The sequence below is a fragment of the Tiliqua scincoides genome, chromosome 4, assembly GCF_035046505.1.
Source record: "Tiliqua scincoides isolate rTilSci1 chromosome 4, rTilSci1.hap2, whole genome shotgun sequence".
In the NCBI taxonomy this organism is placed as follows: domain Eukaryota; kingdom Metazoa; phylum Chordata; class Lepidosauria; order Squamata; family Scincidae; genus Tiliqua; species Tiliqua scincoides.
In genome coordinates, this window is record NC_089824.1 from 29,690,003 (window position 1) to 29,812,722 (window position 122,720).

Here is a 122,720-nt window from a genome sequence, read left to right on the forward strand (position 1 = left end):
CCAATTTTCATGTTGGCTGCCCTTTCTGCAGTATCACCTCAGCACTGCTCCACAGCTAAGAGCCTGAGGGCCAGATAAAAAGCTTCTGCAGGCTGCATCTGGACCTGGGCCTTATGTTTGACACCCCTGGTTTAGGCTGTCTTGCTTATTATTTCTCAGTAAGCATAATATCTTTTAAAAGATGCAGGAATCAGCATTGAAAAATAGCCTACACTACCAGAGAAGTGTCACAGTTGTGCAAGGTCAGGATAGGAGCTTCTAAAGCTGCCTAATGTAGTCAGTGTCCCTGTGTGCTGATCCTGTGGGTCAGAGGACTTCATCCACAAGAGAGTAAATGTACTGAGAATCATGCATTGTGGAGATGTCAGCACGTTTAGTCATCCTCACCTGTGTCTAGCAGAACAGTCTTCAAGTTGTGGCATCATGATTGTCATTTACCTTCCCTTGCTCCATGCTATTGGCTGCTGCTGCTTGCTGTGCAAGGAAACATTAAATATCATGATACTGCAATAAGAGCAAATCCCAGAAGACTCTGCAGAGAGGAGAAAAATATGTGGTTGCCATTTCAGCCACACTGTTAGTACAACAGGAGTTGCCATTATACAGTGCAGCTGTTCATGTCAGAGTAGACACAAGGAGAGTCTGGTTCAAATCCCCACAAAGCTTATTGGGTAATCATGGCTGATCTACTATATCTGAGTGTTAACTACCTCAAAGGTTGTGATGATTAATCATTCACTGTACACTGGCAATTGGCAACTCAGGGTGAGGACATCCATGTTTACAACACTGAGCATCCTAGAAGGGTGGGCTAAAAATAATTCTTAACTTTGGTTCAAGGCTACTTGCCCAAGACACTCGCCCAAGTGCACTTTCTAGTTCTGTGATGCTTTGAGCATGATTTTGTCACACATCTGCACCAAAATGACTCCTTTAAAAAGACGGCGTGATTTTTTTTTCACCAGCTTTCAGTCCAACATTCTTTACAGCAGAACAATAAACATTAAACACCCATAAAGAATCATTACCTTGCAAACACCAACTGGGGCAGCTCTTGAAGCCGTGGCGAAGTCAGAGCCTCAAGACATACCGAATAGATGCTACTCTTTTTTGTTTTTAAATTGGCGCAGACGGCCTAATGCCAAGCTTTAGATTAATGGAAATTTCAGCCGATGGATCTTTGCAAGGGGGCTGATCGATCACGGGCAATAGCAGCATATGCTGCCGTCTTCCGTCAGTTTCGGAAATCCACGCGAAGCAACCCCAATTAATAAGCGAGACCCTTCCCACATCAGCTAACTGACATAATGCAGACGTAAAAATCAGCACAGATGCGGCAGGGGGATGAGAGGCTCTCTAAAGAGAACAAAAAAGGAAGACAAAATAATGTGTTAAAAAAAATCAAACGGGCAAGTGGGCTTTTTTTTTTTTTTTTTTGCAAATGTCAGAATTGTGTGTGTGCTGTCTGTCTTGTGCTGACTGATTTTGCCTTGAGCAACAGAAGGAGACATTTGGCCTTTCTGGGTCTCTGTCGGAACTTGTATGTCCTGAGGAGAAAACTAGCTGGTTTGCGAAACTATAAAGCGGCAATGAGCAGGCGAGCGCTTGGAACGGCAGAGTTACATTTTATGGAACAGATGTTGTGTCGCAGAGTTCCATAGTTGCCTCAGGCTTTGTCTGGTGTCAGCCCTTTGGTAAATGGGTTTTCATAATGAATTTAGCTGCTAATTCGCACATAAAAATCTATGTTCGAGTAACATTAAGGGACTGCTTGGAGCCTACCAAAGCCTGGCAATGTGGGCGAAATGGCTTCACCTGCCTGTACAGTGAATGCCTCTTCCTAGGGTGTCACAAGCGCCTCGACTGCTGGGTGGCTTTAGACATATCAGGACGCACCTCCCCCGGGACGCCACATGAGCTCGCTTCACAGCTGGAACCCTCGGGTTGTTGTTACAGGCGAAGCAGAAAGAGGCTTTGGGTTTGCATCAATTTGTCGTGCAAATGTAAAACCTGCATTGGCCAGAACGCTAGGTGCATCACAAATGTTCCTCTCCTGCATTAATGACCAAGAATTCACATAAATAGCAGGGGGGAGAGCGGGAGAGAGAGAGACTCAACGGCTGTTTAAGCTTCGGGTGTGCAAAATTCATTACATCAAATGAGAGAGGTTAAGGCAGAAGAGTGGAAAGCTGATGCCCATCTCTCCCCCTCCCAATTTCTGCTACTTTTTGTAATGCCTGAGCACTTGCCTGTCCCCACCCCCCACCCCATAGGACACTTGCCCAGGTATCCCTCCACAAACATGCGAGACACAAAAGACTTGGTTGAAACAGGGCCATGATTTATTCCATTACAAGGCTGTGCAGCGATTGGTGCAATGCAATGGGTCCTGGCTACACTCCCCTTTAGTGTGGGCACCTAACTAGGAGGAGATAGTTCCTGCCTGAGCCTTCCTTTGGGTGAACCACCTTGACTCAGAACCTGTGCTTGCCCAAGGATCCCCCAGGTACTTCATCACCAACCCCTGGAAACGGGGTCCAGCCAACTGAATTGTTCTGCCCACCCTGAGCCGGGGAATCACGAAGGTGAGCATCCCAATTCCATTCCGGGGTCAAGCCAGGCTGCCCCTGATCCGGGTAGCCTCTGGGCTCAGCACTGGCCTTAACCCAGCCTGTTGCTTGCCTGAAGATAGACACCGGTTGCCTATTTCTCCTCCCATTCCCACACTACCCTGCCACATGGGGGGGCTAGCCTAGCGCTTAGCATCCCCCTGCCCCATCTAAGAGTCCTTGCAGGACCCATTGCAAGTCTGACAGAAAGATATGGTTCCCGACCTCTGAAAGATGCACGCCATCTCCCCTATAAAGGTGCAGCAGATAGCTCACTATATCTGGGTGGCGAAGCACCAGACCACCAGTTGCTGACACTCACCTCCCCAGGTACGCATTCACCTTCCTTCTGGCTCTATCAACTCCAGCCGGGCTTGTAGTACACCTCCAAACCTGGCGCAGAAGCAGATCCGACCATATGATGATCAGGCCAGGCATCCAGGTTCTCAGTGTGGTGAGGTCTTCTGCCTCCTGCTGCCACAAGGACAGCCCTCTCCTCAGGCAAAGGTCATTACCACCAAGGTGTATGAGAAGCACCTGGGGAGGAGCAGCTCCCTGTATACACTCATATGCCATGGGCAGTAACTGCCCCCACTTCATCCCTCTTCTGGCGGCCCACTGCACTGAAAGCTGTGCTCCCAGGCCCAGCTAGGATCCGAATTCACTCTTGAGAGCTTGCTTGTAAGCCCAGACGACAATGGAGTGGCCACAAATCCGTGCCCTCGCTGGCAGGGAAAGGCCCAAACCTAACAATTAAAGAAGGAAAAACAAAACAATACAAGTAAACACGAATAATCAGGTGATAACTAAGATGACCCACCTGCCTTGGGGCGCACATAGCTCTTAAATGCCTGAGACCTCCACCTACCTATTCTTTTGATCTCCCCACTGTCACAACCCATGCCAGCAGCAGCCATTGCTGCCCCTATCCTAAATGAATGAAGGCCAAACTTGGCTGAGTCCTGGCCAAGGCCATCCAAACATTTCCTCACCACAGGCAGGAACTGGAACCTGGTGAGGGGTTTCAGCCTCCTCTGCCCCATTGGGGGAACCATCATTGACATCTTGGGGTCCACTCACTTTGTGTACTTCGTGCGCTGTGTTGGCCCCATTCCCAGCACAACAGTGCTCCTTCCACTTCTGCACAAAGAGCGGCCCGTCCGGACACGCCTCTTGGAGCCACACACTCACACAGCCCTGCCACCGGGCAAAGTGGGGAGTCCCCTGCCCCATTCAGTTGGACCCACTGTCCATGACCAGCCTGGTCTGTCTTTGACCTCCTCAGCCTCACGCCAGCCTGGGTCCAGTGTACATCCGTGACCCGTAGGGCACGCTCAGAAGCAGGTTGGTAACAACATCACCCCTCTTTCAAAGGAATAGGGGCAGCACACCCTATAAGCAGGTTGTCGACAGAACCTCACCTCTCCCCCACTGGAGAAGGGGTTGCTCACCCATTAAGCGGGTTGATAACAACATCACCCCTCTCTCAAAAGAACAGGGGCAGCGTACCTGCTAGCAGGTTGTTGACAGATTATCACCCCTCTCCCACTGGAGCAGGGGTTGCATGCCTGTTAAGTGGGTTGGTAACAACAACACTCCTAAAGCAGTGGGGGCAGAGTTGTTAACAGAACATCGTCCTTCTCAAGAAGGGCCACAATCCCGTTAAGCGGGTTGGTGACTGAACATCACCCCTCTCTAAGGAGTAGGGGCAGAGCACCTATTAAATGGTTGCTAACCAAACATCCCCCTCTCAAAGGAGAAGAGGCCACAAATCTGTTAAGTGGGTTTGCAACCAAACATCATCCCTCCCCAAGGAGTAGGGACAGTGCACCCATTAAGTGGGCTGGTAACAGAACCCCTCTCTAAGAAGGGGCCACAATCCCGCTAAGCGGGTTGTTAACAAAACCTCCTCCCCTCTTCCAAAGGCGTAGGGGCATTACACCCACTAAGTGGGTTGGCAAAGAAACACCCCCCCCTTCTCTGAAAGGAGTAGGGGCAGTACTCCTGATAAGCGCGTTGTTGACAGAACACCACCTGTCCCACAGGAGCCGGTGAAGCGCACCTGGTAGGCAGGCAGGCTGGTAACAAATCAATACCCCTTCCTAAGGAGAAGGGGTAGCATGCCTGTTAAGCAGGTTGGTAATGGAACACCACGCCTCTCTCAAAGGAGTAGGGGCGGCGCACTCATTAAGCAGGGTGGTCGGAGTTGTTAATTGCACCTGCTGATACACAGGGAGAACATAGTATTAAATGCCCCAGAGCACCCCATCCACTCCTCTCAATTCCATGGGTGCTGAAGCCTGGCCTGGCAGCTTTCGAAGAGGCTCCCATATAAATGGAGCACAGGCTGTAAGCAATCAGAGATTGCCAGGGGCTCCCAATATGTCCCTAAATATCATCCGACACTGATGAAGTTTTAACAGGGAGGAGTTCAGGTGCCTGCATAAAAAAATTAAAAAGGGGGGCCCTCCTTGGGAGGAGATAGTCGCAGCTGGTTGGACATGGTGCAAGCTGGGCAGATGTGAGTTAGGGGAGCCACCACCGCACCATCGTCCATGCGCCTTCTGGTCAGTCTTATACATCTGCAGGTGTAAGTATGGTGTGTTAGGACTCAACCTGCAACCATCATGCCACTATGCTTGGTGGGGGGAAGCAAACCTGAATTTGGCAAGCATCACACTGGGGAAATGCGTCCCCGTAGAGATACTGGCCTGCACAGCAAAAGGCAACGTAATCAAAGTCCATGTTAATCGCCATGCATGATGCACAAGTTGGCCTGTGCCAACCCTCAACTACAAAGGCGGCTCTGCTAAAACCCGCCAGCGTTTTTATATTTTGCAGGTCTCTAGTGTAATCCAACCATCTTAATGCTCCTGACTTAAACAGAAATGACAGCTATGCAAACATTCCTGGGCCTAACTGAAAGGGCTCTTTCTCTGGCACCAGTAGTGAGGGCATGAGAGAAAGGGGGGACCTTCCTTGGGAAGGGAGCTGACCTGCAAAATCTGCATGTCTTAATCAGGCAGCTGGATCTGCAAGGTTATGCCACCCATGCCCAGGTGGCATACTGGTCAATGTTGAGCCAAGGTCTCAGAGGACTGTGCTCAGAGTCCAGGTGTGCCTCCTGAGCCAGCTGCCAGGATGCTCTTCCTAAAAGGGGAAGGACCTCAGCTCTGTTATTACTGATTCAAGAGACATGCCTGGCAAAAGTGTCTGCATGCTCATTTCAAAATGCATAGAGAAGTGGAGCTCTCCCCAGATGCTTGCAGTGTCACAGTGCTGGTCGCGACTTGGTGCTTACAATTAACAAAATACCTTTGCACCCATGGCACATCCCCAGTACCTTGGACTACTAAGCCTTATCCCTAGCTATCAGGTGACTGCTATCTCTCCAGCTCCCCCAAGCCCCTTTGGGCGGCATGACCAGCCATATCTGGAGTGACTGTGGGATCCTTCAGCCCCCCCCCCCCGCGGGGCTGTACTAGGTAGCGTAAAGCCCTACGTCTAAAATGCTGATCACAAGCCAAGCAAGTCAAGCCCATAGTCCTGACAGCCACGGTGTGTTATGTCCCCCTCTTCAAAAGAGGGGATGGCCCTAGAGGGCACAATTGTCCAATACTTGTAAGCTCCCTCCCCCGCACACAAGGTGGGGGCAACATCCCAGTAAGATATTTTGAGTTTCACGACTCAAAATCAGACCCCCCTGACTATCAGACCCCCATCACGACTATCAGACCCCCCTTGTCCGGAATACCGTATAAGTTGCCCGTGTGTGATGGGAGGGGGGAGGCTGGAGCCACAGCCACCAGCGCCAGCCAGTAAGGTGTTCCTTTTTATGCCACCCTGAACTGAATTGGGCTGGGGGTAGTGCCCTCCTACAGGCCAGGGCAAGATGGGAAGCCCCAGTTCCTTGTACCCCCAGGTGCCCATTTAGGAGCCACTGGATCTGTGCTGGCTTGCACAGAATTGCCCATGTAATCATCCCAAATGTTCAAACTCCCTGTCCTTCCCCAGGGTCTCAAAACAGGCCACAGGCACCCTTAATCCCTACTCCTGTGCCCTTAATCAGCTGAGAAAATGAAAGAGCAGCTGGAGGGAATGACCACCTGGCAGCGTTACTGCCTATATCTCCTGACTTCTTACCCTTCATGCTAACGAATCCCACCTAAACTAAGTGTGCCAGTCTGAGGGGCCCACCCCCCCACCAGTGCTCTCTTGGGTCTCTTTATCGGACAACACCATCCCGTCCCCCCATGCAGGTCCACTGAAAAGCAAGTACCTTTGCACTCAGTAGGACCCACTTCCAGAAAGATTTGCACAGGGCAACTCACAGGTGCTCACAGCCCCATCTCATGCCTGTATACTCAGCAGTAAGTCCCATTAGAATCAATGGGGCACACTCCCAAGAAAGTGTGGACAAGATTGTAGCCTTAAGTCCAGCTATGTCTACTCGGAAGCAAGACCCATTATAGTCTGTGGGACTTATCCCCTGGAAAGTGGGGCAAGGAGAGCAGCCCGATGATCCAAGCCTCTGCATGCCTACGAAGAAGCAAGCCCCATTATAGTCCAAGGGGCTTACTCCCTGGAAAGCGGGGCAAGGACTGCAGCTCTATGATCCAAGCCTCTGCATGCCAAGGGGCTTACTCCCTGGAAAGTGGGGCGTGGACTGCAGCCCTATGGTCCAAGCCTCTGTGTACCTACCTGGAAGCAAGTCCCATTATAGGTCATGGGCTTACTCCCAGGAAAACGTGACTTGGATTGCAGCCCTAAAGACCAAGGCTCTGCTTGCCCACCTGAAAGCAAGGCTCTGCATGCCTACTTGGAAGCAAGTCCCTTTATGGTCCATGGGGCTTACTCCCAGGAAAGCGTGGTTGGGGCCGCAGCCCTAGAGCTCAAGCCTCTGCCTGGCTCCTCAGATGTAAGCCCCATTCCAGTCCCTGGGGCTTACTCCCATGAAAGTGGGTGATGGCGGAGGTGCTGAGCTGGCGCCCGCCTCCCATGGCGGGGGTCAGGCGGCTCCCCATGTGCACAACGCAGCAGGGTTCCTGAGGTCGTCCGCTTCTGGAGCCCTGGTCTTGCCTGCCAGCCGAGCACAGGGAGCTGCAACAGTCCTGCAGCTTGCAGTGGTCGGCTGCACTTCCCAGGGCAGCGCGTGGCCAGGCGCCTGCGCCTTTGGGAGGGCTCCAAGCCATGCGGAGCCTGCTCCCACGTGGAGCGCACTGAAGCCTGCCGCCTGGGCCTGCGAGGAGAGCCCTGGAGCAGCACCCGATCACGGAGCCCCTCTCCATCAACCCCTGTGGGTTCCACAGCAGGCAGATTGTGCCCTCCAGGGAAGCAGCAGCAGGAACTGCGAGCGCCCCGGCGAGGCCAGCAGGGAGACCTGGCTCCAAGCTGGAAGGTGGCAGCCTGCCCCCTCCACTCACCAGGCCAGGGACTGAGTGCATACTCCAAGCATGTCTGCTCAAAAGCAAGCCCCCCCCCCCCTGCGCTCCACGGGGCTCACTCCCAGGAAAGTGTGCCTGGACTGCACCTGATCCTTTCCTTGGGCAGAGCCTGTCCAAACCCCCACCCCAGCTTACAGATCAAACACGCTGCACGTGGGATCCAGCGCAGGAGAGGCCTCCTCAGAAGTTGCTCTGGTCCTGAGTCCAAGGTGGCTGGATCCACTGCTGCCTGCGAACAAAGAGGCTGGGAAAGCATGGGCGCCAGCCTTTCAGCTACACTCCCCAGCTTGCCCCCTCCCCCAACCAACAGCTGCTCACCACCTCATACAGACAGGGAACCAGACAAGTTTCCCTCCACCTGCATTAAGAACTGGAGGGCTATTCTCAGACACACAAATACACTGTGTTAGTAATAACTCTAAGATTAGAGCAGCCATTTTTCAATCTTTTTCAACTCATGGCACACTGAAAAGGTGCAAAAATTGTCAAGCCATACCATCAGTTTTGATTTTTTACAATTGACAGGGTACACCATGCTGGTGTTGGGTGGATCACATCCCCCAATGGCCCTATTAATAAATGACATTCCCCCAAACTCCTGTGGCACACTTATGGACCATTTGTGGCACCCCAGTATGCCATGGCACACTGGTTGAAAATAGCTGGATTAGAGTCTACGTGTGAAAAACATACATGACAAATAGAGTCTCCATCTCAGACACAACCACCATTTGCCAAATATTTTTATTTTATTTATTTTTCATATTTTATACCACTCTTCTTCCAAGGAGCTCAGGGTGATGCACATAGTTCCTCCCCTCCTGTTGCCCTCACAACAGCCCTGTGAGGTAGGTGAGACTGAGAGAGAATGACTGGCCCAAGAGCACACGAGAAGCTTCATGTCTGAGAGGGAATTTGAACCTGGATCTTGTGGGTCTCGAACCATACACCATCCTGGCTCTCACCAGTAATTCATCACAACATTCCTGTAATCATTTGGTAAGCTAGTTATGGGGATTGACCTGCCAAGTGGTGAAGACAATTTTACCACACTCCTGGGACTGATTACAAATGTGTAGAAGCCTGGAGGTCAGCAGCATGTTTTCACAGCTTGATGAGGCAACACAGAAAATCAGCTTGCCAAATGGTTACATGCAGTGGTATCTCTAAGCCTCATAATTGCCTCATTCAGATATGGTTTTGGTATGTTCATTCTGTCTGCTGAACCTGATCCTCCCAGTTCCACCTGCTCACCTATCTCTGGGTGTTGCTGCTGCTGCAGTGGGTGGGTGGGAAGAAGGCTTCAGTTCCTCTCCTCCTCTTTCTTTCTCTCTTTGACCACCATCACCCATTCCTTCGTGGATGAAATGCTTCTACGGAAGCAGCGATCCTGAGAATTTTCATTTTCCCATGGAGTCCAGGCACCCTGTCTAAATTTAATTTCCTAGGCTCCCTGGTGCTTGAAATGCTGCTGTAGCAGTATTCCAAGTGTTAGCAAAAGAAGAAAGATGGAAGGGACAGGGAAGAAGAAGAGAGTGGAGGGAGCGATGGGGTCTTTTCTCCTCCCTAAAACAGCTGGAGCCCAGGTACCTAAGCAGCCCTAGGTAATGGTGCTTGTAGCTCATGGTGGGGAGTTGGGGAACCGAGGCCTTGGAGGGATATTGGCATCAATTTAGAATCAATAAGGATCCAAATGACTTTTAGTTGAGCATTCCCCGATGTTCCTTGTAATGGCCAGTCCCAACTTGAACCAGAGAAGATCACTGTTTACTACTAGTTACATTCACATTCTAGTAAGTTACCAGTTGGCAAACAGTTGTTTATTCTCACACAAGAAATGTCATTTATAGGCCTTCTTTCTAATTTAGGTACATTTTGTATTAAAAGTTATTACATAATAATTTAGTGCATTTCTAACCTAATCATTCATCATGTTTCCCCTTCCTTGCATGGGGGAAAGCTCAGAGAAGGGCAGCTTTTCCAAGCGAGTTTGTTTCCTTTGAAAGATAGAGCACCAAAGAGCCACCATGTTAACATTTTATGAATTTATTTTTGCAGAATAATAGATAGAATTGGTATTGTATTCTTGACCCAAGATGTAGGGCCCAAAGCCTCCATGGATCTCTCTCCTTCGTGGAAAAACAAAACTTCTGCAAACTCTCTCAGAGTACCTGCTCAAAGGCAAATGGTTTTCATTCGTACAGCTACCTTTGTATGTGGGTGCAGTTTTAAGGGTAATTTTCTATCTGTTAGATATGTTCCAGGTAGCAGCATTCAAAACATGGTGAAGAATACTTTCTACTGATGTAGCTGGAATTTGTGTCATTCATCAAGGGTGACAGCTTAAGCAACACATGCAAGAGAAGCCAGGAGCTTTGCCATTTACAGTAGTATCCCAACATGGCCCTAGGTGATGTCGCTCATTATGAAATAAACTGCATTAGTGTTACATTTTGTTATCTTGATAACTGATCTATTACTTGATTTTCTGCATTTTTTTTGTTCCAAACCAATCCACTTTCAGCCTGATTGCTACCTGTATCCTCGTCAGTCTTTACACATCACAAAAACAATCTCAAAATATCTTATTTTGGAAAATCTAGAGCTGATTTTGTGACCTATGAATAAAACTGGAATCTAGTGGCATTTGTAGGGTTTCCATTTTCATCTGTAGCTTTATTTCAAGAACATAGAAGAGAGAAGAAAGACGCCTTTTTCATTCACAAAACAACATTGGGCAATAAACCCTAACAAAATATTATATGTGGGTGCCCAATTGCCAATCAGTACATAAGGATTACTTTGGGGTTCAAAAATAACATTTTTCCCTGCTCTATATTTTACATATCCAGGAGAGGGAAAGGATGAAGAAAAGACAAATGCATGAATATATTTTGAAAGCAAAAGGAAGACAACGATTACCGTTATTTTCAAGTTACTTAATAGCTGCTTCTGAGCCCATCTGTTAGTTGTGTGGTTCAGGCAACATGAATACACAGTGCAGGATTTGGGACACAAGGGAGGAAGTTTGAAGGGCAGGGTGTTCCCTTGCACATGGGTGCCAAAAGGCTACCTTGAAATTCTGGGTTTGCAAAACTATATGGCAGGTGTTCTTTAACAAACTTAATTATGGGCCTATGGGTTCACATTTTCTACTTTTTTCAGATCTTCTTTTATAATGACAAATTGTGAAATCAAAGTATTCTACAGCACAGTTTGCTGCAGTTTTGTCTTTACTATATTGTTGACATACTTTCTGAATGTGCACATATTGCCTGCCTACACCCAAGTGTGCCTCTACCCAGTGTGTGCAGAAAGTCATAGGAAAGAGGTAGTATAAGCCATTGTAGACCCAAGCATAAAAGGGCTTTACATCTCCAGTATTCTGGCTGCATAAAGCCCTTTACAGCTGTTGCAAAATGTGACATACCAGCATGTGACATGCCATGAAAGCAGCAAATGGCCAGGTTCATGAGCCAGCAGCTGGACGATGCCTACCGGTGTTGGTAAGACAGTATAGAGCAGGGGTGTCCAAAGTTTTTGGCAGGAGGGCCACATTGTCTCTCTGACACTGTTTCGGGGGCCGGGGGGAAGAATTAATTTACATTTAAAATTTGAATAAATTTTCATAAGTTCACATAAATGAATATATTCAAGATAAATTTATATGAATGAATGAAGGTCTTGCAATAGCTCAAGGCCTATAAAAGGCCTTGCACAAAGCAAGGCTGGCCTTTCCTTTGCTGCCGCTACTGCATCACAGACGTGAAACAACAAGCAGTGGAGGGAGCCCTCAACCCACAGCTAACGTGAGAGGTCAAACAGTCACCCTCACGCTGAGAGCAGTTGCGTTGGGCCAGTGTGGGCTCCAACAAAGCTCCAGAGAGCCAGAGGCTCATTGAAGACTGGGGGCTCCTTGAGGGCTGCATTAAGAGGCCTCGAGGGCCGCAAGTAGCCCCAGGGATGGGTTTTGGGCACCCCTAGTATAGAGGGTGGGCCAGGCAGGGTGAGTGCAAAAGGGTGTGGGGGGAACAGGGCCAGGAGGAGGAAAGGTAGAGACCAGAAAGGGGGCAATATCAGCATCTCCAATATCCCCCTTCCTAGCCTTGATCCCGCAAACTAGGCTGACTCAGACTTAACCCAGCAGGCCAGTGAGGGCTTACCCCAGGGCAAGAGATCAAATGTTCCCTTACTTCAAGGAGGCCTCTGGGGCCCGAAACTCCCCTATGAGATGTAGCATAAGCCACCTTGAAGCAGCTGCAATGATAACCAACCAATACCATGTTGTGATTCTACAGTGTTGTTGTTTTTTTGCAAGACATAGAAAAATGCTTCTATGAACTTCTGCAAGCAATGTGGTTTCTTATCGCTACTAGAATTTTATGTGCTCAGGTTGAAAAAAGTGTGGATTCTTTAGCACCCAACGTTAAAAACTTTAACACAATGAAATGAACACGAAAACAACCCATTCCTCTTTCAATGTGGAAATTATCTCACATTCCACTTTATTTCCATATAAATGTATTGTTACATATGCTAATAACAAACAGAAAACAAAAAAAATTGAAATGCATTGTTAAGCATACAAAAAGGAGCAGATTGTCTTCTCCTTTCCAAAATCCATCTGAAGAATGAAAAGCACCATTTAACATCCTGTCCAGAACTGCACTTATTTTGAGAAAGACCTTTTTCGGAGTCCAGGGTGTACAGGTTCTTTTTCAAAACAACTCATTAGTATATTTTGCTAGCCAGTAAATGTCAAACAATATTCTCAAATGCTTTTTGGCACATTAATGTTTCCATTAAACAAGGAAGGTATCTGACATGGTAGATTTATATCACTCAGTTCTGTCCTAGTGTCCAATAAATTATAAGATGGGAGCTAAGACCAGACTTTGTGGCACTTATTATAGGGACTCAGGGGGAAATAACCTTTAAAGAAAAAGCACATGATGAACATTAGGGACATTCAATTTGCATAGCAATGATCTTAACAGGGCTTCTTTATTACATATTTTATGCTTAATTTGTCATTGTCACCAAGTTTGTTCTTTAATGCTGGATTGAGGCTTTTTTTTTCTGGATTGTTTCATGCTCTGTACTTGATGTGGAAACATTTTATTGATTTGGAATTTAGGCTATCACCTGAAAGCCCTGATTTCAGTCCAGATCCATAAGGGGGTGTTCCAACACGCAGTGGTCCCTGTTCAGCCAGCCACACAACTTTCAAGAACAAGGGCAGCATCACTGCAGCCTATGATTACTGGGGTAGCACAGTATCTTAACAGCAGAACTCCTACTTCACAGAGAGAAGGCCCAGGTCTAATCCCTGGCATCTCCAGGTCAGGCAAAGAACATTTCCCTTCTGAAAACCTGGACAGCTACTGGTGGTGGTCATTGCTGAACTAGATGAGCCACTGGTCTGACTCAGATTGTGCCTTTTGCACAGCTAATTTGTAAGGCTGCTGAAAGGGTTTATGGGACTCAGAGCAAGCAAGGTGGAGACCCCCCCCCTTATGGGGGGATGTCAGCCAGGGTATTTTCTGACTAAATATACAATGGGCTTCAGGTGGCAGGGGTCCTTCACAGTGCCCTCCTGCCTCCTCCATAGCCCTAGACATGGATACATTCCTGCTTTCCCCAAAAGGGCTACTTTGCTTGCACTCTCCGCCAAGTGCTCTAGTTTCTGACCAGGACCCTGGGAAGTGATATATGTATGAATCCTCACAGACAGATATTCCAAAATCATTTTTAAAAGATCAAACGTAAACCGATGGATACGAGACACAAAGTAACGGAGGCCACTAGCTGATGGCCCAGTTAGAAGGGTGGTGGAACCTGTATGATCAGATTTTCCATTCCTTTTTCTTTCTTTTCAAAAACAGTTATGATGGGCCCAAGCTGGATTTGAGCAGTAGAACGAGGAAGGAAGGTCAGATAACTCTTTGCCCTGCAGAATATTCTCAATCTACATTCCCTTGCCTGAGACTGGCTATTTGCCCTGTTAATGAAGATATTTGGGTACCTCTTTTTAAAGTGCCAAAGATTTCCAAAATCTAAATACTGAGCTGTTGCTTCCAACAGACTTTCATCACACATGAACCAATAACAGACCTCTGTTAAAAGGGGATTAAAGTGAGTGAACCAGTGCTTAAGATATCCAGTATCAATGGCGTCCGCTCCATGGTTTCGTACAGATTTTAGGGTATCCATTCATTAAAACAGTGGTTACCTCCAAGTGGATTCAAACAATCCGTTTAGTTTTTTTTTTTTTTATGAATGGGATGTCCCAATGAATACTTTCCAGTGAGCAGAAGACAGTGCTTCTCAGGTAAAGTATTCTTCGCACATGAGCTTGCTACATAATATCCATTTTATCACATGCATTAATAACTAGATTCTGCACATCCAGACACGCACACATTCACACACGCAGACAGATAACACTAGTCTGTCAAATTCAGCCAGTTAATAAATAGTTACACTGTGCTGCTTAATTATTCAAGAGTGGACAAACAAGAATCTTGCCCTTACTGTCTTCTTATGTTATCTTCTCAAGAAAGGACTGTAGCACAGAGCTAGAGCACTTTCTTTGCTTTCAAAAGCTCTCATGTTCAACCTCTGTCATCTGCAGGAAGGGCTGGGAAAGACCCCTGCCTGAAACCCTGAAGAGCCACTGCCAGCTGGTGTAGACAAGACTAAACCAGATGAACTGCCTTAGTATAAGGCACCTTCCTACGTTAGCCCACTTCCCATCTCTGCTCTGAATGAAGATTATTTTCTCAGTCCCTGAGACTCAAGGAAAAACGGCTTGCTGTAACAGATTGATATCTAACAGTTTTGCTCACTTAAAAAAAAAAAAAGAATTATGCTGATCTATAATTTAACTGACCCTTTCAAGACTATTGTTTCGAACACTAGCCAATTTGGAAAATGAACCCAATGTTCTGGAGACCTTATTGTAAACAATCAGCCTAATCCAACGTAACATGAAGCAATTACTTAAGTGTGATTGCTTGGAGCACTCTGGGCAGAGCATAAATCTCCTGCATTCTTTGCAAATAAACAAATCATAACCACAATAAGCACTAGCAGCAGAAAATGGCCGGATTGCACATTGGAGAATTATTGAACAAACATCTTTATATTGTCCAAAACATCTGCAAACCGTGTGGCTTGAACACAGGGCTGCCACCCATTCATAATCTGCATGGGCTGTTCACCATTTTAAGCTCTGACTATGAGAAGTAGAAAACTTGTGACTGCATTTCATTCCTGTTTCGGATAAGAGTAAATTTAGCAAAAAGGATGAATTTGACAGGGATGTCATAAATATCTGCTCCTGAAGCAAAAACCAAATAATGTATTCACTTTTTCAGATACAAGTCCATTCCCCAGCTATTGTATACTCAGTCAGTTTGTAATCAATGGCAAATAATAGTTCAGAACTGCACGAACCCATTTCTGCCTGGCCCACAGGTGTGTACATATGGTCCTTGTTGTGTATAAGCAACGTTGGGCAGAAATGGCTTCAAGTATACTAATTTTGAAGGCTGAACATGATTCACCATTAAGCAAGCTGTGCTTGTGATATGCAACCATTATTCACAACTGTGTGCTGCTAAATGGAGAACATAATGCACACAACAAATAATGAAACACATGATATGTTATAGTGATTCAGGTCTCAATTTTATGAATAAGGCTGCAATCCTAAACACGCTTACTAGGGAGTAAGCTCCCTTGAATGTAGTGGGGCTTACTTCTGAGTAAGGATGCATAGACTGCACGACACATGTCCTAAACTTGCAATGTTAACATGCAGAAAGTAGGAAACATTCACTAAAATAAAGTTATAGGTTTTTCACTTCCCAGTCCTAACCCACACTGGCATATCTAGCAGTGTGCCGACGGAGGCTGCTTGATGGCTGTCACAAGGGACGCTCTGTGAACGTGTGCTGAAGGCTCTCCAGTGGGGAGGCCAGAGTGGCCTCCCATGTGCGGCAGACCCATGGACACGTGCTGGAGCTGGTAAGACCATGCAGGGGGATGAAAGGATGTGAGGAGGGGATTGAACAGGGTGGGTAGGTGATGTGCGTAACAGGACAATGATGGGCCAGAGAGGAGGGCAGATCAGGCCCAGGAGGAGTAAGGGATTGGCAGTGAACGAATCATTATGTCTCTTACTGATACAGTGTTGTTATTCTCCGTGTCAGAAACTTTCTATTCAGACTGGATATGTGCAAAACATTACTAGTCAAAAACAATTAGAAAAAAATTGCATTTTCCCCCATCTGCAGGGGGAAGATGGGAGAAACGAATCCATTGTCAAAATACAGTTCAGATAAATCACATAAAATACGTTGCGAACAATCTGAACTTGGGACTTGTTATGCCAGCACATCAATGAGAACATCGCATACCAAAAGCTATGCTAATGCACCATTGCAAACCTGCTGCTGTGCTCGTGTTGTGTCACTGCCACAGAGACACCACAAGCATGTACAGCAGCATTAATGCTTTGATTAAAGTGCTTCTTCCCATGGTTTAATACTGCAACTCATATTCTCCACTTCTGATTTTCAGACCAAAACTTGCTATTCCAGTGAAACAAAAATGTCTTTCCAAAATATTTGACCAGTTCATTGTTTCTCCTGCCACTTCTTTGGTGCTACGTTTGCCGTAGCTATTGCTGCCCCTTCCTCTTCCTTGAATGTTTCACATGGGTGATCCCATTCAGTCAGGGATCACGTAGCAAACAGGACGATACCATCTTTTTACACAGCCAATCAGAACTGGGCATCACTGCAGACAATTTAAATAAATAATGTTTTTGTGAGGAAGTACGACCTTGTCAAAAACAAGGGGCACTTTTCTGGCACAGCTGAAAATGCTTATCAAGAACAGTCAGCGGGGTTTGTGTCAGCTCTAAACCCATTTTTGCCCGGCCCACAGGTGCACACATTTGGTCCCTGTTGCATACATGCAATGTTGGGCAGAAATGGCTTAAGAAGTGTTGTGGTGCATGAACTGAAAAAGTAGTTTTCTTTCTTACCTTGATTCTCTATTCCCCTTTAGAATAACAAAAAAAATATTGCATGAACTGGTCCCTGTCAGAATAACCCAGTATCGCCAAAGGTACTCTGAATCATTTTGGAGTGATGTAAAAAAAACTTAAGAGTACACTTGGCAAACCTGGTTTGAAATGTCTAAAGACATGTCAGGCTGTCATACCAAAATGAATGCACACATCTGCTTCTCAACACAAAATCCTCTTCTGTGTATGCAGACTGTATTTGAATACTTAAGACCTGCAGCTGTACACTACAGTGTAGACCTCTTCGCATGCAAATACATTCATGTGTGAATGCAGAACCGTCCCTTTAATAACTGATACAGAATCAGCTTGTGTCATGAGTCCCTTTCAACCAATGTAAATTAGAGCCTATCTTATTGAAGTCAAATCCGAGTTTACATACACACCAGCAAAAGTCAAACTTGAGAATGCTAGCAACAGGCGCTAAACCTTTTTTCACAACGGAAGAGGCAGCAGGTGACTCTAGTTATAGGAAATAACTTTATAAAACCACAAGAAGATATACAAGACAGCACAGAACAGAGTACTCACAAGCACCAGTGGCCTCTGTGGCTCCATTGAAGTGTGAATGTTTTGTCATACAAGCACTGCAGGGCATTTATGATTGCTCTAATGTGTATCCTGGGTATTTGAGGAAAAAATTGATCTTATATCACAGTTTGCGCTTGCCTGTCGCAAGCTGTAGATCTTGGATCCGATACCATCAATCGCATCACAAAATTCAATAAGGCTGTATTCTCTTGTGCCACAAAATGATACAATTAAGTTACAATAACGTAGAGCTAAAACAATGCACATCACTGTAATAAAGTAATATCCTAAATTGCTTTCTATTTTTTTTTTAATCTAAATGTGTAGAAAATGTTTAACCACCAAAGAACAATCCAGGTTATGAAAAATTGTCAGTGATGGTAACATCACTCAGAAAGAAATCTTCAGGAACTATTGACCAGGAAACACTGTTGTTGTTGGTTGTTAAAAAATACTTGGCATACAAATGATCACCAACAAAATTCCATGCTTGAAGTCCTGGAGAAACACTGTGGCATAGTTCCTTTTGCAGGCAAGCAGTTTGAGAGATACATCAGACCTCATTGTGTTGGTTAAGGCATCAGGCATCAGACCTCATTCTGTTGGTTAAGTTTGCAGAAATTCTAAAATAAACAAGAACAAAAGTATTTTACCCTATGGTCAAAGATTTCAAGAGTATCCTTTAGTTGTATTTGCATATAGGTCAGCAACAATGTAGGCATTTAGCTTTGAAAATATATACCGAAGGATGGCTTCTGGATCACCCACGAGATCTTTCAGGGCAACGTGGAAGTGATGGAGAAAACAAACCAATAAGCACACATAGGGCGCAATCCTAACCCCTTATGTCAGTGCTTTTCAGCACTGGCATAGCGGTGCCAATGGGACATGTGCTGCATCCTGTAGTCGGGTGTCACTCATGGAAGCCACCTCAAAGTAAGGGAATGTTTGTTCCCTTACCTCAGAACTGCATTGCCCTTATGTCAGTGCTGGAAAGCACTGACATAAGGGGTTAGGATTGCACCCATAAACACTCAAACTAAAGAGAGTCAGGACTAGAGTCAAATTTGAGTCATGACTTGAACTTCTAACTACAAGGCCACATCCTGTGAGCCTCCTGTTTTTGAAGTCCACAAAGTCAATAACAAATGTAGAAGCAATGTCTTCAACCCTGGCTTCTCTCACACCAACATAATCAGAAATTCAATCAACCTCTATAAGGTTTCTCATGGTGTGATGTCACAAAAGGCACCAACAAGAGTCATCAAGGCACAAAAGAATGGTGCTTGATTAGTACACCCTATAATAGCCTCCAGGGATGGGTGACTCGACTTGTAAGACTCGGACTTGAGTCACCAAACACTTTTTTCCTGGACACATGTGGACTCAGGTGACACGTGTTTTGAAACCAGAAGTGACTCAGGACTTGGGGGTTTTTCCTTAGCAACAGTTTGTAAGGAACCGATTGGCACTTTCTGCACTGCTGCACTTGAAGAACAACAGAGCTTTTGTTTACAAATGGGATGGGGACATCAGGGGAGTGTTAAATGAGAACTCTTGACACACACAAACCACCAGCAGTTCCATTTTTTCCAGATAAACTCTGTCTCAAGTCAAACAGAGTCCCAAAAAAGCTCTGACTGAGTCAAAAAGGCTTCGCATTAAGACTCATGCACGAGTCAAATCAAAGGGGGTGAGGACTTGGAACTCTACTCAAGTCTCGCCGCGGTGGATCGGCACATTCTTGATAGCCTCAATGATGTCCTGTCACACTTTGAATTAGAAAAAGCTGAGGCACAAACCCCTTGTGTTTCCCTTTTGTTCTGCGGCTGCTTTCCTGCTGCCCATGTGCTGCTCTTGCTGCTGTTCATGGAATGCCCGATATCGGCCAGTGCTGGAATAGCAACCCTGTTTCCTCTACTACCCAAGAACTACTGTGCCTGCCAGTAGCTAGAACAGGTATCAGACCACTGTCTTCGCTTTCCAGCCTTCTCCCTTCTTCCCTGCACCCTTTCCCTCAGCCACAATCTTAGCTCAAGTGCCCACTGAGCTATCTCACAAGAAAACCTTCCCACCTAGGAAAGCAATCCTGGCTCCTTTGCTTCGTGGAACTAGCTCTGGCTCCCGCCCAGCCATTCTGGGTTTGCTTTTTCAAATCCTTTCCTGCCTTTTCCCCCCACCAGGAGATTGCTGTAGCCCCATTATCCCTGCAACACCACAAGCTTCTTTCCAGCAGATATAGGTAGGTAGCCTTGGTCTTCAGCACCCCAACCACATGCTCCCCTTGTTTTGTGTCTCATGTGCAGTCAAACTGATGACATACTTGGTGGCTCTTGTTAGCAGGGTTTGGGAGAAGACCACTTCAAGGGATGTGGTCATAAAGGAAGTACTTTATTTACAAGAACTCCATACTTGGACAGTAGGAGTATTAGGTCCTCCTTCTTGTGTACAAAACAGGGCTTACCAATCTGCATACAAAACAGAGCTTTACTAGGAAAGAGGGGAACCTCACACTGTATCTGGCTAGCTTGGGAGCTAAACCACCCCCTTCAGGTGCAGGATGCTTGTGCAGTGTTGTTGCATCTTTCTCCACTTCCAACATTTCCACCCCTTCCTCTGTCAATGTGTATACATGCGCACGCACAGGCATGAGTGAGTGCATGCATGTGTGTATACTGAATTCCAGGATTTCTTGGTCTATCGTTCATCAGTTAAGTGGGAGGCCTTGAGATTAGCCCCCACTTGATGGTTTTTTTGCCTACCCCAGACTGGTATGGTAGGGTGCTGGGTTATATGTTTAGTTATTTGCCTTTGGTCACTTGGGCAGGTGACGTGCGGGCAGGGTAGCCAGGGTGGTAGGGAATCCGGCATACATTACGAGGTCGGCAAAGTCGGGGGGTGATCCAGGTCTGCTCAGATGATACTTGTCCGGCCGGGGGCAAGCCCCCAGGCTGGATTGGACAGAGGACAACAGTTGGCGTGGCCTCTGGGGTATCTGCTCATCCAGCTGCCTCAACCCCTAGGGATTGGTGTTGATAAGCTCTCTTGGGCAATGACTGAGGGAGCTTAGAGCCAGGATGTGATGCCCGTGTAGCCCAGGGGAGGAAGACTGCTAGCGCCATTTCCCCCAAATTTAGTAGCCCGCACATGGGGGGCGTTTTAGATTGTTTATGCCCTGCTGCAGATTTTCTGATTGTGTTAATAAAGTGACCCTTTATCCCAAGCCTTTGTCTGGCATGCTCATTTCGGAGGTGCAAGGGTAAACAGAGAACATAGACCCAGCCACAGTCTTCTTGCCATGGTTGGAAACTTGGTGCTGACCTGTTTCTGCTCTTCATTTCCCCTGGACTGTCTTCATTCCCCTTTCCCTCCTTCCTAATCCCTGATTCTTGAGCCCCTTTCCCCTGGGGCTGATTTCCCTAAGATGCTAACATCCGGTTCCCTCCCCTTTCCGCCCTCCTCTGTTTGTGCCATTATGCCCCCTCTTCTCCTTGTAAGCACTTCCCATTTCTCATTCTTCCTACCTAGAAATTGCTGACGTCTCAGGGGGGACCCCAAACCTAATAGTTCCATATGTATATAAAAAGTAAACAAAGAGGGCATACATTTCAAAGAGCAAAATGATCACATTGTGTTTTTCCACTCTGAAGGCAAGCTAACATTCCACCAGCATTCCCTGGATCAGGCAAGCAGCTTTAAGCAGTATTGGTGGGAAAGGAGGAAGAAGACTCCTCTGATTTAATTACCAGAATGTGCCTGTTCATGGTAATAAGGGGGAAAAGAAACAGAAAACAACAGCCCATTGACTGGTTTAACTCTAATCCGTCTTGGAGGGAGCTCTGTCTTGGACCCTGGCCAACTTTGCAGTCATGCATAAAACAATGGAAAGCCAAAACTTCATACACAAACTGAACATTTGCTTTCATAGCAGTTACAGAGAGGAGGCTCACAAGAGTTTACATTATAAGCATGATTTGTGTTTTGAAACCAGGAATGTGGAAACAGAATATCATGCAGAACTAGAATGGAGCAGCACCCCAATATCAGAAGGTTCCCCCAAGATGAGAAGGAGCGCATAAAGACCATTTGCTTCTTCCACTCACGGGAGGAGCTTCTGATGATGGAGCACCTCTCCACAAAAGTTCTGTATGCTGCCGCCAGTTTATGTAATTTTTTGAAAAAATCAAATCAAATCATAAGAACATAAGAACATAAAAACATAAGAACAGCCCCACTGGATCAGGCCATAGGCCCATCTAGTCCAGCTTCCTGTATCTCACAGAGGCCCAACAAATGTCCCAGGGAGCACACCAGATAACAAGAGACCTCATTCTGGTGCCCTCCCTTGCATCTGGCATTCTGACATAACCCATTTCTAAAATCAGGAGGTTGCACATACACATCATGGCTTGTAACCCAAAATGGATTTTTCCTCCAGAAACGTGTCCAATCTCCTTTTAAAGGTGTCCAGGCCAGATGCCATCACCACATCCTGTGGCAAGGAGTTCCACAGGCCAACCACACGCTGAGTAAAGAAATATTTTCTTTTGTCTGTCCTAACTCTCCCAACACTCAATTTTAGTGGATGTCCCCTGGTTCTGGTGTTGTGTGAGAGTGTAAAGTGCATCTCTCTATCCACTCTGTCCATCCCCTGCATAATTTTGTATGTCTCAATCATGTCCCCCCTCAGGCGTCTCTTTTCTAGACTGAAATCAAATACTACTGAGGCATATTATATATCTTCTTCATAGAGGCTGCAAGGTCAGGGCTGGACTTATCATTAGGCAGGTGTGTGGAACCCCTAACGAACAGCAGCAGCAAGAAGTGGGGATGGTGGAACATTCCATCACCATCACAACAGGTGGCAATTGTTGCCACCAGGTGCTTCTACCTACCGGCACAGATATCCAAGTTGCTGCGCTTTTTGCTATTATGCAAAGCGACTGCATGAATTGATTTCGAAAACGAGCAAAAAACATTTATGTGTAGAGGTAGGTTTTTCAGTGATAATGAAATAAAAACATATAACACTGCTTTCTGCACTTCTCATTTTTATTTTAAAAAATCTGCAAAAAAAAAAATTAAAAACAAACTAGTTTCTATTACCTCTACAGTCATGTGACTACATCTGCTGACAGTATACCACCTATACCACTTTACACTTTAAAGCAAGTACAGGTAGGCCCTCGGTATCCACTGATTTGGTATCCACTGATTTGACTCACCATTGATACTGCAGTCCACCTTTAAATGCCTTTTAACAAGGAAAAAAGCTCCAAAATTCAATTTCCTACCTTTGTGCTGCTAAATAATTATAAATTCACTCCACTACATTCCATTATTCAACCCATCTAGTGGCAGAATGCAATATGGTGTTTATACCAATGCCCTCAGGACGACAATAGAGGAGTAAGAAACCTGGAAGTGGGTCTTTAAAGCTATTTTTCCACTGATTTTATATCCACTGATTTTTTTTATCCCCTAGGAGTTCCAGAACAGGACTCCAGTGAATAACTAGGCACGACTTATATAATTTATAATTTATAAAAATGTGCCCTTGGAATAAAAACATGTAACACCACTTATACTTTTCATTTTTATTAAAAAAAAAAAAATCTGCAAAAAAAATATATACTGGAAAAACACATTTCTATCTATGTGAACAACCAAGTCAGTGCCCCATTGGTCAATTCACCTTAGGAAATTTATTTATTTATTTATTTATTTATTATGATGGGTTTATAAGAGGGTTCTGGACAGTGTTAACAGGAAAATGATAACTTACCTTTCTCAGGAAATAAGATCTCTGGTCATCCAATGAAATTAGCAGGTGAGAAAAACAAAAGGGAATACTTTAATCACATAACCCATAATTCACCCACATAGTTCACTGCTGAAGATTATTGTGAGTGGCTACTTCCAAAAGAAAAAGAATTAGTGGCTACTGTGAGTGGCTACTTCCAAAAGAAAAAGAAAGGATTAGAGAGAATGTGCAGAGAGAATAAGTATCAGTGGTGACAAACTGCAAGAGCTAGGAATATAGCCTCAGTATTCAGACTTAGTACATGACTAGATGCTGAAAATGAATGAAGAGGTATGGGTATAACCATCTTGCCATCCATGTGAAATCTCCTGATATATCTGATCAGTCACTTGGGAGAGAGGACTTTTTTCTGTGCTGGACAGAAAAACACAAGGGTTCTTCCCTTTTGGACAGCTCTTATGCACTTCAACTCACCCTGCTAAACTGAATGGCACCCACAGCTGAAGAAACTGACTCAAAGAAGACAGTATTTTCCGAGTCCAACTTTCCACTGAGCTTCAGTGCCTTCATCAAAGAAGCTGTAATAGGACATAAATGTGAACATTTTTTTAAAAAGGAGCATAATGACTAGAAGCTTTAAAAAATCATGTTCACTGCACACACACTAATACTTACCTTTGCAATTTGCCAGAAAAACATCAATATTCTTTTTTTTAGCATCTGTGTAGATCTAAAAGATTGCAAACATGAAATATTTTAGTAAAGGGACTGAAATATTGCTACCCACACCATCTTCTCCCAAAAGCTAATGTTTGGGGTACTGGCATTTGTTTAAATTAGCCTCATTTAGTTTACATAAATTAACATATGCAGATTAATAAGGTCCACTGTCCTATCTCCCCTCCCTCCTCTCAAAGGAGATTCTATTCTTCATATATGCATCTTAAGGCTGAAAAATAGTTCAAGAAGTGCAAGCAAAAGTATTCATGCTATATTCCAAGTGGCCACTAGAGGGAACTGTTCCATAATAGAAACATCAGCAAAAAGCCTATTTCGGTTTCATGGTGTGGAATGATGAGAATGGTATGCACTACATTGTTAAGGGTGAACATTAGCCTGGTCTAGCAGCGCTCCATCTAAACCAGCTTCCTGTTTCCCATAGTGGATTGCCAGATGTAAAACCCACCAGTAGGCCATGAAGGCAACAGCCCTCTCATACCATTGTCCTCCCCGCAGCAATGTATTCAGTGTTTTTACATATTAAACTTGTTTGTGCCGATTGTGACAAAAAAATTTGAATGCAAAGTATATAAAGAGAATTGAATGTACATTCCACGTATCTTCTGCATTCCATCCAAAATAAACAATTTTAAGAAGTGGCAAGACAAAAATACATAGCAAGAGGGCAGTGGCTCCCAAACTTTTTGGCACCATTTTTAAAACAAACATTCTATTGGGACCCATCTAGGTTTACAAGACTTTCAAAAAAGATCAGAAAGACATTATTTATTTATTTATTTATTTATTTATTTATTTATTTATTTGCAATAACCCCCTGCCCCCAAAAGATGCTCAAACATTTATATCCCTATGTGTACACATGCTTGCAAACAGCAGAAGCTCGGTTTGCAAGGGTAATTAGCAGCTATATGATTTTTTGAATAGCCTCAGGGCTTGGGCAATTAGTTATCTGATCTTTCCATAACCCATGTTTTCATTGGGGGCCCTGCTCAGCTGCTATGGAACCCATCAAAAATCGGGTCCTGACCCACAGTTTGACAACCACTAAGATAAGGTACAAAATCATTTTACAAATGTCACATGTATAAAAGGTCTGATGCTTTGCATGTGAGATGTAAATAGTTTTTCTTTACAACTGTCTGTAATGCAAATATGCAACTTCCATTAGCTACAAAACACCTGTGATTTCAAGTATTAAACCTTAATGTACTTTGACCTGAATGTACATCCATTTATATTACAGTGTGTTTGTTTAAAGAGGCAGCTAGTGATTTGCATTTAAGGTTTCTAAAACCCTTTACTGGAGCTTAGACTACTGAGTGTCGAGGCAGATTGGTCCCCACCCCATTATGACGTTCTCGCTCATGCATTGTCAGAGCAGTTGACAAAAACTGGAAGGCAGGCAGGAAGGAAATGATCCATCTCATCTAGATCCAAGGTTCTCATGACAGTGAAAGCCCTCTTTCCATGCTTCTGTGTAATGTACAAGGTTGCAGCCATGGGGCAGGGCGCAAAAGAAAAACTGGTCATCTATTTAGTTATTAATTTTGGAAAATTTATATCCTGCCTTTCCAATCACAACAAAGCTCAAGGCAGCTTATAAACAAAGTTAAAACAAGAGCAAACAAATCATATGGCAAAATTAAACAATACAGCAGAGAAAATTAATCACAAACAAGGCAGCTGGTAAATAAAAACTTCCAAACAACTAATCAAGGGCCTGCTGAAAAAGTTAAGACATTAAATAAACAATAAAAGGGAAACAAATCAGGTGCCAAATGAATCTCCTGGGCAGGGTGTTTCATATCTACAGGGGACACCACAGAGAAATCCCTGTCACACATGGCCACCAATCTAATCTATGCTTGCATCCCTCTATCCCATAAACAAACTATTGCTTTGAAGGCTGCTTGCATATATCTTACACTGCTGATACTGACTATTGATCCATCTAGCTCAATATTATTTTCATGGACTGGTAGTGGCACCTTTCAGGGGTCTTTCCTAGCCCCACATGGTGTTATCATTGATTAAATTTGATACTTTCTGCCTGCAAAACATATGCTTCACCACTGAGTTACAGCCCCATCCCCAAAACTAGAAACCTCCAAAGACAATGCATGAGTGCTTAGTCCATCTTCTTTTTAGCACTCTCATATAAAATGGAATCCATTCCAAGAAGCCACCAAACACTGCATAATTAAAAAAAAAATCCTGCCATGCTCTTCCTCTTCTTGGTAAACAATTCCCATTAAATCCAGTGAGTGCCTACAAAAAAGCCATGAGAAGGCTCAGAAGTTCGTCCCTTGAAGGTAACATGTGACAGGCAGATGTAAGGAATATTCAAGTCCCCTCTGACTGATTTTGACTCTGACATCTTTCTTTCACCTGCTTGCGTGGAACACGAGATCTGAATGTTTCAAGTACAAGCCCCTCGTCTTCACAATCACTGAGCATCCAAATGCAGTAGAAGAAGCTTTTCAAGGGGTTTCAGTGGGCCTTATTCGTGGAAAGGGGACTTTGGGAAAGCAAGTTGCAGTCAGTCAGAAGAAAAACCAACTACTGAAGAAGAAACTTCCTGGAGAAAATGTTAATATGGATTTAACACCTGAGATAAAGAGCTATAGCTCTGTGGTACAGGATATACCTTGCATGTAAGAATATTCCCAAGTTAGATACCTGGTATATTCAGATAGGGTTAGGAAATCCATGTTTTTTCCTTCCAAAAATCAACCAGAAGTGGTTGTTTAACCCTGAATGTGCCACTTTCTACAACGGTGGGGTTAAATCTGTGGGCTTAGGAGGCAGGGTGTTGCTAGAAAAACAGCCTGGAGGCAAAGGGTTAAGCTCCCCCAGCCTCCACACTTTGATTCAAATCACAACCCTGTTCATGAGTAAAGTTCATCCTCCAACTGTATCCTAATACATTTAACATCATATGTGGTTTGGCCTGTAATGACAGGTGACTACAGGAGTAGCTTCCCTGAAACACTTGAAGTAGAACAAGGATGAGTTTCACTAAAACAGCAGATATCTGTAGATGGAGACAAGAAATGGCATACATCGAATCATACGTACCTGAGCAAGCACAGAGATGCCAGTGTAGTCAAAGAAAGTCAGGCCACTGCAGTCTAAAATAAGGGTGTGCCTGTCACTGAGACGCGGCTGTAAGGCTGGCTCACCTATATGGTTAAGTGACAAAGCAAACTGTATTAAGACAAACTTCTGAGATCTCCAGACACATGTTCAGTATCCCTTTAAAATGAGGAAGTTTCCATATGACTCTTGAAATCAACAAATACTGAACCTTGTCTTCAAGCAATGAGTTTATTGTATTGTTATACAGGCTTTACTACGTTGCTGTTTCCAACATATGGAGGGTGGGGTTCAGGGGCTCCTTGGAGGCTTATCCATAGTTCCTTGAAGAAGGCATTGATCATTTCCTGCCATTATGGATCTTCTCCTGCAGTATGTAGCTTCAGGAGAGAACCGAATGTGTTACAGGCTTTATTCTCAGTTCACATAGCAATGGGTGAGGCCCAACAAGCTATGCAGCAGGCATACATACATTGAGTTTATGGCCTAGAGAGCCCAGAATCCACTGCAACATGAACGGGTCACTTGGGCAATATAAATGGAGAGAAATAAAATACCTACATAGTAGAAGACTTGGAAATCACCTGGGATTCATGTGGTGATCCAAATTTTCTCAACTCTATGTACAATTTGCTCACAGACTTAAGAAACCTAGAGTCAGAGAACTCTAGATTTTTCAGTCTTGCTCACAGGGGTCATCTGTGCACAGGTGATCCCCTAGGAACAAGCCGGGACAGCTGGTGGCATTGACCCTGGTCTGCCTGCCTTTTCAAAAGGCCAACTCTGATGCAAGTGAGGGAGCAAGACACAGGGCAGGAAAGGATGGATACTGCACAGGGGAGAAGGAACTGAAAGGAAGCCCTAAAGACGAAGAGGAAAGCATCCATAGGGGACTCTGCATATGCATACACTGTCAACTTCATCACCATCTCATGAGCATCTGGCATTTCAGCCTCCCCACAAGAGAAAATATGCACCCAAGGGGCAGCTCTGACCCCTGCAATGACAGCACACCCTCTCAGCTTCAGTGTGGCGCTTTTATTCCAGGAGTGTCTAGGATGACGCACAAAAGGTTCCAGGGCAGACACCAGTTCACAACTTACAGTGTTGTACAGGGGGGCCAGGATTGCTGAACCATCAGCTTGCATGGTGGCACCAGCAGTTGTCCACTCGACAGCCGTAATGCAGTGGGGTCTATACTTTAGGGGACACCCCGGGAGCCACAGAGGCTGGCAAACCCTGCATTGGTTCTCAACTGACACAAACTTGGAGGAAAACTTCCCAGGAAGAACTAGAGCCAAATGGTTCCCAGTTCCATTTGGCCAAGAAAAGGATACCATCGCAGCTGTCATTGTGCAAGCAAATTTCCATAAACTATAGCAGATGTCGATTAGCGTAGCTTGTGGTATTTATTTTCCTACCAGCATAACAGATAGTAATGTGGTCATTTACACTGCAGATTCTTCAAAAGAAGCAAGGCCCTTCCCTTGCTTTATTTTATAACAGGGTAGAGCTGTATTAGAGAGAGGCCCAAGTGCTCTACCATTGCCTATGTAACATAGAGGGAATAGGGAGACTAGCACAGAAAGGAAATGAAGGAACAACGGGCTGGCTGGAGCCTGGGTTTGGGGAAAAGTGGGATTAGTAAGTGGGTGGATAAACAACCACCACCTATGGTCTGAGCTTGCCCTGCTCAAGGACTGTTGCTCTTGGCCAACTAATTTATTGTGTGTACAGCTCCAGCCTTGTTATACATATATTTTTTATACACGGATTTGACTCAACACGAATGGCCACTGCAAATGAGAAGGAATGTGCTGATCCCTGGAGAAGGGGAAAATGCATACCTTTAAAATCAGTTTTAAAAAACTGAACAGTCCTTTAACAATAGCCTCCTTAATGAGAGAGAGAGAGAGAGAGAGAGAGAGAGAGAGAGAGAGAGGGCAACTGGCTGACAATCCATCAATCCTTCTCTCTCCAGGCAACCCCTCCCTTCCCCCTGAGCACTGAAAGAAAGGTAATCACTTTGCATTGGTGAAGGGAGGGACTGAGTGAAGCGCCTTTGTAAGCACTTGGAGGAGGACTGATCGATGGATTGTCTTCTTAATGACTCTTATCTTACATCACAAAGGTCAGCAAGGCTGTTTTTAAATCACCGGAGCAAAGAAACTTTGTTTTTTAAATTGATTTGCTATAGTGTGTTTTTTTGCCATCCATGTGAGTGCTTGGAATGGAACCCATGCGAATAATGAAGCTCAACCTATAGTTCTTAAATAGAATATTGGTCCTATACGGGCCCATTCCCATTGATGACATGGACATGTGTTGCTCCTCTGGGTCACTCCAAACTTTTCTCTTGGGCTTTTCAAGTGTTCCAGTAAAATGCTCAAAAAACCGTGAGGGATTTTTGAAAGCATTGGATGCAAACCCTTGAGAAGCCCAATGACTGTTTTGTTGCTATCACTCCCTGTTCCCTGCTAGTGTTCCCACGTTTCTCAAGCCAACAAAGCCTTACCTTGGAAGAGGTGGTGGGGGAAGCAGGCAACAGACAGTTCCCTTACCAACAAGAGAGACCCAGAACAGAAAATGATGCATGGTTCATGCAGCATGGAGCATTAGCACTATGAATGGAAGATTCAGGTGGTTGGCAACCTTCAGTCTGGAAAGACTATGGTATAAGCCTACAGCACCCGGTATTCCCAGGCGGTCTCCCATCCAAGTACTAACCAGGCCTGACCCTGCTTAGCTTCCAAGATCAGACAAGATTGGGCATGTGCAGGGTAAGTATTTATGCTTCATATAGGAAACTCACCATGACAATTGCCATTGGATAACGGACTAAGCAATGTGTTCTGTTCACACTGAAACCAAAAACAGAAACAGTGAAAGAAAAGCGTTCTGTTTTTACCCCTCTGCAAAATAAATACCCTACCATTCTGTCTTAAAGTCTTGCTAATCAACTTTATGTGACAAACTGTCACCACTCACATTTTGTAATGTTTCTTACTGGCTCTGAAGACTGCTCCTCAATGTTTCTTCATGACCTAAGTACATACTTGCACAAACTTGGCCTCAGCAACTCTAGCTTTGTAATTTTAGAAGGCAGATGAATATACATACTGAACGAAAATAGGGCAACTTATCCAAGTTTCTTGTAAACGCGTGGAAGAATTAGGACTTGAAGAATAGTCAGGGTGGTGAGGAAATTCTGGAGCATTCGTGGAATGCATGCCATATTATGGATAGGAACACAATGGGGGGCAACGATGAGTGCTGATGGGTTATAAAAGGGGAAAGAGCCCCAAGTTCCTCATTAATTTCAGTTCGTTGGGAACAATATTCAGTTCTTGGGGGGAAAAATTCAAAACCCAACTAAGGGCCCCATCCTATCCAACTTTCCAGCACCGATGCAGCCACAATGCAGCCCCAAGTTAAAGGAAAAAATTTTCCCATAGCTTGAGGAGGCCGCTGTGACTGCCCCCCACACCACAGGATGCAGCACACATCCCATTGACATGGCTGCACCGGTACTGGAAAGTCAGATAGGATTGGGCCCTAAATCCAAAACAAAATCCTAATTTTGTTTAACCAAAAGTAACAGATGAAAAGTGAAAGACTGATGATTTTTCATTTCAGCCAGGAAATTGGTCTTCTGAAGGACAGCAGAGCTGCTGATAGACAAACATGGAAGAATGGCTGGTTGAGAAGCAACAAAAAACACAGCTTGGTGCCCAGTGATTGAGCTCTGAAGGATCCTCAAACTCATACACTCTCTTTTCCCCTCATGCACAACAAGCCTCTCTCCCTCTCTTCCTGGTGTGCTGTGAATCTTCATTTGCCATTTCATCCAATCCAGCAAACTATGGTTTGCAGGTCAAGCTCAAACCATAGGCGGCAGTTGTTAATGAAATGACAATCTACGGTTTGCCTCAAAACCAGGAAGGGAGGAAGAAATGCAAAGAAAGGGAGAAGGGGAAGAAGGGAGCACATTAGCCCAGGAGTCCTTCGGGTTCAATCATGTGTTCTCTGAGTTGGCCCATCCTTTTCTACAAAGGAGAGTAGGTGAGAAGCAAGTAGGCATACAGAAAGGCACCTTGTGATAAAGGCAGCATTAGAGTCCAAAAGCCATAGAGTTAAGACTCCCAGAGTCACCATAAACATAGCACTATTTTCAGTGGCCAAACTCAAAATTGCAGCATGTGAAATTCTGGACAAAAAGTACAACATGAAAGAAACAACAGCATAAATGTCCAATAACTGATAAACAATACTATTGCCTATGGGAAACATATCATACTGAACCAATTAGAAATTAAGATGAGACAGCAGTTTGTCTTCCTACAGGTTAATATTGCTAACTCTGTTTTAGGACTAAAGCTGCCAAGGGAGTCCAGCCAGATTTACAAGGGATGGAAGGTGTTTTACATGTACGTAGTTAGTTTGATAACAGCAAGATAATTAAGCCCTGACACGCACCTTTAAAGTTGGTTTCCATGCCAAGTTTGTTATGAAGGGGTGAGCTGTGGCTTTTCAAGGAAGACAACACCCATTTCTAGGTATCAATAACTGAATTGGAAACAAGCATGCCAATCTATCTCTAGAGGAGACCTAGATCTGCTAGTTGATAGACATGCCTTGCGGACTGTATGAGGAACACAGCGGTAGACACCAGGGGTATAGAGAGAAAGACCTTTGGTGAACTCATACCAGTTCAGAAGGCTTATCTATGCAGGCCTTACCTTGTTCATGTCGTCAGGCAGCTGCTGTGCACCTGTGTTCTCCTTCTGAAGAATTTTTAATATATCTGCATGAAACTTCTTAGCATTTAGGAAGACGAGGGGGTTGTTCACTGATACTATTTTTACCTGTTGCAAAGACTCCTTTGGAATGGGAGGGGAAAAAACTCAGTTTAGTCACCCATAATGTCTTTTAACAATAAAATATTGTACTATTTATTTAATCTGTGTAAGCAGGCCCTGCCCATTCATGAGGCTAACTAAAAGCCACCCAGGCAGCAGATTGTGGGGCCCACCCTCCTCTATATGCCTATTTGCCTCCACTGCTTCTCCTTCTACTTCCACTTCCTGGATTGGAAAAGGAAGTGGGAGACAGAGAGGAAGAGCAAATGTGGATGGGAGGAGAGTGCTGAGTTAGAACACTGATGAGTGAGAGGAGTAGAGGCGGGCACATCATCAGGCATCAGGAGGCCATGGGCCGGCCCTGTGTGTAACTGGTGCATAGTACCAAGGCTCATTTCACAGACAGATCTCCCAGGAGGCCCAACAAATCACAGACAGCAGACAGGATGTTTTTGGTTTGTACCATGCTGCTGCAGTAAGTCTAGAGCAGGGGTCTCTAAACCTTTCAGCCAAAGGGCCACATCAAATATCCGGTACAGTGTCGAGGGCCAGAAAAAAATTTAAATAAAATTTAAATAAATAAATTAGAGATGGAACTTAGATGAATGAATAAATGAATGGGCTCAAATGCCCAGGATTTCTCCAAGCACCAAGACAGCCCAAGAAATAAAGCACACACTTAAATGGACCCCCATTCCCCCACCCCACAAGCACAACTCTGGTTGTGTTTAGTCAACTGGGCCAAAGGCTCTCAGGGTATCAGAGGCTGACCACGGGCTGGAGAGAAGCTGGCCACGGGTTGCATCTGGCCCCCAGGCTGGGGCCATGGTCTAGAGCAGGGCTGTCCAAAGTTTTTGGCAGGAGGGCCACATTGTCTCTCTGACACTGTGTCGGGGGCCGGGGGGGGGAGAATTTATTTACATTTATAATTTGAATAAATTTGCATGAGTTTACATAAATGAATATATTAAAGATGCTTATATGAATGAATGAAGGTCTTGCAATAGCTCAAGGCCTATAAAGGGCCTTACACAAAGCAAGGCTGGCCTTTCCTTTGCTGCCGCTGCTGCATCACAGACATGAAACGGCAAGCAGTGGAGGGAGCCCTCATCCCACAGCTAACGTGAGAGGTCAAACAGTTGCCCTCACTCTGAGAGCAGTTGCGTCAGGCCAGTGTGGGCTCCAACAAAGCTCCAGAGGGCCAGAGGCTCATTGGTGACTGGGTGTTCCCTGAGGGCTGCATTGAGAGGCCTCGAGGGCTGCAAGTGGCCCCAGGGCCGGGGTTTGGGCACCCCTGGTCTAGAGGCTCTAGATGCCTCAAAACATTTTCATCTCATCTAAGACATGCTACAAGATACTGTCCTGAATGCCAGGGAGATTCTACTTTCATGCCTGGTACTGGCATGTAAATGGGGTTCCCATTAGGCTAGATTAGGAAGGCCATCCCACTCTTAAGTAGGCATGACCCTTACAGAGTAACCTAAACACACACCCTAGGGAAGAGAGGTGAATGCATACAGAAGACACATGCAGAAAGGGAGAAGAATAGGAGATTTCTCCAATCTAAAATGTGACTTTCTTTAGATAGAAAGGAGCATAAGAAGATTAAGCTTACTGGATCTGCTTCCATTTTGAATCTGCATTCTGCTTCTTTTGTATGTTTCAGGCTCAGTGTCGTTGCTCTAACATGTCAGATAATAAAAAAAAAGAAAATATAACAGTGCATTTGCATACCGGTAATATAAATGCTGAATCAGCCATGAGGAATTAAACATTTTCCTTGTGATGTCTGCCTGAACACTATATAAGAGAAAACTACTCACATTCATGGTCATTTCAGCCATGTTGATGGGTCATGGACTGAAGCCCCTGTGTAAGTAGACTGGGGAAATCTGAAGCATGGTAGGAGTGCAGCCTCAAAATAAACACTGTGCAGGTCTGCTCTTTCTAACTACCAAGTCAGGTCAATCAGAATTTCTATCAGAAAAGTGTGACATCTATATAGTACCTGACTGTTTTGCACCAGAGAAAAATAGCAGCTCTGTAGGTGGGTGCGATTTGGCTTGGGAAAATTGTACCTCGACCCTGATCCAAATTAGAGGTTCCCATGGATAAATTTAGCCTTTTAAAAAAACCACAAATGATCTAATCATGGATCTCTTGCCATCTCATCTCATTTGTCCCTAAGGCTGCAATTCTAAAACCGCTTATTAGAGAGCAAATCACACTGGACTGACTACTGAGTAAACACACACAGAATCCTGTGCAGAGTATTGTTGGACATCTTGCACTTTTAAGAAGCACTCAAATGGCAGGGTTCCATAAGGTTTCATTTGCCTCCTTAACAGCGAGGAGCACCACTCTCGGCTCTGGTTAGCGCCCCTATGCTTCCTTCCCAAGTCCAAATCACTAGAAACCACTCCCCTTTTCTCCATAGACAACCAGAGCAGAAAAGAGGGGGTTTTTCTTTCCCGCACACACAAATTTTCCAGGAAGAGAAACCAACCCTCCTCTCTTCCCCAGTTCTCTGTGTAGGAAAGGAGGGATGGTTTCTTCTATTGGGTTCCCATTCCAAGCAGCAACAACAAGAACAAAACTGGTTGGAGGACAAAATGTTTCAAATATGATCTGGGTGAATTTCAAAGGGAGAAATGGTGGCCAGGGGAAAAGTTAAAATAGCTGCTGTCTTGCACCCAGACAATTTAATAGGCATTCCCTATCCCAAGTCATCTGGAATTGTAGTTCTGTGAAAAGGGCTGGGGAATTCTAGCAAAGAATTAACAAGCACCCACATTGAATATAAATTCCTAGGAATCGATTAATTCCTAGGAATGGGAGTGGGGGGGGGGCTAAGCTAGTATACAATCAATGTATAGCATACTATAGTGTAGATTGGTCCTAAATGGAGCAAAATGATAAATTTCAAGGAAGGAGATATGAAATTATTTCCTCCAAAGAAGCTGCAGGAATAAATGGCTCACCTTGGGAAACGGAAAACCACTATAAGTATAGTGCAGACGACACCATACAATAACCCCACATTTGCAGCAAAGCAGATTGTAAACACATAGGTGCTGACCCATATACTCTGAAAGGAACAAAGGACAAAAAGCAATTGGTTAAAAGAATGATGTCTACTATGTGTGTTGGCAACCTTCAGTCTCGAAAGACTATGGTATCGCGCTCTGAAAGGTGGTTCTGGAACAGCGTCTAGTGTGGCTGAAAAGGCCAATTCGGGAGTGACAATCCCTCTCACACTGGGAGCAAGTGCAGTCTGTCCCTGGTCTGTCTCCCTGGCTATGGGCCTTCCTTCTTTGCCTCTTTGCCTCAGACTGTTAGATTGTTACAGGTCTACCTGTAGGGCGCTTTCCTTGCACGAGTTCTCCATAGAGGAGATCCTTTGGGATCCGGCCATCATCCATTCTCACGACATGACCGAGCCAACGCAGGCGTCTCTGTTTCAGCAGTGCATACATGCTAGGGGTTCCAGCACGTTCCAGGACTGTGTTGTTTGGAACTTTGTCCTGCCAGGTGATGCTGAGAATGCGATGTCTACTAGCAATTCTTATTATCTGTACAAGTCTCATTTGTAATGTAATTTCAAGTAGAGGCAAACAGTGGCATTGCTAGGGGGGTGTGGGCCACACTGAATGACGCGCACAGGGGTGGTGAAGCACACTTGTGACCAAAATCGCTAAAATTGTGTTTGTAGGACTAATACCATCATGTTATATACCATTTGATGCATAATTTACAGCAGAATGCAATGCAGTGGAAAAAACCACATTGAAATATCTGTGTTCTATCAAAAGGTATAGCCAAAAAACCAGCTGGAGTAGAGCAATTGTACATCACCACACCAACACCTGAGTCATTACCCTGCCCACTGCATGGGAGAAGGTCCATCATGGGGGTGATGCGCTGGTCTCCCGCACCGGGTGATGCAAATCCTAGTAATGCCACTGGAGGCAAAAACATATAATCAGAGTTGGAAGGGACTTTCAAGATCATGGTCCAAACCGCTGCCAATGCTACAACATCCCCAATAGATGGATATCCAGCCTTTGTTTAAAAATCTCCAACACAAGGAAAGACTACAGTCTTCTAAGGCAGATTGTTCTACCGCCAAACACTTCATACCATCAGAAAGTTCTTCCTAGCTTTTTAATGAAATTCCCTTGCTGTCTTTTAAACCCATTTGTCCTCCGCACTAACCAAAAACATATCCACTCCATCCTCCTCAGACCAGTCCCACAGATATTTATAGGTAGTAGTTATCATGTTCCCTTTTGAATGTCTCTTCTCCAAGAGCATGCTGCAGGACTTGGGCTCGCAGCAAAGATTTAACAGCATGGGACACCCAAATTTGCAAAATCTTGGGAGGAAAGGATACACACAGATGTCCCACAGGCTCCAACTGTCCTTCCCCTAATGTGTGCCCCAAAGAAGTTGCCCCAAAGAGTGCAGGGTATGCCCCAAAGAAGAGTTCAGCATGACACTGCCCTCTTGCAGAGCAAAGTCCTGCATGGCTTCCAAGAGTGCCAGCCAGGAACCAAAGTGGAGTCAGGTTAGGCTGCATATGTGTTGGGGAAAAGAGAGTGTTTATAACAATTACAGTTCAATCTCCTTCCCATTTTGGCCTCTCCATCAGCAGAGTTGCACTGAGATCTGAGTTACACAAGCGCAGCACAGTGTCTGTGTTTTTCTAATGCTATGCTCGAGTCAGGGCACAACTATTGGCAGGTGGACTTCTGTGCCAGTGGGGCCATTATTGCACCAGCTACGCTCTCTACTGTACCCAATACTCAACCACTCTAACCAATATAACACATTTGCTCTCTGCAAAGATATAACATTTTGGAACAGGCTAATCTCAAGGCTATACAGTACTAACATATACAAAGATAATCCTGCAAAAAAAGTTATATGCATTTCGGAATACTGTGCACAGGCACAAGCATTCCAATTTCAAGGGCGGTCAGCTCCCCAGAAGCAATACTGCCCTCTACTGCAGAAGACCCACAGAATTCTGGCATATCCATGACTTTCACTTGTAGGATTCAGAATGTTAAAGAGTGGGAGGAAAAGTAAATCCGGACTGGAAAACGAAAGGGTTTCTTTTAACAATCTGAAATTGAAATGTGTTCACTTTTGCATTTGTGCAGAAAGTTTCAGCTGCTTCTTGCTTTAATATTACTGAATTTCATACCCTTGCTTATTATTTGTACACTGTACACTGCTTATTACTGTACCCTTGCTTATTATTGTAAACAGAGCTACACTGTAGTTTTGCTTCCCCTAAATCCAAGATTTATACTGTAAGTCGAGAAGTGGAAACAATGCATAAAAAATTAAATCCAAACAAGCAAATATGCACATTTATGTGCAGGAATGAAACAGAAGCTGGAGGATTCAAGACAGCGGAGTAGCTGTATAAAAGGACTGATGAAAAAAGGTCCATTTCATTTCTAGCACACGTGTTGTAAGGAGGCCAAATGATGGAAAATTATCCTCTGACCACTAACGGGTACCTGGCTGAAGCTGTTTGATTATTTCAGGTCTCTTCCACAGTGGATGCATAAATCACACCACAATTCACATCCCTCCGAATGAATCAGCCAAACTGAAATTACAATCTCATCTGGAATGAAGCAATTTCTTTGTATGAGCATTGAAGCATACAGCCTGGAGAAACTGCTGGCTCAGCACTTGCTTTTGAAAACGACGACTTTGAATTCCACCGGGAAGGCAAGTAGAAAGGAAGGAAAGGGGAAAGGACAATCCCTTATTCACATCTTGGACAGCCAAGGAACAATAGATGAGATGAGAACTTTGAATAGAAGCGTATTTTTACCAGCCGCACAAAGACGGTCTTCTCTCAACAATGAGCGCTGCGCTTCAAACGCTTGCTGGGCTACCTACAGTTGCACGCTATTCAGAAATCAGTTCTCTGAAAACCAGTTCAAACAGGACCCTATCATGAGGAAGCCCTTATGTGTACAGAAGCATCCCTGTAAGTGTAGGAGCTACTGGTGTGGCCATTGATCCAGCTAGCCAAAGACCCCCATTCCAGTCCTCTCATTACACGATGCTTTGAGAGGCCAAGTGATAGTGGCAGCCTTAGTGGCTATACTATGGCTCTCCAGCTGAGAGCCACAGCTGTCAAAGCCAGTATCTGCTGCAGGCTGTTGGGGGGGCTTCTCTGTAAATGCTGGGCAATTTTTCCTTAGAAGGAGACTATTTGACTGCTTCTATGTGATATTTGCTATGTAACCAAAAAATGATATTTAACTGTTTCTCTTGCTAGACTGGTTCTTACTAGGTTTTGATGACTCTTTCACTGAGTGTCCTATGGAAATTTAAACAGCCAACAGCTGGGACGCAATGAAAAGTACAAAACCAATATTTGATTCAAAAAAGTTGCTGAGTGCCCCACGGCTCCTCCTTTGGCAATGCGACACCTTCAGTTCAGTCATAATACAAAGCACAAATGCCTGGATACGGCTGGCCAAAACAACCATCTCCTCACCCATCAGTCGCCCTTCCAGAAGTTTACCATGGCGCTCAGTCAGAGCTCTTGTTAAGCAGAATGTCAAGATACCACCCTGATGCAGAGTAAAGCAGCAAGATTCCAACAACGTTTTCTTTCAATCAAGGACAAGGCTTGGCAAAGAAATTAGAGAAACAGACTGTTCTTTGGCAACATGTTTTCAAAAAAGCAACAAAGGCAGATAAGAGAGAATCACTACGTGATGGGGTCAGTGCCATCATCATCATATCACTACAAGGTTACCATCACCTAGCTTACTACATTACACTCTTGTCAAAACAAGGCTCTAGCTGTATCATAAGAATTTTTAACTATTAACTAGAGGAAGCTTATGGGCCCAATCCTATCAAATTTGCCAGTGCCAGTGCAAATGTGCCAATGGGGCATGCACTGCATCCTGTGGTGGGGAGGCAGTCACAGAGGCCTCCTCAAGGTATGGGAACATTTGATCCCTTACCTTGGGTTAAGGGCTGCACCGGTGCTGGAAAGTTGCAGAAAGTTGCAGCTGCACTGGTGCTGGAAAGTTGGACAGGATTGGGCCCTATGTCTTTGTTAAGAACACATGGGGATATGCTTTAATCTCTAGAGAAGAGATAATCTCATGTGGCATTCTGAAGTGAAAAGTTGAAAGAGAATTGGGACACAATTTCACAAGCAGCACAATAATTATTTGACCTTAAAAACTAATGAATGCCCAGGCACTTCCATCTACCAAACCAATGAAAATAACAATCCAGGCCATGGTTATTTGAAACACACCCTTTCCAATGTTCCGTATTTATATACATACCAAAAAGGATCACTATGGATTATTTCCAAATGCTTTTTACATATGAACTTTATTGGAATATTTCGAGTGATTGCTTCAAATGTTTTTAATAGAGCTGCCATCCTCATTTCACTCAAAAGTCTATGCAATAAAATCATTAATTTCTAATATACTGTTAGATGGTTTCAAGATCCCATGCAGTCCAAAGTCAACATTAATTAAAGTCACATTTCTTAGAGATTGTGAAAGTACCCAGACCTCTCTCTGCTGTAATACAAGACTGGCATCCCAGTCATTTAAAAAACAGAATGCTGCTTTAACTTCAAGTGAAAGGTCCGTTCTGGAGAACAAATGTCAAAAGCAAAAAGATAGGTTATATTTCACTTACCCAGTCGACTTTATCCACATTCCAATATTTTTTTAAGTCACGGAACTGCACCAGCATACCCTTCAGCCCCACCACAATGATACTTGCTAGCACACACTGCAACAAAGAAACATTCACAAGGTGGATTTAGTAATTTTCTCCAAGCACATAGGAAGTTATTTTTGCAAAGAGTTAGCAAGGTCTCTTCTCTGCTACCGCTAGCAATGCATCAAAATGTAAATAATGCAAGGATACCTTGGTGGTGATGGCACTGGCTGTGAAACCCAGAAGTGCCATTCTAATGGCACTACGGGTCCCCAGTTGGGTCACTACATTCCTTAAGGGGGTAGTAATCTAAAAGAAGGTTGGGAACGCCTGCCCTGCGGGGGTTGTGACCCCAAGGTTGGGAAACACTGATAGACTTTTATGCATCCTTCTAATAGAAGATCATTCTTGTGGCCTCTAGTTATAGGATTCAGCAAAATAGCTTATTGGCGTCTCTGCATCCTGCTCCCCTTCTCCTGCATCTGTGCATCCCCTTACACATCAACCATCCAAAAACATTTTCCTTATATGGAGAATTAAGGTTTTTACCCTTATGAACCAAAAAAAGGAATGGGTTGTATGCTTATGCTGATGCTAGAAACTTTGACTCCAACCGTGGGCTCTGCTGCAAAAAAAATTGTATGCTAGGTGCAAAGATTCTAAACTTCTGCAATGTTCCGTTGAAAACAGGCAATCCGGTTCACATCCAAACCAAATACGGAGAAAACCTTTCCCCCCCTCCCTATTTGTTCCTGGCACACAAACCTGCTCTGTTCCCTCCTTTCTAAGACAGCAGTGCTCCCATTAATAATCATGGAATCATAATGAAAGGTGGAGCAGTCATTTTCAGAAAGAATAGTTCAGTCGAAGGAAATATACACACAAAGAATAATAATAGTTTTTAAAAGGGAACTGTACCATTGGCAGCCAGTATAACATTGGTCCTACTGCATAGATGACCACAAGCACCAATATGCAAGATATCAGACAAGCCACCTAAAAAACAATTGGAAAAGAAAAGCATAAATAATCACATTATTCAAATTCTAAAGCATGTCAAAAATGAGATGAAAAGGTTTTCTTGGTTAAAGTTGCTGAGCGTAACAAAACACCGCAGAACTATAAAAATTCAAGGAGTCAGGAAAGGGGATTTTGGCTCTCACATGGTCTGTGGATTGGAAGTGCCTGTGGATAATTTAAGATTTGACCTGTGGTGGGTTGCCCTTAGCCCACCAAAAGAGCAAATGCATGGATCTAATACCAATATACAAGCCTGAATTTATCTCAGCTATAGAGACAGAAACCACATGAGAACAGCTTCTGAACTGGAAGACTTGCAGGCACGGAGTATTACTTTCTGAAACAACAATGTATGAACATTTTGTGCAGGTCTTTACACGGTGAGTGTAGTCCAAAGAAAGTTACATACACCAAGGTCTCACTAGAATCAGTGAGATTTGGAAAAGAACAACGGCTATTGCAAAACAAAAGCCAAGTGGCTCCTTTTCTAAGGGAAGACAAGTCCAGGGGGAGGGGGGGTAGAGAATGCTGAGAAGTGGCAGGCAGGAGAACCAATCAGGGGTCCTGCCCACGGCTGCAAATCCACTCTGAAAGCTTCTTCTATACAGGAAAAGTAGTTATTGGGCATTTGTTATAGCTCTCCTGAGTTGATCCTTGGTATACTGGATGTTCTGCTGGGATTTTTATGGATATGTTTTTCTCTTGCTATGTATTTTATATGTTGCTTGTTTTATTCTTTTATTACTGGGGGACTACTACTGGCTGTTTGTATACTATTTTTATACTTTTAGAGTTTTTGTATGCGGCTTTTGGTGACCACTAGGGAGAAAAGTGGAGTAAAAAAGAAAAGGGGCCAAACTTTCCAGCATTGACACCACCACAGTGCAGCCCCAAGGTAACAAATGTTCCTTTACCTTGAGGAGGCCCCTATAACTCCCTCCACCACCACAGGATGCAGAACATGCCCTGTTGGCACAGCCGCATCAGTACCGGAAAGTTGGATAAAATTGGGCTATGAATGAATGAATGAATGAATGAATGAATGAATATTATGATCAGACTGCTCTGTCTTTGGGTGGGGACACTCTTTTTCTGTAATTTCTCTTTGATTTTTGACAGTGTGTTTTGCTTTTCTCTTTGCTTTCTGACAGTCATTAAGCAGCCTCTCATTGTTTGATGATAGTCTGATGATAGTCCGATGATTGGATCTAGTGTATGGAAGGACCATGTGGATTACTGATCAGCTCTGATTGCCAAAACGGAGGACTGATTTGGTTTGTAAGAGCACAAGAACCTTACTAGGCCAATCTAGTCCAGTTTCCTGTATCTCATAGTGGCCCACCAGATGACTCTGGGAGCACACAAGACAAAGAGATACCTGTATCCTGATGCCACTCCCTTGAGAGTTTTTAATTAGGGTTTTTATGCACTTTGTGTCTACGTCTCTGAAATCACACCACCAGTGTCGTCTTTCTTTTTTGTTGACTCTGTCCATTATGGCTAATCCCAGTCATTGGCTATGTGCCACTCCCTTCACTTATGTTTCAGGGTTTTCCGTAGCAGAGGCAAAAGGGCAAGTAATTTTTTTTCCTTCAGTCAGAGAGAACTATCTATGCATAGAACTGGGAGGAGAAAGACATCAGTTGTTTGAGCATGGAGACACACTTGGAAGGCTTCCTAAGAGTGTTTAATGCACACACGAATGAGCACAGGAGTCCCAGGATAAACCAAGTACTAATTTTTCCCCATGTCATCATGATATCTCTTTAAGAAGTGAGTGCAATCATCCTCTCCCAGTTAAAATATCTGACAGGGAAAGGCCTACATTGACTCATATCAACAGAAGGGATCAGAGGTGCTAAAATGCCATAAAACCAATAGATAATCCATAATAAATCACAACGTCCTAGGCAACATTCCATTGCTGCTTTGAGATTTTGACTTACATTATAAGATCATAAGCCCTGCTGGATCAGGCCCAGGGCTCATAATCAGGGGAACCAGGTAACACAAGATTATTCTCAATTATTCTGTATCCAGAAAACGTTTTGAAAAGCTACCTTTGCTAGGTTGGTCTTCCTAACTAACATCAGTTATCAGTTCATGCACAGTTAGGCACTGCAAAGTATGGGGAAAGACGCTCTCCTTTATTGCCACTTTTAGCAGCCCTGATCCCAAATGAGGACTTTGCCACACCCTCCAATGTCCACCAAAGTTCTTCACCTGTGACATTTATAATTAAGTAAAATTACTAAGAAGACTGCAGCCCTGATGTTCAGAAATGCATTCTACTGCTTTTGAATCCATAGCAATCATTATTGTAGAGAGAAACCTAGATGAGATAGGATCTGGGAATCAAAACACTAAGCATGAAATTCAATTGCAAACCAAGGAAGTTTTGCCCCAAATAGGAAGAATGGTACTTCTCAAGTGACTGAATTATTCTTCACTCACATCCCTTAGTGCATTATACTTTGGAATTCTTCTGCCCAAGGACATGTTCCTCCTAACTGAATAAATTTATGTGGTTGGGAATCGAGTGTAAACAACAACAACAGAGTCTGCTCTGAAGGAATTGAATGTGCCAACTTTTACCACAACCAGCAAGCAAGCACAGAGTGACATGGAAGTTTTTTTGTTTTAATTTATGCCAAAACCTGACTCCACGAACCACAGCCCTAGCACATAAAAAACTGTAATGACTCATTCGAGCAAATCAGGATTACTGCACCAGTACAGTGTAAATGCATGCTATGGTGCCAGCAACTCTGGCAGCCACTAGCATAAAATGCATGTAAAGTGTAGAAAATGGGAACATGACTACAGATCATATAGGAGTCATACGAAGTGCATACCCAGGCTGCAGGTTCTTGATCTTCTGTTGGAGCTCAGTGGTGCATAACTGAAAGCACAGAGAGTGGCAGCTACCTTTTTCATTACAGAACGCCTACACCAGGTTACAATCTTATACACTGTTATCTGGGAGTAAGTTCCACTGAAGGTTAGAAGGGCCAGCTCCCCATATCTTTTTCCTGTAATGTCATTCTCCTTGTGTTTGATAAGAAAACGTTACATCCATTTCTGCGGCTGGTCATCTTCACTGACCAAAGTCATTAATGAAGCAAATGACTGATGACAGTGCTTCACAACCAGTGTTACAGGTACCACCAGTGCTGTCCGATGGTACTCGCAGGACCCCTGGATATGCTGCCTGGCAGCGAGATCAGAACACAATACAATGAAGAAAGCAAACAAACAAAAACAAAGCATGTTTTTTTCCATGCTCAAAAAAGCCCTCCTGTCCACCTTGAGCCTCTTACTAGTGTTTTATTACATCAGGTCTTCCAACCCAGAAGTAACTGGCAACGATGTCATCACCAGTTACTTCCAGTGGTACTTCAAATAAGTGAATCATGTGAAGTGATAAAGCAGAGGACAAATGTTGACAAACACCGGTCTATGTCATTCCCTAAAGTGGGTATGAAGGATTCCTTAAGCACCTACCATGAATGATGATGGAGGGAGCACAGTCTGGTGGCCAATATTCTTACATTGCAGCAACTGTTACAATTGCACATCCCTGATCTTGGAAGCTAAGCAGGGTCAGGCCTGGTTAGTACTTGGATGGGAGACCACTTGGGAATACTGGGTGCTGTAGGCTTATACCATAGTCTTTCGAGACTAAAGGTTGCCAACCAACGAATCAAACAAGAAAAGATTACCTGCGTTTTTGCTCCAGTGCTGTACAGAAGTGCGGTACGCCCCATGGCCGCAGCACTTGGTATGCAAAATAAAAACGAAGGAATCACATTGCTGAGCCCGTGAGCCAAGAACTCCTAGAAAGTTTTAGAAAAAACAAAAACAAATATATTGTTTCTCTGTTGTTTCTGTTATGTTAACACTCCTAGGCAGCAAATCACTTCTCCATATACATGCTAACAAGGAAAGTTAGAGGCAGGTCTGTGGGAACATGCTGTTGAATAGTTTAAACAAACTTTCATAATAACAAGAATGCTAACTGCTCACTTGAACTATTCAGACAAGGTTTGCCAAAGCAGGAACATGAGAACAAACAGCATTTCTTGAGCTACAAAAGCTAGGACTTGCTGAGGTTATTTCTCTTTCACATGGTGTGCAAATATGGTTCATTTGTTTCAGGAGCTCTGAGTATCTTCCCTTAGGAAAGCAGTTCTGTTGAAGAGATACCAACTTTTTCCTAACACCGCAAGCTGCCATAACTGTCACTGGGAGAATATTGGGGAAATCCCTTGGTATTGCAATGACACATAGAACATGTGTGCAATGCCATGTGCAAGCATGACTTGACACCTACTGGATAATGCTTCTAATAACTGCTTCCTTTTCATTTCTAGGATCAGGTTTCGTTTTGAGCTTTTTAAATTAACTCTTCCAGTAGATCCCCATTTAGAATACATTCATCAATACATTCTGGCAGTGCTTTTTTTGTAAAAAAAAAAAAAGTGCAGGAACTCACAACTTGTTAATATTTATTTATTTATTTATTTATTTATTTATTTATTTTTAAACCATTTTTTGTCGGAGAAATAAGTAATAAGATACAACTAGACGTAGTCAATAACTACACACACACACACACACACACACACACACACAAACACACACACACACACACACGTCCATCCCGTGTGAGCTCCCTGATAGCAAAAGCACTCCTGCCACAGCTGGAGTGAAACACCCCATTTTTTTTAGGTGGGGAGGGGCTCCATTGGGCTATAGGAAACCCTCTCCATTTGTGGAGGGGTTCACATCCCTATGAGGAATAATTTTTCTTATTTTTATTTTTTTTAGGTGGGGAGGTGCTCCATGGCTGCAAAATATAAAAGTTGGTCCCAAAGCCTGGGACTGAACTTTGAGGAGTTTTGCAGCCTCAACTGGCCCCCCTTTTGGCAACTGGCAACCAACCTTTATATTTTGCAGCCATGGAGCACCTCCCCACCTAAAAAAAAAATTTATTCCTCATAGGGATTTGAACCCCTAGCCTCTGGCTCCACAGACCAGCACTTTAGCAATTGAGCCATAAGAGCTCTTAGGCTCAAAGTGTTTGGAACTAATACTTGAGGCGCTGATGGCCACCAGATGGGCTCAAGACCTTATATATTAGTTATGCACTTTAACTATAGGCTTTCCTATAGCCCAATGGAGAGAGTGCTGGGCTGTGGAGCACAAGGTTGGAGGTTCGAATCCCTCCATACCCAGCAGTGCAGGGCGGGGGCAGCGCAGGGAGGGAAAAAAGGTGGGGGCAGGGAGGAGGGGGGAAAAAGGTGCCGGAACAACGTTCCAGTCCATTCCATTACAAAAAAAGCCCTGCATTCTGGTGTTTGCAGAAATGGGGAATAAAAATGTTTACCTGGTTATCATCCACAGAGTAGTTGAACTTCTTAGCAGAGGCCTGGGCCAGGGCTAGTGATGCTACGTAACCCACTAATGCCACTCCAAATGCTTCTGTAACTACTTCAGGAAGTATACTCATTGGTGGAGATTGTGGAAGTGGTATCCTGTAAAAGTAAAGAGAATTCTATGTTGTTCTAGAATTACAAGGTGAATGTGTCAGGAGTGACAAAAGTTACTACCCAAATTAAGAAAAATGTTGTCGGTTCTACAAGCTCAAAATATGACAGCCACAAGGACTCATCTTTGCTGAAACACAAGGCCATTGCACCTATGCAAGTTACATTACATTTGCAAGCATGCAGTATTTAAATTATGAGGGCCTTTTCACACATTATCTTTTGCACATATGAATAATGGCTTTAAAAAGTCATCTATTAATTATTTACAGTAATAACCACCCCTAAAAGCTGCCCAAACATTTATCTCCCTTTATTTACACATACTTGCAAACTGCAGGAACTGAGCTCTTTGGAGGGCAATTAGCAGGTATCTTGCAAACTGCAGGAGCTGAGGCCGATTAGTAGCTATATGATTTCTGAATAGCCTCAGGGCTTGAGGCAATTAGTTATCTGATCTTTCCATCGCCTATATTTTCATTGGACACTCTGCTCAGCTGCTATGGGGCCCACCAAAAATCAGGCAGCGACCTACCAGTGGGTCCAGAACCACAGTTTGGGAACCACTGTTGTAAGACTTTTAAGTGGATGCCTAGAACTGTACAGCAGCATGTATGTGGCAAACATGTGTATCATAAAAGTATGCTTCTCAAAGAGCCAGAGCTCAAAGAGCTATGATCCCCACTTGGTGGCAAGGTTTGCTGAGACCTAATGTGTGAAATCACCTTAAGCTAACTTGATTATCTCTGTCAATAGAACTAGTCACCCCACATGACTGATAGCGCCGATGGCACCTGAACTAGCAAAACATTTTCAGAATTTTTTAGACAAGCACAGCCAGGATTTGCAAGCAGATAAACATTCTGAAGGAGGAGTAGAGGGGACACTGGAATAACAGGCATTTATTTTAATGCAGAAATAAATTTTTTTAATGATGGCTTGCACATTTATTCTTGTTTCTAACTACAATCTACTTGGAACATCTCCTAAGTGAGTCCAATGAACGAATCTGGTATGAGATTAGAATGTATGATTCAGGTTGTAGTGGGTTACAGGGAATATATGTACTGCATAATGATACAGTCACAGCAGGTAGCTCCAAATGACTCCAAAAGTTTAGTCAGATAGAGGTTGAAAGAGAAGATGTTTCAGACCTCATTGATAGAAAGATCAATAAGTCACCAGGCCTGGTGGAAAAGGTGCAAAAGAGAGCGACTAAAATGATTACTGGGCTGGGGCACCTTCCTTATGAGGAAAGGCTATGGCGTTTGGGCCTCTTCAGCCTAGAAAAGAGACACCTGAAGGGGGACATGATTGAGACATACAAAATTATGCAGGGGAAGGATAAAGTGGATAGAGAGATGCTGTTTACACTCTCACATAATACCAGAACCAGGGGACATCCACTAAAATTGAGTGTTGGGAGAGTTAGGACAGACAAAAGAAAATATTTCTCATACAAGGTTTGGATGAGATGGCAAGGAGATTAGATTAGATGGCTTTTTGGTCTTTTCAATTCTAAGATTGAACAGATGGATTCTAAGATTCTAAGATTGAACTGAATTCTAAGATTGAACTGTTCCATTCTCAGATGGAACATAGAAGTTCCATCTTCCATTCTTGATGTAAAACCCAGCAAAGAGTTGGCACTGACATTCTGAAAAAGTGAAATTAGAAATGAATTTCAGGGTTCTTCTCAAGTTTTTCTCATCCAGTTTCAAGGAAAGTCAAACATGCTTCTATAAAGCCAAGTGCCATTTTTTGGGTGGGGAGGGGGGGGGAGTGTTACCCTACCCCAGCACCAAGCTGAAACATGGCAAGGAAAGGACAGCAATCTCATTCAAAGTTCCAAGAGGAAAATAGCTTATCACAGATACAACTGTGCAATATTAAATATGTGGAATGAACAGCTTCCATGTAGTGCAGGCATTGAAATCTCAGTTCTGAATTTTCCAATTTTATATCCACAAAACCACCATCTACTCCACTTTTTATATTTAAACTTAATTTGAGAATAATCCTTTTTAGGCAGCATTTGTATCTTTCAGTGATCAGGATCAAAATATGCTCTCTGGTCTACATTATTTAATGAAGATGCACTCATATGTTGAATAGGATTGCATTCTCTGGTCCTTCAAGTGTTCACTGGAATGTGCAAACAGGTCTCACAATGGAATGTCAGAACAGCTGCATGTGCAAAGGATCTGGATGCCATCAGGAATCCTGATGCAATGATTCCCAAACATGCATGCAGTTAAATGCACAAAGCGTCCGTTCTTGACTTCCAGTGAACATGTAGAGGTCAGAGCAAAGTCAGTGGATCAACATAGGCAGGGCAAACTGGAGTGATCCACAACACGTTTACACATTCTCAGCATGGGAAAGGGAAGTTGAGAATAGAATTAATATTTTCCTTGTCTTTTTAAATCATTGCGTTTTTTCCATGAGAAGCTTCATGATATAGTCACATAAATGCAGACTGCATCATTTCATTCTCCCCCTCCCAACCCCCCTAATCATCCAGTTGGTTGAGGATATGTTAACAATTATTTTAAAATATAAAACATAAAACATACTGAAGATACATATACATACAAGCATATAAAGAACACGTTACCCTTCTGGAATATGTCCCACAACTTCCAGGCCATAGCTGTACTCCATGTCAGCATAGTAACAGGCAGCAGAGGTAGCAATTATCTATTAAGCAAGCAACAACACACATTTAGTGCCCTGGAAGAGGTCAAATAGAAATAAAAATATATCATTCCCCTTTTGGTAGTAGCCTCGTTCTTCCTTTGTAAACAAAAACACAGTGGAAGAGAAATGTGCCTATGGAATAGCCATGATTGCACTATAGGTTGCAAAGCTGGGAAGCTTGTATAGCTCAGAGTTTGTTCTTTGTCATATTAGGATTTCTTACATCCACTGAAATTAAATCAGGGAATATTTATATGTGATGGAATTTGCATGTGACGGATATCGAGCTTGCATTAAACTTCCATGGCAGTAAGCCAGGCCCCATTACACATTTACAGTTCAGGTAAATTCAGATTATCATCATAATTTAAAACAGTAGATACTGTAATTACTTTGCTATTTTGAAAACATACACAATTGAACCATCATAATCTTGCCTGGCTACAATTAATAAGCCTAAATACTTATTTATAATCCTCAGAACAGAACTAAATCTATTGGTTTTTTCCCCCTTTCTGGCAGTATTTACGTAATACTGTTCTAAGGTCAAGATCTTATGAGAAAACAGTACACCTGTCTTTATCTAATCTGTTCAAACCATTAACTAAATTGTAGAACCATTCAGATTAGCTCTGCACTAAATAAATGTCAAGCACTACCAGCTCCAGCAGATTAACAAGTGTGAAACAAAACCAAATTTCATACATACCAAAACCAGATCGATTGGAAGAACCACTTTAATTTTTGCTTTAAATTTCTCATTCAGTTCTTTGACAAGAACAAGGATCACAATGCTTAGCACAGACAGCAGCAAAGCTTCCAATTGAATGGACTTGATGTTTTCAAAGATGTAGGCATAAATCTAAAGTGATTTAAGGTTGAAGAGGAGAAGACAGATTAATAACAAATGCTTAATGCTGCATCCCACGTTCTCTAATAAGAGGTCCCAGTCTAATAAGAGGTCCCAGTCTCTCCTGCCCCCACTCTTGCCCCATCCACAATTTGGGAACTAATTCCTGAAGGCATATATGTATGCACTGTATAAATGGCATTCAGGACTGGCCTAAGATCTCCAGTGCTTGAGGCAGCACCCTAAATAGTACCCCATAAACAAGGAATGCCAAAAAAAAAAAAGGTAAATGTTGGCTGTATTAAAACAAACATCACAAAACAACCACATTTTCAGAAAATTGATCAGTTCAGATTATTTTTGGATTAGTTCTCCCTGAAAAGCCACAGCCATGAAAAGCATGGTTTCAAGTCAATGACGTCATCAATTCATTTCCTCATACCAGATTTTAACAGAGGGAGGGAGCAGTTTCTAGATCCTTTCATCACTTTCCTCAGACACTAGCCCACCCTGAATAGTCCAAAATGTCAACTCAAAAGAGCGGGCAGGGTCAAGAATCCAGTTTTAAAATCTAGATATTTCTGGATTTTGATGGCTTCCCTAGATAAGATTGTTTCACATGGTGGCATCTGTCACAGAAATACATAACAGGTTTTTCAAGCTGTCTTTTTCATCCTTTGATTAACATCTGTGAGGGACAGCATTCTGCAGATGAGTCATACATTTGGCAGGGTTGGCAATGAAACCACAGTCTGTGCCCCCATGTTTGTACTTATATAATCAAACAATGAAGATGTTATACTAGATGGCTTGGGACTTGGCAGGAAGAACACCATGGCTGCCCAGAAATAAGGACTGTAGCAGGGAGCATGTGGCTTTGGCTCAGTGCCCCACCAGGAGCTGTGACTGACTCGGAAGAAAGAGAGAAACTTGGAATGTCATGTCAGAATGTTTGCAAAGTCATCATCAGTGCCTGGGAAGCTACCAGAAGACAGATTCAAAGAGCAGCTAGTAAGCAAGAAATGAGCACCAGACTAAGTCCCACCATCAACTGCTTAATGGTGACATACTCAAATGACTTGCCAGCTGATTTCAAACATCTGTCTTTTGTTGAAGCCAGTCCACATCCACTAGTACATGTTGAGCAACTATACTTTTACTGAAATAATGGCGGGCCATAATTTTTCTGGATTATTACACACACACACCCATATCATTTTTCTGTTGGTTGTTACTGATTTCCCAGTAGCAATCCACCTGGGAAGTGGGCTGCTGCTAAAATGTTCTCGCTGGTCCCCTTGAAAGGCACAGCACCGGTAGTACCCAACCTTTGTGCCCGATGGTACCTTTTCTATAAGGTAATTTTCCCCATGCCACCTATTAAGTGCTAACCAAACTGGAAAGACAAGAAGCAAACCTCAAACACAGTCAGTGAAAAAACAAGAAGCCTTGGTGTGTGTTCCTGCACTTTACTCAGACCTCTACAGAGTTCCATAGTTTGGTGACATAAAAGATAAATGGATAAATGGGGTGGTGTCTGAGGCAGGAAGGAGGATGGATCAGGTCCAGGAGGGAGCAGTATAGGTGGTGGCAGCAACACACACCAAATCCTGACCCCCTTCTCAGACCTGATCTGCCTCCATGGATCAATTTGGAGACAGCCCTCGTGGGATGCGGCAGATGTCATGCCAGTGCCACTACGTTGCTACGCATGGAGTTAGATAGGATTGGTACCTTGTAATAAAAATCTCCTATAATACCTGGGCACAAATTGTACGGTAATAGTTCACTACAATATCCACACCCCTATTCAATGACTCCATGACTCTAGTGAAGGTTCTGATATGACGGTCTGCCTTCCTGGGCAGAGCTACAAGTTCCATTCTCTTCAGTGATGAGAAATGATCCATGAGTATAATAGGTCTGCCTAAGCAGAGCATCCTCTGACACTGAAGGGAACAGAACCTTTATGTGTATTGTGGTTCGGAAGTACATTGGACTCTCATGGATTTTCAAATTGCAGCTGTATAATGCAACAGTGCAAATTAAAGAAGGAGCAGGAAGTCAGTTCATCAGCAAGTTAGCACATCAGCAAATAGTGTAAGGCAAACCATTAAGGCTAGATCCCTAAATGGGTGCAGCTATTAAAACACACACACTGGTCAAAATACTGGAGCGTGCATCAATCCAATTTTACAGGCATTAAACTTTTTTCAGAGGTTTCACTCCAACATTTGGCTGCCAAATGCAACACAGATTTGGGAATGAAGTTGCCTTTCAAAAAAAAAGTCAAAACTAAGGCTTGAACATCTTGCTAAATAAAGGAAATTGTTCATAAAAATTAAGAGATCGGATTCTAAATGAGAACATTCAGGTTTTTCTTTATAATTTTTCACTCTCCCTTGTTTTCAGAAAACTTGCAACACAGCATTCCTGCTCTCAGGTGGCACCCTGCCAGCCCTTGTCCTGAAAAGTGGGTTGGAAAGTCGGGTGAATTATTTGCAATACTTCATTTGCTGCATTTTTTTCAAGAATGTGGAGGGAACCAAGTACAGCCTGATCTAGCCAAACTGTAAAATATACACACACCAAGACCCTTCCAATGTGTGGGTACAGCACCCACACATACGGGCACTCACTGCACTCACAGCCCATTAGAGTAAGCACTGTGCACCCTCTAACACATTAATCTTCCCACCTCCACGCAATCAAGAAATGCAAAGCTCCAAGCCTGCATTTATTTACTGAACTGCAGGCAGGAGCTAAATAAGATTTATCCATAACAGTATAGCATGGAACCTATGTGTTAAGCCCCTTCCCTATATGCTGTGGTGATCTTACATAACCAGTCTTTTTGGACCTGTTATAATGAAGTTCCTTACAGTGCTTCCTCCGAAACTATAATTTAACGTAATTGTTCAAGCACACATTTGCCAGACCATGCCTCGTGAGAGGCACCACTCTCATGGTATGCTAAACATACCATGTGCAGATTATGTTAGGAAAACCACATGCCACTATCTCAATTTGTGATAGCAAAGATGCATAAACAGTACCAAACAGGGAACGTGTGAAATGAAACTTATATACCAAGAACACTGTGGTTGAACTTTAGATGTGATCCATTATAAATTATGATTTACAACAGAATTTCTTTGACACTTGTGTATCTTGTGGGGTTGTCAGAGCAGATTTGTTCTCTCGCTATGCATCTCCTTTGCTCATATTTAATGACAATCATTCTAGAAAAGAAAATATGTTATGAACTTGCTTTCATTATGACTTTCCTATTCTATCTTAATTAACAGTCTTGACTTTTGCTTTGTAGCCCTAGGGGTGTTCATGCCAAAAAGGAGGCTGAGAAAAAGTGGAGGCTGTGAAAAAGACACCAAAGAATTAAGCAATGTGCTTAGACGAAAAGGCAAAATTAGTTTTTTTTCTTTAAGAAATAACCAAAGTTGCCAAATTTGTTTTTTAGCTGAGTAGTTGTGCCTGCTAAGCTGCATATAATTACTTAACTCTATTTTTCATATAAAATTAATACCATGGCAACTCAGATTACCAAATTATATTGCATGGTGCTCTGGTTGGCAACACTGGCCCCTCTCCCAAAATATTCAAATGTGCTGACACACACATGGGAATATTGGTCTAATTTTTAAGAGAGAGCTCCTTTTAAAAAATATGGAGGGAGCCTAAGTTTGAGAGGACATGTGTGGGTTTTTTAAAATTATTAACTTTATTTTATTTTGCAACAACGTTGAAAAAACATACACACACAAACTAGGATGCAGTTGACTAACAGTCTATTCCTAACAACCTGCACAGCAATGCACCAGTGCTGGCACAGCTGCCAGTGTATCCCACAGGGGAGTTTTGACCACTAGAGGGCCTCCTGAGGGTAAGGGAACATTAGTTTTCATGCCTCAGGGTAAGCCCCAGTGGCCACTATGGGTCAACTTGGACCTGTACCCATTTGATAGCTGTCACAAGTCCAAGTTTATCTGTGCAGCCGCATTAGGCCAGGGAACAGAGGCCAGGATTTGGCATGCACCGCTGCTGCCAAACTTGCTGTTCTCCAGGACTCCATTCCCCCGCGCCCCCATCACCACCCCATTCGGCCCACCCCAGCCCACTCCCTGCTTCCCTCTAACCCTGTGTGGTTTACTTAATCTGGTGGGTGGCCAGCATTCCTCCACTGGATGCAGGAAGGCTCCAGCCTTCCCTCTGGCACTCTGGCACAGCACGCTACCAGAGCACACTTTATGACTGCTTTTCAGCAGCCAGCACTGTTGGAACATGCGTTCCACCACCACAAAGAGCCCAGAAGATTGGGTTGAAAAGCAGTATTTTTTAAAAAAAAAAATAAAAAGCAAAACCTGTGTTCCATGGAACCCAGGTATCTCAGATTCTTATTACAGGTTCCTCAAAGGACAGAACACGAATGGCGGACATGTTTCCCTGAGAGACAGCCTGCCCACCACTGTTAATCTTTCCCTGCAATGGGAAGATGAGGGAAGCTGTTGGGTGTAGATTAGCTCATACTCTCCGTTTTTAAAGCAGACTTAATAGTGAGACCTAGAAAGCCATACAAACTGCAGTTCTACTGTAGAATATCCCCCAGACACATATTGGTCCCTCAGCAGAATCACTTTGGAAAAGATTTCCTGAATTGAAACCCATTGTAGATAATGGGGAAATGGCACAGTCTAATTTCTATATTGGAGAGCTGCAGCCAAGAAGAAAGTATGAACTTGCCTACAGTACACTGGTGTATAAAGTCAGAGAAAGATATAAAGCAAATATAGGGAGACAAGGAAGATTTCCAAGGAACCTGAGGAAGGTTGAGCCTGGATTCACCAGGCTGCTACTATTTATATAGTACCATCTTTGCGCATGAAGGACAATGTACTCACAGGGGCAGGGGGTGCGCAATACAGCATTTCCCAAAATTTTTGTTTGCGTTTGTCTTTTTTTAATACATTCAAGCATCAGCTTACTTGATGCTTTATTTAAATATCAATAAGCACCACCAGGTGGCATTACCCACGTCCCTGCAATTTACAGGAAAGGCACGGTCTGCAAATGATAGAGGGTACATTGAAGAATAGTTTATGCACAATGAATAGTAATTAGTTGCAGAGATCAAAGGATCAACCAAAAATTCCTAGTGCTTAAATCCACGTTTTCTGCCAATCTGTTCCCGAGGACTAAAAGATCAATCAACATGTTATGCAGGAGTTTCATGACTGGAACCGCCAACGGAATACTGAAAACCAGCTGCTGTGGGGGACTATTTCAATGGAGTTCACAATGCAGGGCGATGAGGCTCCAACTCTTTCCCCACATGCTGCAGGTCCTGGTTCAAACTGTTCCACCTAAAGCTGCATCATAATAACTAGGATAGTCATTTAACAGGCTAGAGAAATAAGTTAAGTTGCAACCACTAGATAACACAACGCGTTCACCTGCCACCCTCCCTAGTCCATGACATAAGCTGCCGCAGAGTGGCTGGAAACTACACAGGCGACAACACTAATACAATGTTGCAGCATTTACCTCTTCCTTGGAGAAACCCTACAGAGCTTAGTGAGGCTTACTTCAGAGTAAAAATAAGGTGAACCACACTATTAGGTAGAGGAGGTGAGTTGCAGTGCTATGCAGAAGGCTGCAACCCACCTTCTCTACCTAATAGTGTGATTCACATTATGTTTACTCTGAAGAATGCAGGACAGTCAGCCTTACCTTCCTCTCAGTCTCACTATCTTTGTTTTAAATTTTCCCACTTTGTTTTGTTTCTGCATGTTTCCACACTGTCCTTTGTTTTTCCTTCACATGCTGGCTTTTATTTCTGTTAAATCTAAAGCTCTATTTCTCTCCCAGCCTGGCCTTCCCTTCAAGAGGAGTAATGCACCTCTAGGAATCTCCACTTTATTCCCCCCCCCCTTTATACACTTGCAAGCATAGGATTTGGGGGCTTTTTTGCATCATTTATTTTGTTTTTTTCAGCCACAAACCTCTGCAGTCTCATGAGTTCCCAGAGACCATCTTCTTTATGGACGATCCCATTTTGCCTACAGTCCTCTCAGGACAGGGGTGGGGTTGTTAGAAATGTATGTCATATACATAATGGGGCCGAAAACGCATTGGCACCTGAGACAGTATGCCAAACATGTCCTCTCTTACTGAATAGTGAATCAAGACCAGAAAAGGATGTTGGAGGCACCCTAGCATACTATTCTCCTCTCCCCCATGCTTCCACTCCATTCCCCCTTTCTGTTTCAAATCCATACAGCAGGAGAACTGGAGGAGAAGGAGTAGTGGAAGCAGGTAGGTTCGCTTCCCTTGCCAACGCACTACCTGAGGCAACAATCTCAGTCAGCCCCACCAATGGGCCAGGCCTGTGTCTTTTCAGCTGTAATCAGTGGTTTTAGCACCAGAATCCACTATTTAGAACGACAATCTGCCAGGACCCACCAGAAATGATGTCATTAACCTGGAAAGTGATGTCATGGCCAGAAGTGAGAGGACAGGAAATTTTTAACATCTCCCATAAGAAAAAAAATCACATCAAATTAATTAAGTAAATGAAAAGACTACAGTTAAGCAACAGTTTAAAAATTTAATTAAATAAAGAACCATCCTGCTAACCCTTCCAAACAGTTGCTGATCTGTTTTTAAAAATTCCCCAAACATCCCAAAGGTTGCAGTCCTATCCACACTTATCTAGGAGTAAGCCTCATTGACTATCATTGTTAAAAGCATATACATAGTAGCCTGTTTAAAGAACGTATCTGTAACATTTCCCCATATGCAGTCATATACCATGGTAGCATCAAGTCCAATATATTAAAATTATGAAACTCCCTACTGGGAGAATTAAGATTTACCCCCTCCCTCATAGCGTTTCAGCAAGGGCTCAAAACATTTTTGTTCCGTTTGCTGTTTGGGCAATGGGCTGTTTTCCTCCTGTGACTCTGTAGTAGTACCTTGGTTGTAAATAGTTTGCCCTCCTCAAAATGGTTTAATGTATTTTTTGTGCTTTTATTTATTGTTTTTTAATATATTGTATATTTTAGTTGTAAATTGTAAACCGCCTTGGGCATCTGCTCTGGCAGAGGAAAGGCAGGGTTAAAAATCATATAAATAAATAAATACACATTAACATGAATGGAGACCCACCTGAAAATGGTTTGTGACTCACCTAGTGGGTCCCACAGATTGAGAAACATGGCTGTAATCCATTGATATAAGATGCAAACCATTTGGGCACTTGGGCAAGAAGGCAATAAGTCAATGGAATAAATATACGTGAGCAAAACAGCATGGTCAATCATCACTCATATACTCACATAAAAGAATCCAAGAGGTCCTGAGATATACGGCATTTTCATTCCCAACAGGTATTTTACTTGTGAAGTCACAACGTGCGTAGCTGCTCCTGTGGTCATTGCGCTTATCACGGGCTCTGTGAGCAAGAAGGTGGCACTGCCCAAATGCAGCACAAACATTGCTACCTGAAAAACCAAAGAGATACAGCAGTGATTACATTTGAATGCAATGACCAATGCTATGGCTTAAAAAAAAAAAAAGAAATCTTTATTCTCACCGGCACACCATTGTAATAAAAAAGGGACAAGATGGCATTAATTGAACAGTGAAGTTTCTGAATTCTGTGTTGCATACCATAAATAAACTTTCAACACATGTCCACTTTCATACAATTGTTATAGGCTATCTCTCTCATATCAGTGGTTTACCAGGCTTTGCAATGAGATTAGTTATAACAACAGCTGGTTCAGCCAATGTGTATTCAGTGTGGCGACTTCTCTGAATATTGGCTTTGAGTATTGTTTTCTCAGGTTCTCCAGTATAAAAACACAGTCAGCCTTGTGGAAGGAAAAAAAAAAAATCAGAAGAGTGGCAGTGCAGCAGGCATAGTGGTGGCAGAGTCTTGCAAATTTAACGGGTGGCGCGGTGGGTGTAGGTGTGGTGCCCTGGGGTACTTACCGACCCTGACCGCCCCCCCCCCCCGGCAGACACCTAAGCTGAAGCTAGATAAATGTTTGGTTTTTGGAAGAAAACTGAAGTTGGTTGCCCATGGTGTAAAGACTGGCCCTACTATTGTCTCTGGACTAAACTACACATTACGCAGGGAATCTGTCATCAGATCTGACTTTTAGACTTAAAAAACAGCCAAGGAGGGGAAAAAATAGATTGGAATCATGTTGCTGATACAGTAGGAACCTTTCCCAAGTGCCATTTTCTTGATCAAATTTGTCCCTTCCCAATCTGCTATTAGCTGTGGTGGAGAAAAAGAGACAGTTATCCATATTGTGCTTGCTTTCCAAACTACCACGCTGAAAAGCGAACTCATTCTTTTTAAAAGTTGGGAGATCTTATCACCAATTATGGATCTCCTGTATAATGTGTAGCTTAGCCCTCTGTTTCCAGATTTTGTGGGTTTCCATAGTATTTTAAAACCCCACAAACCCTGTTTCTAGTTCTAGGCATCTACAAAGTGACAAAAGGAACAAGTGTCTATGTATTTTGCCCTGTATTCTTAAATTTGCAAGTTATATACAACAAGTACGCCACATTTGACAAGAAGACACCTAGAACTAGATACAGTTGAACATAAGCTGCAGTGTATTACAACAAACCATTACAGTAGTTAGAATGGGTTAACCCATTGGCCTGTCCATATAGTAAGCAGCCTTTCACACACTTACTGCCATGAGCAAGTGAGCACATCAGCAGGATTGTGGCCTGAGCTAGATTGCATGGAGGCATCATTGTGAAACACTATAGGAACACTATGAAACATTATGAGACACTATAATTGTGTCCTGACCTATGAAACATTATAAGACACTATAGGAGATGCCTCTCCCAATGTGTGTGCAGGGAGATCATGATTACTTTCATCAGCTCATCTGGGTGGAACAATTTAATGCAATCCAACAAAATGAGTACTTAGTCTTCAACTCACTGAAATCAGTGTGTTGAAGCGAGTTTAACACAAGTTGGACTAAGGTTTTCCTCTTCTCAAAGACCTTTAACGCAAAGTTAAAACCACTTGACAAAACGGGTTGACATCCAGATCCTACTCTACGCCACAGTAAAGGAAAGATTGTGAAATGAAAAGGAACAGACACGGGAAATCCATGATGTCCTTCCAATATCAACAGTGTGAATCAGAAGTGGTTTGTTTAGACGAATCTGTGGCCAAGAGCCATTTTGAATAGGGAAGAATAGGACTAATTAGTAGAAAATACGCCATTCTTCTATTAGGGCGTCACTCTCTTTTGATAAGCCTCCTTAGTTACATTAAATAGACTCCCAATTTGACACTCTATTGTGAGGATCAGGAGACACAGGCTGTCCTGGCCACCACTGTGGTCTGCATGGAGACAATTTGGGGCTAGATGGTATTAATAGCACACAATTGCATCAGTTTGTATTGTGAAACCTGCCTTTCCAATAGCAATAAACAGAGGATTTAAAGAGAAATTGCTAGCTCAGTAAGAAATCAATGTTCCAAGCTATATTTTTTAACTTATAAAAGTTACACATGACAAAGTATTCCTGTTTTTACAGTTTCTTTCCTCTCCCACATATCAAATTCATATACTTACCATCTCTCATAGGAGAAAGACTTATTCAACAAATATTGCTACAATGTTGGAAAGGGGAGTACAACAATACCTAAAAAGATACCAATCACTAGTGAGGCTCAATGTGACACCCTCCCATAGCCCAGCCCCACTAAGACTGTACAACAACAACTTTAAGTTTCTTCATTACAGTGTTTTCTCTCCTGCCATTTTCTTCTATCTTGAAATGGATCGTGCTTGATTTAAAAATCTAGCTCAGAGGTTCTCAAACTAGGGATGATGCCCTAGCCAAAGAAGCCCTTTCTTTGCCCCCTTTAGGTGGGGGGGGGGGGAAAGGCAGTGATGCAATCACCAGGACTGCGGGGACTGAATGGAGTTTTTTTTAAAAACTTACCTTCTGCAGTGCTGACTGAAAGTGGTTTCTGATTGCTATTTTTACTCAAGCTGAGGCTTGGGGAGCCCTGTGGAGGGCTCTGTGGGGCTCCCCACACATCTCCAGTGGCCGGAGCTGCAGAAAGTAAGTTTAAAAAGAAAAAAAAACCTTCCGCCCCAGCAGCAGTACAATCCTGGGGATCATGTTGCTACCTTTGCTCCCCCACAACAACTTACCCAGGTTCCCAAACTCCTGCAGCATTCTAATTGGGAAAATGGCCTGGAGGAAAAAGTTAATGCCCCATTCCTCAATACAACAAGCCGAGCTCAATTTGCCTTCTCTCCCCCAGTAGGTTCACAGCAGTGCCTGATAAAGGAGCAAGAAAGAATGTGTCTGGTGTTGAATGGGTTGACTAGCATACAAGCAGAATTTTCAAAACAATTAAAAGAAAAACGATGTTTGAATGGTGTAGGAAGAGTGGCAGGGCAATGGCCAGGGTTAGGGATTTTTAAAAAAAAAACACACACACAGAGCAGGAAGGTTAGCACCAATATCTACACATGATCTTATTTTTTCTGAAGGGGGACCTTTATTGTGACAACACATAGGATGAAGCAAGGAATGTACCAACTTTTGTGATAGTTTTAGGTTCAACTAACAGACATATTAGCTAGGACGGACATATGTTCAATGCTTGTCCCACTCACTAGGAAACATCATGCTAACAGGGAAGGTTGAAATCTGTCTGTTGCCTTCATACAATCAGCCATTGATTTAATGTCACTGTTTTGGCAGTACTAAGGTGAGAATCCAGAGAGAATCCAAAGGAAATGAGGAGAAAGAAACCTTTCACAAAAAATAAAATCCTGGCTTTGATGAAAGCTATAATAAAGCTTTGAAAAAAGACGCAAGAACTCCCACAGGTTACGTAGTGATTGTGCGCTGGTTCAAAAGCATTCTTTACCTTTCCATTAGATAAACAGTGATTATAATAGAATAGACTGATTAGTTTTTGTTGCCAAGCTACAGAGAACAAAAGACGTTTTCTTTCTGATAGAGCCTACTGTAACTAATAAAGTCTTTCAAACATACGGTTGTTTCGAGGAGATGATATAGAAAAATAGATTTTAAAAATTCTAAATCAGTCTCATCTACATTACTGTAAGATTAAGTTTTATGTGTATTTTGTCATGGGTTCCGAGGGCCACTTAGCACACTGAAATTTCTACAAACGTGTAGGAAATACATGTAGGGAAATACATTTAGGAATAACAAAACTCTGGCATGTAGTTTCTTGTGTGTGTTAATGATGAAATAACATTTTGTCCATTTTGCCTCATTTTACAAAGAGTGGGAACCTGCTGGCAATCATGACTCCCCTCATATACATTCAGTAACACAGACACATGTGTATTCGTCAAATTAAATAAGCTACATGTGAAATTCATGACATGATATGGCTTGCATGTAGGAAATGTGTATGAGTGAGCAGAACTAGATGTTATGGAATACTACCACTGAAAACAGCAGCCCCACATCTCCTCCTCTCTCCCATGGTGACATTTAATAAAACATCGCATGGTGTGGGCATATGACTGGGCAAGCTCTCCTGCTCACAAAATCGGCAACTGAACAAATGGACCAAGGGTATGAAAAGTCACAAGGTGGTGATATGGCATCAAACACATTTATGTAAGTAAATTACTGAAGAAGAAAACCAGAGAAGGTCACAGGCTGCACTTTCAGCAGCTGCCACTAACATCTATCTCAGGACTGAGTTTGTGAGGTAAATATTAAGTAAATTGGAAAAGGTGCTCTACAGCCCAATCCTAACCTGCACTGGAATGAGCGGGTAGGCTGGCTTATGCTGTATCCAGCACAGGGATGGGGCTGGCTGAGGTGCAACCTGGAGCAAGGGGAATCACTTCCCCTTACCCTGTGTTGTGTGGCAGTGGCCTAAATGGGGCTATTAGAATCTGCACCACCTAAAGAGGTGGCACAGATTCAAGCAGTCTGGTGCTAGGCCAAACCACCCAGAAGGAGAATTAGGATCCAACCTAAGTGCTAGATCCTAGCACCACCTCCCTCCCAGACCTGGCCCACCCATGGGCCCACCCACTGCTCATCCTCCCCTCATCCCTGAATGTCCCAGTTCCGCCTTCCCCAAATCAGTGCACCGGATTAAGGAGGCTAGTGCAAATTTACCTCTCCAAATCTGGCCTCCGTGGGCTGGCGCACGAAGGTGTGCTGGCAGTGCAATCCAAGGATTGCAGTGTCAGCAGGGCTCCACACATCCCACCACTTGCTTCAGGTAAGCCAGGAAACTCCCCCATTTCCCCAGCAGCAGCGCAATCCTGGAGATCGCATTGCTGCAATCCTCCTGCCCTCACAAGCACTTAGGTGATTCCCTCCTCCTCCAAAGGAAGACTTTGGGAACCACTGCTCTAAACAACCTGGAACCTGAGAGACTGAAGTACTGCTTTTTTGCTATATGTAGAACATGTGTTCTATCTGAGATCCTATTCTGTACTCCATCAATGAGGGAGGGTCAGTGAACTGCTATGAGGAGCAGGGTCTTTTCAGTGGTGGCATCAACTCCACAGAGCAAAGTTAGATTCTGCCCATCTCTAGTTGTTGCCTCTTCTACCATTGCTCAGTATGTTCCCTGCTAAAAATCAGTGACCACCCCAGTTCTCTGGCATGCTTCACATGTGCCTGGGATGTTAGGCCTAGCTGCTTCTCCGAGTGAACAAGCCCAAGATTCTCCCTTGGTAGAGGAAGCACATTCAACTTTAATTAAAAGAAAGGCACAACCAGTTCACCAAGCTATGTGTAAAATAAGAAGGGTATCATGTAGCAACAGCAAGGAAAACCACAGTGACCTTCACACTGAATCTGTCAGCAACCTTCCTAAGGAGAAGGAAACTGAAGTCTGAGAGAGAAATTGCACAGGATGAATCAAACTCAAGGCCACATACGAAGAGGTTACCAAACCTGCTTCTTCACAGTGGCACTCCATATAGTAACATTTGAATGTCACTTACCATGTGGTTTGGCCCAATCACCTGAAGAGTTCTCATGCGATTGGGTCTAGCCACATGGTAAGTCTAACTGTATGCAGCATGGGCACAAGGAATTGTTTTGCAGCAGCCTCCATCTAGATGGAGAACTATTTGAATGGAACTTCTAGTCTTGGTTTGCAGTAGGCTCCTGTGAAAGAATGTTGAGTTGTCAAATCATAAAGAGTATCTCACTCAGTAACAATTGAAACAAAAGCTTAACAGAATCAAACAGAGGCTTTTTTACTACATATAGTAGGCTTCAAATCAAGTGAAATACAGAGCAGGTTTTACAAAGACCACAGCATGGAATACAAACTTAGAGAAGGTATATGATTTCACTTCTGAATCCCTTCAGGCTCTGCCTTTGCAGCATGGGAGCTGCTAAATTCAGCCCTTTCCCAACATCAGAAGCCCCAAGCTCAGGGGTGGTACAATCTGAAATGCCACCTGATTCCATTTCAGGTCTGCTGTGCCTGTGCTACAAAGAACCCCAAACCTTTAACGTTCTCCTGAGGTACTGTTGTCCAACCCAGAAGTGCAGGATTTCCCGTTTTATATACAAGGACAATGCAAACCAGTAAATAAATGCAAACCGTGTAAATAAAACCAGAAGTCCCACATTTTAGGACATTTGACAAGAGCACACAAGCAGTACAAAAAGGAATGGAATGAACTGCTTCTCACTCCAGCAAGCAAGAGGCATATCTCTGTGGCCTGCATCGGCAGGTTATATTGGTGGCGACTTGGAAAGAAGCGGTGGTGGCAGCAGCTGACTTGGGGTGAAAAGTATCCCAAGTCCTATGAGCCCTCAGACCCCTCACAATCTGCCACTGATGTGATGCACATCAGCTGGCCTCATGGATAAACTGGCCCTGCCCAGGTCCAATGCCAGGACTCCTTCACATCCACTGTTGATCCTCCTGGAAATTGGTCAACAAATGAGGTCAGTGAATTCTGAAGAATGGTTTGCTGTGAATCTGATGTCCGTATTGCCTATGAAGAAATACCTACTTGAATGAGTCCTCCGAACAAGGAGACTGCTGCAGCAACTCCAATTCTCTGCATCTCAAACTCAGATAAGCCCAAGACGATGGAGCTACGGTTTGTCGTGAAATTGCTGCTTATTGGAGGAACAAGACGCTCAACTGCATTTGCAGATATCAAGGAGGTTAATGCAAAGGTTCCTGAAAAAGAAGAGAGATACTTGACACAGTTGCTCCCACGTGTTTTTAGGTTGCTATCCTATGCATGCTTAGAAGGAAGGAAATACAGGCATGCTCCTGTAACTGTGGGGATCCATTTCATGAATACAGATACCGTGGGTACACTGGGACTCTATAAAAACTGAAGTCCTGCACCACCACCACCCAGTGGCATCACTAGGGAGGTGCGAGGGGTGTGGGCCACACCGGGTGACGCGCACAGGGGGTTGACACCACTGCTGGCTAAAATTGTTAAAACTGCAGTTTTTAGGAATAATACCATTACATAATAAATCATTTGATGCGTAATTTCATGCAGAATGCAATGAAATAAACAGCATTGAAATACCTCTATTCTACCAGAGGTTATAGCCAAAAAAACCAGCAGTGCAGGGCAATGATGCACTGCTACACCCATTGCCTAGGATGTTGTCACACCCACTGCATGGGAGGAGGGCCATCATGGGGATGACACGCTGGTCTCCTGCAGTGGGTGATAGGAACCCTAGTGACAACACTGCCACCACTACCGCTCAAGCATCCCAGGGCAAAGTTTTCTTGTTTTAACAGGTCGCTCTAAGCATTTAAGCTTATAGCACTACAAAGCAGGCTGCCGGCAGCCTGTATGCTGGACAAAACTAGCTATAACCCTAAAGAGAAAGCAGAATGTTAATGTTGCAAAAATTATCTATTTTTAAAATCATTTCTTGCAGGGCACGAAATTTAAGTTGCAGTTGTTTAATTAACAGCCATATAAGGGCTAAAAAATATTGTGCAGCGCCACCGCAAGAAAGCAAATCCAGCAACTAAAAACCTACCTGTGCAGCACAATCTAATGCATATTTACTCTGAAAGAAATCCCTCTGTGTTCAGTGGGACTTACTCCTAGGTAAGTATGCACAGGACTACAGCCTTGTATGTACTCCTTAATTCTACCTCTAGCCAAAGGCTTCTTCTCTGAGCAATCCATTTCCATTAAGGGAATCTGTATTTCATTGAAATGCCTTCTGTTGCTTACAACAGAACCTGTATCAGCTGTACTGCTCAGATACTCATTCCTTAAAAATCAAATAGCATCCAGCACTTTTTCCAAAGTACCAGATGTCCTAAATGGCATGCCTTTCTTGTGGAAACCAAGAGGCCATCTTGTCCCAGTTGGGCCATTATTACTCTTTAAATGAAGGAACTACGTAATGCCTACTTTGCTGACTCAGAGTTATTGCAGCTTCCAAGGAACTTGCCACAGAATTTAAATCCGGCTTGCCAGCAAGTTGCAAGGGGCCTTTTGACAATACGCTCTGCATACGTTGCGATGCAAATTCTATGTACTTTGGACCGAATGCTGTTTTCCCAGTAGACCGCATGGCTCCTACAGAGCTGTTAAATGTAGCACTGAATGCACATTTTGGCATGCAGACCATTTTAAAAAAACCACGCAATTACTCAAAAGACAATGATTGCTCCTTAGAAAGCATAATAACAACCAAAGAGAATGTGCATATATTTGAGCTTTTCAAACCCTGTGGGGTTTTGCTTTGTGTGTGGCTCCACGCAATTCTGCACTTTCAAGGAGAAACTCCCCCCCGTGACATCTGAAAGCCTCCCTCTGCTTCTTCCCTTCCTCCAGCCTTTCCAATCCATGTTAACTAACGGGAGGCCACGACCTCATACCCAATACTATCGTCTTCTGCAACCGGGACCAGATGGTCTCTCCTCTGCTACTCATTCTGGGTGGCTAGCATCTCAAATCGCCATCTTTCTTTGGTTCAGAGGAAGCATCATCAGACAGGTCACAGAGGCTTGTAACTTATTTAGGATCATTTAACCCCTGCAGTAATTTGTCTTACTGTGGTAGCTTCCACTTTTGGAAAGAAAGAAAACACTGTCAACTAGTTGGCTAGTTCATGGCCAATGAGAATTACTTCAGAGAGGACTCTTGTACATGCAAGTCACTTTGAAGACAATGTAAAAAAAGTGGCAGGTCCTCTCCCTTTACAATTAGAGACCAAAATAAAGGAAAGGATGAAAGGGACAGAGAGCCAGAGATACCTGATATGTCATGTTGCTCCTGAGGAGCAGGAGCACCGTCATGTGTGAGTCATAACAATCCTGCTATAGACTGAAATTACCTCCAAGAAAAGCATGCAAAATGCCAAGATTCTAAATTGGTCTTAATTGTTCTCAGAGCATATGATGGGCATTCCTAGGACATGCAGAGAGTTATCAAGCACAGCATGAGAGTTCCTCTCTGGCAGCTCCAATTCGTGTCTGGATGTGGTGTTTTTGTGCCGCCACAAAAACAAGTCCTGGCACAGAGGAACCCAGCTCGGAGGAGAAAGGCTGGCCCCAAATCCAGGGGACTGCAGGCCAGGGAGGGCAGTCAGCGACCCAGCAAGGGGACGAGCCTCACTAGCCAGGAACCACGCTGCGACCCACATGGCACACCCCTTTGGAAGGGCTGCTAGCCCTGGAGCAGCAGTGGGGCCGAAGCACAGCCACTTCCGGCCGCTGCCAGCTCCATCTGGGCTCCCGGAGGGCACGAAATCCCGCGAGATCTTGGTCCTTCCACAAGACTGGAAGGGACAGGGCTACGGAGCCCAGCTTCAGGGCTCATAAGGAACCCGGCCGCCAGGGACAGCAGTTGCTCTTCCTGGGGCTCAGACTCCTTGAGGGCGGCTGGGGAGTGAGCTTGCAATCCCCTTGCCTTCACTTTACTGGACCCTTGCCTTGTAGAGGTGGGTGCCTCTCTTTCAAGAGGGCCATCACCACCCCCCGCAAGGGCCAGAGGGAGGACTACCACAGGGAGAGAGGCACTGTGGATTGGGGGAGCTTGGGACCGTCTCCTGGCCCAGGAAACAAGGCAGGTTTCAGGGTAAGCTTTGGCGGTGGCCTCGCCCTGAGGGATCACACAGCCCCAGGGACCCAGGGGAACCAATTGGACACCTAGGCAGCCCTGGCTGGAGCCCTAGCAGTGCACCTCTACCGCCACCCCTCAGGGTAGCCCTGCCACCACCCCAAGTAAGATATAGGCGCCCCTTGCGGCCATGCAGAAGCTCTTGTTATCTCAACCTTCTTAGACTCTGAATGAACTGTGCCTTAGCCTCTTGTTGACTGTGGATATCTGTATATGCTGTCTTTTGGATTCATGACACTCTTTGAAACTGTGAAGGAACTGGGACCTGTTGAATGTCAAGCATCTAACACGAATAGATTCTGCCAAGCCAGCCAATGATCCCTGTGGTCAGTGCCAAAGCGGGTAAATGGACCATACCACGAACCAACCAAGGACCACCCTTTGAGCCCCCGGAGAGGAGGCGGGATCCCATCATGGACATACACTGGACTTGAGCAAAAAGTGTCACCCAGTTCTTCACAGTACCAACAAGTGTGAAATAATAAGGTGAAAGACCAGCTTCTTCAGTTGAAGATGTTCACTCCTGAAAACATTTTGCTTTCTGAGTGTCTTCTCCCAAGAAACTGAAAGAATTGGAATATCTCCACGAGAATTTCCCTTTCCATTGGATTGAATTTGATATATCCCCCAGAGGACCCATCACTCTTTGGTACATCCTGGGTGAATCTCATGCATTTCCTTTATCTGCATGATGCATCACTCCAGCATATACAACATTAAAGGTGCTGCCTTTGGGAACTCTGCTTTTGCTGCTGTTTTAGTTACTGTTTCGTCACTAGTTTTGTTAACATCTTTCTGCTGCTGCTGTTTTTAATTGTCTTAAATTTTTTGAACTATATGAAACTTTCTGTGGATGAGTGCTTTATAGATTTTTGTATATTGATGTATTTCAATCATGTAGTTAGTGCCATTTGGAGAAAGGCAGGACAGAATTTTTTTAAAAAAATACAGTCTTTTTTCCTGCTAGACCAGGAGTTCTCAAAATATAAACTATTCATTTTCGAACAGTTTAAGGAGGGGATGAGGGGTCGTGCAATCAGTGCCACTGTAGCACAAGATCAAGGGCATGGAAAGGTTTGAGCCAATTTGCTTGAGACTCTTATGCAGTAAGCATAAAGTCAACCACAAGGGATGTATGCACTATGCTGGTCTTCCATTAATTCCTGCTAGAAAAGGAGAATTAGCAAAGACCAAAACAAGACACACTTAACTAGTAGTTGATCTATGTGCTGAGGTTGAGGTGTAATACATCAAGATACAGGTAAATAATCAAACTCCATGCACAGTGAAAACTTCAGGTTATAATCCTCTCACCTGATGTGCTAGCTTTCAACAGGCAGGGGAATTTTAGACACTGGCTAGCATTCAGTTTGGCTGTTCACCACTTGCATTCTGTAATGGTATGTTTTCAGGACTTGTGCCATGAACTAATGGCCAGTCAGTGTTAGGGATCAAAACTGTTGGGCACCAGTCAAAGGTAATCACTGGTAAACACTTTCTGTGGTGGTTTTGGGGGGGGGGGGGGTTGATTCAAAAAAGTCCTACCCAAGAAAAAAGGGATGCCCAGAAGTTTGTTTGCTGCCCCTTCCCCCAAAAACCTAGAGCCAGCTCCAAAATGTGCTGATTGCCACTACGTACAAAGAATTGAGAGTGATCTGGATGAGCTGTGAGAAATAACTGATCAGAAACAGCAATCAAGTTGTAATCATATCTACTGCAAACAGCAAACCATAATTAAAGTTGTGTTAGATGTGGCCTCAGCTTTATCCAAAACGTTTATGGAGACACGGTCTTTGTGGGAGAGGCTTGAGCTGCAGTGTTGAGTCAGAAGACTAGCTAGGGCAGGGATTTACAGCCTCAATCCAGTTCCATCTCAGCGGGGACATCTGGGGCCAGGGGAATGTAGGGTGTTACACTTATGTGGGAGAGTGTGAGCAGAAGCATCTAGTAGCAACTCCACAGAATCTGCAAAGGAATATAATCCATAAGGAAGAAGCCATGATTTGCACAGAATGAGGCATGTCCCTCCTCCTGCAAGCACATACAGAGAACTATATTCAGGACATGCAAGCTGGGGAGATTGAAGGAGCTAATAACATTGGGCGGAACTGTGGCTGGCTGACGGACCTGGAGAGGAGTGATGTGCTTGGTGCCTCAGGGCTCAACCTACAAAGAGAAAGGAACAGGACAGTGGCACTCCATCACTTTCTCTTCTGGGAAAATCCAGAAGTGATATCACCACGTCATCGCCCTGGGTTCCGAGGCCTTTCACTATGCCACTGGTTAAACATAAGCCAGTAGTTTGGTGCAGCTGCAAAGAAGGCAAACTTTCTAAGCTGCATCAGTAGAAGCATTGTATTGAGAGAGCAAGACGTAAGGAATCGTTGCTTCTGTCAGATCCCATCTGATTAGGGCTTGAACTGATTTGAGAGCTGCACTCCAGAACCTTCTGCAAGGAATGAATCTGTTGAATCATTCAGTAGCTGCTTTGAATGAGAAAGTGTCAGGCCGAAGCCACTCTTTCTCCCGAGAATATTTTTCATATTGTATGTGATATTAACTTGCAATTCACTTTTATGTTTAAATACATCAATAGTCAAGAAAAAAAATCCTGAAATGAGCTCTTTTGTATGAGAAAAACATCAGAATTGGAGACCTGAAATGAGAAGCAATGATGATCTTTTATACTTTGAAAGCCGCTAGACACTGCACTGCTCTCATTTTTGTCTGCTTGCTCTTTCACAAAAAGAAATTATTTTTGGTTGAGCCCTTTCCAGTAAGAATTTTAGCTTGAAGCAAATCTATATGGTAATAGAGTTAAAGTATATAAAGTAAATAAATCTCTCTGGTAAAATGCATTTATTGAAGAAGTGTTGGTGCAATATTAAATTATGAATGCAGGCACATCTCCAGTTTAATCTTAATAATGCTTCCCCACTCTGAAATACATTATCTTAAACAGAAAAAATCTCCTGTGATTGTAAAGGAAGTGTACAGCCAAACATTCATTTTTATTTTAGATGCTACTGTGATGTTATTTCTGTCTCCTCTGAACTGCAAGCCTGAGGCCACTGATGTTAGAGCCCTACTGAAGAAAACTATTGCCATATTAGGGACTTGAGAATCCTGGCCACTAAGGACACATCCCACCAAATACCAATGTTGCTTAGCTTCTGTTTACTTGAACAGGGTTCCTTCAAATGAATGCAAGCTATACAGTTACAAGCCTTGATCAGTTGTGCCTTGGAACTCTTCATCCACAGAAACCAGAGATTAATTATGCTCTGCTCTTGCACACAAAAAATAGATCATGGGTAGGTGGTGGATTGTGGTGCAGGGGACTTGCCCAGATGCCTCAGTTTACCTATTTGTCTTCCCAGTGGCATATAGGAGTGTGGGTGGTGCAGGCTGTACAGGTTGTCACCCTCAGAAGGGCTGTCACCACATTGCCCAAGCCTCCATTTGGCGAACTTCTGCCCACTCCAGACCCAGCTGCTTCACATTCTTGCTGACAATCATGTTTTTGTCACTCACTGGTGAGAGCATGAAGTGACTGGGCCGGAAGTGGGCTGAAGATTGCTGAACAGAGGCAGTCCAGAGGCGGGCTTTTCTCATTTAAGGTAATGCAATAGCCCAGAAAGTCAGGGGCGATTTGATTAGGTCATTATCTCACCCCTAAACTTCTGGAACACCAGGCTTTTGAGGTTAAGCGCTGCACCAGATGGCACCCACCCCAGCGACACCTCTGTGTCCTCCTTCACAGTCAGGGGAAGGAGGGGGCAGCTCCTTTCAAAGGGCAAAGTGTAAACATGGGGCTTCCACTCTCACTTGGTCACTATTTCTGGAAAAGTCAGAGCATCTCTCTCATGTCTCAGAATCTGCAAGAGGAAAGTAGGTTAGATCAGCCTTCTCCTTATGTTCCTCTTTACAGGGCAACTTCACAGAGCTTTCTCTTCTCTAGGTGTACTACCAGAATATAAGAACATAAGAACAGCCCTGCTGGATCAGGCCAGAGGACCATCTAGTCCAGCTTCCTGTATCTCACAGCAGCCCACCAAATGCCCCAGGGAGCACACAAGATATGCCCCAAGCTAAGGAACCCTAAGCTTAGGAACCCTAAGCTCACATATTCTGCTCTTCCCATCAGCACCTTAATGGCTAGAGGTATTTGTTTCCAGTGACTAAGAGAGGTTTACAGCCTAAGGGCACAATCCTAACCAACTTTCTAGCACTGGCAGAACTGTGCCAGTGGGACACGTGCTGCATCCTCCAGTTAGAGGGCAATCATGGAGGCCTCCTGAAAGTAAGGCAATGTTTGTTCCCTTACCTCAGAATTGCATTGCCCTTACCTTGGTGCTGGAAAGTTGGTTAGGATTGCGCCCTAAGTCATACTGAACACAATGGGCTTACTCTTTACACTCTCACGTATCAGAACCAGGGGACATCCACTAAAATTGAGTGTTGGGAGAGTTAGGACAGACAAAAGAAAATATTTGTTTACTCAGCATGTGGTTGGTTTGTGGAACTCCTTGCCACAGGATGTGGTGATGGCATCTGGCCTGGATGCCTTTCAAAGGGAATTGGACAAGTTTCTGGAGGAAAAATCCATTATGGGTTACAAGCCATGATGTGTATGTTCAAACTCCTGATTTTAGAAATGGGCTATGTCAGAATGCCAGATGCAAGGGAGGGCACCAGGATGCAGGTCTCTTGCTGTCTGGTGTGCTCCCAGGGGCCTTTGGAGGCTGGACTGGATGGGCCTATGGCCTGATCCAGTGGGGCTGTTCTTATGTTCCTACCTCTGAGTAAAACACTGTTTTCAAACACCTCTATTAATGGCTTGTCTTTTATACCTCCCTTGCTCCCAGCTGTGCCCATTCATCTTCTATCTTAATGAATCTCTTTCCTATTTACCCTCATGACTGGGGAGGAGTGAGAATAAGATACTGCTGTCCTTGCTATAAGCCAGGCTTACTCCTCACAAGCAGAGAAGGATTACTTGCCGGTTCCTGCCCTAGTTCTCATAGGAAGTCTTTTAGACATTAGAAGCGCAGTCTGTGCACCGGCCACATGAGAAGAAAAGAACTTCAAGTTGGGTCAGAAGGGTTCAAGCACTGCAGATTTGGCATTCATACTGTATCATGTTGTACAACATAATAGTAAAACAGTCAACTGAACTAATAGATCTTTTACGGTCTCAAGAGCTTTAAGAAGCACGTACCTGTAGCAACATGGCGACCCATTCCAAATATGGCATAAATAATAACAGGAAAGAGAGAACCATATAAACCAAAAACAGGATGCACTGAAGAAAGAACAGCAAACGCAAGTCCTGTAAAGAAAGTAAATGGAAATTACAATATAATATAGCAATATAATTCAATACGCAATATACAGACACACTAATTGTGGAATGGGAGTATGTTAATAATTAGCTGCAATCAGAGCCCCTTTTTATGCTTTTGAGAAGAGGGTCAAGGGCTGACTAAATCAGGTACAAGTCAGGAACCCAGATCCATTGGAGGTTCAACTCTATTGCACCTGTGCAAAAGCACCACCAAAGGAGGTTCTGCATCTGCAGAAAAGCACCAATGCAGCCAACTGAAACTTGGCCAGTGTACATACTAATTTTTGTTAACGTTCATTCTCACAGACACAATCAGGCATGTAATTTTCAGTATTACGCCTTTCTGCTGAGTCAGGTGGAAGCCTTTGTGACTTTCCTGTACAGTGCTGTTTATAAAGCTTCCTTAAGATTCTCTAGGATCTGAACAATACAGCATTAAAATGTGTGACTCCTTGCCCAAGGGGAGGAGTCATGTGTAGCTGCTGCTGCTGATCAGGACTCTGGCATGGCGGTATTGCTCAGAGATTGACAGGCTGGAGCTCTCTCCTTCCTAGGAAAGGCACAGGGTGAATCAGCACTTCAACTCTTTCAAGTCTTCCCTGGTGCCAAGGACAGTTGTGGGTTCTCCAGGACAGGCAGAGCAGACTGCTTCCCACATGAGCAGCTGCCAGGTGTAGCCAGGCTCGGAGTGATATTTTCATTCTGCTCAAGGTCACTTGCATCCTAGCCAGGCAGGAAAAAGCACCCTTAATCCGTCTGAGGAATCATTCAAAAAAGCCATCACTGAATAAATCATGCCTTAAACTGACTCATAACCAAACATTTGTTTACAGCTGGCAAGAGGTTAACTATACTGTTTGAAAAACTTTTACATAAGTGCATGATCTATTTTCTCCAGAATGGCTTCAGAAGAACTCTCTCCAATGTCATCCTAAATCTGTACACACCTTAGAGTGCTTTTTACTTGTTCTTGCTGGTCACAGCTCCAAACCTCGCCAATATAGGATATATTTATATCCAAGATTTAAAATAGGTTCAAGGGCTCTTAGGAAAGTTTTCCTTTTTCATTTATGTAAGTCAGTCCAAAAAAATAGTGAAAAATTTTCAAGGAGCAACAGCTTGAATATTGCCCAGCACCCAAATACTAAGCACAAAATCTGCTTGAAGTTGAGCACTTAGGTGCAATCTAAGCATACAGTGGGCCTGCCATATCTGTGGATTTAATCAACTGTGGATTTAAAATGTATTTTTAAAAAATTATCGTCCCCTGATGTAGCCTCATTCATCTCACACCCTACCATTTCACTGTGTTTGCCTTGTGCCTGCCCATTTGTGCAAGTTTAGGTGATTTATGTCTGCTTTTGCATATGTGATTCATGCAAATTTACAAAATTTATGTAAATATATGCAATTTCTCCAAATTTTCACCACTTTGTCAGCATGACATCTGAGGACTTAAATGTCAGTGGACTTTGGTATCCACATGGGGTTCCAAAACCAAACCTCTGTGGATATGGAGGGCCCACTGTACGCTTAGATCGCTACAGTCCCTCCCCAACCACATAAGTTCCAGGGAGGAATCATGATGCTGAGTGTTCTTCAGCATGAAGAGTAATGTCAAGCTAATCATGTTTCCAGAATGACTGACCGAACAACCAAAGTATGAAATAAGGTTAACTTGGGCAGCAGGGGAAGAAAATAAGGAAAAGCTATAATGTAAATAACTATGAGTAAACAAGAAGTTCCACTAGAATACACCACAGTTTCATGGTGTCATGCTTTTAGCCATTATCAAAAGAACACTACGTGCCTGCTGTTGTCAGCAAGTATTTCTAGCAAATACTAGTGTGCTACATGACATATTGCACTCTATGGCAGACTTTCCAAGAAGGTAACCTCTTGTACCAGTCCTACAGGTTAATGGCAAAAGTGTAAGACCATAAAGTTGTTTGGGATCCATATAAAAACACACACCCTATGGTAATCAGGACACAGTGCCTATTCTAAATTCATTGCAAATTGATAGGAAATAAGTATTTCTTATTTAGGGTTATAACCATATAACCCTAGGGTGTAGGGTTATAACCATATAATCCTAGGGTGTAGGGTTATAACCATATAACCCTAGGCTGTAAGGTTATAACCATAAGTGTAGGGTTATAACCATAAGAATAAAACACTTAGCACAGGTGAACTCTTAGTCAAGCCACTTCAGAGAATGGCTGGATGCAGGGGTCGGGGGGGGGGGGGATGCTCCCATTTGTAGATCACTGTGTCTGGTACCATGATCTACAAATGTCACAAGTTTCTGGGCAACCTGCACCACCATTGCCATCCAGTACTGGGGAGTTGAGGGGTTTGTTTGATTATCTCTAACAGTGCCTGACTGCTGACAGTACTCCTTTCCTTTGGTCTTTGCTTCCTTTTCCAGGTAAGATAGACTACAGCCCTTATTGAAACTGCCACATGAACACTCAGAAGCTGAAGCACAGATGACCACTGGCCAACCTGAAAGCCTCTGTCTTAAATAATCAAGGTGTAACCAAATTGTACTGTACACCAGAAAATTGGCTTGTAATACCTCCTTTTTCCATGACTCATGAGGGTGGATAAAAATGGCAAGATTCGGATGGAAAGGAAGCTCAAAGGAGGTTAAATGTTATCTGGGTACTCCATCATGAAATGTAAAACCATGAGGTGTGTGATTGTGAAAATGTTGACAATGGAAAATGACAAAATTGTGCAATTCTTTGTTGACCTATTAGCCCATCATATGAAGGACTTTACTTCCAATGTCTGTGGGATAGGTGGAGACTCCAAGAGACTGGGAGGGAGTGCAAGGATATGGAGATGAGAAGGGGTGGGGCAAGTTGGTGAAGAAAAACACCGCAAGAGGACAAGATTTTCCTTTTGGGTGTGATTTAACTCAGAAATGACACAATCAACCAATCTGGGCAAAGCCATATATTCTGTATGAGTCTTGGCTGGCAATGAGGTCCATGGCAGAAACAAATGGCCAGGGAATGAGGCATGGGGTAGGCTAAAATTTTGGAGGGTGAACTGTTCCAGTCAGCTGGGTCAGTGAAGAGAACAATATCAACTGTGGGCCTGAGTGGTGGGTCAGTGAAATTGCACTGACCCACTGAAGTCCGGTTCAACTCTACACAGATTTCAGTTTCTTCATGCTTGGGAAAGACATGTTCCACGTGTTATGTGTTCCACTATATTTTCTCATGGGGCTAGGTTCACATTTTCTCTAAGAGTGGTGATAGAGGTGTGGTGTTTTTTAAGCCAGAGCAACCTCAGGAAGCAGCAATTTGGAACAGAAGTTTGAATGGAACAGAGGAAGCCTCATCTCCCCTCCTGTGAGTTTTTCCTTATATATCTACTCCCTCCAATCTGTTTTAACTCTATAAAGGGAAACACACATAAGCATTGGGAAGTAGAGAGGGCAATTTGGACGAGAAAAAGTGGGCAACAGGGCAACTCCCCAGATACTCCCCACCCACCAATGCAAACATCTGCTCCAAATTAGAGTAACCTAAGGGTGGTTTGATAAAAAAAAAATTTCATATGAATGAGTGGTGTGTTCCCTTTGGCCCCAGGCTCTTGTGTGAAGAGAGCTGCCTTTCATTAGTCCTCATCTTAACAGTAGTCCACTTCCTTGTTTGACCCAATTTCTAGTATTTTGTGAAAGAAAGAATGATTTATCTATTAATTCACTCTTTACATACGGCCCATAATTTTATGGGCATAATTTAATGCCCCCCTCCTGCCCTAGCCATCTTTTTCTAAAGTGAAAAGCCCTCACTGAAGCTTCATTCATAGGAAAGATGCTCCAACCTTCTGATCACCATCACTAGTACTCTTGTCTGTACCTTCTCCAGGTCTTCGATCCCCTTTTTAAGAATTTTCCTCTATTTATTACATTTCTGCCACAGAACTAAAGATTGGATGACCAAGCTACACACACATTCCTATTTTGGTCGTACCACATATTTAGTGTAACGATGGTGTGATAGCTGCCATTTTGTGTTCAGCTTCTAATAACCGCTGACTTCAACCCTTTCAGATGAATATAGCTTTATGGGGGAAAAAACACCTACAAATCCTAGGCAACCAATCACTCCTGGCAAGAATGTGGCTGGGGAACATCTGAGGAATTTGCTGCTGGCTCCAGACCTTCCATAACACTAGGGCATAATGATCGTTTCAATACATAAAGGACACTCTAAATATATTTTCTTAAACAGTCCAGTCTTTTTACTCAAGGTATTCATATGCAGAGCAGGAAATCTAGTTCAAAGCCAAAGCAGATTTTTTAAAAATAAACAACACAGTTACATTTAGGCAGTTGAAAGATGGCAAAAGTGGAGAGGCTGGTTAAAATCAGGCTCCATGTGCATATTTGGTTGGCATCCAAACAGAGGGAAGATAACTGATCTGGCAGGGGCCTTTATATGCTGGCTGCATATAAAACAATGACCCACAACTTCTACGTTACATGGAAAGTGTCCCAAAGAAAACAGCAGCTGCAGGTATACTGTACAAGAAAATCCACGGTCCATCATCACCACAGCAAATACTAATCAGAAAACTCACAATGCACTTCAGTGGTAGAGTTTCTTTTAATAGGATATGATAGTTAAAAGCATCCCAGCACAAGGGCTCCCTGTAGCACAGGGGTTCTTCTCAATATATACATTTTTTAAAGTTGAGAACTTCCCAGTAAGACAAAGACTAAACAAAACACTGCATGGCTGTTAACACTCACACTGGGCTGACAGCAAGATGCACTTTTATCCAATGTCAATGCTCAGCACTAGCATATGCCAAGTCTCAATAAAGAAGAGTATGTTTCTGAGTATGCTGGTTTATTTATTTATTACATATTTTTATCTCACCCATTCTCCAAGGAGCTCATGGAGACATGACTTTCCCTCTCACAACCGCCCTGTGAAAGGAGGTTAACCTGAAGGTCATGGGCCAGTACAAGATCATTCAGTTGCCTTTTTGACTGAGAGAGGGTTTGAACCAGGGCCCAAGCATTGGGGAAGAAATATTTTATCTGGGACTAAAAGTTCAGGCATACCTGACCTGGAAAACAAGCCCATTAACAGGACGAACAAACTGAGGCTAAACTGTAGAGCACGCTTGAGGATTGCTATGCAAACATGTTTCTCTGTAACTATATGAGGTGCCCTGATGTAGTGAGATTTATTAGAGCCACTCAGAAGCAAAAATCAAATGATCGAGCATTACATTTACGATCAAGTATGCCAAACACATCCAGGCAACAAGGCCCTGTGCAGTTTTGTTTTCCCAGAGGCACAACCAATTCTGTGTCTGAATATATTTTCAGGAAGCACTCCCCAAGCCCCTGTCTTGCGTGGCAGCTTCTGGATGGCAAGGACTAAGAAAATATAGGGCAGTTTTACTCCATATGGCTATATAGTATGTTGTAGGTTTCAACTACATTGCTAGTTTTATTGTACTGCATTTTTAACATGTCTGAAATAGCATGGTTTACTAAACCAGATGAAGGAATGAAAACTTAGCCCAGTGATTTTCAACCAGTGTGCCATGGCACACTGGTGTGCTCGAATGGTCCGTAAGTGTGCCATGGGAGTTTGGAGGAGGGTCATTTATTAGTAGGGCCACTGGGGGATGTGAGCCCTCCACCAGCAGCATAATGTGCATTGTCAATTGTCAAAAAAACCATGATGTGTCTTGACAATTTTACTGTCTTGTCAGTGTGCCATGAGATGAAAAAGATTGAAAATCGCTGCCTTAGTGTTTGAAGATAAGAAAGTTTATGCCTGATCACTGGTTCCCAACCCGTGGTCTACGGACCACAAGTGGAGAAACCCTCAGAAGTGGTCCACAAGGTCTCAGAAAATCATTTGGCTCTTCCATCACTTCCAGCATCTCACAGAACGACCACTTCCCCGAGGACCACCAGAAAGGGTGGAGTCCATTTTCTGCCTTCTTTGGTAGTCCATGAGGGAGCACTTGCTCAGGAGATGCTTCCCCATGGACTGCTAGAAAGGGCGAAGAATGGACTGCCCATTGCTGCAGGTGGCAGCAAAAGCAGCAACCCCCAAATCTTCTCTGTAAATAATAAATCTCTAATACAACTTCTCTAATTACACAGGCCAACACACATTTTGCTTCCTTAAATGTTACACCAATTTCTGTGTATATTTGCGGTGCTGATTCCAAAAATGGCATCCGTTTTGCCCTATCACGTCTAGTTTTGGAGACACTGCATAGCCTCTTTAGTGAATAGTTCAAGCAGCTTCCTCATGAGGAAGCCTACACCATGGCTTCCTCATGAGGAAGCTGCTTAAACCATTCACTAAAGAGGCTATACTATATCTCCATAACTAGACGTGATAGGGCAAAACGGATGCCATTTTTGCAATCGGCACCCCAAATTCATATCAAACCACCATAAAGTTTGGGAAAAACTTTTCTGACCCTCAGTTTTGTAGGCCTGTGTTATTGTATTTGTATTTTGTATTTTTGTGACCAGGTGGATGGGGTTGTTGCATGTCATCCAGGATGATTCCAATTTTTGACTTAGTGGTCTGTAGGCTCTTAGATGTTGAGAACTACAGGCTTAGATGCAAAGTATCCAAAGAACCTTATGTATGAGGGATCCTCATGCCATGTTCCAAAGATCACTTTTGTGCCCACAAAATGATCTGAAAACATCTAATGTAGCTAAGCAATCTCAGACACTAAACGATGTAGATCTCTGGGAAGATCACCTGGGATCCCCACAGAAGCTGCTTTTTGATCCTTGGAGGAAGGGCAGGAAACAAATTTAACAAATAAATCCAATGAAAATCAATAGGTTGCAACCATATTTAAATAACCCAGCTGAGTTCAGTGGAATGCAGATATGATATCCCTTCTTTGTCTGGATGATCCACTGAGAGATCAGAAAGCATAGAGCGGGAGAGCTAGCATCTACAAAGAATCTTCTGTGTCTTTTGGGCTTAATTGATGCACTTAGCCTTCTGGAGTTTCAGAAGCTGTTGGATCCAACTCTCCTGCAGACACATGATCCATTTCTCTGGTTTTTAAGTACAAGTTTCAAGCATGTGCACCAGCGGCCTAAGAAAGGCTGCCAAATTCTGCATTTTTTGCCAACTCATGAAGTCTTAAGTTCCTTGGCTTTCTGAGAAACCCACAAGCCAAGTACATGATTTAGAGCAACCTTAGGTAATGGATGGGCTTTATCCCACACTCCATGGCACAAATCCTTTCTTAGCTAACTTTGTTTTAAGAACACGGATGCCTTTCGTTCTTCTTTTCAATTAGACTGTGCAATTGGAGTTTAAAGGGGCATTTTTATGGCTTTGGAAAAAAGAGCTAGTGAAAGTCAGGTTATTAAAAATCGTCAGCGTCTAGGGAACTAAAGGATTAAGGTCAACTTCTCTACCTGGCACTTGTGGCCACAGTGTTGGAGAAGGTGGTTGTGATATAAGTAGAGGAAAGTTTGGAAAGTGATCATTTTCTCTGTCCTGAAGCCAGGACATCTGGTCAGCTGGCTGTGTGGGGAGTTACTAATGATTCAGAAGTAGAGTTGGGAACTGTAGTCAATTAACTTGTGCATTTAATTCACTAGTCTTAACCAGCGAGGATGGCAGCAAGCAAAGTCTCATGTACAGCACTCCTAAAGGGTCTGCAGCTGCACAGGTGATCTATCAACTCATACCTCCCTTGGTCAAACAGGTTGAAAAGCAAATTAATAACCACTTTTCTTTCTCATCTGTGGCCAAAGCTAGCAAATATTTTGCTACATAAAGATGAAAGTAGTACTGCATTCCTCTCTTCTACAAATGTAAACCAAGAGACAAAAAGTGATAGTGCTCAGATTAAATAAATGAATTGACAATGTATTGATTAAATAAATGTATTCTTAGGCCAGATCTTAACTCCCAAACAGCCTGGCATTATACTGAGCTGCTCAAATCTGTGCCAGAGATTTATCAGCCCCATTGAGGTGTCTGGGGCATTACTCAGGGCAAGGGGACATAAGTCCCCTCAAGGTCCGCTCCTTTCACCTCCTAACCTGCGCTAGATATGTCGTAGACTAGTTGGTCTGCCTATTCCAGCGCAGGTTAGGATTGGGCTTCAAATGGGCTTCAACAGAAAGCATATGTGATAGTGGTATAAAGACTCCCACCCATCCTAATGACTAACATCTCATTCCAAAATCTCTTCAAATAGTTTTATGTGCACACATTGCAGTGTGAGGGATAAAGCAGTTCCCTGAAGTTACTCCACAAGTCAGCTATAGAGAAGAACAATTATCCTCCAGCATGACTTTCTGTAACCTTAGTGTTGGGCACGAACAGAACCACAGCAATATAAGCGCTTGATCCTGCCAAGCAACACAAAAAGTCACAGGTATCAAACACTACTAAGAGGTCCGGGGGAATCAGTACAATTGGACTTCCATGAGGGTCACCCATCGGAACTACCAGTAAATGACATGACCATTAAAGAGTTAAATATGAGAACATTCTACTATGGGCTGGTGTTAGATGTCACCTTTAGACTTTTCTTTCTTTTCACTCCTATATGCTCATACCTGGGAGTAAGACCATAACAGTGGCATACGTGGCTAGAGGTTCAGGGCCACATGGTCCAGGGTAGCAGTTGCCAAGGAGCAGCATTCAGCCCCCCCCCCACACACACACACACCCCCGGAAGCGTTCTGAGAGCTGACAAGCCGCATGCTACCTCCCCAGCCCTCAGAAAGTGTTGTAAGGCCTTCTGGAGGTTAAAAACCATCACTTACCTGACCTTCAGAATGCCTCCAGGGGGAGGCAGCAGGTGTAGGTGGGTGGTGAATGCTATACCTAGGCATCTGCCACCTGGAGGGAGACAGCAGCGTGGGGGGTGTGCCCTTGGGTGGCACAGTGGCAAGGAATGTCACTGGACCACAGAACTCAATGGAACTGACTTCTGAATAGATATGACCAGGTTTGCATTGTAACTTATCCCTACAATAAGAAGCAAGTTTGTTTGACTGCAACAAAAAGTAATCCTTTATGTCTTCTAAAACATGTGGTGCTATACAAAACTACAAAGCAGTTTGTATCCCATAACTAGACTCAAAACCAAAGTAATATAGGTCAAGATAATCCACGTCACCCAACAGGAAGTCCCATTTCACTGTCATACCTATGATGGACCTCTCCTCACTTAATTTATCTAATCATTTTCAAAAGCCATCTGAGTTAATATATGCCTTTGCCTATCTAAGCAAGCTGTGACAGTGAGTTCTCTCTTTGGGGAATAAGAAAGCACTCATCGCAATTGCATCATCCATCTGTTCAAATACAAACAACTATAACTTGTGCAATTATTCCTCCTACAGTGCATTTGAAACTAATTATGCCCTGTGGCTTGATGGATGCATTTCCATGAGTCTTAAAATAAGTCTAGGGCACTGCAGAAAAGAAAGAGATGGATTTAGGTCAGTGGTTCCCAAACTGTGGGTCAGGGCCCATTGGTGGATCACCACCTGATTTTTGGGTGGGTCACCAAAGGGTGATGGATAAGTAATTGCCTCAATTGCCCGAGGCTATTAAAAAATTAGACACTGTAGTTTCTTATTACCCTGGAAAGAGCTCGGCTCCTGCAGTTTGCAAGCATATGCAAATATAGGAAGTTAAATGGTTGAGAGTAATTTTTTCTGGTTATTATTACTGTACTTACAAACAAACATACCAACATTATTTCTGTCTAGATCTCCTTTCTTAAGTATTGTAAAGCTAGGTTGGTCCTGATACACAGTTGTTTTAAAAAGTGGATCCTGGTGCTAAAAAGTTTGGGAACCACTGATTTATGATGATGCAATCATCATTTCTAACATTCCTGCTTTTCCTTATATGAAAGTAGATTCAGACTTTCTGGAGGAAAAATCCATTATGGGTTACAAAACATGATGTGTATGTGCAACCTCCTGATTTTAGAGATAGGCTATTATCACACATGCCACCTGCTTCCTTCTACCACAGCAGGCAACCATGTGATCATAAGGGTTCTCAGCTTCCAAATACTTACTGATCTAATCTGGATGAACCCAGAAGTCCTCCCAAATAATAAGTTTAATTTATTTACAAATATTTAAAATACATAGCACTACAAAGGTACAGAATACTGACAAGCCATTCAATATTAACACATAGACTCTTAACAAGACTAACAAAAACATTAATCTTTTTACTAAGAAGTCTTCCCCCAACAATACATTCTAAATAGTATTAACCTCCCCAAGAAAGCTCAGTCTCTCCCCATCAACTGGAGGAGGTTTTATCAGTAACACAGCTCACTCCCCCTTCCTTCCTGTTCAGCCTCACAGATGCCTTCAACTCCCAATCACAGGCCCAATCATCCCAGGTCGAGAGGGGAAAAAAATCTCAGTTGGTAAAATGACCCTGAGATTTTACCAAATTCCTATCTTTCCATGACAGATATGTCAGAATGCCAGATGCAAGGGAGGGTACCAGGATGCAGGTCTCTTGTTATCTGGTGTGCTCCCTGCGGCATTTGGTGGGCCGCTGTGAGATACAGGAAGCTGGACTAGATGGGCCTATGGCCTGATCCAGCGGGGCTGTTCTTATGTTCAGACATCACACTGGAGGTATGTTAAAGGTCAGTAAGGCCAAATAATATGAGCAGTTAATACATTTATACCTGGGTAATTCAACCATGTCATTCTCACTGGTGATCACTGCAGAGGTTCTGTTCTAGAAGAAGTTCAGCTGAACCATATTTTTCATCTAGATTCTGCTCAACTTCTAGACACACAATCTGGAATTCATACCAGATTTGGAAGGCCTGGTCATGCCACTGAATTTACTATAATTTGGTGACTCCAAGGTCACTGTAAGTCAGTGGTTCCTAACCTTTAGGAACCTGCAGACCACTGAGGCAAAAATTGGAACTGGTGTGGAGCACATGTGGCAGTGGGTGGTCTGGCCTCCACACTCTCTGGTGGTCTGTCTCCCAAGCACTCCTGTATAGACTATCAGAGAGGATAGAGAATGGACTGCCCACAGCCACAGCTGACACTTAAGTAGTTGTGGCTGTGGACGGTCCCCTCTTTAGTGGTCAGTGGGAGATTGCTTCCTCGGCAAGACATTGGAAGTGATCAAAGTTGATTTTTGTTTCCTGAGACCTTGTGGACCACTTCTCAGGGTCTCATGGACCACCTGTGGTCCACAGACCACAGGTTAGGAACCAGTGCTGTAAGTCATGTCATACTATGTGGTGTAGTTTTGTCCTTCTGCCATATGCCAAAAGGCTCTGTGCTAATGTGGCATTTCCTACAATGAAAGCAAATAATCCATATGAGTAATGAAATCCTGCCACATTTTGGTGTGGTATGTTCTCCCGTTGTTTTCAGGGTGGGTTCCAAAGTAGATGGAACAAAGGACTTCAACAAGTGAACATCCTAGCAAAATTCTATCTCTTGCCCCTGCCCTGAGGTCAGAAAGTTCATCACAGCCATTGCTAAAGGCTACTCTAATCAGAAATACATGGATAACTCCCTTACATAGCAAATAGGAGTCCAGTTGCCTAGAAACAGGAGGTCATTTACCTGAAGGTGAATTTAGCCAAGGTTAATAAGTACATCGGCACTTTTATGCAGGCAAGGCATATGAAGTTAGGAGGCATGAGCTGTACGGACACTGGGTAGAATGCTAGCAATTTAAACCTCGTGCCTCCAACATTTCTATAGGCAGGTTTTAACAACTTCCCTATATATCAAGGCCTTTGAGGTCCCTAGTACACCCTATGGAACCCCAACATCACCCCCTGCACAAACTATTGACAACTCTCTAAGCACCACTCTTACTAGGGCAAGGGAGCTGATCTATCAATATCTGATAATGAGATGCCTCTCCCCACCCATTTAAATTAGCAGCACAGCAGTGTTGAAAGCAAGCAGTTTGCTTCTGCCAGCAGATGCAGCCAAGATGAAAGGGCATGGGATAGGCCAGTGAAGAAGACAACCTGGGTGACTGAAATGTTTAGGCTGGTAGGATTGGCAAGAACAACTGCTTTGGTATACATGATTTTTATTGCTACTTTATATCGCTCTGCTTGTACTGTGTTGTTTTCTGCTCCCACTGTTGGTGGTTTACCATTGGTTTTATTGCTCATCATGTTGGCATCCTTCAGTCTCGGAAGACCATGGTGTCACGCTCTGAATGGTGGCTCTGGAACAGTGTCCTCTCCAGTGCGCAAAGCCTGGGTAAAGTAGGCATGGAGGATAGGCTGTTACCCATGCAGCAAATCCCCCCTCTCCACGTCGCTGAAATGGTCCAATGGAAAGGCAGAAGCCAATACGGTTGGTTCCAGCGGCGTCGCAGGAGTTGCCAGAACGTGACTGTGTTCAGCCATGAACTGCCTCAGGGACTCCGGCTCCAGATTTTGCCTCGAGGTTGACTCCTGAAGCCTTTTCCACAACTGGATGTAGCCACAAGGCAGTGGAGGTTTGGGATCAGAGTTTTCCTTCTCTCAGATGAGCTGCCTTCCCAGGCTGACGAGTCCCATCTACCCGGTGGCTGTTTAGTCGCCTCTTACGACAAGTACAGCCAAACTGAGGGCCTATTCTTATCCCCAGCCCCCAGGGGAAACAAGCAGAGTATTGCTTTTATTGCTATTTGTTGTATATTGTTTGCTGTCTCCTCTGTCTTGAAAGGTGGGATGCCACCTGGCTTCTGCCTGTTGCTCTCCACTGAAATTGCCCTCACAAAAATCACCAGTGATCTCCTGCTTTGGCAGAGCCAAACTGAAAGATGGCTAGTCTCTCTTCAGACTCCAGTACAGACCCATCAGCTCAGACTTCCCAGCTGCCTTCAATACCACTGAAAACTATGACCAGAGATCACTCTGTCATTACTCAACTCCCTTCATGACTTAAGCCTTGATAGTTCTCTACCTTCCTGTCTAATTGCTTGTTCAATGTTTCAAGAGGAAAACAATCCTCCTCCTCTTCTGCTTTCTTTGTTGGGGTCCTTCAAGGGCTCTCTTCTTGGCCCCTTGCTGTTCTCCCTCTATATACTGTCTCTGGGTGACCTCATCAAATCCCCATGGCTTTCAATGCTATCTTTTTGAAGATTTCCCAGTTACACCTCTCCACCTCTGAAATTTCTTCCTCTGTCCAATCCCGTATCTCAACTTGCTGACAGAAGTGTGATTACCGCTGTCTTCTGACATTTCAGCTTGAATGTTTCACTGCTATGCCAAACACAATATGTCCCATATTGAATCTCTTTATCCTCCCAAGCCCTCCTCCCCTTGCACTCTCTCCTGATTCATTGACAATGTCACCGTCTAGCTCACGGAACAGTGTGTAATCTCTGCTCCCCATATTCTGTCTGTCACCAGATTGTATCATTTTCCCCTTCCTAATATTGCAAAAATCTGACTTTTCTTCTCTCTGCATACTGGGTTTAGATGTCACTGGGTATTTTTAGGTGTTAACCACTTATTTCACTACTAGCACTCCCCCATCCTAGCCAGCCATTTTGTATTCAGAAAAGATAACTCTGGGTGTGGTCCTTATACACCTGCTCTGTGAGGAGCCTTCAACCCATTTAGACTGGATGTTCATGCAACATATATGTTATCTGGCTAACATCAAATACGTTAACTTCAGAATATAAGATGAGGTCCAGTGCTGTGTTGTGGACAGAATCTGAGAGAGTGACAGTTCAAATCTCATCTCAGTCACAAACTAGGTGGCTGTATCTAGTTGCTTTCTCACAGTCTCAGCCTATTACCACCCTAGTATCTGTAGTATGGCAACAGGATTACCAACCTAGTTTATCATAGTGTTGTAATGTAATCCCTTTGAATATTGAAAGTGTGATAGTGTGATATTATACATACAAGACAACAGGGCTGCCACTAGGCTATATGACTATATGCACTGCAGAGAAAGGTGCCCCTTCCTCTCCACAGCAAGAGAGATTTTGCTGTCCTGCCTATAAGAATGACGCCCCCTGTATATGCGACATCCTTGTTCAATGCACAATCTGCTCAACCGTTCAGGGCATCCTTACAAGACAATATGACTTCCTTTCCCCTCAGTAATTTTTCAGGAGACTCTTATTGGTATTGACATCATGCTTGTAAAAACAATGTTCGGTGTGTGTGAAAGAACTGCCTTGCCCCATTGCATTTTGCAAGGGGAGAATGAACAATGCTCCTTGCCAGTTTGATATCAGAACATTCCTCAAAGGTAATAATTCGAAGACGGGGGAGGGAAGGAAGGAAACATGCATGCAACCTCTACATTGGCTGGCAGCAGTCTTCCAGGGTTTCAAACAAGTGTCTGTCCCTCCCCAGTCCTACCTAGAGATTCTCCATACAAAAAAAATGCTCTATTATTGAGCCCCAGTCCTTTAAAAAGAGTTCCACAGAGTTCATGGAGATCTATCAGGAGTATTAGCCAAGATAGCTCAAATGGAATCGTGATGCTCAGAAGCACTATATACTCTGTACATGCTGAGGACAAGCAACTTGGGAGGACTTTCTTTTACACCCTTCCTTTAAGCTTCCCAAAAGCAGCTGGGCTATCCCATGTTGGAAACAGAATGCTAGACAGCCCTTCTTAGCTTGATCTAACTGGATTCTTCATATGTTCTTACATCTGTCAAGAGATTACACAAAAAGATCAAACTGAAATAATTAAGGGGAATAGCCTTCTTCTTCAGCATCAGTTTAGTTTTTCAAAGTTGTGGCTACTAAAAATCCAAGAACCTTTTCTGTAAAGATTCACAAAAAGACTTGAGACAAGTCTTGCCTGCTTCTTAACTCAATATTTTGGTTGGCTTCAAAAAAATACAGTTATTAGCAGCATTTTAATTGCAATTGTTGTCTATGAATGTACCAGTGAAACAAGATCCTTTACAGTACTACAGAATTAAGGTCTTTAAAGTTAAATCATGCCAATGCAGATGTTCCTAATTACGCCAAAAGCACAAATACTTACACAAACCAGTTGGTTCCAGCTGCAGAATAATTCAATTAAAGAAGTGCTTATAATTTTCAATGCATGAATGAGAACTAAGGATAGCTGCTAGGGGATCTGTAAAAAAAGGGCAACTATCACAAGATGTTTGCTTCTGAGTGATCTAGAATCCATTTTGCACAAGACAGTGTATGTAGAATTTGACTAGAAACAGTTATAGTAATACAGTAGAAATCTTCACATGGCCAGAAATTTAGCAGCTTGGTGCATTTCACCTGCAAAAGTGGCCAGATATACTATAAGGTGGAGGAGGTTTCTTATCTAGGTTAGCCAAACTGAATTGGAGCTCCACCTCAGACAACCTTATAGCTTTCAAAGATGATTATCGATATAGTGATAGTAGAGCTCTGAAGACAAATACACAAACTAAAAGATCAAAGCCTTGGCTGTAGGTAATAACTGTGGCAGAAACACTCTTTCATTAAGCCAAACACTTATTCTGCTGTTCTCAAGGAGGTTCAACTAATCTTCAGGTTGGCAAGACAGAGTAACATTGGTTCTGTCTTATTTCTCTGGGCCAGGTGCTGTTTTAAAGGTGAAAGTTTGGCTTTTCATAAAACAGTAACACTTGACATTTCTGCCAGCATTCATGTAATGATGTACATAGTTCAAAAAAACATCATACATATACTACCTCAATAAGCAATAATCTTTACAACAAGCCTGAATGCAAGTATACTGTTCTCTTGCTGATGTTGTATAGCATAGCAAGGTATGAACAGGTAAAAGTAGCAGTACTTATAAAGAGTTAAGGTTCATTTTAAAAATAAGAATTTTGCAGCGAATACCATAAGCCCACAGGTGTATACACGCACAGTGACTAAAAACATGAGAAACAATTGCTTAAATACAACATTAGAGGGTACCCAGTTTATATGCTATGTGTCACTTATTTACAGCATACATTAATAAGCAAGTTGCCTTTTCACATGTTCAAGGGGAATATTGCCATCTCATACCCAAGACAAGAAAGTCCCCTTTATTTCATTATATTCAATCTGTAATCCTAGGCATGCTCCAATAAAAACAGTGGGTTTGACTTCCAAGTAAGCATGTATGGGATTGCACTGTAAGTTGCACACAATGAATGGGGGGGGGGGGAATGCCTGTCTCCATCAGTACTGAAAGGAAAAAAAAAAGCTAGGAGTTAGAGAGCTTCTAACTACTTCAAGCAGCTCAGTTCGAGCAACATAAGCTAAGCGACCACAGTCAATCTCAACACAGTACCTTGCGTCACCTGTTGAACAGCCAGCATCATCCCAGAAATTGTATCGGGGACCAGGTCTGTTTTCCAATTGTACTTTGGTGCCCACTCCAAAACAGGCAGCCTCCTGAGACACCACAGTTTGAAATCTTCACAGCGAAGTGCATGGATCTTCCTCCAGATGGCATTTTTCTTTTTCCTCTTTGCCCCTGACATGCTTTATTCCCTCTCTCCCCCTTGGCCTTTTTTAAATGAAGTCCCTTGTTCCGTAGAAGTAAATAAAAATATCTCTGCAGAATTGGACCAGATTGGTATGAACTTCCACTTATTCTTTTCTCTCTCAGGTTAGAGTTTCAGATCTATAAAAGAAGAAGAGGAAAGCTTGGTTTCTTTTATCTCTGTCTCGCTTTTTCAGTGTCAAAGGCTTTCCAAGTAGGTTTGCTTGTCAACCATGTAAATATCTGCATAATATTTTTTCTGCCCTAGTCAGAAATGTGGTCTAGCCTTATGACAGTTTATGATTCTCTTGGAGTCATTCTCCTTCTTATATTCACTGTAGTGCCTGTACTCTTGGCCTGGATTCAGCATTAAAATGAGGTAGTGCTGGGCGTATGTTGGATGTGGGATGGGCTATGCTAATACAATCGGGAAGTGCCCAGCTAGACAAGAGTCTCCTTGCCAACGGGGGGGGGGGGGATCAGTTTGTCTTTTTTATTTTTTGCAGGGGGAAACACTACACAGAACACTTCTCATTCCCTCTCCATCCAGGGCAATAGCTCATCAGTATTTTTAAAAGTGATCTGACTGCTGGAGGCTGGCAAACATGTTCCATGAACTAAGCTAGATCTGGTTTCTATAGCTTTTATTTTCTCTGCAATATGAGACTTTAATTAAAGCATTTCCTTTTGAACTAGGAGTTCAAGGATTAGGCTGCCTACCCCTAACACCGTCAGTACCAGCTGAAAAACAAAGCAGCAGACCTTTCCAGGTAAGCAAGCACAGCAGCCCAAACTGAGAGGTTTGCTAACTGGCTGGGAAACAAAACACCCTCCTCCTGTCCCTTTAGCTGAGGTTTAAATTGTAGGAACAATCAGGTGGAGCTTTAGAAGGGGTGTTGATGCTAAATCTTTGTCACCTGCTGATTGATGCATAGTAAGCTACTGTTAAAGAGATGAGCAGGGGGGTTATTTGAAAAACTGCTAGCCAGATGAAAAGACTCTTCATAAGAGTTTGTGAGACTTTAGCCCATTTCCGCTCAGCCCACAGGTGTACACATTTGATCCCTGTTGCATATATGCAACATTGGGCAGAAATGGGAGGTATAAGACTCTTTGCTCTTTTTTTCTTCAACAGAACACAATGACTCCTCTGCAACTTCACACAGTGTGTTGTTTAGGTATGCACCCAAGATTTTTAAGGGGTACACCTAGAAACACAAATATCCATTTGTTCTTTGAAGTACTACACAAATACAGAGCCAAGATTGCCTGTGGCTTTCCACCGAACATGTGCTTGCTAGTAAACCTGAGTGTGCTGCTGTGCAACTTACTGCAGACACTCACCTATAAGTCGACCCCACAGATCAGTCGAGGGCAGGTTTTGAGCCAACAATCATGGAATTTTTTTCTTTCCTCGGATAAGTCAGGGGTTAAACTTAGGGTGGTGTCTGACAATAGTTTTGTCTGATTTTACCCCAGGCCAGATCCTGAAAAATAACCTACCACTAATTGTTACCTAAGAACTGTAGCCTCTAATTTATTAAAAACATAGTAAAAGATCATAAGATTCATTTTTATTCTTTTTTAAATTCTGGTCTTCACCACCTTTTTGTAAACACTATCAGAGTAAGTGCACTGTAAACAACATACCAGTAAATCAGTGGTTCCCAATCTGGTATTCATGTACTCCCAGGGACACTCAACAGGACCTTTAGGGGTACTTGAAAAAGAATGGAATAATGGTAGAACAAGGTAGGTCATGCTCCAGAATGCCTTGCAAGGACCAGCAAGGCAGGACGGGAGGTAGCTACTTGGCTGTGAAAGCCCCAGCAATAGCTAGTTTTTGGTCATCAATTCATCTATGAACCAGTGATTGAAAACCAGCACAGTAAAAAAGCTGAAACATAATATGGAAAGTGATCAATCACCCAGAATTTCTCAGCACACTTCTGGTGCAAAACAGTGCAAAGGCAGAGTCTTCTGTTCCTCAAACAGATAAAAAGAGAAAACACTGTGATGAATACATGAAATCTGGGTTTTCATAGAGAGGAGATGAGGGCTTGTATTATTACAAACATTTTGCTAATATGAAGGGTACAATTTATTATTGCCAAGGGATATGCAAGTGAAAAAGGTTGGCAACCCCAGCAGGAGAACCATGAATCAAATCCACCCTTAAGGTGCCTGGTGTGTTAAGCCAGAAGCTCTACATACAACATACAACCCATAACACATAACTGAGAGTGTGCAATTCAATTTACAGCAGAGAGATGCAGTTGCATATATTTGCAACCCTTTTTACTCACTAGACCAGGACTTTTTTTCTAATGGAACGCAGGGGAACCGAGTTCCAGCACCTTTTTGCAGTGGCCCCTCCCCTTCAGAGGCATTCCAGGAAGGGTGGGGAGCAAAACAGAGGCATTAGCTGGGTGGGTGCGGGTGGGTGGGCACTTGGCCCCTGCCTGACCGCACAATGACCCCCTCCTGCCCCATCTCCAAGCTCTTGCCTGAGCCCAGCCCGCCTCCCCTGCCCCCATGCTCTGCTTCCCCACGCAGCTTCCAAGCCGGTGGAGGGCGCGGGGGACATGCGCCCACACCGAGGAGGAGGATGGACAGCCAGCCAGTCAACCAGGGAGACGGGCTGCGGCACCCACGGAACGCCCAGGTACTGGCTTGGCGGCGGAGGAGGAGGGGAAGGAAGCTGGCTGGTGCAGCCCCCATGCCAATCTGCAGCACAAGCCTAGGTGTGTCTACTCAGAAGTAAGTCTCATTGTGCTCAATGGGGCTTGTTCCTGGGAAAGTGTCATAGCCTTGCAGCCTGAGTAGACAGGCAGAGGAGGGGCTCTGAGGCTGCAGTCCTCTCCACACCTTCCTGGGAGGAAGCCCCACTGCCTCTAGTGGGACTGACTTCTGAGAAGACAGTCATAGGCTTTGGCTCTGAGGCTGCAGTCCTCTCCACACTTTCCTGGGAGGAAGCCCCACTGCCTCTAGTGGGACTGACTTCTGAGTAGACAGGCAGAGGAGGGGCTCTGAGGCTGCAGTCCTCTCCACACTTTCCTGGGAGGAAGCCCCATTGACTCTAATGGGACTGACTTCTGAGTAGACAGGCACAGGATTGGGCCCTGAGGCTGCCATCCTATCCACAGTAAGCCCCATTCACTAAAGTGGACTTCTGAGTAGACATGCATAGGATTGGGCTCTTAGGCTACAATCCTAGGCACTTTCCTGGGAGTAAATTCCATTGACTAGAATGAGACTTACTTCAGAGTAGACATACCTAGGATTGGGCTCTTAATCCTGGCAGAGATATATATATGCACCCGTTTTCACATGCTAAGGGCAGGTGAAAAGGGATTCTACGTGTGTACAACGTGCTGTCCAGCCTTGCCAGAGATCCTCCTCATCCTTCTCCCACAAGCATGCCCTCTGCCAGCCAGCATTTGCAGCTCCTCTCCAGCAATGCACAGCAGCTGCTCAGGGCAGCAGAGAACATACAATTGCATGCCAAGCGCCTTCCCAAACACACAGAGTATTCTGATACCTGAATTAAACCATATTTAATTGCTTGTTTGCAAATGTAGCTGTTTCTGTGTGCACCTAAGGACCCCCCTTGTGTAAGAATTCCTTTTTTGTTCTTACTCCCACAGTTGCTTAGAGTAATTTTACTACATGGAACTCATATAAGCCATTTTTCGGAATCCTGTCACTGCTTCCTCTCCTTGAAGTAGTGCCACACTACATACTACACGCTACAAGTGCACCTGTACAGTATTTTTCCCCATGTGTAGAAAAAGTAAGTAGGGGGAAGGGGATGTGGAGATAGACAGCCCAATCCTATGCATGTCTACTCAGAAGTAAGTTCATCTTTAGGGGGGAAGCACATAAAAATATTTTATTTCTCCAATAAAAAATGGTTTAAAAATAAATAAATAAATAAAATAAATAAATAAAAGATTAACAAGTTATGAGTTCCTGCACCTTTTTTTTTTTTTTTTTTTACAAAAAAAGCACTGCAGTAGACCCACTGCTTTCCATGTGTGTTATTCTTAAGTAATGCTGCATTGAATTGTAGCCTGGGAATTGTTGCTTCAAATGGAAAGGGGATCCCATCCTGGTGTTGGAAAAAAAAGACCTCTGCCAAATGCAAAGCCTTTGCAAAAGGGAATCAGGTTGCAGCAGCAAAAGGGAATGGAGGGGAATAAAAGGTTAACTTTGGCTGGAATGTCCCAGGAAAGTAACTATAGCAACTAACCAGCTGCCTGCCTAAGCTTCCCTCTGATTGACTAAGTGAGATAAGGCGAAGATAAGGAGAAGTGAGAATTGGAGGTTGATTACTTGGCAAAAATTTCACGTACTATACCTGAGTATCTACTGTACTTATTTTTGGACGTTTAAACCCTGCCCATTTTCCAAGGAGCTAAGGGTGATATACATGGCTCCTCCCACATTATCATCCTCCCATGGTGATGTTTAATCCCATGTTTTATCCTCAAAACAATCCTGTGAGGTAGGTTAGACTGACAATGTGTGACAGATCATGCAGTGAGCTTTGCAGGTGAGTGGGGATTTAAATTCAGGTTACCTAGCCCACCATTCTAACCATTGTATTGTATTCAAGGGGAGGAGCAGGAGGTCTGGTCTAGAGGGTAGAGCCTCCGTTTGCCTGAAGATAACATCCGAAGGTCGCCAGTTCGAGGCCACCGGCACCGTGAACGGCGAGACCTTGAAGCAGCTGATAAGCCGAGCCAAGTTATTCCACCTGCTCTTTGGCCACCCTTCAAGTGAGATATGAAGGATTGTCAGCCTGTGTGGGAGGAAAATGGAGGCCAGAATGTGTTACCAGATCATAAAAGATCCATCTGAAATGTTGTGGTTCTTGAAAGACAGAACCTTCTTCAATTGTAAAAATCCCTATAGGCATTTAGCATAGCCTGCCTATGTAAACCATCTTGAATTAAAGTCTGAGGAGAAATCTGACGACCAAGAAAGGCGGTATATAAATACCTGTATTATTATTATTATTATTATTATTATTATTCAAGCACAATGTCACCTCACAGACAAGGTAGCCCCTTTTCCCTTTGATTAGAAGAAACCCTGCTGCAGGCCTGGGTTAGAAGCCCTGCCAGGGAGATGCATATAACCTTGTGGATAAATTATGTTACTAATATGTGTGAAGCCTGAATTCATTAGGCACAGTTTTAACACACCGTATATCATGTGATATGGCCTTCAGTAAACTGCATGAAACAAAACCTGATAAGCAATATAAAAGGATCAAATTAATGTTCAACCACATGCAGGCCCCCTTTGGTCTGGCCATGCTCTACATCTCTATAGTACTGAGAGTTATTCCAGGATACGTTCACCAAGAGGGACTCTTATGGGCACTCAGTAGTGCATATGATAATCACAAACCACAAATTTGCACAGCCTGCCTGACCACTTGCCAACAGTGAGTCCTGGACTGGGCACAGATGACGCAACTCACAGAGGGGAAAGGAACATTCTTTTTCTTTGTATGCAAAACCACCCTGCCTAAGCCACATTCCACCTTTTAATTCCCTTGCCATATTTGCCTGGTCTACATGTGCAGCCCTAAGAAGAGGTACAATGGAGTGTACCACTTCAGACTGCAGGTGGATGTTCCCCTATGTTACAGATGCTCCATTAGCAAAAACAAAAATCCAGACTTACTGGCAAAGGACAGGGACTGACTCTTTCTAACTGGTGTGCTAATTTTCTATTTCCTGGAAGGGTTTTGGTTTTTTGTTTTTAAAGGGAGGGCATTTAAAACTAGAATGCCCCACCTAAAGTCTGAAGTGGTGCAGTCCACTGAAGGGTAGTAGCATTCTGCCCCTCTGAGGTGAGAATGTGGTGAGCGAGGCCATTATTGTTCTATTAAACCACTGCTCAAATATCAGGAAGCCTACAGACAAATCCCCATTTACCAGCATTCATATTCAATAAGTGGCCTAGGCAATGCTGTCTCTTTTGAGCTGCATGTGCATTCCGCGCCCCCCCCCATCTGCACCAGCACTGTCACCACATGAACTCCTACCTGGGAATTGTAAATAGATCTTTGAAATTCCTGGAAGCCTGCAGGTAATTTTTAAGCAGCACTGCCAAACATGTGACTGAAATATGCTTCAAAACCATAATTGGTAGCACCAGATTTTTAGACACCCAGGGGAGTTGGCATTTGCATGTTTTACCAACCTTGGATTTACCCTACTAAGAAATCTAGCCTCTTATCAAAGGCCAAACCCAGTACAACTGATACTGTGCAGGTGTCAGCATCTCATAGCCATCTGCAATGCAGATAACATCAATCAAACGCATTTCAGATGCAACTGTACCAAATGGGAAACTATGAGATGACAATGGCACGTGTGAGAGAACTGTGTGTCAGCAAAATGCCTTGGCTGGTGCAGAGCTCACTAGTCCAGCCCTACTTTTTTGATGTGTTTATAGAGGACAGTCCAGGATGGGTTTAGATGAGGATAGATATAACTTGTACAGATGGATGAGCTCATGCAACATATCCAGGTACTTCCTTTCCCCCCCCCCCAAAAAAAAAAAACCCACCAGGCAGATGCATACCATAGACTGTTCCAGCCATTCACTCTTTTCCAGCCTAACCCTACATAAGATTGGGCTATCAGTGAGCAAGGAACTCACTTTTCTCCTTGCTATGCAATCAAGTCAAACGCCCACCCCAACATTCAGTAGTACAGAATGTATTTCTGCCTAATTTTATCCAGGTTAATTATATTCTAAATTAAATCCAGGTTAAATATATTCTAAATTCTAAATTATTCTAAATTTAGAGTCAGCAACTGGAGACCTCCTGGCCAAATCAGGGCCAATGCTATGGTATGAAGACACATTAGCAGCAATCTTGATGTGCCCATCCAACCTAAATCTCCACTTGGCAATGCAGCAGTGCCAGCTATACTTCATCCCATTCTATCCCATCCCAGATTTTTGGCTGCTGGAGTTCTCCTATGATATCACTGTTGTTAGCCCATGTTGATGCCTGCAGGCAGATCAGGTCCAGGAAAGGGGTCTGGATTCAGCATGTGCCACCACTGCCAAACTTGCCCCTTCCTGTGCCAATCCACCCATCCCACCCCCATCTCCTCTGCATTCCATCCTCTCCCTGCCCCATTCAACCCTTGACCCACCTTCTCCCCTCTCTGATCCACTCCCTGCACAGGGCTTACCTGCTCTGGTGGGCCTTTGTTGCTCTGTAGGCACACAAGGGAAGGCTTCACGGTGCTTTTGTGGCAGCCTGTGCCAGCAGAACATGATTTCCATCAGCACAGGCCTTTGCTTGGATTAGGCCAAAAGACTGGTTTTGCCCAGTGCCTGGATGGATGAGAACCCAAGATGTGCTACCTTAAGTTCCTCAGAGGGCTGGTAGGATTCCTTCACCTGAAATACAATGTCCAGTTTGGGATACCTTGTTTTAAGAAGAGCATTGATAAGCTGGAGAGGATTCAGAGAAGAGCAACAAAGATGGTGCAGGGTCTGGAAACCAAGTTGTATGAAGAACGGTTAAAGGACCCTGGCATGTTTAGCCTGAAAATGGCAAGATATGACTGGAGGTTTTAAAGCAGAGGCTGGATGACCATTAGTCAGAGATGCTATATTCACCTGTGCTGAAGGGGGTGAACTAGATTACTTCCAAGATCCCTTCCAACTCTAGTATTCTATGATTCTATAGACATGCAATAAATCCAGCATCCTGAAGGATACCAACGACCCCTCCCCCCAATCTACTAATGGCAAAGGAGGTACGGGGAAAAATTAATAGGCTTCTTTAGGTACTGGAGGGAGTAAAGGAGCTCCCCCAATTCATCTCTCAGAGTGGATCTCTAGGAAAGCAGGTGCTGACCAGGATCCTAATTTGTCCCCCAACAGGAAATAAGGCACAAATTGAACCCTGGCCTTGTAGTAAGAAAGCTCCTAACCATATTATGAATTACTGGGAATTTTAAAGTAATCCTATGCAAAGAGCAGGACAGGCATACTTGTCACATTGGAAAACTGGGGAAGTACATTCAAGTGTACATTGTCCTGATAAGTGCTGCTACAGAGCTATTCAGTTAATCACAGGAACTTTATATCCACTATGCTTTATTTTAGAGCTGTTCACTCTGCTCTCTTCTAGCCCTGCTATTGGCATGTTATACACCTAATATATTCTCTCCATGCAGACTATTCTCTAAATATCTTTAATACCTAGTGATTTATTGACCCTAAGTGTTCAAATGCTACGCTACCAAATTTATGACTGTAGAATAATGTCTAGGCTTTAAATATCATACATTTTTAAATGGCAACAAAGAAGCGGGGAAATAATGGCATTTGTGTTAAAAAAAATATAAGCTATGCATGCATGAGCCATGGAAACCATTAGGTTACAAGGTGTTACTCAGGTAATCCACAGCATATAAAACACATTAAGGATTTTTTTTTCCATCCCTGTAGGTAATCAATAACATTCCAGCTAATCTCCACTGCATAACAGAAGTATTCCTCTCTCTCTCTCTCTCTCTCTCTCTCTCTCTCTCTCTCTCTCTCTCTGGCTCTAATTTTGACAATAAACCTCTATTTCCTAAAGAGGAAAAGAAAGAACTGCAAATCTAGTGTTCTAAGGCTTCTTTGCAGGATACAAGGAAGTCATCATTAGGAAAGAAGAGATATGCATGCCACCTGAAGGATGTGAATGGGAGAAGAATCTGTAGTGTATATTAGTGTATGCCTGAACATAAGAAGAGCCCCACTGGACCAGGCCAAAGGCCCATTTAGTCCAGCTTCCTGTATCTCACAGTGGCCCACCAGATGCCTCAGGGAGCACACAAGACAACATAAGACCTGGTGCCCTCCCCTGCTAGAGAAGGTCTATCTTTACCACACTCTGTTATAGCTCCACGTATAAGAGGACTTGCCCATAGAGTACAGCTGTAAATCTGCACTAGCAACACAATCCAGCACCCCAGTTGGGAATGGTCTTAGATGTTACTGTAACATGCACATCATGGTAATTTAATCCTGATTCATCCAAAAAGAACATAAGAACAGCCCTACTGGATCAGGCCATAGGCCCATCTAGTCCAGCTTCCTCTATCTGACAGCGACCCACCAAATGCCCCAGGGAGTACACCAGATAACAAGAGAACTGCATCCTGGTGCCCTCCCTTGCATCTGGCATTCTGACATAGCCCATTTCTAAAATCAGGAGCTTGCACATACACATCACATACACATATGGGCTTGTAACCCGTAATGGATTTTTCCTCCAGAAACATGTCCAATCCCCTTTCAAAGGCGTCCAGGCCAGATGCCGTCACCACATCCTGTGGCAAGGAGTTCCATAAACCAACCACACGCTGAGTAAAGAAATATTTTCTTTTGTCTGTCCTTACTCTCCCAACGCTCAATTTTAGTGCATGTCCCCTGGTTCTGGTGTTATGTGAGAGTGTAAAGAGCATCTCTCTATCCACTCTATCCTTCCCCTGCATAATTTTGTATGTCTCAGTCCTGTCCACCCTCAGGCGTCTCTTTTCTAGGCTGAAGAGGCCCAAATGCCGTAGCCTTTCCTCATAAGGAAGGTGCCCCAGCCCAGTAATCATTTTAGTCGCTCTCTTTTGTACCTTTTCCATTTCCACTATGTCTTTTTTGAGATGTGGCGACCAGAACTGGACGCAATACTCCAGGTGTGGCCTTACCATAGATTTGTACAACGGCATTATAATATTAGCAGTTTTGTTCTCAATACTTTTTCTAATGATCCCAAGCATAGAATTGGCCTTCTTCATTGCTGCCGCACACTGGGTCGACACTTTCATCGACTTGTCCACCCCCCCTCCAAGATCTCTCTCCTGATCTGTCACAGACAGCTCAGAACCCATCAGCCTATATCTAAAGTTTTGATTTTTGCTCAATGTGCATGACTTTACACATATTGAAACCCATCTGCCATTTTGCTGCCCATTCTGCCAGTTTGGAGAGATTCTTCTGGAGCTCCTCACAATCACTTCTGGTCTTCACCACTTGGAAAAGTTTGATGTTGTCCACAAACTTAGCTACCTCACTGCTCACCTGTCTCCAGGTCATTTATGAAGAAGTTGAAAAGCACCAGTCCCAGGACAGATCCTTGGGGCACACCGCTTTTCACCTCTCTCCATTGTGAAAATTGCCCATTGACACCCACTCACTGTTTCTTGGTCTTCAACCAGGTCTCAATCCAGGAGAGGACCTGCCCTCTAATTCCCTGACTGTGGAGTTTTTTCAGTAGCCTTTGGTGAGGGATCGTGTCGAACGCCTTCTGAAAGTCCAGATATATAATATCCACGGGTTTTCCCGCATCCACGTGCCTGTTGACCTTTTCAAAGAATTCTATAAGGTTCGTGAGGCAAGACTTACCCTTACAGAAGCCTTGCTGATTCTCCCTCAGCAAGACTTATTCATGTATGTGTTTTGAGATCCTATCTTTGATGAGGCATTCCACCATCTTACCCGGTATAGATGTTAGGCTGACCGGACTATCGTTTCCCGGGTCCCCCTCCTTCCCATTTTAAAAATCGATGTGACATTTGCTATCCTCTAATCTTCTGGTACTGTGGCCGTTTTGAGGGACAAGTTGCATACCTTAGTCAAGAGGTCTGCAACTTCATTCTTCAATTCCTTAATAACTCCAGGGTGGATGCCATCAGGGCCCGGTGACTTATTGATCTTTAATTTATCAATGAGGTCTGAAACATCTTCTCTTTTAACTTCTATCTGACTTAATTCCTCAGTCAGGAGGGGTTGTTCGGGCAGCGTTATCTACCCGAGGTCTTCTGCCATGAAGACAGATGCAAAGAACTCATTTAATTTCTCTGCCATCTCTAAGTCTCCTTTTATCTCCCCTTTCCCTCCCTCACCATCCAGAGGGCCAACCGCTTCTGCTTCTAACATATTTAAAGAAGCTTTTATTATTCCCCTTAATGGTGCTGGCCATGCGTTCCTCATAGTCTCTCTTGGCCTTCCATATCACCTTCCTACATTTCTTTTGCCACAGTTTATGTTCCTTGTTATTCTCCTCATTAGGGCAAGATTTCCATTTACAGAAGGAAGCTTCCTTGCTCTTTACGGGCTCTCTAACTTGGCTGGTTCGCCATGCGGGCACCCTCCTGGACTTAGTCAAGCCCTTCTTCCTTTGCGGTATACACTTCTGCTGGGCCTCTATTACTGTTGTTTTAAGCAGTCTCCATGCACTCTGGAGAGATTGGACTCTTTTGACCTTCCCTTTCAACCTCCTTCTAACCACCCTCCTCATTTGAGGGAAGTCCGCTCGTCAGAAGTCAAGGGTTTTTGTGAGAGATTTGCCTGGTATTCTTCCCCCGATGTGCATGTCAAAACGGATCGCAGCATGATCACTGTACCCCAATGCCTCAATAACATTGACATCTCTAACCAGGTCCTGAGTACTGTGCAATATTAAATCCAGTCACCTGTCCTCTGGTGGGCTCTATGACTAGCTGCTCTAAGGCACAGTCATTTAGCATGTCAAGGAATCCGGTCTCCGTTTCGTGACCAGAACACAAATTGATGCAGTTGATGTGAGGATAATTGATGTCCCCATGATTACAACCCTGTCCCTCCTTGTCACCTCCTTGATCTGTTTCCTCATTTCAAGGTCCCCTTCCGGTTTCTGGTCTGGAGGATGATAGTACGCCCCCAGTATTACATCGCTCTTCAGGCCTGGTAATTTAACCCACAGAGATTCTATGGTGGAGTCGGACCCACCTTCAGTCTCTACTTTGCTGGATTCTATCCCTTCCTTAACGTAAATGGCCACCCCACCTCCAACACGCCCCTCCCTGTCCCTCCTGTAGAGTTTATAGCCTATATATAGGCTATAGCCTATATATAGGGTAGGTCAGGATGGAGCCCACCACCATAATGCCATCCCCTCCATGAGTTTGTTCTACCCAGATTGAATACTTATAAATGGCTAAATAAATGATGCATGAAACGGCCTTAACACAACTTGAAATCTTCCCTATATACTGATAAGCATCCAGGTCTTAATTTTGGAAAGTGGATTCAGATCCAGAATCTGTTTTGAATGTCAAAACGTGCATTGTGACAATAAAGGGTGCATTTCGTCATCAAGTTAGCAAAGTTCACCCTCATCTATATCTCCATCAGATGGACAGACTCCCAGCCCAATCCTAACATGGACCTCAGCCAGTGCAGGCCTCCTGTGCTGGTTCTTAAGTGTTGCAAACATGCTGTAAGGCCCGTTTCTGCCAACTCGAGAGCCAGCAGCGCTGGCACAAGGATGTGCACAGGCCTGCATCTGTGCTGGCCAACTCAGGTAGGATTGTGCCGGGCAGAGCAGGACCCCTCTGATGGGGTGGGAGAGGGTGGCAGGAGGGCATTCCAGGAGTGGGGAGGGGGCTCTTCTGGGTAAGGGAAGAACAGGATCAGGCCCAGGAGTGGAGTGGGATCGGTGGCAGTAGCACATGCTGTATCCTAATCCCTGGGCTGCTCAGATTTATGCCAGCAACGAAATAGCTGGCACAGATCCAAGTAGCCCCATAAGGCAGGCTGGGGTGTTATATAGGCTAAGTGGAAAAATATCCCCTTAACCCAAAGTGACCTCCAGCAGTCTCCTACCCTGCCTTGGATACAGTGCAGGCCTTTGCGGCCTGGCTCTAGTGGTGCAGGTTAGGATTGCACTGTTCTAGGATTAAAAGCCATTTCTGCCCAATGTTGCATATATGCAACAGGGATCAAATGTGTACACCTGTGGGCTGAACAGAAATGGGTTTAGCCAGTGGTTCTCAAATTTTCTGGGAGAGTTTGAGAGCCACTAAGTCTTTGCTGCAGGCAGCAGGAGCAGGGGGAAGGCAAAGACACGATGCTCAGCATCGCGCCTCCAATCTGGGCACAGGGGCGTGCTGCCACTCACCCCTGCCTGCAGCAGCCTCCCAGGGGTCAGGGGAGCCCAGCGCCAGCCTCAGCAGGGCTCTCCATCCTGCGCAGAGCCCTCCAGAAGACCATCACGACCACTTCCTGTTTCACGATTGCAAAATAGGAAGTGGTTGCGATTGTCTTCTGGAGGGCTCTGCGCTGCATAGGGAGCCCTGCGGAGGCTGGTGCCAGGCTCCCTCGACCCCTGGGAGGCTGCTGCAGGCAGAGGTGAGTGGCAGCGTGCCTCTGCGCCCAGATCAGAGGTACAATGCTGAGCATCACGTCTCTGCCTTCCCCCTGCCCATCCCCTTAAGGGAGAACTACCCAGGGCTCTCAGGCTGGGGTGTTGTGACGACCCAGCCTGAAAACCACTGGGTTAACCTAAAGTACTTTTCATAAATTAACTAGAGAAAACCACACTTTTAACATGTTCTCAATCCAGACAGCAACTAGTGGTTAATGTTATTGGTAATTTATCTATATGAGAAACAATCTTGATTATGCATGTGGGATATATTTTCTATCTATGATAGTTTTAGAATGCCTTAATGCTTCTGCAGGGTTTTTACGATAATTTTCCTGGATGCCCTATTAAAGAATTGGCAGCAGGGAGCACCAAAGCATAAGAGATTCTGCAAGACCCTAAGAAAATTGGCGGCTACAGAAAGACTGTAAACTCAAAGAGGGCCCAATGGAGTCAAGTACAAACATATATCTCCATCCCAAAAACAAATGGACATTTTCCCCAGCTACATTTGCAATGGTTCTGCTGGCTTATCAAACAGGATTTTTCCAAATGACTTGTGAAGTCCAGCAGACTGCCAGGAGATGTGCTAACGACTACTGGCTCCAACTCTGTTCCCAGATACAGACAGCAGCTGACACAGGCAACATCAAGGGGAAGTATGATGGTATCAAGTAGGCCCTAGGTTCAACACAGAAGAGAATTGCCCCTCTGAAGTCTGCCACAGTTGAGGTCATCCAGGTCCGCGCGCAGCAAATGGAACACTGGGTGCAGCACTACTCTGAACTATATTCCAGAGAAAATGTAGTTATCGAAGAAGCGCTGAGCAACATCGAGTGCCTGCCTGTGTTGAGGAGCTTGACAGTGAACCAACCCTAGAAGAACTTCACATGGCCCTGGATTCCCTCGCCTCTGGCAAGGCACCTGGGAAAGACAGCATCCCTGCTGAGGTCCTAAAGTGCTGCAAAGAGATCATTGCCACTGAACTGCATGAAATCCTCTGTCTCTGCTGGAGAGAAGGTGGAGTACCACAGGACATGAAGGATGCAAACATTGTCACGCTGTACAAGAACAAAGCGACAGGGGTGACTGCAGTAACTACCGTGGCATCTCTCTCCTTAATGTTGTAGGAAAGCTGTTTGCCCGAGTTGCACTAAAGAGGCTCCAGGTACTTGCAGAGAACATCTATCCAGAATCGCAGTGTGGATTCCGAGCCAACAGGTCCACCACCAATATCTCCCTTAGACAGCTGCAGGAGAAATGCAGGGAACAACAGCCACTCTTTATAGTATAGTATAGTATTGGCAACCTTCAGTCTCGAAAGACTATGGTATCGCGCTCTGAAAGGTGGTTCTGGCACAGCGTCTAGTGTGGCTGAAAAGGCCAATCCGGGAGTGACAATTCCTTCCACACTGGGAGCAAGTGCAGTCTGTCCCTGGTCTGTCTCCCTGGCTATGGGCCTTCCTTCTTTGCCTCTTAGCCTCAGACTGTTGGCAAAGTGTCTCTTCAAACTGGGAAAGGCCATGGCCACCATAGAAGGCCATTCTATGATGACCTGGCCACCACTGTCAAGAAAATCCCTGTAAAAGAGCCATTGTTCATCCTCGGCGATTTCAATGCTAGAGTTGGTGCTGATAACAGTTCATGGCCCACTTGCTTAGGTCGGTTTGGCACTGGGAGGATGAACGAAAATGGCCAACGCCTGCTAGAGTTTTGCTGTCATCACGGTCTCTGTGTCAGCAACACATTCTTCAACACAAAGCCCCAACATAGAGTCTCTTGGAGACATCCAAGATCAAAGCACTGGCACCAGCTCGACCTGATCCTCACCAGACGCTCCAGCCTTCCCAGCATCAAGATCACACGCAGTTATCATGGTGCTGCCTGCGACACTGACCACTCCCTGGTGTGCAGCAGAGTGAAACTGCAAACAAAGCGACTGTATCACACGAAAAAGGAAGGAAGACCTCGCATTGATACCAGCAAGACCTGGGATCAGAGAAAAGTGGAGGAATTTGCACAAGCGCTTGAGGAATCTCTTCCAGGCCCGGCCGACGCAAACGCATCCAACAGATGGGAACATTTCAAGAATACCATTTACAACACCGCCTTGTCCATATTCGGCAAGAAGACCAACAAGGCGGCAGACTGGTTTGAAGCCCACTCTGAGGAGTTGACACCAGTCATTGAGGAAAAGAGGAGAGCTCAAGCAGCATACAAGTCCTGTCCCAGTGAGCGCAACCTGCAGGTCCTCCGAGGTGCTCGCAGCAAAGTCCAACAGACTGCCAGGAGATGTGCTAACGACTACTGGCTCCAGCTCTGTTCCGAGATACAGATAGCAGCTGACATGGGCAACATCAAGGGGATGTATGATGGTATCAAGCAGGCCCTAGGTCCAACACAGAGGAAAATTGCCCCTCTGAAGTCTGCCACAGGCGAGGTCATCCAGCCACTCTTTATAGCCTTCATAGATCTCACAACGGCTTTCAACCTGGTCAGTAGGGACGGCCTCTTCAAGATTCTCCCCAAGATTGGATGTCCACCCAGGCTTCTCAGCATCATCAGGTCTTTCCACAAGGACATGAAGGGCACTGTAGTCTTTGATGGCTCCACATCAGACCCCTTTGACAACCGAAGCGGAGTGAAGCAGGGCTGTGTTCTCGCGCCAACCTGGTTTGGGACTTTTTTGCTGTCCTGCTGAAGCAGGCCTTTGGAACTGCAACAGAAGGCATCTATCTCCGGACCAGATCAGACAGAAAGCTCTTCAACCTCTCCAGACTGAGAGCAAAGTCCAAAGTCCAGCTGAAATGTCTGCGTGACTTCCTCTTTGCCAACGATGCAGCTGTCACCGCCCACTCTGCCAATGATCTTCAGCAGCTCATGGATCGTTTTAGCAAGCCCTGCCCAGACTTTGGACTGACAATCAGCCTGAAGAAAACACAGGTCATGGTTCAGGATGTGGACTCACCTCCCTGCATTACAATCTCTGCGCACAAACTGGAGGTTGTCCATGACTTTGTGTACCTTGACTCAAAGATCTCCGACACTCTTTCTCTTGATACTGAGCTAAACAAATGCATCGGTAAAGCAGCTACCACGTTTTCCAGACTCACAAAGAGAGTCTGGTCCAACAAGAAGCTGATGGAACATATAAGATCCAGGTCTACAGAGCTTGTGTCTTGAGTACACTTCTGTACTGCAGCGAGTCATAGACTCTTTGCTCACAACAGGAGAGGAAACTGAACGCTTTCCACATGCGCTGCCTCCAACGCATCCTCGGTATCACCTGGCAGGACAAAGTTCCAAACAACACAGTCCTGGAACAAGCTGGAATCCCTAGCATGTATACACTGCTGAAACAGAGACGCCTGCGTTGGCTCGGTCATGTCATGAGAATGGGCGATGGACGGATCCCAAAGGATCTCCTCTATGGAGAACTTGTGCAGGGAAAGTGCCCCACAGGTAGACCACAGTTGCGATACAAGGGCATTTGCAAGAGGGATCTGAAGGCCTTAGGAATGGACCTCAACAGATGGGAAACCTTGGCCTCTGAGCGGCCCGCTTAGAGGCAGACTGTGCAGCATGGCCTCTCCCAGTTTGAAGAGGCACTTGCACAACAGACTGAGGCAAAGAGGCAAAAAAGGAAGGCCCACAACCAGGGTGACACACCAGGGACAGACTACATTTGCTCCCAGTGTGGAAAGGATTGTCACTCCTGAATTGGCCTCTTCAGCCACACTAGACGCTGTTCCAGAACCACTTTTCAGAGCGCGATACCATAGTCTCCCGAGACTGAAGGATGCCAATGATGTGAAGACCAAAATCCTAATTCCACAAAAGCTTCAGTATTTTTCATTTGCGTTAGAAGGCTTCACGTGCAAACATTTTTGCACTTTTCTAGAACCAGCTAAAGTGCATCTGGAATATGAGACACAAATGTCATAGAACGTTCTAAACATTTTTGCAGTGTCTGCTGATCTCCTTCTCTCCACAGTGGTCTTCACTAGGCACTTCGAACTTAGAAGCAGAGCTCTGAAGTCATTGCCACTGAATCTGATGCTATCAAAAGCTTTCTAAACCCTGGAACTTGAAGCTGAGGGTTATGTGCTACAAGGAAGCATTTTATTCCTGAATTTCAAAGTTCATTAACAACTTTATGCCCACATGCCAAAAACCTTTCAATATCATTCATAGGTGCAAATGGGGTTCCATCATTTTGGGGACACACCAACAATTTCTGACTTGAAAGGCAAGAATCCTTCTTATACTCCATATTGCACAAAGAAAATTTTCTACCTCGCCTTTGTATTTCCTTTAGTATCTATATTATTAAGCCCTGATTCAAAACTGCAGATTCTGTGCCAGTTCAAGGCTTCACAATATTGTCGTTTTGTCTCCTGCCTGATTTGATAAGTCCGTTTTTTTGACTCATTAACGCTGTTTTTTTAAACATTTGAAATATGTTCTCTGCTGTGACCAAAATATGACCAATGATGCTGCATCTGCCTATGAAGCTCGACGCACAGCCATCCTTTGTAACAAAAAAGCCCATGTGCTAGCAGCCACAGACTTTGCAGAACATTTAAAAATCAATATTTTCCACTCAGTTTACCACGACAAAAGATCATGGGATAAAGTAGTGAGCAAGGTGATAGGAAGATAAGCCAAGCTGCCAAAACTAGAGAAATAAGGAACACCAAAGAGATGCTGCTGTAAGCCAGTAGCCAAGACAGTGCAAGACTATTCATGCTCCCTCAGAAATAAATCCCATTTATTTCAATGGAGCTTACTCTTAGGTAACTATGTATAGGATTGCAACCTGAATTAAGATATCTGCCGTGAACTCACCAGGTTGCCTTACAGCGCAATCCCATGAATGTCTGCTCAGAAGTAGGCATGCCCTCTCTGCTTCAGCTCCTCATCTGCAAAATGAAGACAATGCTTGTCTCCCTTACAGTTGTAAGGGCAAGATAACACACACACTTTGAACAATGGGAAAGCCCTATTCAGATGCTAATTATCATCACTGTGTGTGCATAAATAAGGAAGTGCCTTATATGTGTTCAGGCACAACACATCACTGTGTTGTGCCTGAAATAAGGTGTTGTGAACTATTGCTTTTAGATAAAGAATATGCAGCAGTCCTTCCAACAAGAAGACTGCCAAACCAACAGATCTTGTGCATTCTCTTCTTTTGCAAGTGCCATATAATGCAGAATCCATCCATGAAAATGTGGAATCCTACTATTTAGAGCCCACTGAATGTCTGGCTAACCTGACTCAATTTTATATGAGTATCATAACTCTTATGGAAATGAACATCACAGCCAAAACTGTCTGCTCTTCTGGCAAGCCAATGGGAAGATTTGCAGGATGTGATCAACAAATTCAGTTAAGCCAGTCCTAGATCAATTTTAGTGTCACAAATCTTCCATGTATTAAGCATAACCCACAGAGCAGCTAGAACATAAGAACATAAGAACAGCCCCACTGGATCAGGCCATAGGCCCATCTAGTCCAGCTTCCTGTATCTCACAGCGGCCCACAAAATGCCCCAGGGAGCACACCAGATAACAAGAGACCTCATCCTGGTGCCCTCCCCTACATCTGGCATTCTGACTTAACCCATTTCTAAAATCAGGAGGTTGCGCATATACATCATGGCTTGTACCCCATAATGGATTTTTCCTCCAGAAACTTGTCCAATCCCCTTTTAAAGGTGTCTAGGCTAGACGCCAGCACCATATCCTGTGGCAAGGAGTTCCATAGACCGACCACACGCTGAGTAAAGAAATATTTTATTTTGTCTGTCCTAACCCGCCCAACACTCAATTTTAGTGGATGTCCCCTGGTTCTGGTATTATGTGAGAGTGTAAAGAGCATCTTCCTATCCACTCTGTCCATCCCCTGCATAATTTTGTATGTCTCAATCATGTCCCCCCCTCAGGCGTCTCTTTTCTAGGCTGAAGAGGCCCAAATGCCGTAGCCTTTCCTAACAGGAAGGTGCCCCAGCCCCGAAATCATCTTAGTCGCTCTCTTTTGCACCTTTTCCATTTCCACTATGTCTTTTTTGAGATGCGGCGACCAGAACGGGACACAATACTCCAGGTGTGGCCTTACCATAGATTTGTACAACGGCATTATAATACTAGCCGTTTTGTTCTCAATACCCTTCCTAATGATCCCATGCATAGAATTGGCCTTTACTGCCGCCGCACATTGGGTCGACACTTTCATCGACCTGTCCACCACCACCCCAAGATCTCTCTCCTGATCTGTCACAGACAGCTCAGAACCCATCAGCCTATATCTAAAGTTTTGATTTTTTGCCCCAATGTGCATGACTTTACACTTACTGACATTGAAGCGCATCTACCATTTTGCTGCCCATTCTGCCAGTCTGGAGAGATCCTTCTGGAGCTCCTCACAATCACTTCTGGTCTTCACCACTCGGAAAAGTTTGGTGTCGTCCGCAAACTTAGCCACTTCACTGCTCAACCCTGTCTCCAGGTCATTTATGAAGAGGTTGAAAAGCACCGGTCCCAGGACAGATCCTTGGGGCACACCGCTTTTCACCTCTCTCCATTGTGAAAATTGCCCATTGACACCCACTCTCTGCTTCCTGGCCTCCAACCAGTTCTCAATCCATGAGAGGACCTGTCCTCTAATTCCCTGACTGTAGAGTTTTTTCAGTAGCCTTTGGTGAGGGACCGTGTCAAACGCCTTCTGAAAGTCCAGATATATAATGTCCACGGGTTCTCCCACATTCACATGCCTGTTTACCTTTTCAAAGAATTCTATAAGGTTCGTGAGGCAAGACTTACCCTTACAGAAGCCATGCTGACTCTCCCTCAGCAAGGCCTGTTCATCTATGTGTTTTGAGATCCTATCTTTGATGAGGCATTCCACCATTTTACCCGGTATGGATGTTAGGCTGACCGGCCTATAGTTTCCTGGGTCCCCCCTCTTTACCTTTTTAAAAATAGGCGTGACATTTGCTATCCTCCAATCTTCTGGCACCGTGGCCATTTTGAGGGACAAGTTGCATACCTTAGTCAAGAGATCTGCAACTTCATTCTTCAATTCCTTAATAACTCTTGGGTGGATGCCATCAGGGCCCGGTGACTTATTGATCTTTAATTTATCAATGAGGTCTGAAGCATCTTCTCTTTTAACCTCTATCTGACTTAACTCCTCGGTTAGGAGGGGCCGTTCGGGCAGCGGTATCTGCCCGAGGTCTTCTACCATGAAGACAGATGCAAAGAACTCATTTAATTTCTCTACCATCTCTAAGTCTCCTTTTATCTCCTTTTAGCTCAACTGCATTGTATTAGTGTTCATTCCATAGCCTGACATTCTTGGCCACCACTGGCTGTGTTGCAGAGATCCTCCCATGTGAGGCTGGGGATATACAAGGTAAGCCATTCTACACATTGTATGTCAATTGAAGCAGTGACCCACCAAAACTATTTCAGCAGGCCTGCATTTAACCTGCAGTTCAGACCTTGTACTCTGACACCCTAGGCTTAACCTTTGGCTTTGTGATCGTAGGTGCTGAGATAATAATCTCTAGTAGGTAAGTAAGTTATAAGATTTATTCCTGTGGAGTAGGTGGAGGATAGGTCTATCAATCATAGCCATGATGACAAGGTAATAGACACAGCTTCAGAAGCTGTATGCCACAGAATACCGGGTGCTGGGGCGCAATGCTGTCACCTTCAAAGCCTGACTGTAGGGTTCCAGGTGACCAGGTGGAAGAAGGATGCTGCACTAGATGGACTTTTGGTCTTCTCAGGTAAAAGTCTACTTATTTAGTGTTTCTCAAACTGGTTGGGAACCACTTGGTGGGCCATGACCCGATTTTTGGTACGTCCTGCAGAGTCTCCAGTGAAAACATGGGTGGTGGAAAGATCAGATAACCAACTGCCTCAAGCCCTGAGGCTACTGAAAAATCAAATAGCTGCTAACTGCCCTGCAAATAGCTACATTCCTACAGTTTGCAAGCTTGTGTCAATACAGATAGATAAATGTTTGAACAGCTTCTTCTGGTATGCTTTTTTCCAAGTCCATCAATGACAGGTAGTAGGGGCACATAAAGGCTGGGTCATATAACTAAGCCCCTCAAGTCCAGAGGCTATTCATTAGGGCTGCCTCATTACAAGAAATTGATCAAGGTTTTTAAAAAAATAAATTTCTAGCTCATCTTTTTTAAAAAAGTCTTAAAAATCTAGGCAGGTTCCAATAAACTGTTGTATTAAAAAGTGGGTTCAGGGGCTAAAACGTTTGAGAACCACTGACTTATGTAATTTTGACCATGCTAATGTACCAGCTTCTAAGAAAAGCCCACACTCAAGATGCTTGTGGGAGAAGTTCATAGCCCACAAGAAAATGAGTTAAACCTGTGTGGACTTGCTAAAGCCCACTCTATCAGAAGCTCTTACCACAGTCTCCAAACAGATCCTAAATCTAGAGGGTGCTTGATGAGGGTAGATGGTGGGAGGAGATGCAACAAACACCTGCTTCCTGGGAGCTGTCTCCATGGAGGTAACCCACAGGGGGACATGGCAGAATTGTACAAAAAGGGAAAGGGCTAAGAGAAGAAAGGCAAGGTCTTGGAGTGTTTTGTTTTGCAGGGGTAGAGCACTCTTGTCCTAAAGCCCTGCCCCCAACAGCCCAATCCTGCACAGGCTTGGACTGAAGGATATCTGGGGCATCAAACAAATATGTGACCATTCTGTGTTGGTGACATCACTGCAGTTATTCGGAGGTATAAAAACGGTAATCAAGACAAATATTCTTGAAATTAAAAAGGAATTGGTGGGGGTGGGATATCAATTTAATGAAGACTTTTTCAAAGTGTGGATTGTTAAACCTTGCTGAGAATCTCGCCTTCTCCATGCATACCCACTGAAAACTGAAATGGTGTCCCTATTCACTGGCTCTGCTATTTGAGGTGAGAACAACACAGAGAAGTTCATTATATGTGTGTCAAATGTCCATTAAATGCTCCTTCCTGCCCTTGGGATCTAACTTCAGTGCTAAGAATGCCAGAGATCAGTGGGCTTAGTTGCAGTTTGTGCTTCCTTTAGTTTCACATTCTCAGTATGCCTAAGGGCGCAATGCTATCTTGTGCTGGAACAGGCAAGCCAGGAGACTTGCGCTGTATCCAGTGCGACATAGGGCACCACTGTGGCTCAGCCGAAGGTAAGGGAAAACTCTTCCACTTACCCCTGGGTAAGGCACCGCAGTCCCTATGGATTTCCTCAGACTTGCACCACCTCCAGAGGTGGCACAAGTCTGAGGACAGCGTAGCAGCTTGAAGCTGCTCCATGCTGCTTGGGGAATGGGGTTGAGATCCGGCATAACTGCCGGGCCCCAGCCCCGCCTACCACTTCCCGCTCATCTGCCCCAGGGCCGCCCACACCTGTCCTCCCCCACCCCGGAACACCTCCCTTCCACCTCCCTACCCATCCCAGAGCTTGGCTGATGCAAGGCTTGGTTCCTCCATTGGTGTGGAGCCTGAATTCAGTAGAGTAGGCCCAGAGAGAGAACACAAGTCCTACAACATTGTAGGACTTATAGACAGAGAGAAGTACAGTAAAGATGTGCATCACTCAGCAAGAGGGCTAAATTCTCCGATCGCCGTCTTATGCAATTAGGTTGTTAAGTGAATCACTGGAGAATCACTGGACCCCCAAGTTCACCTAAGTGAGACCTGCCTGACTTGCTGATGAACATATACTGTATAGTTTTTTTTATACTCAGTCAATTCATTTTGGCCCATCTAAGCATAGTCTGCACAGAATGGCAATGGTTCTTCATGTTTTCAGACAGGGATCTTTCCCTACCATTTATGATTCTGCCAAGAACTGAATCTCGAACCTTTTGCCCAGAGGCTCTTGCTAGTTGGTTGTTGGTTGCTACTGGAAATGGAATGCTGCACTAGTTGGGCTTTGGCCTTTTCAAACATGACAATTCTGATGATCAACTCAGACCTTCCATTTTGAAACCATAAATGGTTATGCAATCTAAATGCATACACTGCTCTCTCCTGCATTTCTACCAGCTGCTTGAGCCAATGGTGGATATAATCTCAACCTACTCCGTGTCTTCTGTTCCCATATGAATAAAAACTGCAGCAGCAAAATGTGGTCCAGAAGCAGTTTACTAAAACCTAGTTCTCAGAGAGGTAGTACATTTGTGTTTGGTCAATAGTACTTTGGAATGCAGATGAGGGCTTTTATAATTGAATGTTCCTCCGACGAAAATTCCCTTCCACATAAAAATGAGATTTGAGGTAGAAGGGTTGTACCCTCACCACAATAAACCCTCTAAGGGTCCGCACCGGTCCACATCACAGTTCCCTTCCGTTGCTGTGCTGCAGCCTTGATGCATTTCTGGACACATGAGGATGATATTGCCAACTCCCGGGAATGCCAAGTTCTGAGCTGTGCAAGAGTGTGGTTTCCCAGAACTTTGTGCTGTGCAACCACAAGGTCACACAACATAAGGGGAAGAGTGCTCACTATGCTTTTACCCAACTTTCTATTACTGTATGTCAGGGATGGGTGACTCAATTCAGAAGACTCAGACCTGAGTCGCTAAACATGCGGTTTTGGTTATTTGTACGGACTTGAGTTATGCTTGTTTTGAAACTGGAAGTGACTCGGGACTCAAGAGCTTTTCTTGGGAAGAAGTGGAGATGCCAAACCGCTTGGTCTCTCTCTCTCTCTCTCTCTCTCTCTCTCTCTCTCTCTCTCTCTCCATGCTTGCTTCCTTGTGTTTTTTTTCTTGCAGCTTCTGAAGGAGCTCGTGGGTGATCCACATTCAAAATGATATGAACAAGAGACTTGGAGAGAGGAGGGTAGGTCGGTTCCATGAGGCAGGGTGGGGGTGGAGGGGAGGAGAGAGGCTTAAGTTTTGTTTTGGGGGCCTGCCCACCCTCTGTTTCTGTCCCCTCACTTGCACTGCCCATCCCTCCTGCCTTGTGAACTGGGATGCCCCCTCCTCCCTCCCTGTAGGTCTGTCCAGAAGGAATTGGGAGTCATGATGTGAATGGGGGATTGTCAGGAACCAGTTGGATCAGTGCTTTCTGCACTGCTGCCCTCACTTGAAGAACAGCAGAGCTTTTGTTTACAGATAGCCTGGGGACATCAGGAGACATCAGGGTAGTCTTAAATGAGAACTCCAACACACACACACACACACCTGCAGCAGCTCCGTTTTTTTCTGCAGAGCCATGCCTGACTCTTTTGCTGGAAAGACTCACACTTGAGTCAAACAGAGTCCCAAAAACACTCTGAACGAGTCCCCACAGCTGCCCATTAAGACTCAAGCACGAATTGAGTCAAAGGGGGTGGGGGTGGGATTAGACAAGTCTGGCCACGGTGGATCTGCCCATCCCTGCTGTATACTACACAATAGGGTACTCACAAATATGTGCACAGAATGCTTTTTGTATTGCATAGAAGAGCATTCAGCCATGTGAACTCTTACCTGCAATCTGAAATGGTACAGGTCAGAAACATACAACATAAAAATGCTTATCACATCAGTGAAAACTAGGTCTAAATCATCAGTACTGAAGGTTGCAAGGTGACTTTGGCCCTATAATTGTTTCCTTGTAAAACAAAAACAAAATATGCAAAATAAAAACTACTGCCACAACTGTTTTGAGAATGCAAATCATGTTCAATCCAAGACTGCCTGAATTCTGTGCAATAGAGGCCAAGCATTTTGCCCAATTTTCCCATAACAGTATGCAACACTTATTAACATACCCACAAATTACCCTAATGACATGTTGATCAATAAATTGCAGGCTGGAACTCATATTATGCAAACTTACGCATCCCAACAATCACATAAATTTACTGTACATTTCCACTCAAACAAATGCACTGCTGTTGTATGTCCTTTTCACAGGCAATTGAGTGACTGAATACTGAAGCACCGGCTATTTACACAAGTGCTGTACTACTATTGAAAGGTACTCAGAATTCCATTAACACACTTAAAACACAATCACAAGGACACATAATCTGTAAGTGCTAATCTCTCTAAATTATTTGTTTAATGCTAATCAAGGAACCCCATTTTCAATTATGAAACAATATTATATATGGGAAGTATGCTGAAGTTTGATATGTAAAACTGCATGGTTTGCAACCCCAATCATAAATCATGAAATCAATGGGAAACAGTCCCACTGAAATATGTAGTTCATCTTGAACCGAATGCTGAAAAAAGTTAGGTTTCTGCATTCCTGTACTAAGCTGATCAGGTTTTGCAGGAATTCTGCAAAGCAACACTGACATCCAGTGGTTTTTACATGGCAATTGCTTATCATTGTGCCTTGAACTACAGTGGTCAGCATTCTGTTTTCCCCATCAGTAAGATTCTCCAGCTTTGACATAATTCACAAGCTACACAATGCATCATCTTAGAATGATTCTAGAGTTTGATATCTAAACAAGAGATGCTGATGACTCATGCTTTTGTTAGTCATGGAAAACCTTACATTGCTCCTATTATACAATAGGGCCTTACCGAGCATATTTAGGAACAGCTGACAATATTGGATAGGTAATCCATAAATGAAAAACTGCTGATTTAGATTTGATCTCTCCCCCCTCCCTGCTCTCATTTTAGAATGGAACTAAAATGGTGTTTCACTATAAACTCAAAATTTGATAATTTTCAGAATACCGATTCAACTTTTTGTATTTCAAACAAGATCACATTTTGGTTTTAAGAATTAAATTTGGAGGATGCTTGTTAACAAATTTTCAGGCAATAATGTCAAGCACCATTCTGACGAACTCAGTGCTGTCACTCTGTTGTTCTTTTTCTATTATTCATAACGTATTCATAACTTGGAAAATTGGGAGACAGAAATCAAAACTGTAAGTATACTTGAAATAAAAGAATTAGGGCCCAATCCAAACCAGTGCATGATGGCTTACTGCCGGCGTGCACTGTCACAAACATGCAGTAAGGCTTGTTTACTGGCCCTAGCACTGGTGGAGCACCAGTGCTATCCCAGTGCTGGGCTAGCATCGGTGGAGCACTGGAGCTCTGCCGCTCAATGGTTGTAAGAACCACTGGGCAGCAGAGAGGTAGGTGAGGGCATGGGGGAGGAAGGCAGGAGGTGTTCTGGGACAGGAAGAGGAAGGGCGGGGAAAGGGTAGGGAGGAGGTGTGCTGGGGGAGAGAGTGCGGCAGGAGGGAGATGGGACAGGTGGAGCTTGCTGCACTGGATCCTAAGCCTCCGTGTTGGGCTGTCTGCTTGACACGGAGGCTCTGAATTCTAAGCCAACCCTCAGGTCATCATAGAATTGAGTAGCCCCATTTTGGGACTACTCGCTTTACCCAAGGGAAGAGGACAAAAGTTCCATTCTCTCGAGGAGGCATTGGCAGCTGCCTGGGGCACACTGGATGCAGCGGAAGCCATTTTCTGTGCCGCTGCAGCCCCACACACCAGACAGCTCAGGATTGGGCTGTCAATCTTAAATAACAGCAAGACAGTTGGCTACCATCCCAGCAAAGCCACAATGAGTTGCTTAATAATGAGATCAACTTTAGAAGTTGTTAGAGATGCTTCTGTCCTACCTTCCTGCCAGCATGTATTGGAACCTTGGTAGTCTAATTCCTCTGTTTTTCCCAAAGGCAATTTTCTGGCAAAGTGAGTTTTACTCATGGTGAATGTACCAATGAGAAATGATTTTTTCTCCTTTGTATCAGCTTTGCCTCCTTGCTATCATAAAGGATCCATTATCTAACCATTAAATCCTCATAGTTCCTGAACACAGTATTCCAAAGTAGCTGCGTCTTAGCAAACCGGTTTCTTGGGTACCTGTATAGTTGCTTTCCCCTAATGGCATTTTTCACAAGCTTTGAATCATCCACCTTTAGTCTGGGTAGCACCAGTGGTAAAGCTTTCTGAACTACTGGCTTGAGTCCACCAAAGGCCTTTCTCTCCATACCTCTGGTGTCTATTTCCATGCACCTCATACAGTTTACAAACCATATCTATTAGCAGTTCTAGGTCTCTTCTATAGATAGATTGTTGTGCTTGCTTCCAATTCAGTTACCGACACCTAGTAATGGGTGTCATCTTCTTTGAAAAGCCACAGCTCATCCCTTAATATGTGAGAGATGGAGCTGCTTGTCAGCCGGCGTGGGAGAACTGAAGACCAAACCAGGAAGATCCATTCTGAAATGTTGTTGGTTCTTGAAAGAGAGAACCTCTATGATTGTAAAAATCCCCTTTAGGGATTTAGAAACGCCTGCCTATGTAAACCGCCTTGAATAAAGTCAGAGGAGTAATCCGATGACCAGAAAGGCGGTACATAAATACCTAGTTATTATTATTATTGTTATTATTAATAATAATAATAACAACAATAGCAATAACAAACTTGGCACTGACACCAATTTTTGGCTTGCCCAAATACGCTTCCTCTTCTTTTAAGGTGCATATCAGGGATCAATTATCTTGCTCTTATCAAGCTAATTACATGTAAAACACCTTCCATCTCTAGTAAATCTGTTTGGTAGCAGATTTAATCTAGTAAATCTCCCTTGGTAGCTTTAATCCTAAAACAGAGTTAGCAATATTAGTCTGTAGGATGACAAACTGCTATGGCATTTGGTCCTGGAGGCCAAATTTAGGCTATTAGGTAGGAAGCTGAAAGCCAGGACCTCAAGGGTAGTGTTCTTGAAAGTGCTACCTGTTCCACACGCAGGGGCAGCTAGGCAGGCAGAGATCAGGGGTCTCAATGCGTGAATGAGAAGGTGGTGTAGGGAAGAGGAGTTTAGATTCGTTAGGCACTGGGGAACGTTTTGGGACAAGCGGGGCCTGTACAAGAGGGACGGGCTTCACTTGAACCAGAATGGAACCAGACTGATGGCACATAACATTAAAAAGATGGCAGAGCAGCTTTTAAACTGATCCCTGGGGTAAGGCTGACAGGAGCTGAGGGGCTTCCAGTTCGGGACTCCTCATCTCAATGGGACGAGGATAGGGAGATTAGAGAACAATAAGGTAAAGACAGAGTAGGAGAAGAAATTGGGAATGGTAGCATGATGGGATGTGATAGACGGTTTGGCACAAATGAGAGGATGTAAGGATAAAGGAGTGAATAAGCAGCCCATCCTGGGGCATTCCATGTACAAATACTTTTATTTGGCCTGAATTAAAGTCTGAGGAGAAATCTGATGACCAAGAAAGGCGGTATATAAATACTTGTATTATGATGATGATGATGATGATGATGATGATGATGCAAATGCCCAAAGTCTCCCGGTAAAGATGGGAAAACTGGAATGTCTGATGACAAGGGAAAACATTGACATAGTGAGCATAACGGAAACCTGGTGGAATGCGGAAAATCAGTGGGATACCGCAATCCCAGGCTATAAACTCTACAGGAAGGACAGAGGGGCATGTTGGAGGTGGGGTGGCCATTTATGTAAAGGAAGGGATAGAATCCAGCAAAGTAGAGATTGAAGGCGGGTCTGACTCCACCGTAGAATCTCTGGGTTAAATTACCAGGCCTGAGGAGCGATGTAATACTGGGGGCGTACTATCGTCCTCCAGACCAGAAACTGGAAGGGGACCAGGGGGCCTTGAAATGAGGAAACAGATCAGGGAGGTGACAAGGAGGGACAGGGTTGTAATCATGGGGGACTTCAATTATCCTCATATTGACTGGGTCAATTTGTGTTCTGGTCACGAAAAGGAGACTAGATTTCATGACATGCTAAATGACTGTGCCTTAGAGCAGCTAGTCATAGAGCCCACCAGAGGACAGGTGACTCTGGATTTAATATTGTGCGCTACTCAGGACCTGGTTAGAGATGTCAATGTTACTGAGCCATTGGGGAACAGTGATCATGCTGCAATCCATTTTGACCTGCACGTCGGGGGAAGAATACCAGGCAAATCTCTCACAAAAACCCTTGACTTCCGACAAGCGGACTTCCCTCAAATGAGGAGGCTGGTTAGAAGGAGGTTGAAAGGGAAGGTTAAAAGAGTCCAATCTCTCCAGAGTGCATGGAGGCTGCTTAAAACAACAGTAATAGAGGCCTAACAGAAGTATATACCGCAAAGGAAGAAGGGCTCGACTAAGTCCAGGAGGGTGCCTGCATGGCTAACCAGCCAAGTTAGAGAGGCCATAAAGAGCAAAGAAGCTTCCTTCCGTAAATGGAAGTCTTGCCCTAATGAGGAGAATAAAAAGGAACATAAACTGTGGCAAAAGAAATGTAAGAAGGTAATACGGGAGGCCAAGAGAGACTATGAGGAACGCATGGCCAGCAACATTAAGGGGAATAATAAAAGCTTCTTCAAATATGTTAGAAGCAGGAAACCCATCAGAGAAGCGCTTGGCCCTCTGGATGGTGAGGGAGGGAAAGGGGAGATAAAAGGAGACTTAGAGATGGCAGAGAAATTAAATGAGTTCTTTGCATCTGTCTTCATGGCAGAAGACCTCGGGTAGATAACGCTGCTTTATGGCAGAAGACCTCAGGCAAATACTGCTGCCTGAATGGCCCCTCCTGACCTAGGAAATAAGTCAGATAGAAGTTAAAAGAGAAGATGTTTCAGACCTCATTGATAAATTAAAGATCAATAAGTCACCAGGCCCTGATGGCATCCACCCAAGAGTTATTAAGGAATTGAAGAATGAAGTTGCTGATCTCTTGACTAAAATATGCAACTTGTCCCTCAAAACGGCCACGGTGCCAGAGGATTGGAGGATAGCAAATGTCACACCAATCTTTAAAAAGGGAAGGAGGGGTCCAGTTCTGGTCGCCACATCTCAAAAAAGACATAGTGGAAATGGAAAAGGTACAAAAGAGAGTGACTAAAATGATTACTGGGCTGGGGCACCTTCTTTATGAGGAAAGGCTACAGCATTTGGGCCTCTTCAGCCTAGAAAAGAGACGCCTGAGGGGGGACAGGATTGAGACATACAAAATTATGCAGGGGAAGGATAGAGTGGATAGAGAGATGCTCCTTACACTCTTGCATATCAGAACCAGGGGACATGCACTAAAATTGAGTGTTGGGAGAGTTAGGACAGACAAAAGAAAATATTTCCTTACTCAGCGTGTGTTTGGTCTGTGGAACTTCTTGCCACAGGATGTGGTGATGGCATCTGGCCTGGACACTTTTAAAAGGGGATTGGACAAGTTTCTGGAGGAAAAATCCATTACGGGTTATAAGCCATGATGTCTATGTGCAAGCTTCTGATTTTAGAAATGGGCTATGTCAGAATGCCAGATGCAAGGGAGGGCACCAGGATGCAGGTCTCTTGTTATCTGGTGTGCTCCCTGGGGCATTTGGTGGGCCGTTGTGAGATACAGGAAGCTGGACTAGATGAGCCTATGGCCTGATCCAGTGGGGCTGTTATGTTCTTATGGCATCTCTTAATGCCTTGGTTTAAACTTAATTGGTTTAGTATGATGTGTGTTTCCTACAGGCAATAGAATTGCTTATTAATTTGACCATATTTAAGTTTTTACATGTATGCCCATCTTTCTTCATGCAACTTAAAGGGGTGTGCATGAGGTTCCCAGGCAGTCATCCATCCATCCAGTGACCAGACTCAAACTTGCTTAGGTTCAGCAAGATAGTCACATAATGTGAACTTAGACTATGCCCTGGGACCACTGGTTTACAATAGGCTTTAAGTCTGGTATTTTCTGTAGCACTGGAGGACATACTATCCAAATCACCAAATCGGAAGCTGCTTCAAATTTGCAGAAGCTGCACTCGGTCCAGCCCCTTCTAGACTCTACCATCTCAGGGTATACATAGGAGATAGTTTTGCCATGTTTGAATGCACCCATTTTAAAATAAAACAACCAAAAAAAAAAAGCATTGGAAACTTATCAGCAGGCAACTTTGGAGATACATCCACTGGTCCCTCCACATCACATGAAGAAGGAGTACATGCAAACACTTCTTCCCCCTCCTCCAATCAGCATGCTGTCTCACGGCTGTATAATCACACGGGGAAGAGTTAACTTATGTGGCAGTTACATAAATCATCTCCATGTGACTACATGTCAGAACAATGCACTGAGGGTGTGGGAAGACATATGCATGCACACTTCTCATGTGATGCAGAAGGTTCCTTGGGGAAACTACCTTAGTAAACTGATCAGTAATGGATAGGGCTGTTTTTGGTGATATTTTTTCCTTCATGGCAAAATCAAATTTAATTAACTAAATAAAAAGTATGTCCCTTATTGGTTAGAGCAGTGATTTTCAATCTTTTTCTGTATTATGTGTACATACCAAGTTTTTCACAATTTTGGCCACTAGTGTCAAGCTCAGCTTGTTGCCCAGTGCAATTGCTACCCTCTACACTCCCTTAGCTATGCCACTGATTGGGTGAGTTCCAGGTCATGATTGATCACATGATTTATGTTACAGTAAGGTGCAACCGGCCCAAGCCATTTGTACTCTAAATATCCTCTGGAACCCACAGAAATTATATGGCAGATACTCAGAGGTTCCTCAACAGATGTTGACCAGGAGAGTGCTCCATGAAGGTAGGAACTTTGAAAAACACTGCTGTAGAGGATAGAACAAGTCAGCAAGCCCAGAATTAAAGAAAACAGGAATACAAAAGGCATCTTGATGACTCAAGAACTATTATGTAAGATTGGTGTGAAAATAATCACTAGTTTCCCAAACACCCTCATGCTGTGCCATATAGCAAGCCATGTTAGAAACTGATGTTCAAAGGAAAACAAAAAATCCCCTTAAGCACACCGAAGCACCCTTGGGTGTGTACAAAGACGCTAGTTAGAACTTGGCTGCAAAGCATTTAAATGCAAAGCTAGCCATAGCCACTGTTCCAACCTTGAAAAACCCAAACTGATATTGATCAATAATGCTGGGGAAAGTAATACCCAAACTGATTATAATTATAACCACCAAATAATGGTGGTGTTATTAATCAATAATATCTGGTGTTATCAATAACTCAATAACTCACATGTCCCAAAAATGGCTAACTATCTTGTTGCTGTTATAATATTGTTGCAAGGTACCCAAGATGTTCCAGGGTAATCCCAGATGTTACAAGAGATCCCAAGATTCCAAAGCAAACTCAGTAGGCAAAGGTGATCAAATCCAGGCCTTTATTGTAAATCCAAAGTGAGAGAAATCACACCAACGTTATGCGAAGCTTTGAGAAAGAGCATGTACAAGTCAGAAGTGGAAGTAGAGAAGCAAAGCAAAGCCCAGAGTGCCTTCTGCAGCTCACTTTTATAACAAACTGGGGTTCCCTCCTTGAAACACATACATTTCTCCTTGGAGACAATTCATTGGTGGGTTCAAAATATCCGTTGTTCCATCTTATACATACATCATATACAATATACCCCCAGCAGTCAGCAAATGGCACTGCACTTCAATTTAGTTCAAAAACTGACCTCATCTACAACCATCGCATGATGTACTGTGGCCTTCGTAAGGCAACAAAATTGTTGCTAAAAGGTTGCGAGCTCTGCTAAAACCAACAAAACTGCCATCTTCTGCATTTTCTGTGGGAAGTTAACCTCTTGATGTGAACTGGAAGATAGCCTTGATGTGAACCATAACTGGCTTTTGATATGTTGTCTTAAACCTTTATTGCTGTTAAATCACTACAACTAACTTAAAACATTACTATTTGCTAGTCACACTTGTGTATACACCAAAACTGGTTTTCAAATGAAAAATAAGAATATAAAGAGACTAGGCATACAACAATGATCTTCTATAATATATCTGATAAATCTGGTGTCTAATACTGTTCCAGCACGTGTGTGTGCAAGTGGTCAGTATTGGCAACCTTCAGTCTCGAAAGACTATGGTATCGCGCTCTGAAAGGTGGTTCTGGCACAATGTCTAGTGTGGCTGAAAAGGCCAATCCGGGAGTGACAATCCCTTCCACACCGGGAGCAAGTGCAGTCTGTCCCTGGTCTGTCTCCCTGGCTACGGGCCTTCCTTCTTTGCCTCTTAGCCTCAGACTGTTGGCAAAGTGTCTCTTCAAACTGGGAAAGGCCATGCTGCACAGCCTGCCTCCAAGCGGGCCGCTCAGAGGCCACGGTTTCCCACTTGTTGAGGTCCATCCCTAAGGCCTTCAGATCCCTCTTGCAGATGTCCTTGTATCGCAGCTGTGGTCTACCTGTAGGGCGCTTTCCTCGCACGAGTTCTCCATAGAGGAGATCCTTTGGGATCCGGCCATCATCCATTCTCACGACATGACCAAGCCAACGCAGGCGTCTCTGTTTCAGCAGTGAATACATGCTAGGGATTCCAGCACGTTCCAGGACTGTGTTGTTTGGAACTTTGTCCTGCCAGGTGATGCCGAGGATGCGTCGGAGGCAGCGCATGTGGAAAGCGCTCAGTTTCCTCTCCTGTTGTGAGCGAAGAGTCCATGGCTCGCTGCAGTACAGAAGTGTACTCAGGACGCAAGCTCTGTAGACCTGGATCTTGGTATGTTCCG

At 44.0% G+C, this 122,720-nt stretch overlaps 1 protein-coding gene and 1 pseudogene across 1 annotated transcript; both read right to left on the bottom strand.

Moving 5' to 3' along the window:
- Positions 1-18,268: 18,268 nt before the first annotated feature.
- On the bottom strand, positions 18,269-88,996 carry SLC26A7 (solute carrier family 26 member 7). Its single transcript, XM_066625594.1, has 18 exons — positions 88,804-88,996; positions 72,381-72,491; positions 64,055-64,227; positions 57,344-57,508; positions 49,851-50,003; positions 49,059-49,141; positions 46,282-46,429; positions 44,615-44,728; positions 40,791-40,868; positions 39,849-39,944; positions 35,123-35,229; positions 33,757-33,823; positions 32,022-32,162; positions 30,095-30,143; positions 27,265-27,368; positions 24,121-24,175; positions 23,920-24,023; positions 18,269-18,304 (listed from the first exon to the last, which is right to left on the bottom strand). Exons 1-18 carry the CDS (start codon positions 88,994-88,996, stop codon positions 18,269-18,271), a joined length of 1,977 nt encoding a protein of 658 aa, XP_066481691.1.
- On the bottom strand, positions 29,964-30,080 carry LOC136650093 (5S ribosomal RNA; annotated as a pseudogene).
- Positions 88,997-122,720: the final 33,724 nt, after the last annotated feature.

What these genes read in the sequence shown, in the direction of transcription:
- SLC26A7 (XM_066625594.1), bottom strand. Translation starts at nt 88,996, where the DNA reads ATGTCAGGGGCAAAGAGGAAAAAGAAAAATGCCATCTGGAGGAAGATC. An exon ending in TGTTCAACAGGTGACGCAAG is followed by an intron (nt 72,492 to 88,803) that starts GTACTGTGTTGA and finishes CTTTCTTTACAG; the next exon opens with GACTTGCGTTTGCTGTTCTT. An exon ending in GCATCTCTGTGCTTGCTCAG is followed by an intron (nt 24,176 to 27,264) that starts GTACGTATGATT and finishes GCAATCTTTTAG; the next exon opens with ATCTACACAGATGCTAAAAA.